Source organism: Tauraco erythrolophus, chromosome Z (assembly GCF_009769465.1).
Source record: "Tauraco erythrolophus isolate bTauEry1 chromosome Z, bTauEry1.pri, whole genome shotgun sequence".
NCBI classification, from domain to species: Eukaryota; Metazoa; Chordata; class Aves; order Musophagiformes; family Musophagidae; genus Tauraco; species Tauraco erythrolophus.
This window is the reverse complement of record NC_141496.1, coordinates 64,030,825-64,175,003: the sequence shown is the minus strand read 5'-3', so window position 1 is coordinate 64,175,003 and position 144,179 is coordinate 64,030,825. Positions and strand designations below refer to the sequence as shown.

Sequence of the window (144,179 nt, the reverse complement as noted above, 5' to 3'; positions counted from 1 at the left end):
TTTGTAAAATGCTGTGTGCCCTCTATGCACTTACTTTTTGGGAATCATAAGGACACAGGCTAAGTTCTTTTAAAGACATCTGAATCACAGAATCAAGAATGGTTAGGGTTGGAAGGGACCTTAAAGATCATCTAGTTCCAAACCCTCTGCCATGGGAAGGGACACCTGCCACTAGATCAGGTTGCTCAAAGCCTCATCCAATCTGGCATTCAACATTTCCACACATGAGGCACCCACAATTTCTCCGGGCAACCTGTTCCAGTGCCTCACCACCCTCAGGGTGAAGAATTTATTCCTTAGACCTAATAGAAATCTACCCTCTTTCAGTTTAAAGCCATTACCTCTTGTCCTATCACAACACGCCCTTGCAAAAATGCTCTCTCCAGCTTTCTTGTAGGTCCCCTTCAGGTACTGGAAGACTACTGTAAGATCTCCCCGGAGCCTTCTCTTCTCCAGGCTGAACAATCCCAACACGCTCAGCCTGTCTTCATAGGAGAGGTGTTCCAGCCCTCACATCATCTTCATGGCCCTCCTCTGGACCCTCTTCCAACAGGTCCATGTCCTTCTCATGTTGGGGACTCCAGAGCTGAACGCAGTACTCCAGGTGGTGTCTGAGGAGAGTGGAGTAAAGGGGTAGAATCACCTCCCTCGACCTGCTGGCCATGCTTCTTTGGATGCAGCCCAGGATACGGTTGGCTTTCTGGGCTGCAAGCGCACATTGCTGGCTCATGTTAAGCTTCTCCTCAACCAACACCCCCAAGTCCTTCTTCTTGGGGATGGTCTCAATTCATTCTCCGCCCAGCCTGTATTTGTGCTTGGGATTACCTTGACCCATGTGCAAGACCTTGCATTTGGCCTTGTTGAACTTCATTAAGATCTTCCGCAGCAGTCCAGGCACTCAGCACAAGCAGAGCCAAAGCTCCAGATCCTACAGCAAAATCTTCACACAGTCATAGATTAGCAGACTTGTGTGCCACAATCCTCAGGAGCCAGGGACAGCCTGGGAAGAGGAAGAGCTGATGCTGAGTGTGGGTGGCATGCCCAGTCACCTCCTCCTGGAGGGACACTAGGTTGGTCCTACCCTCACAGCCAGGGCTATGACCCGGCAAGGAGATCAGGTAGCCACAGGTCAGCCAGCCCTGGACTACCAGGATTGGCACGTTTCCTCACACAGTCAAGGTGCTCCATGAGCCCTTTGTGAACAGGAGGGAGGCAGCAAAATTCCCTTGTCTGTGTGGCCCCAAGGGGCAGAATGACTTGTCCTGTTGGAGCCCTGACAGTTTTGGACAGTGCCACTGGAGAGGGCTGGAATCCAGGCAGGGCAGCCTCCCATCAAGAGCCTTTGGAGGACCTCTGTCCCATGCAGGGCCCAGAAACCTCTCTTAGCAAGAAGCAGCTCCTGGTGCCGAGCCCTGTGCTCAGGGACTGCAGCTGGGTAGTGGCGCTGCCCAGGGAGGTACCAACGAGGCCTGCCCTGATGGGACACAGGGAGCAGGCTCACATCCCTGGAGAAAGTGAAATGCCCACACACACTCTTTCCGATGCCAACAGGTGGATTGGCCCTGTTGGAACAGAAAACGGCTTGGAAAACGGCTTTCTCTCCCTTGCTTGCTCCCCTGAATGCTAATCAGCAGCACCGGCTAAAAATACCCAGCAAGGCTGGAGTGCGCACAGCAGAAAAAGAAAATGGGGGAGCTGGAGCCTCTAACTTCCCGGAAGGAAAACGGACAGGCGAGGAAACGCCTTCCCCAAGCCCCTCTGCCCGTCCGGTGCCTGGCTCCCAGCACGGGCACGGTCCTCCAGCTCCCCCGCTCCGAGGCAGAGGTTCCCACCTCTCCTTCGGGAGGCCATCCCGGGTGCTCCCCGCGGAGCCTCCGGGGCCCCCAGCGCCGGGGCAGGTGGCAGCGCCCCGTCTGACACCGGCTTCCACCCACCGGCGCTGCTGGCGCTCCCGGCCGGGGCAACCCGGGGGTGCCGCCGCGGGCAGTCGGCCCCCGAGCCCCGCCGCCCGCGGAGCAGCGTGCGCGGCCTGGCGCGGAGCAATCCCACCGAGGTCCGTCAGCAGAGCTCGAAACAAAGAGGGGTGCCGGGGACCGCCTCCGCGGGTGCGCGCCGGGCAGCGCGGCGCGCAGGGCTCGGTTCGCCGCATGAGAGCCGCCGACACACCGCAACGCAGCCGGCCTGCTGCGAGAGCAAGCGCTAAATAAATAAATAAATAAATAAATAAATAAATAAAATTAAGAGCGGTAGAGAGGACACAAGCGGTAGCCCTCCGCATGGGACCCGGCGGGAGGGTGCAAACCCCTGCCCTAGCTGCATCTTCCTCGCCGTGCTCGCCTCGGGGTACCCCCGGGAGGGTGGCCTGTGCACCCCCCCCCCGCCCTCCGGTGCCACGCGGGGGGAGGGCGGGAGGCCGGCCGAACCGGGGGTCGCACTGCCCCCCGCCACCCGCGGCGGGCCGCCCCCTCGTCCCCCCCGCCCGCCGTGGCTCCCATCCATAATTAATCGCCTCCCCGCAGCCGCTGCGATAAGAGAGGGCGGGCGGGGACGAGGAGGCGGTGGCCGGGAGGCGGGGGGGGGGGGGGGGTGGGGGGGGGGAGCGTGTGCGCTCGCCGCGCCCGGCTCACTGCGGCCGGCGGCTGCCTGCCGTGCGGAGCGGAGCGGAGCCCAGCCGCCCCGTCGGGCAGCGCCGCGATCGCATGGCCGCGCCGCGCCGCGCCGCCGCCGCTGCCGCGGGGCCGGGGGGGGCCGCGGGAGGAGGATGAGGCGGGCGGCGGGGCGGCGGCGGCGGCGGCGGCGCGGAGGATGAAGTGGAGCGTGCGGGGAGCCTGCGCCGCGCTCTCCAGCTGCCTCCTGCTCGCCTGCGCCCTCAGCGCCGCCGCCGTGGGCCTGAAGTGCTTCTCGCTGGGCTCCGAGCTGAAGGGCGAGCCCTTCCGCCTGGGCACCGCTGCCGGCGCCTTCTACTCGGGGCTGCTGCTGGCCGCCGGCCTCTCGCTGCTCGCCGCCGCGCTGCTGTGCTGCCGCCCGCCCGACGAGGCGCCCGCGGCGCCAGCGCCGGCTCCGGCCCCGACCTCGGCCCTGGACCCGGCCGGGGATCCGGACCCGACAGGCGGCGGCCCCGGCGCGGGGGAGGCGGCGGCCGCGCCGTCGGGGCCGGTGGAGAAGACGCCGCCCGGGGGGCGGCAGAACTTCCTGCTGTTGGGGGTGTTGGTGTTCATGCTGGGCGTGCTGAGCGCCTTCGCCGGCGCCGTCATCGACGGCGACACCGTGTCGCTGGTGGAGAGGAAGTATTCGCACTACTGCCTGCTGCAGCCCGGCGGCGCGGCCCGCCCGCGGAGCGGCCCCGCGGCCCCCGACGGCTCCGCCGCGGCGCTCCGCTGCCAGAAGCTGCGGGACTACCAGCGCGGCTTGGTGCTCTCCACCGTCTTCAACGCGCTGGAGTGCCTCCTGGGCCTGCTCAACTTGCTCCTGGTCAAGAACTACAAGGCCTCGCAGCAGCGCGGGCGGCGGCGACGGCGGCGGCGAGCCGCCCCGGCTGCGGCTGCGGCGGCGGGCGGACGGCGACGGCGGCGGCGGGGAGGCGGCGGCGGCGGGCGGCGGGCGCCGCGCCACAGCCAGGGCTCCCTCTTCTCCGGCGGAGAGCCCGAGCTCAGCCCCGGGGATTGCCCCTTCCAGGCCGTCTCCTACATCAACGTGGGCGTCTTCCACGTCTTCGACGAGGCCGGCGTGGAGGTGCACTGCGGCGGGCATCCCTCCGTCGAGCTGCCCGGCTACTCGCCCATGGACCCCGAGCTCAACGCCTCCTACCCGTACTGCTACCCGCTGCCCAGCGAGCAGCCTCCCGCCTACGAGGAGATCTACCCTGGGGAGCCCTGCGCGCACGGCACCTAGCGCCGACCGCCGCCGGGACGAACTGCTCCCTGCCTGGCCGCCGGCTCGCCGCCACAGCTGGGAGCGGGACCGGCGCCGGGAGCGGACCCGGAGCGGGACAGGACTCCGGAGCTGGAGCGGGGCTCGGGGACAGGCCTCGCACCACCGACGGGGCGGGGGACTAGGTGCCGCCGTGCTTCTGGCTCTGCGGAAGCTTCTCCGTCCCTCCCAGCTCTCCTCTTCCTTTCCTCTTTTCCCTCCCTCACACCGACCCTCCGTCCGTCTGTCCGTCCGCCGGCGGCTGAATTTTCCAAAGGCTGCGCAAGAAACGCCTAAGGGTTGGTTCCTCCCGCCGCCTCTCCTCCGTAGCCAAGTTTAGTTCCCTTCAAGTGATTCATCAGTCTCCAGCTTTAGCAGTCCAGAGTTACCCATTTATGATAACCAGCCAGTGTAAGGAAAAGGTATCATGAAGCTTCTTTACCTCTCAAAAGAGCTAAATTTCTGAACAACGCAGAGACATTTGTGTCACGTTTACTAGAGGTGTATTGGGGATCTTTAACGTTTACACTACTCCTTGGGAGAATTGAGTTCTGTTTTAAGATTTAGTGAGTTAAAACATTCGTTGGTCTTGTAAGATGCACATTGAGAAAAACCTGCACTTTGAAAAAGAAACAGGAAAAAAATCAACAACGTTTTTGTACACTAACGTGCCTGCTTTTGTTGATAACTTCTTACTGTAAAAGCTTTCAGAAGTCTATAGTGAAAATGTTTGGTAAATTCACTGCAGTTTAAAATTGATGATTAGTTCCTTTACTAAAACAACGGAGATGTCGCTAGGATATGGCAGTTAAAAGGAAGTCCAAATGTCATACACATTCCTTTTTGTAAACAAGTTCTGTGTTTTTAATGCGAGGCAGGATTTCTTTTGTTTTACACAGGTGAAGGGTTTAATTCTATTTTGTACAACTACATGGTTTACCTTGTAAAGAGTTCCATTTTACCTGTTACAATTCATCAATCTGGTAAGCTTGAATATTAAAGTTTTATTTGAAATATATATATATTGTAAAACAGCCTTAACTGGTGCAGTGATCACAGTTTTAAAGGGGGGAAAAAAAAAGAGATAAACCATCTTGGAAGACATCTTCCAAATGTGTTTTCAAAACAATATTTATAATCCTATTACAAAGCAAGAATTTTATTTTTTGCTCAAAAAAAAAAAAAAGGCCACTTTAATTCCTGAAGGGGGGGTGGGGGAAATAATGGGATTGTATGCTGTTAACTCTTTCTGAACTTAGATATATTAAGAAGGCTTTCTGGAAAGAGAAAAACTGCTAAATCCTCCTTTTGGATTCTGTGGAATGCCAGTGCAGATAGTGTAAGAAAGTGCTAATTAAAGAGAAGCAGGTATGGCATGTTTTATTACATCATTCGCGAACAGGTAAAGGCTTGATTTCTTGTTGCACAAAGAACCAAAAAGCAACTCTTCAGAATGCATTTGGTTCAGTACCCCCTCCCCCAGTTACAGTATGCTGAAATTAAATATTACAAAATAACCTTTCTGTTAATCCTGTGTTTGGAGCCTGCTGCATAATGCCAGTGTATCAGCTACCCATAGAGAAAGAGAGAGAGAGTTAAGGGAATACAAAGGTACGGCGTATTTCTGTGGTTAATGGAAAATTATTTTAAAATTTTTAGCTGCAGAGAGACTGACGTAATTGATAAATCTTAGAATTGGAGAGAGAAGATTTTGGCCTAAAAAGACTCACATCTCTCTGCACTGATTTGTTTTCTGAAGTGTTTTGACTTGCATACTTTGTATAATCTAAAATGCAGAATGCCTTAGAAGTCTTAAACTTGCAAACTGATGTCTGTGAAGCTCACAATTAAAGCTCTAATCTAGAGAAGACAGCTAAGAGCAGCAGGTGCCAATTTGCCAAGTAGTTCTAAATAGCAGAAATTTAGAATACAGGTCTTTTTGGCCAGCAGGTTTCCTTGAGCGGATCGCCAGCCTAAAACATATGCCCTAGCTAAGTCCTGAAGTACTGAAGATTGGTTTTATGCTGGCTCTCTGCAGATGCACGTCCTTAACCCCTTACAGGGAAGCGACTGGGAAGACATGTAGTGTGTACCTATAATACTAATCTAGGCACAAAACCAAACCTGTAACATACTGTATTGCTTATACAGCCGAGATTTTGCAAAACAAGTAACTGAAGCAAGGAGGCAAATCCTTATGTAGGTCTCCAATTAGATGAGTTTATGAGACCCTGTACTGAATTAAATGGGAACTGTTAGGCTGCAGGGTGATTTTGAAAAACAGACCAGCTAGGTGCCTAAATACAGATGCAGAAGTGTAATACTAGTTGTTGGCTTTAAAAAAATTGGCTATATACATTGTAGTTCATGGAAGTTGTATCTTAGTTTTACTTAAGGAATTGATTTTTGACATAAAAGACAGTATTTTACTTAAGATAACTATTTTATGAATTACGAACTAGACAGTTCTGAAACTCCAGATGTTCCAAAGATCAGCGCTCAGGGAAATAAATGGAAAGTCAAGAAAGCTACCTATTATACTCAATTGTCTAAATGTAAACAATTTTAAACTATGAATTTTTAAGATTGTTAAATTCACAACTTTTTTTGTGTGTGTGTGTATGTGTATGCACATGTGTAAGTGTGTTTGTGTTTTATTTTAGTCTGTTTAGAATGCCATTGAATTAGGATATTTATTTGTGGCTCAGTTTTAGTTCCTGAATTTCTACTTTTATTCATTTAGGCTTTTATCCCCTGTAATAGTTTAATTTATTGGTGGACAGATTGCCAGAATAATGTCCAAGTCGGACTCCCACAGAAGCCAGTAGGCGTCATTTCATTGACTTCAGTGGGTCTGGGCACAAATGATATGTTAACACCTACTCTAAGTAATCTCTAAGTAATATTGATCTTGTGGCATGACAGGATGCAGCAGTGGCATATTATTTCTCTGTTATTTATTATTTGTATGGACAGCAGTATTAAGGGAGGTCACCTATGGTATTACACATGCTTTTTTAAAAAACAGGAAAAAAAAAATTGGCAGGCAAATTGACCAAACAAGCCATGTTTTCTTAAAGATGGTATATACAAGTGTTTCAGGTATCTGGTGACTAACTTTTCTGATAAAACACCACACATATTTATTTCTCAGTGAGAAGAAACTTACAAATACAGGATACAAGATGAAGCTTCACAAGCATGATTGCAGTGTTGTGAAGCCATTTTTAGTAAACCTGAATCATCACTCTATCTTCTGAGCAATAATGTTAGAGTGTATAAACTGTACTGTGCCGAAATTGAAAATAGGCTGGTGTGGGAAGCATCGAAGCGTAGGTTAATTACCTAAGAGGACTCATACTGTCCCCCTATTTTCCAGTCCCCGTCACATGATTGTTGAGGCAAAATCGATTCATGTCACTGGAGGATGTTAACTGCAAGGCTTTTGCCTTAAATAGCAAAACCAGGGAGAACGGAAGAGAAACATAGTGTATGTGCTATCAAATCTCCATTTTGCTTAGCTGTAGTAAAGACAAGACTGCTTTTTGCCCCACAGCTTGTTGTTTTAATTTGCTGACAGCTTTACTCGCATCTGTTAAAGGGAGGGAAGAATAGATGCAATACTGCTGTTTTGGTCACAGTGGAGTACTGTTTTGGTAGCAGACTGCTCCCAGCTTTCCTGTCCCTTTTGCAGGTAATATAGCAGCCAGTCAAAGGATAAAACAGTGAAAAATCAAGTCTGCTGTCTTTGATGAGAAAGGATTTGCCTTCATGTGGAAAAAATGTGTTCCCACCAGCCTATTAGCAATTCACATGAATTTTTTTCACACTCCAACATCCTTGCTTAAATCTTTTCTTACTTATATTTTGCATTGTAATTGATAGACAGAAAATACGTGAATCTAAAAACAGGAAAAAAATCATGTTGGCAGGAAATTGTATTAAAGTAGTACAGATTTTACTCAAAAGTTTGATTTCACTGTAGGACTTATTTGGTTCACCAAAAAGCGCTATGGTGGCTGGTATAACTTAGATATATTTCAGACATACTGTTTAATCATCAGAAAAGGTTTCTGAATATTCACATGAGAACGGCAGTCTGTTTCTGCTTTTGGACATAGTACATATGAAAACCTTTTCTTCATTTTGCCATTTAATCCGAGATTGATCCTCAAGAAAATGTCAGTAATTGATCTTGTAATTTTAGGATCAATAAAATACGTTTTAAAGCACAGCATATCCTATAAGAAAAGCCTAATGCTCTTCATTTCATATTCTTCATTGTCTTAGACAGATGTCTAATAGTAGAACTGAAACTAGGGATTTGATTACCACTTTTGTTACAAAAATGTGTTTGTCAGGGACTTAAAATTTGTACGAGTGGAACCCTGACAAAATTCCAGGTTTTAACTTGAAGTTGAGTTTGTTTCCGTTAGTTAGATATTTCTTGGTTACAGGATGTTCCAATATTTGAGGTAAATTCCATTGGTAAAAATCTAGATCTGTTAATCTCATATGATGACACTCTTTATTTAAAGAGTGCTGAAGTTACCTCTCCTTAATACAGGCTCATATTTCCAATTAAAATGCATAAGGGTGAGTAAAATTGAATTCCTTATGGTCACTGTCCAGTTTTTAAATTTCTTAATTATCTCTTACTTAATGGCTTGTGAGTAGTGCTTAGTATATGTTCCAGAATCAGTACTAGCTGATCTACGAACAGTTTAGCAGATAAAAGATGGTCCTCGGGAAGCCCACAGGCTAACGCAGTGCTGGGGGAAAATCTTCCAAGACATGTTGCAACAATTCAGTGTACAGTGTGTCCTGCCCAAAAGGAGCCGCGGCCCAAACAAAGCGACTAGAGGAATCTGAGAGTTTAAATTGGGTGCAGGGGGGTTGTATGTTCTTCCTATTACAATATTGGTCCTGAAACTTTTCCCCTGCCTAGCTTGTGAAATCCACAAATCACTGTTTTCAAAGCTTGATTCAAGTAACTGCCTTGCTTTCCACTGGCCAGCTGTGCTATGTACTTTCCACCCAATGTTCGGGCATGTGGTGAAGTTCTGCTGCAGTTTATGAGCATGTCACCCTGATGTCATCCTAGATAATCTGAGACTGAAGATCAAGTAATTTAAGAAGCCATAAAACTCTCTTTAAAAAGAGCATGCTTTCCTTTACAGAGGAAAAAAATCCTGATGTCCTCTTTCATTCCTTCTTCAAACCCAGCTGCCTTAGACTTCAGTGAGTTTACCTAGAGGAAGAAGTGGAGATGACATTGCAGAATGCTATTCCTTCACTTACTGAGTTTTAGATATCTGGAAGACCTCCATGAGCTTTATGGGAGGAAACCATTCTAGTGAAAATCACATACATAATGGCTCTGACTCATCACCAGGCCACAGAAGAGTCAATGTCTGAGTGAAACTATCCAGTAGATGTAGCAATCGTATCCAGTAGATGTAGCAATCATAGAATGTTTTGGGTTGGAAGGAACCTTAATGATCCTTAAGGTTAAACCTTACACAACATCTAGTTCCAACCCCCCTGCCATGGGCAGGGACACCTTCCACTAGACCAGGTTGCTCAAAGACTCATCCAACCTGGCAATACAACCTAGTAGACGTTGCCAGTGTTTCACTTCTGGATTTCTGCTCCTGGTATGGTTCTGTCTAACGGGGATGTTAGGAAGTTCATTTCATGGTATTTGCAAATGTATTGTTTCTTTCACTACAGCACATAGGAATTAAACACCTACTAACTACCACAAGCATCCTCACCGGTTGGTGTCCTCTGTGGCCATTGTTAGCGGAGGATAAAGTGAAGTGTGGGAGGAGAGAAAGCTTATCGTGATCCTCTTAATGGGTTCAGAGGACTAAACGTTCCAAAGTATTCATGGGTTTTATATTAATACACTGGATTTGGGGATGGAAGAATACCTATAATATCTAAATGGATTATTTTCCAGGGATATATTTTTGGAAGTCTAATACTTGGGTTTAGAGAAGGTTCTTTCAGGATTTGCTTTTTCTCGCAGGTTCTACATTTTAAATGAAAGCTCATCTCACTAGAATACTCGGCGAAATCTCCAGTCATTTAAATTATTAGATTTAGGGAGATTGAGTAGACCTGTCCTACCAATTACTGGGTGCCACCAGTTCCTGTAGAGGTCATATGAGGAATCTGGCACAGGGTGCGGATGGGGCCCTATACGGCAACATCTAAATTTTGACATTTCCTCACAGGTGAAGGAGGCAACAGCACATAGGTGTGCTACAGAAAGAAAAGCTCCAGATGATAACATCCAGACCCAAGCAGTCATGGATTTTGGATGAGCTACATACAGTCTCAAGGTGTATATAATTACTATGCATTAATGATTAAAATAAATGCCCTCACAAAGATATTCACAAGGGATTGTCAGTGGTGGATCTGAGTAGAGGCTCATCTTGCTAGCTCTAGGCCAAACGGCTCCTAGGAACATGGAAAAGTCCCATCAAAAGAAGCTCATGCTTGTACTGGACAGCAGAAAGCAACTGAGAAATTTCAACTTCGTTGCATTTTGGAATATCTGCCTCTTCCGGGATGACTCAGAAGCTACCAGCATGTGCAGATCATCTAAATTAGACCCCTGGGAAAACAGAAGAAATGGAAATGCAAGTGTTGAAAACTACTCAATCTGTCCACATTTTTTTGCTGTATAATCAAGAGCTGTGTTAATTCCAGGAGCATTACCTACTGACCTGGGCAGTCAAAATCATTAGTAACTGAAAAAATTACTACCACCAAAATAAGACTGGGAGATTCAGAATATCTTATACTGCTTTCCGACTCATCCCTTGCTCTAAATCAAAAGGAAAGAAATTCAGATACAGCTCTTTATGAAACAGTTGCTAAGAAATATGGTTTGTTGTGCTGAATGGAACAGAAGGGTGCTTCTCTCAACAAATTGGGAGCAGATAGCTGCACAGTTGTGGCTGGCAGCGTTTGGCTGGCAGAGACACTTCCTCTTCAGTAAAGTCCTTGGAGAGCTACCAGAAAATATTGAAAGGCACCACCATCATCCCGGCTTACCTGGACCATTGTTTACTGTGTTGAGCTTCATGTTCCCATATGCAGTCAGCCACACTGTCTTGTCTTGTCTTGCCAGTGGGAACAAGCAGCTGCTTCTGTGACATCACTAAGCCAGCACCTGCTGGGTATGTGCAGGGAGCTCCCGAACCCCTGAAAATGGACGCGCTGTAGCACTGTTCTGTGCCCGTGTTGAAAGAAGGTAAGGCAGGACATGCTGCAGTCCAGGTGAAACACTGTCCTGTGTTACAGGATGAGGAAGGCAGGTTCCTGTTATGAGGCCAAGGCTCCAGACTTGTTACACAGTGGTCTTGGGTGTGGAGGGGCCTTGGCTGCAGGTGGGGAACTGCTCCCGGGTCACTTTCGCAACAGTGAAATGCCCAAGTCAGGTGGAATGGGGAGATGAGGACTGTCTTTATTCCCCCCTGAACAAAAGGAAAGCCATCAAGTTGCAGACCTTCACAACAGAGGTGAAAAGTTCTGTCCTGTGTTCAATTTTCATCCTCTGCTACCCCTAGCAACTACTCCGAAGGAAAAGCATAAACGCCGGCTCAGGATGGCAAAGTGCGCGCTCTCTCCTGCCTCTGTGCTTAGGGGGAGAGTCTGCCCGTGGTGTGCTGAATTGTCGAATCGACTGGTGAGGCAATAAATAGAAATGAGCAACAAGACACAAAAAACCTTTGCCTGTGTGCTGTGTTTGGTGCTTTACAAGAGTTGTAGGATGGTCTGAGCTGTCCTTCACTGAAGGCTGTGGCAGTTCTTATCTGCGTAAGGTCTGCAAGATCCAGAGCTCTAAGAATCAGGACTCCTGTTGCAAGTTTTCCTGGACTGATTTATCTCAAAAGTCAAAAAGCAACCCTGGCCCTGTTTCAGTAAATGCATCTCAGCATCCAAGCATGAAACGAAAAAAGCATAAACAGGGCAGAACTGTTCATTCATTCATAGTTCATTAATTTTTCATCAAGGGCAGCAAGAAGACAAACATTAGCATTAACATCTCAGATCTGGAGAATTGCTTCATTGTAAGAGGTTTTGAAGCTGATTGATAAGGAAGCAGCGGAAGGTATTTACACCAGAGGAAAACTGATATTTCACAATTCTGTTGTCACACTGTTCATAATGTGCAGCGAAGGCTAACAATAACAGGAATTCCAACTTGCCTTACACATGCAGCTGGAGATGCTTCAAATCTCCAGATGACTATTCAAAAACTATTTTATACATGACTAGACTAGAGTCACAGTCCCGTACCTACTGTGTTCATAGGTACATATTGGGAGTTCTTAGTGTTGAGTGTGCATGGCTAAAATGTGTATGCTGGCTGTGGACAGATGGCTATCTTTATTAGCCAGGTCACTGCCACGAGTAAAGCAAGCTCTGTTTGGTGCTGCAGCAGAGCTGGAGAGCACCTCACTCAGCCACCAAATCTCAGCAGAAGCTCCGGCACTGTCAGCATCATGGAGCCGCACCTGACTCTTCCCCAGTCACGCTCCACAGGGGTCCCCAGTGAAACCTGCAGGTCCGTGTACAGGAAGGTACCACCACACTTTTGTATCGGTCTCACGAGGAAAAGAGGCAAGAGGGAGGCAGTTGTTATCTTCAGCTGGTTGCCTTGCCCTCAAGGCCAGTGAGATATTCAGTAGCATAGGGCCTGGGTGCACCATGGGGTGCAGCATGGGGTGCAGCATGCTAGGAGGTCAGGTGCCACAAGAAATGCTTTTCTTCCCTGAAAGACTTACCCGTGTCACAAGATCACACAGAAGAGAGACTAAAGCACTGATGTCCCTATCTTAGCGGTGTAGTCTGAGACAGAGAGGGCCACGGTGCTGCGCTGTGATCCCCAGCCCCTACACCTCATCAGTTGATGCACACTCATACACAGGGGAGCAGAGGGAGTGGAGCGACAATCATGCACTTAACCAGTTAAATTAAGCACTGATGGACCAGCCATGGAGCAGAGATGGAGTTAAAGTACATAGAGGCAACCTCATCCCCACCCCATCCTGGGCTTTGACAGGTAGGGACTTCAAGGAAAAGTTTTAATTGCATCAAATGGAAAGAAAACCCCTCTCTACAGCGGCAATGTCCATGCATTTCCAGAAAAAAATGGTCATCTTGTTACACAGCAAAATGGAAACCCACAAGAAATTCCCAAGAAAAGTAGTACAAGTGGAGGAATCCAGCTAAAACCCACACAGAGTAGAAGCGGATCTCTTAAAATTTCACACCTCTTCTTTCTTTTGGAACAGTCATGTCAATTTGTTCTTTACATTTTCAGCTCCAGCTCTGAGGCAAGATAAAAGCTGGTAGGAGGCAGACACTGATAAAGGCTCTACTGGCAAAGTGTCAGGTAAATGGAAACCATTTTTACATTTCTGCTCTGACAAGAGAGGACAATATATTCTAGCCTGGAAGCTTAGATGGCAGAGCAGTGATTAATTGCTCTAATTAGGGCTCCAAATAGAAAAAAGCGAGTTTCCTGAGCTATTGCGTGCTAAATTTCCTCACTTCTACGAATAACTGTATTGCTCAGAGGAGATGGGCATCAAAGTGCATCTCCAGAACAAACATTCACCCGCTTCAACTTAGAAACACCACTAGAACGTCAACACAAATAACTAATGCAAAGAGACACAGGCTATTTCAGCACCTGGGAGGCAGCATAATAGCCCCAATCAGCTGCTTCCCTAAGGAGCTAGATAAATCCTTGCATGAGCAACTGCACTGGAAACGGGTGTGTTGCTGGTCTACCATACCACCACTTGCTGGTTTCAGCAAACCACCAGCTTCTGCTCACCACTTCAGCACTAACAGGAGACTTCTCAGCAACAGAGCTGGTACCTTGATCCTTTTGTGTTCTTCACTCGGGCTTGTTCCATTCCGCCTCCACCTGCTTTTCAGCCAGCACTGACCTTTCTGTCACCAATGGATAAATGTCAGGTAGTGATTCTGACCTCTCTGATGAGAACAAATGGTAATAAAACCACTGCGGTCAATGGAATTACATCGAAACCTGCCTCTTTTCACCAGAAGGAGAGCAGAACATGTGAAGTGCTGTCAGCTTTGTCAAATGCCTTATGGGAAATTCTGAATGTGTTTCTCAAAAAAAAAAAAAAAAAAAGCTGGAAGATATTTAGAAAAAAACCCCAACATTTTAGTTGGAATATATCCTACACAGTCCAGGAGTCAGCCAACTTTAACTACACTCTTCTGTCATACGCAGAAAAAGCTTTTGCTTCAGCTGAGTCAAGCTGCCTCTTATTGACAATCAGATGTACTGGCACAGAGCATCTAATCTGGATTGCGGCCACCTACAAGTAGCTAGAAGCACACAGATAATAAGGGTTCATCACTGCACACCAATTTATATGAGGAGGGCAGTGAGATGCATATGTCCTTTTTTTTTTTTTTGGGGGGGTTTGTTTGAACTGCTCACTTGCCTGACTAATAAAAAGCACTAACAGAGGCCACCAGGAGAGGAGGTGCTTAGCATAGGTGCATGCCAGCAGCACTTAACATTCAGTAAACATGAGACTCCTTTCACTGCCTGTGTGTGTCAGAGGAGTCTCTACAGCACTATGAGAGAAGGCCATCAGGGCTGTAGAGGATTGCAGACTAGTCTTAGAAATGTTCCTGCTGGTTAAGCAAAGTAGAGCAGATATACGCAAAACAAGCTCCACTGCTGATTGTACCCTCTCATTTATATGCTCAACACTCTTCCAGTAATGAATCATCAGCCCAAGTTCTGCTCAGCTCATCATGGCTGCAAATACTGCAATAGCACTAAACTGGGGGGGACATGGATTCATGCCCAAACCAGCAAGCACAAGGGATGCTGGATGCCCATGAAGCTGGCAAAATTTTACCCTGCTGCTGTGGAAAGTGGCATAGTACAGAGATATCCATAGCAGTGTTGAATAAGGGAGAGATACTTACACCATGACAAGTTATCTGCAGTGCAATGTGCTTCAGAGGTAAAGCAAATTTTATTCCTCTTTAGTCAAAGTGCTCTAGAGAACAGCAGAATTACCCAGCTACGGCCATGCCTCCTTTAGTCAGGAAAATGCTTCATGTCAAAACAGGGGAAGGCAATGCATCCCATGGGTGAAGAAAGCGCTCCATCCCTTTCCAATCGTCTGAACAATCTAGGGAAAAACCACAACGTTTTGGACAAAATGCCTCTTACATTTCTCAAGTAGACAGGGAAACTCTGTCCCAGGTGTCTGCAGCTCTTACCTGAACAAGAAGCCTGGAAGTTATGCCCTGGTGAGCAACAGAAAGAAGCTACCAGTTCCACGGACATCTGGGACTAAGTATGAACTCTTTCCCAGCAATCCCATCTCTGGAAGAAGACATGCCTGTGCCTGCCAAGAACAGAGCTTACATATGGAGACAACAGTGCAACATGGTATTTTTTCAAGTCTTTATGAGGAAAGAGTGAGATTATTTTTTTTTGTTAACAGCTTGGTTTTGGTTACAGATGTTTATGTGTCAGTCCAGCCAAGTAAAACAAAGCACAGCGCTGGAAGAAGTGGAGGGGCACAACCAGCTCTCGGATACAGCCTTCCTCTGATGTTGAACACGTGCAAAGCGCGCCTTGCCTTGGTGCCTTTCAGGGGAACTGCATCAGGTGAACAAAGTCCAGATGCAGAGGAAATTAAAGATGCACTGATGGCCTATGTAATAAAGGGGGGACGTACCTAAGCACAATTTCAAAATTAAAAATCTAAAGTCAAACTTGCAAGGTGACGTTTACACATGGAGCCATTTGTCTCGAGTGTCAGTGGTCTTTCAGCTCCTAAAGGACCTCAGTATCTGCTTGTTGCAGAGGGCTGTATTTTGCCTTTGAAAGCTTTGCCATCAAGGAAATATGGGTTCCTTTATAAAGCCAGTCCTGAGGAAACAAAGAGGGTACAGTTTCCCATTTTCTAATAATGATCCACTTATAGCAGAGTAGTAAGAGAAACAATGGCAAGATCATGTATGCCATCTTCAGAAACAAGGAAACATTAGATTTGGATGAAAGATGATTAAATGGAAATAGAAAAGGAGGGAAGGAACTTGAAAAGGTGGATTTTATGAGAACAGGGGGAACAAGGAGGTCACAACAGCTTTACTCTATAAGATATGCGCACTGGTCATACACTTCAACTAATGACTGGAGAAGAATTTCCTCATGGAGCAATCACATGGTTCTTTACACTATGACTGCTTTTTTTCCCTCTTTCTTGATTCCAGGAATTGCAGCCTTCACCGTTTTTGCTGCCTGGCACTACGTGGAAGGAGGTAGCATCTCTCCATTCCATTATAACCAGGACAGATAGCACCTATGGGCCAACAGCCCTGCACAAACGCACTTGGTCCAGGAATTAAGACGCTTCCTTTTCCTGCTGCATTGTTGCTAGGGAGCTCCTGAGGTTCCCTGGATACTGTGCAAGGGATAATAAAAGGCTCTCATCCGCTTGAACTGAACAGTAACTGCTATCAGCAGTTCCTCTTGCCTCCTCTCTTTTTGGCTATGTTTGCTTTACCCCTGACATGTTTCAAAAACAAGGGTATTGCCCAGGGTTGGCATAGGCAAGAGGGCATTAAGCCCATGTGCATTAAACCTTGTTGAACTGAAGCTGTTGTGCATGTCAGCAGCTTAGTCTGAGCCTGCGGGGAGAGGCTGAGATGTGTTCAAGGCTGTGATCAAATGTGTACATCAAGTCCAGGTCCTTCATGCTTACATAACATAGCAGCATTTCCAGGGTGCATCCACAGCACATCCTTGCCTCTTCGTCACTCTCCTCACTTGCCTGAGGTATCTGCTGCCACGCACCTCAAAATGTGCGTAGTGAATTAGCGCTTGAGACGAAGTTGAAGCGCTAAGTGTCTTCTTCTGAGCCACCGTGACCCATGTGCTGCCTGCAACGACTCAGGCTGAAATAGACTCTGGGGAACAGCAGGCCTGAAGCAGAATAGGAAAGGCCAAATTGGCTGGAATTATGAAATAATGCCAGAAAAGGGAAAGTGCTCCAGATACATATGTGATTCCTCTGCCAGCAAAATTTGCAGAAGATGGTTTCATCTGTTGGATTTTGAAACGAGCCAAGGCTCAAACACACAGCATCACTGAAGTCATGTTTGTGTACCTTTCAGCTTCCTGGAAATCTCAGTGTTTTTCTGTACCCCCATAACTCATGTTCAAATCACATGACAGATCTCATCTGCAGAAACTGCACAATGGAAAAAGCTGCAAGACCAGAACAGCAGGTACAGACAGCCACTGTATCAGATCTAGCTGAGGTCAGGTACCAACAGTGATTCATCATGTCAGCTTAAACAATAATAAAAAGATATCTGCCCAAGGCTCTCAGTGCCCTAACACATCACAGGTATATTAAAATCTCAGAAATATTAAAATAATTATACTAGCCAGCTCCAAAAACTCCTTGATACTCTTCCATTGCTCCTGGGGCCACCCATAGCCCTTTCTGGAAGGCAGATAAGCACATCTCCAGCTATTCAATGGGAGGCATACTGCTTACCTCTGTCTGGCATCCCTGGTGAAAACTAATTTCCTGGCTCCCTTCCAGGAAAAGTGAACTTCCCTGGAGTCCCCAGGATCAGCCTAAGAGTGGATGGGAACCAAGGCAGTGTGACTCTTCACTCGATGCATTTTTCTAGCCAGGACAGAGATGCTGAGTGACTGATAACTGAGCCTATGTTTTCCTTTGGTGAAAACCTGTGACAGGAGTGCCCGTGGTTCTCCTTTTGCGGCAACTTACCCTACAAAAGGATGACACCAGCCGCCACCTTGGGACTGCACTGGAGCACAGAGCCCAGACCTTAGAGCAGCGATGGGATGCAGCAGTATGCTGTGTGCCCAGCTTCCGCCTATTTATTAACTGTTGGCCATAACATCCCAGAGCTCCCGCTGGCACTCCAGATGGAGCAGGCTGGTTTGCCTCTGTGCAGAAGGCAAAGGAGTGCTGGGTCACAGCTCCCCACAGGTCTCAAGCCATGAAATACCACCTGAAGCCCGGTGGTGTCTCTTAGCAATACAAGGCAGCCACTACAGCACGACCACCTTTCAGTGGAGCTCAGCAGGCAGCATAGGGAGCTCCCTTTCCTCCTCTGGGGCCCGCCGGCTGTCAGCAGCACAGAGCTCAGCAGGGGCTATCCACCCACTGCACTCAGGTCTGCTTCAGGCTCTAGCAGTGCATTCACCAGCTGAAAGACCCAGAGCACAAATCGGGGTGAATTGCCCAAATCCAACCCAACAGTTATTCAAAACCCAAGCCTGCCTGAACTAGCTTTTCTTAGAGCCCCTGTAAAGACTGGGCATGTCCACAGAAAGGCAATTTCTTTGCTTAGAAGCTTTCCTCCTTTCCTAACAACCTTTTCGCCCAGATCAGCAGCCAGGCCAGTATCAGTGGCACAAATTTGTTCGTACAGGCCCATGTACAAACAAGTTGGGAGAAACATACCAATTGCCCAGAAAGCATCCCAGAAATTGCCCAGATGTGACTCTACGTATTGCGTCTTGCTTGCCTGACTTCCGACCTCACTCTCTGCTCAAACGAGCCACAGCCCTGCCCTCAGCAAACTCAGAGAGAGCTGTGCAGCCATTTTGTGTAGGAGGAGAAGTATCACCAGCAGCATCCCATCTTGCTGGTATCTGCTGCAGGAGCTGAGGAAAAGCACACGGTCGTCACACATGCTCTGTTCCAGGAAAATGACATGAGGAGCTGAGGGAACCCAAAGGATAAGACTGTACATGGACCTTAAATACATGCTGGGGACAACGTTTGTACAACCATCAGCCACTCCAGGCCACTGGGCCATCAATACCTTGCTTCTGCAAGGCACCTGGGGTAGGAAAAATTCACCAAACCCATGCCACACTTAGCCAGGTATATCATACAAATTGCTGACTTCTGTCAGAGAGAAACTAGCACTCAGTGCTCCCACTGTCCACAATTCCTCAACACGCTGATCTGAGACGCTTAGACAAATTAATGACCCAAAGACACTGGCATACAGCATCTTTAAAGTGCCTAAACCGATTTCAGAACAGACACAGACTTAACAGTAATCTTTGCCAGAGCTTTTCACTTCCACACAGAAGTGGAAGAGAAGAAAGGTGCCCAGAGGATTGCTGTGGCTGCCTGTAACTCAGTCCCAGCTCATCATCCTTCCCTCCAGTCAGTGAGTTTGTTCTCCTCACCCTAAGCCATATGTACCCACAAGCATTAACTAAGCAAGGTCATCAGATACAGTAGGACAAGATGGCTTAATTTGTGGTCACAGATGCCCTGTGATGCTGATAGGGCCCTTTTTTATTAGGCTCTGTCCCTTTAGGTTATAGCCCCATGTTCAAGCCACTCTTTATCTGTAGGGGATGAATCAGCTCTGCCTCTTCCTAGCATACCACCAGCAACGGTGCAACAAGCCATGCTGCTGCCTGCATTTGGCAAACCACACCGCCTCAGAAAAGCCTGGCTTTTCACCACCCACAAGTTGAGCTTGAGGGATTATCTCAATGAACAGACTCAAGAACCCCATCCTTTGTGGACAATGACTCAAAATTGCAAAAACAGAAACTAAACCTGATGGCCTTGCTCTGTTCAAAAGATATGATCCTGGCACTGGTGAATTAACTGCTACATTTCATCTCCTCTTCTCTTCAAAGAACCCTGGAGGATAAAAAAGTGATGTCAGTTCATTCATTTCTTTTCTAAACACCATCTTCAGGGTTGTGATGGCAGAAAAAAAGGTTACAGTAAAAATAAAAATGTTAGCCACAAAAAAAATAAATTTGCACAACGAACTGATTTTTAAACTTCCCCACACACCACCACTGATGAAAATGGCTCTTGAGAATGCATCTCTCAGATTTCCCTGTAGAGAACGAAACTCAGGCAGGTCTCTAAGTGTGGCTAACACTCATGTCAGCATGGCGCTGATGACCTCTCTTCCTTTGTCACCCTCAACCTTGCACATCATCTCCAGCTTTGTCTGCTCAGCCAGGCACACCCTCGAGCTATATTTCTGAGACGATGCCTTCCCACGAGGCCAGGACCACCTGGTGTTAATTCCCGGACAGGGACCGGAGGAAATCAGTAGTGTATATACAGCATCACCTAACAAGCATGTGACCTGGAAGCTCGTACTCTGCAGTCATTAGACAGAGATAAAGGCTCTTTCAAAGCACAAAGCAAGGCACGAGCCTAATTTGGCTGCACTGCATTGCCCTCTGGAAAAACGTGCTGATAAATTAGGACGATAATCTCTCTAGATAGCTGAGGATTTACCACAGACCCCAAATGATGTGCCATGCAAGCTCCCAGGCAGCTCCCAGGAACGCACCAAGCGCTGAACTGCAGACCGCCCGCCCCGCGCCGGGGCGATGGGGAGCTGCCTGCGGGGCGGGACGCGCCTCTGCCCGGGCGCAGCCGCGGTCTCCCAGCCGTCGAGAAGGGAGGGTCCCTGACAGCCCCTGATGCTCCCCCGGTCCTTTGGGGTGGCCAGCGGCATGCAGGCGCCCGTCCATGTCCGTGTGCCTCAGCATTTTCGGTTTTCTGAACTTCAACTCAGGGGAGGTCGGCGCTGCAGCACATCCGTCTCGCAGCACTGGGAAATCAGCCGAATCTGCGGGCAAAGTGCAGCGCAGCGCAGCCCTGCTCCTGCTCCTGCTCCTGCTCCGGCTCCACCTCCACCTCCAGCTCCTGCTCGGCGGCTGCTCGGAAGGTGGTTTCCATTACTGCCCGACCCCCGGTGGGCAAGGAAGTGAAGCACTTCAGCTGCTCAGCTAAAAATAGGAGAGATTTCCCCTTTCTCTCTTTGGCCTGTTCAATAAGAGCTCTCCACGCTAATTCAAGCCACTTTAACAGCTGTCTGCCTCTTTCTTTCTCCAGCCTTTCCCAGCTCCTTTGACCTGCCATTCTCTGCCTCTACATTTCATACCCAGCCTCCCCACCTCTTCTTTGCCGTGCCACTTCAGCCTTTGTTGCCTTCCGGTGCATCCTACCCCTGCAAGTTCCCTTTCCCCATCAGGATTAGTCCTGGCATGTTTAGGGCACCACAGGTGCGGGCAGAGGATACATGAGACCGTCGTTTTGAGTACAGCCTCATTGCTACCATGCCTTTTGGTGGTGACAGCTGGCAGGAACCTAGGTCTGGTGTAGGCATCTGGGCCACTGGTTCCCAACCTCTGCAAAGTCACAGAGCAAACGCACTACGGAGCCCGAGCCCGCACGCAGCAACTCCCTCCCTGTGGCCAGCACAACATCAGGCTAGCGTGCTGCCTGAGTGTTGGAAAGGAAGACTAAGGTAGATGGACTGAGCTGTGTGGCAGATTGGCGCAAAATCAGACTCAGTTTGCAGTAGCTGTATGTGAACTAGTTTTGCTTAAATTCTTGGATTTGCTCCACATTAAAATTAATCCAAATGAGAGAAGAATCTGGGCCTATTTTCAGTTTTTGCCCCATGTGCTATTACATCATTCCTTGGAAAAGTCTTTAATTGCACCTGTAAACGCAACAGCTGTGATACTAGAAAACTCCAGTGGTGTATCCAGCTAAAATCCTTTGGCCAGAATTGGCTGCTCCATGGAAAGACACAAAAGTCTTGGGCACTGGGTTATTACCAAGTAACCCGCTTGTAGGTTGTTCCTTCCCAGCCTCCACTGTGGCTGAAGGTTGATCTATGCCTGAAACCATACATACAGCACTGAATGTGCTGATTACTTTTTTATAACCCCTTCTTGTAATTTAAAGTGGATACCCATTTTGGTCCTGCTTACAAAAGTTGCGGGCTAGATGATAATGAACATTTGGGAATGCAGTCATCAGCTCAGTACATGCCCTGCTCACCAGCTTTGTGCCAGAGAGGCACAAAGGAGCCATTGTGGCATTTCACTGTTATTAGAGTTCCTAACATTAAAATTCCTAAGTGGAGAGATACCTTCAGGAGCCATTTGTATTCTGGTCCCAAAGCTGCCACATCATGCTTATATAAGAAGTGGAGTGCTGACCACATTTACGGAAATTAATCCACTCTTCTAATGTTCTTCAAAACACAATACTGTCAGAACTGTGCTATACAAAAAGAAATAATGACAAGTTTATTATAGTAACACTGGCATAATGGAATTATTCTACTGAAAATATGAATCACTGCAAATTTATTCTAGATGAACACAGCAGAATCTGTCCCACTCCTCTGCAAAAAATGCAGTGAAAAGCAGAATTTACGCTAGCTGAAGCAAAGCATCCCTAGTGTAGGAGATGCATAATTACATTGAAAATGTATCTTCCAAAGGGAAAAAATATCCTACAACTTCTCATTAGGTAATTCCAGATACTGTCATGAGACATGTGTTATCTACCCAGTGACTAAATGGCATTCATCCTTCCCCAAGGTGTGAGGGTAGAGCTGCATCTTAGAGCAGCTTAATAGTTTACCACCTCTCGAGAGAAAATAAAAGGCTACCCCTGTGTGGGCTGTACAGTACTGACTCATTAAGGCAATTTTCTGGAGTCTCCCATACAAACTCTCCCTCACGCACAGCCTAATAGCCATACACAAGCTCACGCCTGGACTCGTGATAAACATGTAACTATGCAACGGATTTTCACTGATTTTGGAAGGAAGGGGGTTTTCTGAGTGAGGGAGGAGCTGTTGTCTGGCTTTTAGTTCTTGTGAGAAGGAAGGTAAATGAAAGCAGGAACTAAAAATTTGATATCCAAGTACTTCATGTTGCTGCAGAAAAAGCACAGTGCTGACAGCAACAAACGCTAGTGCGGCACTTTCACAGGGATAGCAGTAGTCACAGTCCACTTCCAGGCCTTGTTTTGTCCTTGTTTCTCTAATACACTGCCCTGTTTACATCAGGTTGGACAGCCTAGGCAGCATGGGAAAATGGGCAGACAGAAAAAAAAAAAAAAAAGAGTAATGTCCTCTTCTAACTGGAAAATCAGTATAATCCAACCAAGGCTTCTCTTGAACAATCAGAGTTTTAGCAAGCGATGAGGTACCAGGAGTCCCTACAGCTAGAAAACTACTGCGTTAGAAAGCAAAGGAAATAACAAGGAAAAGACAGACAACCACAACCAAGACAAAGGAGGCTGGAGCATAGTGGTAAGGGGACAAGTAGGTTTTCTCTCCCACTTTGGTCTTGCCTTTGCAGCAACTCTACAGTTGCAAGCTGACGGTCTAGTACCACGTCGCAGGAAGCACAGGCTGCAGAACTTCAGGTCTTTGTCAGGTGAAAGCCAGAATTCTTCTCTGGGGAAGTTGTCAAACACCATTCCCAAGCTCTTAGCTTAACAACTGAGAGCCTGGGTAAAAGATTAAATTAAGGAAGAGTAGGTAATTAACCTGAGGCTTTTTTAAATTTCTTAGTTTGAATCGAACAAAATGTTTCAGGAATTTGCAATATGATAACTACTGTGAAAAAGAAGCACTTTTACTGGCACCTCTATAAATCCTGGGATTTTGTCAAGAGATTAAGTGTTTCTTTTGACAGTTTAAAATTCAGGAATCACACAGGGATGGCTTTTGATCTCAGAGTTGAGATGTTGTACATCAAAATTTGAAAACCTTCATAAATCTCTTTCCCTATCCTCTCCATGTCCCTAACCTCCCACCTCCCAAGAAAAAAACAAAAAACAAAAAAACAAACAAAACAAAGCAGAAGCCCATTATCATTTTTATATCTCAGTTGTAATATTTTGGGTGTCACTTTAACAATATTTCTAGATAGAAAAATCATAAAAAATTGTTGCTACTGCTAAACTTACATCCCTTGATAATAACCCAAGCTATTAAAAGAGTTTTTTCCTTACATGAAAGAGATTGGAGCATTTAAATTAGCCTTAAAGTATTAGATTGAGATAATTTTCTCTAATTAACCATTCCAATTTCTTCCTAAATGACTTCCCCCAGTAAGTCAAAGATATTTCCCTTCTTAATTCTGCTACTACTGTGCCTAAAATAAATCTATGCTCAGTTTTATATTGCATTTTATGTCCAACCCATTGGATTCAGGGAGTAGTTAAAATTTACTCTCTCACCTCCAGCTCATAGCGAACCAGGGACATTTTGCAAGCTCACTTCCCAAAGGTCAGCAAAGAGAGCCATGACTGGATGTAATAAGAAGCTGCTCGAGGTACCGTGCTATGAGGATCACAGACTAAGAGCTGGGAAAGCGGGTGGGAGATGGTTGCCACCCACACAAGGTGACCTTCTGGCCAGTGCTGCAGTGGTGGCCATAACAGGCAGAAGGACCCGACGCAGATGGTAGGGCCAGGGAAAGGACGGGTCCCCTGCATGAGAACAGGTGACATGGACTTCATCCAAGGAGGGACAGCTCGGGGATGTGAGGACAGTCATGGAATGGCAGTCAGGAAATCACTAATCTCACATCGCAGAATAAGAGTCATCATTCAACTCCACAGCAACCTATCTCTAAAACAGGAAAAAGTCTTTTTCTCCACATAACTTAGCTGTCAGAGGTGTTGAGACCAGGATTGTAGGTGAATTGCCAAACTGTCACCAAATATTATCTGCCATATTGTGCTTGTCCAGTACAGCGTTTGTCACTGGTCATAGTCAGAGACTGGATACTGGGTGGTCTGTGGTCCCATCAAGCCTTCCTTCACTTATGTTTATAGACTTCACCTGCAAAACGGAGAAGTCTTAGCCTCAGGAGGAAGATATTCTCCCTTGTCTTGCCAAGTACAGTTTTTCAACAGCCTGTTTACCACAAAAGCACTTTAATTATTCAGTCTCATACACCTTCAAACAGGTCTCCCATGTTTCTCCCCATGGTGGGTTTTCCAGGACAGAAATCATGCACGTGCATGTCCAGCTGGCTGCACAGCACAAGTCCCACCACAGACAAGCCTGGGCAATGATCTCCTAGCATCCTGTGCACATGACCTTCTATGCATCATGTACAAAAAGTTCAAGACATCCATTTCAGTGTGTAGCAAATAGGTCACCTGCACAGGACCCAGCAGTTAATCTGCAGTGCATGGACTCCAGGTTTCTGCGTAACAACTCTGACCAGGCCATTGAACATCTGGAATTACAGGCAAACATCCAAAGACGGCATATTTCAGTCAAGCATCATTTCCAGCAAAGACAGTGTATCTGGAAGAGCTGAAAGCATAACAGTTTTAAGAGCAGTGAGCCAGCCCATCCTGTCAGAACTGAAATCTCCTACTCACTCATTATAAAAGCAGTTTTCCATGCAACAGAAAGCAAGTCTTTTTGGCTTTTATTACAGAATTTTGTACAGAGGAGAAAAGAAGAGCTATGCCATCTCTCTTTCCCTTCATCCCCTCCTGCTCAGGTACTACAAGCTCCCTGCTTTTCCCTGCCTTCACTGCTGGCCCATCCTCCCGTGACTTGTTCAAAGCCGATAGATTCACTAAAACTTCTCTCTTGATTTGAGCCCTGAGCATTCACGCATTCTCCAAAGGCTTTGTCAGGGAAGGATTTGCCTTTATCTAGTCCAAAACCATTTAGACTGCAAACTCAAGAGAGGCCTCTGGAGTCAATAAAAGGAAGCTGCAAGCATCCCCCGAGGCTCACTTGGTACCAGTGCTTGCTGCCTCCTCTCTGCCTCCTATGGAAGTTCAGACGCGAGCAGGCCCGTGGGGAAAGCAGGCTGACAACCCTGGGAAAGGCCAGGAGTAGAGAAAAAGAAGGGAAACCACAAGAGCCACGGCCAGGCTCCCCGCAGCCCAAACCCCAAGAGGAACTCGGAAAACCGGGAAGGTATTTTCCTTCAAACCTGTAAGTTGGCAGACACAGCTGTGGGGCTGCTGGAGGTGCACATGCAGAGGGGACATCGCCCAGGTCTGCAGCTTCCAGTCTGAGATGTTTATGACAGAGGGAGAGCCAGCATTAGCCCTCTGGTGAGAAGAGCATTACAGCTTTGGGTAATAAATAGTCCCTTCTTGTTATCTCAGTGGAATGTACTAAGAAAGGGAAGAAAATTGAGTATAAAAGCAACTTGTATCATGCATGCAATACTCTTCTCACCTTCCTCCAAGGAAGGAAACCATGAATCTAACTGATTTTTAAAGCTTTTCCTTTGCAAGCAGAAAATGTCCTCTTTAGAAGACTTCAGTGTTACAGTACATATTTCACTGAGAAGAGCAGAAAATCCTCTCCTAGGGAGAAGGGGTTTGCTGTGAACAAATACCATGTGTTACTGAGTAGTGGAGCAGAGCAGCTCGCAGAAAATCTCTGTGCTTTCCTTTTTCATTCAAGAAGTCGTACAGTCTCTCAGAGACAGTATCAGCTACCTCCATAGCTAGGAAAGAAAACTGCATAGCTCTCTGAGCACTAGAGATAATCCTTGGGATAACAATGAAAATTTGGCCATTCAGCTAGCAACGAAAACCCTTCGGACCTTTTGTGCAAGGTCTTATAAAACATTAATATAGCCCGTAGCAATGGCAGTGAAGCAGTACTTCAATGCAGCAGTAGCCAAAGCCATGTCAACAGCCCAAGTCTAGGCTTTGACTATTTCACTCCCAAACTCTGATCCCAGACTGATAGCAGTGATATCATGCAATCTAACTCCCTCTTGAGAGGGAAGCTCATGTACAGGATAATTTTTCCACTATCCTCTCCAGACAGACAGACAGACAACAGACACTCTTGGGTGCCTCGTGCCCAGGACAGCTCCTCATGACCATCCTGTAGACCTCCACCCCAAAATGTTATCCTGTTTCAGGAGCACACAGACAGTGCGAGGGATCCAGAGGACATGAGAGTCATCTGCCACGAAATGTGGATATCTGGTCCCAAGCGGGAGAGACACAAGTTCATCCACCTCAGTTAGCTTGAGATGCTGGGTGTTTTCTGCAGACTACCTAGAGCGGTGGCAGCATAGACAGCCTAAACATACGTGCTACCAAAGCTAGGCTTTGACTTTATGCTGGTGATCACGTGTGCCTTGCCCATGCTTCTTGTGTCCTTGGCCTTCCTTGTCTGGCTAATGAGTTTCTACCTGCACGGCCTCTCCCTCCCTGAAGTAGCAAGGAGGAAAGTGTGAACCTGGCATCCAGTTGTGGCCCCTTCCTCTCCCTTCCGCCCTCCCTTCCTTGCTGGACTGCTCCAAGAAGAGACCGTGCTGCTCCCACCAGCATAAGCCAAAGCAGGACAGACTTGCCTCACTCTTGGATCAGCTGGGTTTGGGGCCCAAGGGGGAGTAACAAAGAGTTACGTGGAGACAAAGGGGTGAAGAGACATGGTGCTAGATCCCTGATCTCCAGGTAGTCCCTTCCTGAGCATCCAAGAGGCTGGGCACCCTGGGGACCTGTCAGCAGAGAGGCAGCACCTTCACCTTGGACCTCTGGCTGAGCAGCTCATTCCAGGGCAGTGCTTCCTGCAGTGGCAACACCACGTAAGGTGCCAGTGGTCCAGCCTGCCCTGTGCCCCTCAAGAGCAGTAAAGCAAGACCTGAGCTGAGCTGGTGGGGGAGAGGCGTTGCTGCTGTGTTCCTGTGTGATTCCTGCGCTTTGGAGGACGCAACACCTGCAAGCCATTGTGGGGAAGAAAGCTGAGCCCGGGAGGGGCCACCCGCAGAGCTGCACTGCCCTGGGGGTTAAAGCAAGCTCGAGCCATCCTGCCAGCCTTCTCCCAGGTGAACTGCAAGGCAGGATTGCTCCTCCCACTTCCATCTGGCAGGAGTGCTGAGGTTCAAGGGTGATGTCTGGAACAAGACTGAGACCCTACCGCAGCCCTCAATTAATGCAGCTGGTAAAAGCTACCCTTCGCTTCTGCTTTGTATTTGTTTTGTTTTAACCTGCAGCAGCTGGGTCTTGTTATCCGTCTGCCTACTTGACCAAAGAGCCCTCTGTCATTATATTCCTGTTTCCAGCAGGTACTTGCAGATGTGGATCAAGTCACCTCCTGGTCTCCTGGGTGATAAGTCAAATAAATTGAACTTCCAATTCTTTCATTACAAAGGCAAGTTTTCTGGGCTCCTAATTGTTCTCATTGCTCTTCTCAGAGCCTCCTCTGAATTAGCAGTGTGTTTCTAAGCTGCAGGCTCAGGGCTGGACACGGCATTTCTGCTGCAGTTGCTTCAGTAGCAAGCACAGAGGTGACACCGCTGTTCCTCCAATGCTGCCGTCTGTGTTCCAGCCTTGCTCTGGTGTCGTGGTTTTAGGCTGATCCAGCAACTAAAACTCACACAGTCTCTCCTTCTCCAATAAAGTAGAGAGGAGAGAAAAAAAAAAACAAAAAACAAAAGGACTGAGGGTTGAGGCAAGAACAGAGGGAGCACCCACCAACCATGGTCCTGGGCAAAACAGGCAGCGCTTTTCTCAAAGCAAAACAGTTTATTAATGATTACTTAGAAGGACAAAGGGAAATAAAAACCGATTACTTGAGAGGACAGAAAGAAACAAAACCAGATCTTAAAACCGACACCTTCCCCCCCCCACCTTCCTTTTCCTCCCGGCTCTACCTCCTCCCCCCAGCAGCACAGGGGGCAGGGACTGGGGGAGTGCAGGTCAGTTCATTCCGTGCTGTTACTGCTGCTTCTTTCTTAAAGGAGAAGGAGTCCTTACACCCTTTTCCCCTGCTCCAATGGATCCCCTACCCACGAGGAAAAAAAATCCACAAATTTCTCCAACGTGAGTCCAGCCCACTGGAAACAATCCTTCCCCACAGATTGCTCCGGTGTGGGCTTTACCACAGTCTCGGGTACTTAGGGAGCTGTAGCCACTCGCTCCGGCGTGGGTCGTCACGAAGACTCCAGATGCCTCTCTGCCTTGCCGTGCCCCCAACACGACCATCCTCGGGCTCAGGCATCTTCTCCCCACGGGCTGCGAGTGGGTCGCTGCTCCACCGAGGCCGTCCTGGTTGCAGGGGGGCCGCCTGCTATCTCACCATCAGCCGCAGGGGAAACTCGGCTCCGGCACACCTCCTCCCGCTCCATCCTCACTGACCTGCTGTCGATGCAGCTGTTTCTCTCAGATCTCAGTCCTCTCCAGGTGAACTCAGCCCAGTGGGCACCCTGGGAGTGGGGTGCCCCCGAGTTCCCCAGCTGGCTCCGCCGCCGCCATTCTCCATGGGCGGCGCCGGCCCGACGCAGGCAGCCGCCCGGCCGGGAGCCAGGGAGCGGGGGCAGTGCCCTCCTCCCTTCTCTGCTCGATCCTGGGCGAAGCACCTTTTCCGGTTCCCTTGTCCTGACTTACATAGGGCAATTCGCAGAGGCGCCCTATTGGCTCAACCCCGAGGGGGATGGCAGTCTGATCGGGTGGCCAGAACTAAGCCTAACCCGGTTCCAAAACCGGGGAGGTCGCAGGGAGCAAAATCCCTCTCCTGCCACCAGAACCACCCCCCCCTCCACATCAAACCATGACATCTGGGATACTCTTCCACACGAGTATCCAGGATGAGCTCTACCACACTGAATATAGACTGCATTCTTCGCTGCCAGCTGAAAGACCTTTGTTTGTCCAAATGGTTTGTTTGCACCCAGCTCAAATGGGTTTCAGGTTATTTCACAGACAAGTGACTTACCCCAGCAATTATTTCCTTTTCCCATCTGTGTTTACCACAACCTTTGTATTGTAACCTCTTTTATGCCTCTCTAATGCCTCTAACCAATCCAGCAGCATGCTGTCCAATTATCCGGCTCATTACAGTGGACAGCAGGATTCCCTCTCTTCCTGAAAACAACGGCAAATTTATCCAGCTATGGATGATGGGTTGGCACACATCCCAGGCCACGTCAGCAAGCTTCGTCCCATTAGCTGTCAGTCTGAGAGGGGCTTCTGGGGTGATGTCACCAGAAAGCCCATGTCATGGTTGGCTGAAATGTGCCGAACTGTCCAGAAGAACCTCCTGCAGGAGACAGGTTCTCCAGGGCAGAGTGGGACTGCAGCCCCCAGCTCTGCACCTTGATTAGCAAAAACTGAAAGCAAGGAAGATGGGCAGCGTGCCATGGTCATGGCCTCACCGCCACAGAGGAGCAGCACTGCAGATAGGATCTGTGCTCCTGTCCCCTTGCCATGTCTGCTGTGCCATGCTGCAGCCATCCACCGAGCAGTGACGCAGCCCAGCATTTTCAAATCATCGTGTGAGTGCCGATTTCCACACAAGGACACAGCATCCCCCAGCTCCCAGCTCCCACCTCAATCTACGTTACTGCATCATCGCCAGCATACATTCCTACTATCAGTTACATGAGCACCTGGGGCAACCAGGACTTGACCGAGATGGCAGGCTGCTGGCTGCCAAACCTGCACCATTCCTTCACCCAGCATCCATCTGCCGCAACGCCACAATCACTGCTGCAGAGTTTGGGGTGGCCCCTTGCAGAGTGGGAGGAGGAGAAGGTGGATTATTATTCCCTCTCTGTGCCTGGCTGCTGGAAAAAACCTTGAAGGTATTTCCAGCTGGTTGTGAGTTTAATGTGTGAAAGCATCTACCCCAGGTCTGCCCCATACTGAGGATTTTGCCCATATTTGCGTCCTGCCAAGAGGAGCAGAAGGGGGCCTCCATGTCAGTGAAGCGGTGCTTGGAAACCTGGCCTAAGCTGCCTGGGCTGTCATTGGGGTGTGTTAAAAAAAAGGAGCACTCTGTGATCCCAACCAGAGCTAAATCTCCCACTACGCAGATGCAGCAGATGCCCCAGATGGCTTTCCCGGAAGGGCTCAAATCGAGTTACTGTCTCGCCTTTCATCCTCATTATGTGTTTTCTCCAGGGTACCCATTTGAACAGTTACTACAATTTTAAAGATTTTGCTTAGCACAAGTGTCAGCCCAAAATGTTCTGAGGCCTTGGGGCAGGAAGGGCACTGGGAAACATTTTTTAGACAAACACTTGCTTAGTGTCTTTTCATTTAGAAGACATTTTGATGAAAAGTTCCGTGGGGGTGTATTTGAACACCCTCTTGAGGTCCATTTAACATGGTCCAGGTAAGGCATGAGTGCAGTGGGTTTCAATTTGATTTGAATTATTTTTACTGCCTTTCCAGCAGGTGCCAACAAGCAGGGCTTTTGTTTGTTAACTATATGAACCTTTGTTTGTGTGCTGTATGAACCTTTCAAACTACAAAAGTATTTTAACACCCACCAGAAGCTGTTTGGCTCCACTATTACTCAAGACACTCTGAAAAACCTGGCATTTCCTTTGGTAAACATGGAAGCACTGTTGCGGGGCACTGAACACAACACAAAGGAGCTTGAAGGCTGAGGCAATTTTGCCTAAGGAGAAAACCCCAAATGCAGATGTTACCCTTTGTTTCTAACAGCATGGCTGTTGGCACACTGCATAAGGAAGAAAAATCATTAAATTCAGTAGAATAGGGGTCATTTTTTCAAAGAAATGCAGACCAGACATACTTTGTTTTGGTTTTTGGATGAAGAGCCATGCAGAGCTGTCAAATTGTGTGTGTGTGTGTGTGTGTGTGTATGTGTGTGTGATGACCTTGGCTGAGTGGCAGCAACTTCAGTAATAAGGTGGATGTAGAAAGAGCTGCAGCAGCCCAAGCAGTGGACAGAAACCTCTGTCCTTCAGGATCGCACAATTACAGAGGGATATGCCTAAACTGCTGGCTCTGAGCAGCAAGACAAGCAAAAAGAAAGAGCATGACGTTTTTACTGTGCCATGGCTTAAGCCAAACTTTTTGCCATGACCATTTTCTGTTTGGGGGAGGAAGTGGCATCTTTTTGAGCACACATTACAGAAAAAGTGCCAGAAAAGGGAATGCGCTCACATGAACAGAGGAAGGTCCATTCTGGATGTTGCAAGCAGGGCTGCAGGGATGGCCATGGGAATTAGCAGGGAAAACAGGTGCTAGTTTTATTATCCCTACAGGCTGTCCCTACTCTTCTTTCTCTTCAGAATAGCCCCCCAGAAACTTGCAAAAATACACTTGCAAACTGCTGCTGCTCCAGCCTGTAACACAAGTTCCCCCTGCCTGCCTCCCAACACCACTTCACCCAGCCTTACCACGCTGGTCTGGGGAGCGGGTCCCTCCTTCTCCCACCATCCTCTCCGCACCATGGCCTCACCCTGAGGGGAGGCAGGCAGTTAGTTATCAGCTTCTCTGGCTGCCAGTCTGCACAACAGCGTCACCACTCTGCTTTCCACAGGGTCATGCCATTGCCACCTCCTCATGACTGAGGGCTGGAAAAGCATCTCAGAGCCTAAAGCTGTTACTGCTGTTGCTACCCATAGCTCCCATCCCAGATCACCTGGCCATCCTGAAACTCCCTGGGGTTTCCAGAAGGAAGCAAATATTAACGGTTCCAAAAATCAGGAGGGTCCCAAGGGGCAGCAGGATGGTCAAAGCCTCACCCAGCAGAAGCTCACCACTGTGCATGCCAGTCCAGCATCACGTGGCCTTCTCTGGCACATGCCTCTCCATCCAAAATGAAGATGCAGGCAAAAGGTTGTTCTCTCTGCTGTGGCAGCAGTGATTATTTTCCCATTGAAAAGAAAATTTCTTCCTATGTATGAAAAAAGGAAACAATAAAACCAGCTGTACAATAATAAATAACAACATTATTTGCTTTAAATTCACTGAGATTAGTAGCTCCATGTGAAGTTCCCAGATCACAGAAACTGACTCTTAGAGTGAATAGCTTTTAAATCAATTATATACGGATGGATATTAATAATGCTATAACAATGGGCTGAGAGAGTGCACACATAAACACTTAATCCTAATTCAGAACACATACACACTGCCAGCTCTCTGTATTTCCTACTCTATGTCTTTCCACTCCAGAAGTCACATTATGATCACTTCCAACTCTAGGTATCTTAATTTGGAAATAATCACTTCAAAATATGTTAAAGTTTTAAGCATCCCACACAGAACTGATTGCTCCGAGATCTCCATTATTCTTTTTGGCATAGTGAATGCACACTTAATATTTCCTAATAGGTACTAAGAAGCTCAAGGCAGAAAAGGCTTCTAAAATAACTCAGGCTATTTTAAGAGGATCCAATTTAAACAAGTGCCAGCTAAAATATTTCTGAATTGAAAAGTTTTCTATAGTAACTTGCAAACGCAAAATCAGTCACCAGGACAGTTCTAGCTGCCATCTCTTCTTATCACAGCTTTATACTTCTGTCCAGTTAAGAATTCCTAGTTCAAAAATAGGAAGGTGTGGGCTGAGCACTGATTTTTATTTAAACATTCGAAAAAAATATTCGGGTTTTTAAACCACAGCTTACAGGGAAGGTCAAAGAATTAATCTATCCAGGAGTTAATAGAAGGCTTGCTCCAGTAGCTGTTTGGGGGAATGAGAGCTATAGCTTCTGAACACAGAATTGCTGCTCAGGCTCCTGCCAATGCAAGTTCAGGTGCATCGTGATCAAACAGAGCCTTCTCCATGGGTCTCATAGACCTCGTGCCTGGTTGCAGCATCCCAGATAAGTGCATTTGCAAGATCAAGACCAGAAGACCCAACCCACCCACTCTGTTTTTCCTCCTGGCTCCTCCTGTAAATTCCCACTGCCAAGCACACAAAAACTCCTTCCCGCACTGCTGCTGGGCTGGCCCAGGCACATGGCAGCCCCTGTACAGCGTCACCAGGTCCCCGGACACAGGCATTTGCTTCTGCTCTGAACAGCTTGAGGGCAGCTCCACTCACACAGCAGCTCACCGTGTCCCCGCACCACTCCCCAAACTTCTCTGCTTCTTTTTCATAGCTCAATTTTTCTATTTAGCTGCTTTACACCCAGCATCAAAGGTTTGTCCCCCAGGGGCAGAGGATGAACTCTGCAAGTGGAAGCAGCTGATAGTCAAGAAGCAAATGGGATAACAGCTGCTTTAGCCCCCAAAAAATGGCTTTCAAGCAGTTACAGTCCCTTCCTGGAGTGGTCGAGGCTGTACGGGTCTCCAGTGCAACATAGCTGTCGTAGAGCAGTGCCCAGCCCACAGGAATATTTGAAAGCCTACATCTTGATGATAGAAACTTGGTGAGATCAATCCCACCAGGGATGGGGGACCCAAGGTTTAGCAGGAGAGCACTGAATTTCAAGCTTGCACCTTTCACTTCTTCTTCCGGCTCAGCTGGACAGAGAGCACAAGCTATCACAGAAGATCATACGTTGCTGCTTTAAATAGCAGCTAATCCTCAAAGTCCACAAACTGAACGAAAAGCTGCCTGAGGAAAAACATTTGACAGCCTGCAAATCCCAAATTAATTCATTCTGACCGCTGCTGCCAAATCATCTCAAGTGGATTAATGGCAGCAGATAGCAGACGACCGAAGGTAAGGGCTGTTTTTCGCTTGGTTGTTTGGTTCACCAGGAGACATCTTGGCACGGGCTCCATGCAGGGACCTCCAGCTGCTCAGACCCTGAAGCAGTCTCTGTAAGACAAGAGGCCAGGGACTGGGGCCCTGATTCAGCAACGTGTGCGGGCATGCACCTTCTTTCAAGGACACAGTGAAAACGCACTGAAACCAGCCTGTGAAAAGACGCTGCTGACCCAGGGTAGAGTTTTACACCCCATTCCAGCAGACACTGCAGCTGCTCACCCTCATATAGTTGCAGTGTGGCTGCCTCAGCGTAAGCACTGAAACCCGACCTTGGCCATCCATGTCTGCAGAGGCTGGCCTTCTCACCAGGGATCCCAGAAGTTCCCATGAGCTGCCTGCCACGTTCAAGCTGAGTTGCTCTGTGAGGCCCTCAGAACAGATCATCATGAGACAGAAGCAACAGTGACTTCCAGGCAGTGCTAGTGCCCAGCACCATAGTTGCGGGGTTTCTGCCTTCCCTCACAACTCACCTGAGCTAAAACTTCACACTCTAAAAACCAAAATCTCCCAAACCAGCACTTAAACGCCTGGGAAAACAGGTGGCTTTCTGTACAGCAAAAGTTAGCTGCAGAAATACAGAGCTCTCCATCTGCCATTTCAGTTGGGAAGTCTCATCCTTTGGCACCCCCGGCATCCTCCAGGCAATGTCCCCGTTGACTCAACTCATCCCCTGACATCTTGCGTTCGTTGGCTGCACTCCAGAGAGCAGCATGCCCAGCAGCATCCTCCCCACTACATTAGACACCGGAGGTCTGTGCTCACCTTCAGATAACTGTTTTTAACAGGCCATGAGCCTGTTGTAACTCTGTGCTGCTTTTATTTCAGGCTTTTCCTCTGGACCAGACGTATCCCTGCTCACTCCACGCAGTTAGAGAAAAAAATTTACCTTTTCTTTACAAATTCTGTTTGGGGCTATGAAAACACTTGGTCTTGAGGTCAGGAAAGTCTTCAACCGTTGGGAGAAACCATCGAAATGTCACCTTTCACACACCAGAGAAGACACACCAGAGAAATCACTCCCCTCTACATGCTTATATGAATGGGGACATTCACAAGTCTGGATGAGGCTGCTGAGCCCTGTCTCAAAGGACACTAGTCTCAAAGGACACCAGTCTTAAAGGACACCAGTCGAAAGCTCCCCACAGAGCTTCAGGGATTGCAGAGCCCTTCTGTCCTGCATGTCAGACAGGAGGGAGATGTTTCCAGGGCTTTGTCCAGCCCATCTGCAGTGAAGCAAGGTGGCTTCTACCACAAGCCCTTGCAGAAGGCCACACATCAGGAGACTTCATTAGTCAGGGTTTCTGGAAGGTTGAACACATTTTTCTTTGGCTTCCCCACCCCACCGCCCAACTTTTACCACTGGTATTTCCTTCCCATGAATGTCCTTTGTGTATATATATATATATACATATATATATATATAAGAACTTGCCTGATGTTTACCTCAGCTAATAAAATTTGTTCTCTTGCCCTGCAAACCTTGCATCATTTCTCTGAGCCACATTACAAAAAGTCATGCCCTTTGCAGATCTGACCTGCAAAGACTGTCCCTGTGTACACGGACATCTTGCCTGGATCCCTGCAGGTCGTGCTGCCAGCTCTCCTTGAAGCTCTTCAGCTTGCATAAGACATGTAAATATTCATAGCACATAGAAGAAGACAGCTCACTGACTGGTGAGGAGAGACCTTGGCTCCAATGGACACTCAGCTGCTTCATACAAAGGAGAACAGAATCGATAGAAGAGGGTAAAAATACGTACCCATGATGCTGGGGTAAGGGCTCCTGACTGCCTGGGAGCTGAAGGGACTCAGACAACTGTTCCCTTGTCTTCCCCGTGTTGAGTGCTCTAATCAGAGGGCTCTGGAGAAAGAGCTGCCACTGTCACTTTTCGGCCCTATTTTGTGACTGATATCCAAGTTCTCCACTTCCCCTCTAACCATAAAACCCATGTGGCAAATGCAGCCTAAATTGGGGAAGCTGAGCATGACTAGCTCATTTTCCTGCAAATATATTATTCAGACTCAGCAGAAAAAAGGATGGGCTGACTCTTTCCCTTTCTGCTGGACCACATAGAGTCGCCAGGCAGTAGTGTGCCACTGGCCTCATCAGTTACCAGACTCAAATACTCGAGTTTTCTAAGTGTTGTCTCACATGACAGACAGCAGTTAGGAAAAAGCATGCAGAAGAGGCTGAGTCTGATCTCTGTCATTTAATTTTCTGGAACGGGATCCCAGACATTCACCCCACACCCCATGTGTGTACATACCAACAAGGCAGTAACTGCCATGTGGAGGCAGAGGCACAAGACAACTATCTAAAAGAGCTTTTCCCCCTCTATAAACCTAATTTGGTTTCTTTCAACATAGCTACGTGAAATGCAGGAGATGGACAAACACATACACACAAAGGCACGGACAAAGTTGTGAGGTGCACCATAATGGTGTTCCCACAAGCTGGCTTGTGTGCAGCCAAGTAGCGCAAGGACTCAGCAGCTCCTGTAGAAATAGCATGTGAGGTGGACGGGTTGTCAAAGAAATAGGCAAAACAAGGAAATACACATGCTGTCTTCCACTTGCAGTGATCTTGCATGTTCCTGTAAGAGAGCATGTCCAGAAAAGAAGGGATTGTCCAGGTATAATACCTCTTTGCAGACTGCTGTGATTTTTCTTTCATCAGCGAAACCCTCTCTCTTTAAAGGAAAGAAATTCCCAGCCACTTTCAAGACTTTTGGCTTGGTCCTTCTGAAAACAAGCCTCCCTTCTTCATTCGCAAGCTGTGGGAGGTAACATCCTTTCCTCAGATGTTACCTTCAGAAAGCAAGCAACTCAGTGAAGTAAGTAAGAGCCATCAGATGAGTGTTTTGTAAAATGTTTGTACATGAAAAAGGAAATTGTTCTGTACTATCAGCTCTAGCAATGCTCAGGGTATAACATCTATGGATACTTGTACATTACATTTACAGCTTTCCCAACCCCTCTGTTTTTCATAGAATGATTTGGGTTGGAAGAGACCTTTAAAGGTCACTTAGTCCAACCTCCCTGCAATGAGCAGGGATGTCTTCCACTAGTTCAGGTTGCCCAGAGCCCTATCCAACCTGATCCTGAATGTTTTCAGGGATGAGGCATCTACCATCTCTCTGCGCAACCTGTTCCAGTGTTTCTCTATCTTCATTGTAAAAAATTTATTCCTTATAACTAATCTGAATCTACTCTCCTTTAGTTTAAAACAATTACCCTTTGTCATATTGCTTCAGACCCTACTAGAAAATCTAACCTCATCTTTCTTATAAGCCCCCCTTTAGGTATTGAAAGGCTGCAATAAAGTCTTCCCGGAGCCTTCTCTTCTCCAGACTGAACAGCCCCAACTCTTTCAGCCTTTCCTCACAGGAAAGGTGTTCCATCCCTCGGATCATCTTTGTGGCCTTCCTCTGGACCCGCTCCAACAGCTCCCATGTCTTTCTTGTACTGTTTTTCTGCCTCCACTATATCAAGACACAGTGCTCTGAACACGTCTGTAGCTGCGAGGGTGACCATGACAGGATCCTGTGAAGTGCTGGCTAGTCAGCAAACCAGGATAAAGATTAATAGGCAACACAAACCACCATGGATTATGAGATCTCAGCACCCTAAGCTTGTAATGTGAGATGTTGCTTGTGAGAAATCATGCAATGTAGAACAGAATGACTGTTCCTCAAAATGGAGAGGGAGGGTGCTCAGTAAAAGCAGGCAGTTTAAATTAGCAGCTCTTGTAAATGCTACTGGTCTTCAAACCGGTCTCATTTTCTGGCACTACTCATTCTTTCAGCCTATCTTCCCAAACCCTCCTTCATTTTCTTAGTATTTCAATTCAGGAATAGAGTGGAGTGAAGTCAGTCAGAACAAGCCCTCTACAAACACCTTGGAAACAGATTCAGATTTCAACCTAACTTTTTCATGTTACCACCAGCAAGTTGAAGGATCACTGCCCAACCCTGTATTCACACATTTCCCAGTCTTTCTTTCTTTTTGCTTTTCTCATCTGTCTTCCTGGTGTTTTCTATGCCCCATCTGGCTACTTCCATCTGACTCCAAACACTCCATCCACACTGCTCTTCTCCTACCTGCGCCTGTCCTCACCAGTCCTTCTCCTTCTCTCCTGCCAAGCCTCTCCCTCCAATGGCCAGTACTGCTCAGGGATGAGACGCTGTGTGCTTCTCCTGGTTTCAGTCCGCTAAATGCGGACCCCAGCCTTGAACACAAGGGTAGCTGGATGTCTGTGTCGTCCCTTGAGAGGGCTTTCTCCACATGCTTAAGCATTTGCAGGATTTGGATCTTTGATTCTCAGACCCTTGAGTCAGAGAATGCATCATTCTCTTTGCACGATCAACAGCACTTAAGGCAATTACACTCAGAAAATAATACTCAATATGCATATGCCTACATAAAAGCAGCATGACACTGACATTTCAAATGCAGAATTAAACTAATTTGGCCTTTATTTTCTAAGAGTACTTAAGACATTTTAAACAATACAGCATCAGGCAAGGAAAATATTTCAATGATGGGAACTGGAAATGATTTGCAAGTCAGGGCTCTCTTGGCAGTATGAGCAAAACTCCCTTGATTCAATGGGAATGGAGCAAGGCCACTAAACAATAACATTAAAAAGCCCATTCCAGGCAAATAGTATCTTTAGAGGGTTTTTGGGAGATGTCATGTGTAAGAGTGTAAGAAAATCTAATGGATCTGGTGAAAAGAATCCAGCAATTTGAGCTAAGCATCCAACAGCAGGTGAAACACTTCTGGAGAAGTTACACTTGTTCTGTATTCAGCTAAGACATTTTCAAACCGTCACATACAAAAATATGAACTAATTATAATCTTTGCATCAAAGAGGAAAACTGCCCAATCTCTGTGCTTTTGTTTCAGCTAATCTATGCTCGCTGCACTCTTCATGCAAATGAGCACATTTGTTGCAAATGGAGTAAAATTACTTTGCTAATCATCTAGTATTTTATCATCAGAATTTCAGGCTTTAAATAGCTTGTTCGTGCTATACCTGTCTACTAGCCATGTTATAGCACATGGTACACTTCTGGTATCACGTTGGCTTTGCTAGCTTCACGCTAGGGCAAGCGAGCAGGCTCCACACAAGAGTTCTCCAGGGGATGCAGAGGAAAGACTGACTTTTCTTTAACTATGTGTCTGTGCTGATCTGCAAGCTAGGAGAGTACTGTGTGTCTCTTCTGGTAGCAGGCATGTCCCCACAACGCTTTGTGAAGCAGAAAAGGCTTCCACCCTCAACTCACAGTCCAAGTCCCAGGCAGGTTGTGTGGCACTTCTGTCTCCTGTTCTGTAGAGGTGAGAGTCCATTACAGCCCGTCCCATGTACACTGACAGATGCAGCAATGCAGAGAAGGATGGAAAGGGTGCCTCATTTCTACCCTGCACCTGTACTCAGGAGCCAAAACAGGCAACAGCTGTCCAGACTGCACTGCAGGGATGCTAAGGCAGAGCTGTAGGTGTTGACCATGGTCTGAGCTAAGAAGCCTACATCAAAAGCCCAGTAAAACTCTGCACATTTTCCAGGTGATTTCAGCTACTACTCTCTCTCTGGAATGAATAAGAAGGAAATTGTAGGAGCTTTTTCAGTATGCGTTTAAAGAAAGCTATTCTAGGACCAGGGGAACTAGCAAAGCCTGATTTCAACCTCCATCCTTTGCCCAAAGCATACCTACCTGGACTGGTCAGACAGCTGCTTGTATGTGGACTGGACACTAGCTAAGTCCTGACTGCCTAGTCTTTCGTGGGGGCATGCCCTGAGATCCTCGTCCATGACACATTGCTGATGCTTAGCAGAGAGGTACAGGATCTCTGCTTTGCTCAGGTTTGGTTGAAATAGGTCAACAGTATGAAGAAGATCACACACATTTTGTTTCCTTTTGTCCCCTTTCTCCCCCACCAGTAAAACTCTTTTTCTGAGTAGGATGCTGAGATGAAAGCACATACTGGAAGTCAGCTGTTGTGAGCTTATGTGTAGGTGAACTATCACTCCCAGTCAGACAACTGTCCTAATTTTGTGTTTGTTTGTGGTTTTGTTGTTTTTTTTTCCCCCTGGGGTTCTCATAAAAAGGTTTCATTTTGGCTCACTCAGAGATGCTGCATGTGTTACAAGGGCAGATGGGATTTACAGCACTGGCCCTGTCCACCCTGCAGAAACTACCCCACAACAGGAAAATTCCTCCCAGTCGCCTCCAGTAACTCTTACTTTGTTTTGCCCCTGTACCTCTATCACCACAGCTCTACCTTCCCTGAACTGCTCTTCCCATTCCACCTGAGAATCATCTCAGCCCTCTCCTGAAAGCCTTAGGGAGGATCCCCTGTGCCCTCCCAGGACTTCCCCAGACTCCTCTCCATGCACTCAGACCTGAAGAGCATGGAGCTCCTAACAACCCTGCAGGGACCTGCTTCTAGGAGGCCAAATAGGCAAGTGAGAGGACAATGGCTCTCCATGTATTAATTTTTAACATGCTTCACACATCAGGCTGTTCTTTGTAAACCAAAGCTATGTCCCATGCTGCTGTTCACCAAAGAATCTATCCCATGCGGGCATCTCGGTGGAGGTGCCTACACAAAGCAGTGGGCTGAGGTGTCCTTGGCGGTACACACGTGTGTACCTCCCGCAGTGTATCTCCAAAGGCTAGCACAGCAAGTTTATGGGACAGCAGAAGGAAAGCCTAGGATTTCTGTGCTGCAGCATATTGCCTAGCAGGATCAAACAGGCAACGCTGGGCACTTTCTGTCAACCGCCTCAGCAGAAATGAGGTGTTCACATCCCCACAAATGTGTCACTGGCAGAGCTGCAGACAGCGAAAACCCAGTTGTAACTGCATCTCCAGCTGTGGCATCCCTCTCTAACGGGCCCCTGTCTTGTCTCAGCAGCTGTCTCCCGTGTCCCAGTTGTGAAAGGAGAGGACCAAGGACCTTCCTCCATTGACGAGAGGAAGGTCCAGCATGGCTTTTGTGGAGGAACTAGGCTGTCAGTGCCACTGCCAAAAGTCCTGAGCAGTGACATGCAGAGGAAGCTCACGTGCAGCCAGAATGTCAGAGGCTGCTCACCCACTCCTAAATTGCTACTCCGGGCTACTGACTCCAGCAAGGAGAGCTGTGCCAGTAGTTGTGTTAGTCTCTTTTTAAGCAATTCTTCAAAACAAAAGCCACCCACAATACATGCAAATGCTGCCCCAAAACTTCGCTTCTATTCTTATGCCTTGCACTTCTCGTCAGTCAAGCACTGCTGGTAGTCTACAGCTAGCTGTAGGAAGTACTCCATGCAGGGACTGAGGCAGAGCTGGGGCCAGTCGATCTGTTTGTCACTTTCTCTTTTAAAGCCCACTTTTAGAGACTGAGATGTTGATTTCCATGGCCCTAGGTATGATTCAGCAGCATATTTTCTTTAATCTGATCTTGTGCCCAGTCATCCAAAGGATATATAGACTAACTGCTCAGCAACTGCTGAACACAAATGGTGATGAACTAACTTGTGCCAAACCAGCAAGCCTAAACAACTGCAGACACTATGCTACTCTCCAGCACCATCCCTGGGACCACAGACTCAGCTTTTTTCAGGGGATCACCCCATGCAAACAACTTTTGGAGCTCGGCAAAAAGCTTTGGACTAGGCAGGGCTATTTTGACCCACTGGGAAGTCCTACAGCCTCCAAAGACAGCACTCTTCAAGCAGGTTTCATATTTTGTATTGGGAAAAGTTCAGCTCAAGTCTTCCTATCTCACCAGACATGACCAACTGTCAGGGTAACAGCTGCAGGGGATTTTGAGTGTTTTGGACCTCGTGTCTCCCTGCTGATGACCAACACACCAACCATGCAGTACTCGGTGCACATTGTGAGCTGTGCTGCATCATTTTCTGCATCACCAGTGGTCTTTGCAGTAGTCATCACCAAATATAACACACTGCAATGGTAAAATCAGAGGCATAAAAAAGGCATAGGTGATGAAAGTGTTACCATGTATAGTCAGTCTTGAGACTAAGCGTTATGCTCACACCCATCTCTAGTGGCTAGCACCCTTGTTCTTAAGATGACAACAGCATCATACAAAAAGGGTGTGCTCTGGAAGTACAAATTGAACTTGAGTTACACCTTAAGCTAGTATCATGCTGAAAATACGTCTTCAACACCCTGTCAGTGGGGAGGACAACGATATCACACTGAGTGTGAGACAGCTGCTGAAGAAACAGGGCTACTCCTCATAGCAACCCAAGCTTTTTATCAAATGCTGGGAGATAACTGGTCCTTTGGGATGAATCTATGTCCTCCACCAGGAGAAATGCAGGAATTAATGTTCACAGACCTAGTTCTCAGTCTGAAGCCAGAAAAACAACTTTAGAAAGAAAGTCACCTCTGTAAGTGTGTCCCACCAAACGTACTCATCATGGGCCCACAGAGATCATAGGAAAGACACAGCTTTCACTTCAGGCCTGAGAGGCAAGCTGAACGTTTTGGGGAATCATCTGAATCATAACAGAAGCAATGGCAAAATAGGACTCTTCATCATCGAATCTGGGAATCCTCAGGCTACGGAGCTACTGAAATTGGCATGGCTAAGGGCAGATGGCATTGAACCTCTCCTTCCAGTGACACTTACTTCTTGTATCTAATGTATAAATACATGGCTACATAAATTAAAACGAAAATTAACAATAGTTTTCAGCTGCAAAGTTCATCTCTTAAAAAAATCAGTGACACAGTTGTTTTATTTCCTGTTGTTTAGATTTTTTAATTTTTCTTGTGAAATTAATTACAAATCTCTTTGACTTCAGGAAATAGCCTGTGAAATAGTTAGTAAAAAATGTCAACTTTAAACCTAAGAAAACCACAGAATCCTTGAAAAATGTTGGCTGGAAGAAACCTTTGGATCTCACGTGATATGATCTCCAGCCCACAACAGGGCAAGCTAAATGAAGTTGCTCCAAGGTGGGAATATCTCCTAGGGTGGAGGTCTGGGCCCCATCCCAAAGGGTAAACACCCAGATGAGAAAAGGCTCCTCCGACCTCCTGGCAATGTTGTGTACTACAACTCGCACCTGTTGCTTTTGGGGCTGTCCCTGAGCCCTTCTGAGAAGAGCCTATGTCCATTGCCTCCATGCCCTCCCTCCTGGGAGCTGACTATAACCAAAGGGGCTCCCTGACACTTACTAAGCAATTAGACAATTGTCCCTGGTGTAGGCCCACCAGGGTTAGTCAACCAAAGAAACTCCTCTCCTGGGAGACCTTGCAAGCTGAAGGGGCTTGCTGCCTGAAGGAGCACAGAACTCATTATGGGATGCACAGGGAAGAGTACTCGGGGATTCTGTGAAACTAATGGGACATTTTTAAGGGGATTGATGGGACATGTAAGACGTTACATGATGCCTAGGAAAAGGACCAAAGGAGGGGAAAAAGGAGGATCAAGATGGCTCTGGGAGGAACAAACATGGGAAAGCAGGGGAAAGAGTGCATGAAAAGGGGTGGTTGCGTGCAAACAGGTTGCTAGTCAGTATATTTCTCTGATGGAGCCCTTCACTTCATCACCAGTGTGCCCCATCCTCTTATTAAATCCTACTTCTCTCTTCTGAGTGCAATTTCTGCTCTTAGTAGGTATGTGTGAACACCAGTGCACTTCAAACTGGACCCACCAGTAAGGTAAGATATCTGGATGCTAGCAACTGCAAACCTCTGGGGCTCCCCTGTCTGGCTGGCAGCAGCAAGGGAGACCACTGTGATTTGGGCCAGATATTGGAATACTTGTGTTCCTTGAATACTGATCAGCTGGGGAACAGGATCAGGCTGTCAGTGTTGCTCACCGTCCTCCTTGCTGCCCACTGGGGCTTCCCCAGCCCATGGGCCCCATCTTGCACCACTACCAGGCTCCTCCCAGCCACAGGCAGGACTCTGCATTTGCCCAGGCTGTACTTCATTTCTCTGGCCTCTCAAGGTCCCTCCAAAGGGTGGCCCTCCCCTTCAGCATATAAACCACTTCCCCCTATTTGCTACCATCTCCAGGCTTGCCCTGGTCTTGCCATCCTCTCGTCCAGCTTAAGAAAGATCTTAAATTGTCTTGCCTCAGTGTTGGCCCCCAGGGACACCACTGCTCACCAGCCAACCATGGGACCTCAGACCAATGAAGATAATCCTCAGAGCCCACTGATCCATAGCTCACGACTTGGGACACCAAGTACACCATATTGAAGGCCTTGCTGAAGTCAAGTTGTTCAACATCCAGTGCTCTTCCCTTCTCTATAGAGTCTGTCATCTCTTCAGAGAAGGCAATCAGGCACCAATGGGCCAAGGACAAGTTGTCCTGCTAAATCCCTCTTGGTCTTTTATCCCCCCCATCAGGTTCTTGGGAAACAGACTCCCTCTGCATTGTCTGCCTGGGGAACTGAGGAAAGGCTGATGGCCAGTCATTCCCTAGACCCTCTTTACACTTCCGTAAGACAGTGCAGTGCTAACTTCATAAACATCCCCCAATCACCACCTTTCACAGTTAGAGAGGGCAGCCTACAATGAGGTCAGCCAGCTCACTCTCTTGCCCCACTGATCAGTGGGACCATAGTTCCGTGCACTGCTGAAGCACTTGGGGAAGCCTTGGTTTTTCAGAGGAAACCCTTCATGGCAACTTGCGTCTGTGGCCCCACCTCCTGTGACTGTGCAGTTGTGGAGACAAATATTGTTTAATTTGCAAATGCTTTAGGCAAGGAATTCCGAAAATTGCCCTGACCTTTACAGACAGCACCACACTGGAGTGGCTTAGCATGGATTCATCGCCTGCTGCAAAGGCTAGGGCACACGGTATGGATGTTCTGTTGGCTTTTGTAGAGCCAAGGAAAACTTGGGCTTTTTTCTACAAAGCAGAAATACAGATACACAGTATCTGAAATATGATTTATTCTTTTTTTTCCTTAAACCTGAATTCCTTTACAAGACTCTTTTCTTAGCTCAAGCTTTATCACACTCCAGATGTTTAGGACCATACTGGACATATGTTACTAGCTTTGAGTAGCAGTGTGCTGCACTGACCGATAGTGATCCAGTGAAATCTAGCAGAGGAAGCTATAGACCACTGTAACTGGCTGAACCTGGCTCTGATCAGCAGGTGAGACATACAGTGGAAAAATTTTCCGTGTTACACAACATTCCTGCTCAGAACCTATTTCAAGAGTCTGTGCCTGTGCACAGAGTACTCCTGAGGAAGCTGAAACCCAGGCTGATACCACACTGGAGCAGGGACCACAGAGGACTTCGACAGAAGAAACCAGTATGCTCAGAATGGCAGAAACAATTCCATGTACCGTTCCGGCTTCCTACATCACTTGTTGCCTTGTCTGAGGGGTTGGGACATGCTGAATGTGACAAGGGTAGTTGGGATGAGGAGGGAAGGGGGGCAGCTAACTAGCAAGATGAGAATCTACGTTCAGGCATTTGCTTTCTCTGTACATTCAGATTAACTGCCAAAACTTTGTGTTGACTTAAAATAAAATGATTTTTATATTATTCCCCAGTTCAAATCTGTTTGCCTGAAGAAAAAAACCCTAATTTCTTCATTGCCTCAGATTTGCGTTGTCATAGTCCAAAAGCTGATGAAGTTAAAATAGCATTTCATTTGCCTACACCCAAAGAGAAAGGGTGAAAAAGAATAAAAATGGCAATTCTGAAGTTGAAAGCACCATATTTTCTTGAGGTACCACCCAAACTGATGTGTTAACTTAAGACAGAGATACAGTCTAAGTTCCTCCTTCCTTCCTTTTCTGGTCTTGAACACCTAAATAACAGAGTTTTCCCAAGCCATTCATTTTCTCTTAGATTCGGTCTGGACATCTTTCAACTTGAGCGGAGAAAGGGGACACTATGATCATTTAACTGAGTAATCTGAAGAAATGCAACCTTAATACACACACTCTAGCTTAGATTCCACTATTTGATAAAGTGTCCAAGAGATATACTAGAGGAAAAAAATACCAGAAGGAAGGAATAGAAGATCTTGAGAATGTCACCCCAAATTGTTTTAGGATTCTGTACCCTAGAAGCAACTTTCCCTCCACCCTTTCTGTCTCTTTATTAGCACCCCTTCCCACTGAGTCAAATCTCTTATGAACATAGTATGAACATTACGGAGGATTGCTCAGGAATTAACTAAGCAGAGATGTTGATAATCTCCATATGGTTGCTAGGCAACAGGTAACCAGAAAAATACTGAGATATGAAAATGCTAAATGTGTACAACATTCACAAATGTAAACTGTTTTAAATATTCCATAATTTGCAGTGAAAAACAATTTATTAAAAGTATTTAATGTTCAAACTTCCAACAGGTCACAGTGAATGACATTAAGATCCGGTAGCCTCTTCTCCAGGTAAACAGCGATTTGTGGCCAGGGTACTGAAAATTTTGTTGGGTTACAGTTGGAAAAAAATTCGTTATTAGTGGTTAAGATGGCCTATTATTAATGTATAAGAACCAAAGGCCTGCTTTTTGAGATTTGCTCTATCTGAAACATGAGATAAAAAGCGTATCGGTGATCCCTACAAATGTGCTGTCAGCTACGTAGGACTTAAAAGCTTTTTATTTTCAGATTTATAACAAAAGTTAAAGTTCCCTGTATGCTTCTCTTCTGCTACACCTCTAATACATTTAGATTAAATCCTATTGGCTGCTAACATGGACAAAAATACGAGGGGAAAAAACCCACATAAAGAATACTGATACTCTGGGTAGTCATCAATGTATACCTTCTTGACAGAAATAAGGAAAACAACATTGTTAGGAATTAATTATAGCATATTCAAATGAAGTGGCTAGACAGGTCACTAGGGGAAAGGTGATGCAAGCACACCTTTTATTCTGCTGGTAACTTAGCCCATTAAAGTATTTTCCTGCTCATGGCTCGTAACTCTCTACTCTAGAGTAGAAAACATGATCAAATGTTCAGCGCAGCTGCCACCATTTAAATATTAATAAAAGGAAACACAACATTGTAGCAGTGAATGGACTCCATAGAAGATTCCTTACTTTGTTAGCCCATTAGCATTTCTTATCCAGTGCTTGAAGTGCAGATCAAAATCCATTACAGATAATGACTGCACACATCCTACAAAGACAATACTGCCTTTAAATAGAAATGCTGCCTATGCAAAACAAACAAAAAATCTCTTATCCGGGATATTTGTACAATAATTCAATAATTTAAAAATAATTTCAATGCACACGCTAGAAACAAAACCAGAAAAACCACCCCACAACACTAATGAATATAAGATCTTGTTAACAGCACCAAGAAATCCTGCATATTTTTAGGATTCTGTAGTCTAAGAAGGTAAAAAAAATGTATGTGCAAAAGACTTTTTCAGTGCCCATGAGGTGCTGGTCTGCATTTATATTAAGATGTACATTTTTAAATTCAAATCATGTAATATTGCATTCTGTTATTTGGAGAGCACTACAATGACAGCTATAGAACAAAAGTTATCCATTAAAAAAACAGTTTATTTCAATTCAATATATCTAAAGTAAATTCATCAGTTTTATATCAGCACAGGCCCTTCAAATCCTGATCTTGACTAAAATAAACCAGGTTACTCTTCAAATTCTGCACAACAATTTAAAGGCATTATTTTCCTTCTTCCATTCCAGTGACACACTGGCCATTGTGATGCAGAACTGCGTACCACACACTTATTTTCGATCTTCCACTTTGTGAGAGTGGTTCTGATCCATGGCTGTGAAGAACAGGCAGATAGCAGCTGTGATGAACGCATGCACTCCCTCATAAAGTAGTTTTGGCGAGAAGACGCTCCATATGAACAGGTGGTAACGCAGACCCGTTACCAAAACAATGTAGATGGCAACTGGAATGGAACGCATTAGAGCGTAGCAGAAACAGCCGTGACCCACTGACGCCGAATTCCTGGTAACAAAAACAAGAGGAGTTCATTCTCAGACAAACTTAGCAAAGGCATCCGAGTTCTTCCACTCTTTAGCATTATTTCACAACACAAAGAATACTCACAGATCTCCACTTTGTGTTAGAAAACTGATTATTGATGCAACGATGTAACTAATAAAGCTTCCCCTTATCACCTCTATATATCCTATAAGTATGTTAAGCGTAAGCAAGGCAACTGCCCCCGTAACACAAGCACCCAGTAGTTCACCTCAAACTTAGAAGGTTCTGTGCTTTAATATACTTTGTTCTAATTGTTAAAGTCTCCATTAAGCAGTTTCAAGACAGCTTCGTCTCTTGTTGGCCTTCCAGTGCCTTTCCACAGCATCTGGATGATAAGAGGCAGAGAAGACTTCAGTACTCTTCAGAGAGCTGCCTAACCTGTACAATGGATAATCGGATGGAATCTGCTCCCCTTGTAAAGGGTGTAAAACTTGCCAGAGTACACTGCTGCCCGTAGCCAGTGACATCGTACAACGCACCGTAATGTTGTGCTATTAGAAAACTTTGCAAAGCTAGCTATCCCAACATTCTCCAGACAATACCATATCCTTAAGCTTACATGAGCAACACATTGCCTCCCTGTCACAGCAGCTTAGCTCAGCTGGGCCCACTAAATTGCACGAAATGTCTACCCCATATGTAACCTACATGGTCCAAATCTGCCACATCAAGGTATTCTGCTGCGTGACAGGAGTCAGATGAAAGTGGAAGTGAAAGGGTTTTCTGCACTTCAGTTGTTCTCCCTCCCACGAGGTGCCAACTCGCAGCAATGATGCTGGGTTGGCAAGTGTCCACCTTGCCCAAACCACATCTGCAAAGACCTATTTACATCAAATTCAGATGCTTACCTGTTCAGAGAAAAGGAAGGTATAAAGCTATTTCACTGGAATAATAAGCAGAATATTTTCCTCTTCCCATCAATTACATCATCAGTTCCCAAAAGAACACATCGGCAAAAAGCAGAAATGATTTACATTGAAATCCTGATCTGAGAATCTGTTCTGCTCGTCCCAGTTTTTAATTCTGATCTTGTTTCAAGTAACAAAAATTTAAGATGACTAACACTTCTGTGAGATGTAAATTAGTCATTTATGACTAAGCAAGCTACAGAATGCAGTATTTTACATAAACTATTAAACTTCTTATTCTTCAAATCAAAATTATTAGGAAACAGTCCTGTTTTCCAGCAAAGTCAAGAGCAAAATTCCCAAGGCTTTTAATGGATGCAAGAACAGGTCATGAAAGCAGAGCTGAAAAAACAGCTAAGAATAGCAGGTGTGAATGATTGTAAACCATACATTCAGTTCACAGAAAACTGTTTCCCTCACTGCTTAAACTGTGACTTGGGAGTTAACTAGGATGCTCTCTGCTTCCGCATAACTATCTTAGTCTTCAGTGAGCTTGTGTGAATAACCAGCTTTATGCTTAATAACTGATTTTGTTGACAAGGATTAAACAAACTGTAGTTCACTCAGTCATAGCTGTTTTCATGCTGATATGAGCAAAAACAGTATTCGTAGTAGTTAGATGATAAAACTGAATAAACAGAGAAAATGGTTTTTGAGTTAGATAGGCAAACAGGCAATTTTTAAACCATTTTCTAGAGTAAAAAAATGCACCTGATAGACCAGCTAGATGAACGCTATCAGTGGTTGTGGCTATCGCATTTATTAAGCTCAGTGACAAGATTTTCAAGGGAATCTTAAGAGAAAAGTGAGTGTCCAAGAACTTATACATCCAGGTCTTTCAAGAGCCCTGCATTTTAGATTTAAATTTCAGTTCATATCTTTTTCCCTAGTTTGTGCTCATCCAACAACACATTTAGTACCCCATTGTGAGAAAGCTTCTAATCGTAAATCAATGGTGTTAAAAATTTAAAAAATGGTTACTTTTTAAATTATGAACAAACTGGCTGGAAGATTATTTTGAACTGAATTTGTGTGCTTGTTCACTTCTCTGGCTCAAAAATTATGTAGACATAGTATTTTAGATGCTCACATTTTACATTGGAATGACAGAGCACACAGTAACCTTTACTAGTAACATTGAAATTCTGCATTTTCACATTATGATTACTAGCAAAGAATCTTAGAGTCAATAAGTAAATGCTACAATTCTTTCTGTATGCTGATATAGTAAAAATAATGAACTGTTTTCTGCTTATATAATACCTTTAGTTCCAAAAGGTCTCAGCACTCGCTTCATCTCTCAACAAAACATAGACACCTACCTGCAGAAGGAAATCTTGGACAGTTTCACAGTATAATGCAGTGGTGAAATTTAGAGAAGGCAACAGAAGCACACTGTTCCACAAAGGTAAACTGTTAGTGGAGTTCAGTAGCAGGATAATTCAGTTTATTTTGGAGCTGGTATAAGACTTGACACACATGTTCTTGCAGAAGCAGGACTGGAATGACTGAGCACATGCCTACTCACTTATTCTGATGCTATGGCAATGACTTAGTTCTTTGAGCACGGCACCATTCTTTCTTCTTGCTTCTGCCAGGCACCCAATTTGTTGAATAGCTAAGAATAATGACTTTGTGTGCTCCTTCTGCACACACAGAGGACAAGGCTTTGCCAGGCCACAAGGCAAAGTGGCCAGGGATCAGGCTGCTGCTGCTAACACGACCAAGACAATCCACTCAGTTCAGCTGATTCCTGAGTTATTCCAAAAGAAGTCACCAGGAGAGCACAGAAAGCTGGCTGTGGCATCCCACTCATCTATCCTACCATTGATGAGCTGGATCAGCCTGTAATGAATAACCTTGTAACCTCTCGGTGCTGTTTCAGTGAAAACCATGGAAGACTACAGGATAAATCTAAAGCATCGACCTGTAACTACTCCACACTGAACTGTCCCAGCAGCAGCTAATGCCTTTCCTTATTTAAAGGAGAAAAGCATAGAGGGATGTAAACTGTACAAACTACCTCCATGTTCTGACAGAACCAGCCCAATATCAAGGCCTCTGCATAATGCAGGAGTGAAAAAAAAAAAAATCAGTATCCAGCCTCTAATACTGAGCTTATTTAGCAAATTATCTTCTGGGGACCTTAATGAGAAATCCAAATGTGTTAAAGATGACAACACATATCCAAACTTCATGTGAGACTGATGCTGAAGATTGCTAGATCCAGAAAGCAATGCCTTTAGAGACTTTTGAAGCAAAGAACACTACAGATTCACATCACTGAACATGCTGTATTTAGATGGCAAACATTAGGTATAGTCTAGAGCACAAACTGGCTTTCAACAAAAATCGTCTCTTTTAACCAAATATTTAATCCGTAGAAAAACATGGCCAAGAAATTGTGCTAGTAAGAGATTTTCTGCTTCTTTGGATCTCCTAAATCCTAATTGCTAATGTTTTGTCAACAAATCTTTCAACTCTCAATCCACTTCTAAGGTGCTATTAAAACAGGTAACTTAAGGTTTGTAAAACAAAAAAATTATGACGCCAAAAACATGAAAGAAAAATAACTCTTTTCTCGTAAAACCCTGTGTCTCAGTTATATAGAATACTTGGCAGACGGGGGACAAGTTTTGCAATTTAAAAATCAAGCAAAAAACCTCCACAGTCAGCCTTAGAAACGCTTCCACAAGGAATTTTAAAATGCACTACTTTACATTGTTCCCATCCTTGTTCTAACCTACTAAATTAATTAAACATTTTAGCAATATGCAAGCATATGAGTGAGGAATACCCAGGATTGTAATTTTTATGGGATTGCAGGACGGGGTCAGGTCTGGAAGGTTCCAGTATGAAATAGGCTTTCAACAAAAGTTATCACCCAGCATTTCTGGCCTTCCAGCTCCTCTTCTCTACCTGAATATCACTGCTTAGATTATCTCTTTTTGGGGATACTGAATTTGCATTTTTGAAGGCAATTTTTACCGTATTAACATTTTTTACTGTATTAGTAGCACTTTTCTTTCTAGGCTTTCTGCAGTTTCAGTTTGCAACATCTCCCTGTTTGGTGCTCTCTGAAAAATAGCTGGCATTTTGTTCATCTGTCCTGTATCTATTAATAAAGGGTTGCAGTCAGAAACAAATCCTGTAGCACTCCAAGTGTCTGTCCATGACATCTTCAGAGTATCTGCAATCTATAGGAAATTCCTCTGATCTAAACAAATATCAATTAGTTTAGCAGCAAGAACGAATTTGCTATGTCTCTCCCACATGCCCTACTCTCACCGAATGTAATTCTTACAGTGCTATTTTAGATTATAGTGTATGATCCTGCATTGCCATAGAAAAACACTTTGTATTTTTAGCAGATCCAAGGGAACCAAGAGTCCTTTGGCAATTTACATGATCAACTCTGGTATAGACTATCAATCAGAACAGCATTAATCCTTGAGTCACAATTTTTGGTACCCAGTCCTCATCAATGTCAGATGTCAAAAAGGGCCATTGCCAGCAAGCTAAAAGGGTTGTCAAGTATATTCTACAGCCATGAAAGTAAAGGAATTTGAGGATCCACCGATTTTCCTGTGCATCCTCTTTCCCAGTAAGAAAGGTGAAGAAGCTACAACTACCTGAGCAAGGTCAAGCATCTGTGGCAGTAACAGTGGACTATAGTATGCGTGGACTGTAGGTAGGGTTCAGCAAGTTCTCATAAAGACTTAGCTATTAAGGCCTGAAACTTCAATTCTTTTTGTGTCAGCATGAAGAGCAGGAAAAAAATAGGATCATATCAACAGTTTTGCCTGTTTTTACTGCTGGCATAATCAGTTATGCTGAGAGCTTCCTGTGAGAGAGCGAAGTAGTCTCAGTCACTCAGCAGAAGTAATTCTTCTCATCGGCATCCACTACTAGCTAACCTGCTTGGAACAGAGCTCGACCTAAATACAGGGCATCTAACGACTAAGTTTCAGATTACTTGTTCCCTTCTTCAGTTGGTCTTGGCCCCTGAAAATAGTTCCAGAGGAACTCCCTAAATTGGATACCTAACAAAGATTTATATTAGATTGCAAGTAGGAATCCAAATGCTTGCAATGGGCCAAAAGGTCTGAACAGCCACTCCGAACGGCTACTATCATCACTTAACTGCTAGGGCAAGAAATCAACTGTACTTTTAGTAAAAGCCTCTAAAAATCTTGGCAACCTAACTGGAAAGATGTTCACTAGATCCAATTCTTCCACTGAATGTGCTTGTTTCCCCAAATACTGATCCTGTGGCAATCAATTTAAAAAGGACTGGAAACTCTCTGCTTTTCAGCTTCACACCATCAGTCCTCAGCTTCCTTTATAGAAAAGAAAAAACACTTCATAAGCTCAAACATTTATGTCTATTTCAGAATTGTAGGCAAAGAGATAGCTAAGCTGCACTCTAGGCAACATGGCCGTATCATCTCTAGATTTCTTCACCACAAAGAAGCTACTCCTTTTCGGCAGGTACCCTTGACTCAAGAAACCAGCTTTCTCCATGTAAGCTATGATCACTATTGATGAGTTCCAGCCATTCTTCAAAGACAGGATTTGCATGAAATCCTGAGTGCTCTGCTTGGTATGTTTTTCCTCACTATTTCTGTGTTGAGCCATACTGGTATATATGCAGTGACTGTTCCTGCCCATTATCACTGCCTGAAGCTTTCCCATACGGCTCTGTTCAGGTTAATCCTTAGCACATGTTACTTTGTTCAGCTCCAAAAAGTTAAATCAATCTACTCCTGTAGACACTGGCCCAGACTTTAAAGCAACAAGATACAATCAAGTCATTAAAACTCCTAACAAGCAAAACACGAATCATAATCATTTCAAAACCCAGCCGTAGTCAATTTTCTGCAAGTATTCTTCCAAAATTCACTTAGCACTTCTGAAGACTTCCGGTAGATAACAGCCTGAAGTGTTTTACATCAGCATCATACATGCAGGGAATAACAAGGAAACTTATAGCTTGATTTTCTGTTAAGGTGCATCTACAGGCTATCCTGCCCACCTTTGTAAACAAACAGCTCTTCTTCATCATCTTAGCTAAAAGTGTAAAGAATAATTGCATCCGACGATTGTTCTGGACAACAAGGCTCTGAAGAGACTTAAAATAGACTGTTACCATGTTGTTTAGTCAAATTCAAACTTACCAGTTTAGAATATACCAGTCTAACAGGACACGTGAATAGTGTCACAGGGCACTTCTAGAGACATGAGGCACAAATATTTAAGTAATGAGTAGCAAATTATTTATGTGTGTGTAGAAAACTGGCCAACAAGGCCACACTCAGAGGGTGCTGATCAGTGGTTTTTACTCAGGCTGGAAGTCTGTCACAAGTAGGGTCCTCAGGGGTTGATACTGGGCCCCAAGCTGTTCAACATCGTCGTAAATGACCTGGGTGATAGAATTGAAAGCACCCTCACCAAGTTTGCTGATGACGCTAAATCAAGTGGTGAGGTGGACACATCAAAAGAGAAAGCCATCTTACAGAGAGACCTGGACAGGCTGGCAGAGTGGGCTAGCAAGGACTGTATGAAGTTTAATAAAGACAAATGCAAAGTCCTGCACCTGGGACAGAACAACCAAAGGGCCCAGTACAGGCTAGGATCTGTGTGGCTGGGGAACAGCCTTCCTGAAAGGGGCCTAGGGCAACAAGCTGAACATGAGTCAGTGGAGCGCCACTGCAGCAGCAAAGGTAAATCAGGCCCTGGGCTGCATCTGCAGGGGTGTTACTAGCAGATGAGATCATCCCACTCAGTGCTTGTCAGGCCACACCTGGAGTATTGTGTTCATTTCTGGTCCCACAATTCAAAAAAAGATGCAGACAGACTGGAAAGGGTCCAAAGGCAGGCTAGAGATGATCAAAGGGCTGGAGAGTCTACCTTACAACGTAAGGCTGTAGGACTTAGGTCTCTTCTCCCAGGAGAAGAGATGGCTCAGGTACAACATCACAGTATTCCAGGACTTAAAGAGTGGCTCCAAAGACAAAGGTGCTCTTTTCACCAGGTACCACATGAAGAAGACAAGAGGCAACTGGTACAAGTTCCACCAGGAGAGGTTTCATCTCAGTATAATAACGATGTTTTTTACAGAGAGAACAACCAATCACTGGAACAATCTCCCCAGGGACATCATAAATTCCCCATCACTAGTGGTTTTCAAGATGCAACTGGACAGGGTGCTAAATGATCTTATCCAGGCTCTCTTTCCCACAAAAAGTTGGCCCAGATGATCTTTTGAGATCCCTTCCAATCTGGGCTGTTCTATGGTTCTGTAAAGCAATGCTTGCTCTTCTGCACTGAGGGCAGAATCAGTTCTTTCTTGTATTTTTCCATTACAGTAACTATTTTTAAACTTGTGATTTCACTAAAATAACAGCTCTCTCCTCGAATTACTCCTGCCGCCCAATAACATACGCATTTGAGAAGAACTTGTGCACTTCAAGAAAAGCTGTGATAAAAGAAGGCAGAAAAATCCTGGATAAATACAGAAGGACAGTATCTCAGGTATAGTCCTATCCACAGCTACCAGAATCAAAAAGTCAGCTTGTGTCATCCACAAAACAGAGAAGGACTAAAAACTAATGGTGAAAACCAAAACAGCCTCCAAGTAAGAACAGTAAGATAAGGCCATTAACAGTAAAAAGTCTACAAATACAGTCCTCTCTTTTCAGAAGTACCCTCACTGAGAACTCAGCATCATCATGCAGCCCTTACTAATTGCACAGAATAAAGTTGGTACTATGCTTCAATCTGAAGATTTCTGTTTCAGACTTAAGAGGAAGGAATATCCAAAGTACTGAAGAGAAAGGGGAGAGAACTCCTTCAGTGCACTGTGTTTACTTCATGCAGTGTATCCAAATATTGCCCCCAACTTTCTTCACAGTTTTTTCTGGTGCACTGTGCAGTGGATTCATCTTCACAGACTCATTATTCCTTGTGGTGCAATGAGATTACTTTTGTGATTATGCAAGGATACTCTTAACAAGCCCAAGTATCATACATACTTTTTACTTTGGCAAGTTTATAGGAGTGTTGGACTTACAAATAATTTGAAGTAGAATAATTAAAAAAAACAATATTCAAAGTTAGCATAAAGACTGTAGAGCCCCACATGCTTTCTCTTGCAAGCAAAATGGATTACAGCAGGATCTGTAAACCCATACCCTACGATCTCTGCAAAGGATGAGACGATACTAACACCATGAGGCACAAAAGCAACAGTAAATAAAAATGGTTTCACTTTGGCAAGAAATTAAGTGCAAGACCAATTTGATTTTTGAGGAAGATACCTTGGCACACTAGCTGCAGACCATCTTCCTTGCCGGACTCTAGCTGAGAAGGCAGAAAAAACAGCACAGGATTTTTCATACCATAGCTTTGGTGATACTGTAATGCTAATCTTGGCTCTGACATAGAAAATGTAAAGAAAACAGACAGGACACAACTTTCAGAAGGTTGCAGATTTTACTTTGCAGTTTGAATATGTTCAGTGGCCAAGAAACCTAAAAAGACAGCTCTGAGGAAAATGTGGGCATCACCTGATCGAGAGAGAGAGAGAGAGAGAGAGAGGAAATGAGACAGAAAGAATGAGGGTGATAGTGAGTAAAAGAGAGACTGAGAGCAAAAAGGGTTGAGAGAGAAGAGCAGAGACAGCTGAGAGTGCAGGAAGGGGAGGGCAAGGGAGAGAGGAGGCAGGAGAAGTGAGAGGGAGAAAGTAAGTGAAAGTAAGATAAAGGGAGTGTGAGTGAGGAAATGGTGTAAGATACAGGAAACAAGTAGGACAAAAAAGGGGAGAGAAGGGCAAAGACAGGGAGACAGTGAACACAGGAGAAAGAGGGAGAGATCCAGTGAGATGAAGACACTGAGAGGGAAAGAGCGTGCATGGGGAGAGGAAAAGAGAACAGGAGAGACAGAAGGAGAGAAACTGAGAGCAAGAGAGGAAGGTGGGGGGTAAGAGGAAAAAGAAATGGAGACTTGGAGAGACAGAAAGGAAGCCTAAAGAGAGACAGGCACAGAGGGAGAGATGCACATTGAGGGAGGAAGAGAGAGGAGGGGCAGAAAGAAGAATGCGGAAGGGACAAAAGGCAAGGGGCTTTATGGAGAAAGAGTGTGAAAGCAAAGACAAGAAAAGAGGAGAGATAAGGGTGTGGAGTGGACAAGAGATAAAAGGGGCAAGAGAGTGACAGGGAAGGGAAAAGGCAGAAGGGGGTGAGGAGAGAGTGCGTGATGGGGGGAGAGACTCGAGGACACTGAGAGAAAAACAGAGAGTTTGAGAGATTGATGGAAAAGAGGTGAGGGGAAGGGAAAGGAGAAAGAGAACTATGAGAAGAGATAAAAGGAAGAGGGGGAGAGAAAGGAGGAAGACAGAAAGACAATGGTCTGCAAAGAGACCACGATAAAGGGAAAGAGATCAAGAAAGGCAGGTGGAGTAAAGAAAGAGACAAAGAGGACAGAGAAAGGGGGGAGAAGGAGGGAGGAAAGGGGAAGATAAAATTGACAGAGAAAGGCAGAAGAGAGAGGAAAACTGAGGGAGAGTGGAAAAGCAAGAGGGTGAGAGAGGGAAGGAGACAGAAAGAGAGCTAGTAACCGGGAAAGATAAATTGAAAGCGTGAATGCAGGCAGGGTGAGAGAGACAAGGGGAGTGAGGAAGCAAGAGAGATGAAGGGGGTAGAGAGAAAAAGAGGGGGGGGGGGGGCGGTGCTGGGCAAGTGAGAGAGGGAGGGGGGAGAGGACTGGGGAGAGAGGGAAAGCATGTAAAAGAGCACATGTTGGCATGGCAGAGAGATGAGGTGGCGACAGACTGAGAAAGAAGGAGGCACAGAGTAAGGGGAGAGAGGGAAAGAGGTAGGAAGGCAGAGAAATAAAGATAAAAACAACAGAGCACAATGGGCAGAGTGACATCAGGACAGATGAGGAGTAAGCAGAGGGAGAGTGAGAGAGATGAGGTGACTGAGTGTGAAGGAAGAGAGAAAACAGGATTGAGGGAGAGGGAAATAAAGAGGAAGATATAAGTTGGGGCAAGACAGAAAAAGTAGAAAGAAGAAGGAAGAAAGACAAAGCTAGGCAAAGGGAAAGAGAGCACATGAGAGAGAGAGACTTGGAAAGGAGCATGTGGGATAGACAGAGAGAGTCAACGCAACAGAAACAAAAGCAGAGGTAAAGAATGCCAATGTGTGACTGAGTGAGAAAAAAGAGCAGATAGAAAAGAGTGAGAGGGAAACAAGTCAGGCAGAGGGAAAGAAAGGCAATGGTAAGACAGCGAGCAAGAAGGAAAGGAGGGGGAAAGAGCAAACATAGGCAGAGATTGACAGGGAATAACGAGAGAGAAGGACGCAGAAGCAAAGAGGCAGAGGGAAAGACAATAAGCATGAGGTAAAGAGCTCAAAAGGGAAAGAGACACAGTGGAACAGATTCAGAGCGACAAGGGAAGAAAGGGACAGCCATAGAGGGGCAGAGAGTGAGAATGAGAGAGCGGAGCAGGCAAGTGAAGAGGAGAGAGGCAAAAGGCAGAGGTAAGGACAGTGACAGAGAGAGGGAAAGAACAGGAACCTCAATAAGTTCAACAAAGAGAAGTAGAAAGTCCTGCACCTGTCGAGGAACAACTCCATGCACCAATACATGCTGAGGGCCACTCAGGTGGAAAGCAGCTTTGCAGCAAAGGACCTGGCGGACCCCAAGTTGTCATAAGCCAGCAATGTGTCCCTGCAGCAGAGGCCAATGGCATCCTGGTTTGCGTTAGGAGGAGTGTTGCCAGCAGGTCAAGGGAAGGGATCCTTGCCCTCTATCCAGCACTGATGAGGCCACACTTGCAGTGCTGGGTCCACTTCTGGGTTCTTCACTACAAGAGAGATATGGAGCTACTGGAAAGAGTCCAGTGAAAGGCTATTACAATGAAGAAGGGACTGGAACATTTCTCCTATGAAGAGAGGCTGAGACAGCTGAGATTGTTCAGCCTAGAGAAGAGACAGCTCAGGAAGGAACTTACCAAAGCATACAAATACCTGAAGCGAGGCTGCAAAGCGGATGGAGTCAGGCTTGGAAAGCGTAACAAGAGAGAGGAAAAGTGTATGAAACTGAAAGCGACAGAGAATGATTATGTGTTCATAAGAGAAGAATGCTTGAGATAGGGCAAAAAAGGGTGAAAGGAAGACAGAAAGGGGAAGCACATCTGCACATGGGAGAGAGAAAACACAAGACAGAGATAGAAGCCACAACAGAGAGAGAGAAAGCACACGACAGAAAGAGAAAGCAAAATTGCACACAAGGGAAAAGAGAAAGTGGGACAGAACATGCAAAAGAGAGGGGACGTGCCTGAGAAGACATGAACACACATGCAACGAAGCGTGGCAGAAATAAACAGGGCAAGTCTGTCACTAAGACACAGAGGGAAACCACAAGATAGGGGAGGGAAGCAGCAAGAGAGTATGGGGCGGGGGGGGGGAGGGGGCGGGGGTGGAGAGAGAATGTAGGCAAGAAAGAAAAGGAAAGAGTGCGGGGCGGGGGGGGGGGGGCGCGGCAGGGGGCAGAGAGAGAGGAAGCACATCAGTGAGAAAGCAGAGGCACAAGAGACAGAGGGGAAGCACAAGACAGTGAGAAGGGAAAAGTGTGCAAGAGGGAAGGGGCATGTGAGGGGCAGAGAGATGCGAAATGCTCCCCTAAAAAGGAAAACACGCAAAAGCGGAAAACAACACACAAGAAAGAGCAGCAAGGGAAAACATGAATGTGTGAGATAAAGAAAGCATGCAATATAGAGGGAAACCATGAAAGAGGGACAGTGCGAGCAAAGAAGAGACATCATGAGTGGGAGGAGGAGGCAAAGCACACAAAATAGAGGTTAAAGCTCAAGACTCCAAGAAACATGGAACAGCAACAAGAAAAGAGCGATGGAGTGAAAAGTGCACAAGAGAGAAAGCTTGTGTGAGAAGGAAAGCAAAAGAGAGACAGAAGAGAGATGGCACGTGAGATTGGGGAAGTATGCAAGATAAAAAGCATGGGAGAGGGAAAGGTGCAAGCACAAGAGTGGGAAAGCATGCAAGAGAAAGCAGGAAAGCTTGAGAAATTAAGATGGGAGAAGGAGCAAGAAAGAAGAAATGACATAGTGAGAGTAAAACGGAGACTGCAAGGGAGAGCAAAAGTGCGTGAGACAGGAAAAACATGTGAAAGAGGAAAAACACACGGAAAAAGGTGAGAGCAGGAAAGCCTGCAGAAGCATGAGAGCAAGAAAGACTGAGAGAGCAAGTGCACAAGAGAGGAAAAGGACATGAAAGAGCACATGGAGCTGGGGGCATGCAGGAGAGAAACCACAAGAGGGAAAGCACATATAAGAAAGAGCACATAAGCATGTGTGCACGAAAGAGGAAAAGTGTGCATGAGAGTGAGAGGGAACATGTTGCAGCACACTCACAACAAAAGGAAAGCATGTGCAAGGAAGAGGTAAAGCATGTGAGAGACGGAAAGCCCAAGAACAGGAAAGCACATGTGAGATGGAGATAGAGGCACACAAGACAGCAGAAGAGCATGCGTGAGAGAGAAAGCATGAGTGACAAAGGAAAAGAGGGAAGGCGTACACATGACAGAAAAAGGCCGTATGCTAGATAGAGAAGAAAACATGTTATAGAGAAAGGGACAATGTGCAAGACAGAGAGAGAAAGCGTGAAAGAGATGTAAAGAGCAAAAGAGGGTTAGAGACAAAGTGAGAGAAAGAGAGAGAAAGCATGTCTGCAAGACAGTGTTGAACAACATCAAGAAGCATGATAGAGTGAGTGGGAAAGAGTGCTGCAAGAGAGGGGAAGAGTGCACAAGAAGAAGAGAGAAAGATGGCATGCAAGGAAAAGAAGCCCCAGAGCTCAAGAAAAAGCGAAAGAAAGAAAAGTGGGAGAGTATTAGGGAACAAGCAAGAAAGCATATGATGGAGTGAAAAAGCATGCAAAGACAGAAAGCGCACATCAGAATTCTTGACAGCTAAAGCATGAGAGAGAGCATGTACTGGGTCTGGCTGGGATGGAGTTAACTCTCCTCATAGCAGCTTGTATGATGCTGTATTTCAGATTTGGAATGAAAATAGTGTAGATAACACACTAATGTTTTAGTTACTGCTGAACAGTGTTTGCATATCATTAAGGCCTTCTCAGTTTCTCATGCTGCCCTCCCAGTAAGTAGGCTGGGGGCATGCAAGAAGTTGGAAATGGACACAGCTGGGATAGCTGACCCCAACTGACCGACAGGATATCCCATATCTTGTGCTCAGCAATAACAGCTGGGGGAAAAAAGGAGGAAAAGGAGATGTTTGCAGTTACCGTGTGTCTTCCCAAGTAACCATTATGCATGCTGAGGCCCTGCTTTCCAGGAAAGTGGCTAAACATCTGCCTGCCAATGGGAAGCAGTGACTAAATTCCTCGTGTTGCTTTGCAGGCACACACAGCTTTGCTTCACTTATTAACCTGTCTATTTCAATCTGTGAGTTTTCTCACATTTTCTCACATTTGCCCTTCTCATTCTCTCCTCCATCCTACTAGGATGGGAGCAAGCAAATGGCTGTGCGGTGCTTAACTGAAGACTGGGGTTAACCCACAACAGAGGGAAAGTGCATGAGAGAGGGAAAGCCTACACACAACAGAGAGGAAAAGCATGAGAGAGACTGAAACATGCAAGAGAGAAACACAAGCAAGTAAGAAGGAAAGTACATAACAGATGGCACACACAAGAGAGGAAAAACATGCCCTTGGAGGCCAGCATGTGAGAAAGGGAACGGATGCAAGAAAAAGCATGAGAAAGCGTGACAGAAAGGGAAGGAAAGAGTGCACAAGAGGGGAAATTGCGTGAGACACACAAAAACCCAGGACAGCAAGAAACAGCATGCAAGAGAGAACATGCACAATAGAGAGGTAAAGCCCTCAATATGCAAGATAGGGGGAAAGAGCATGACAAAGAGGAAAAGGGCACAGCAGAGGAGGAGCACAAGAAGAAGGAAAAAAGGAAAAGCACATGCAAGAGAAAGGGACAGTTTGCATGTATGAGAGAGAGCAAATGCCCGAGATTAAAGGGAAGAGTACACAAGAGAGGGAAACTACACAGAATCTATAAGGAAAGCAGACACACGAGGGAGAGGTAAAGACAGAGCATGCATGAGAAAGGGGGAAAGCATGCAAGACAGTGTATGCAAGAGGTAAACACGAAATACAGGGAAAGCCTGAGGCAGAGGAAGGAAAGGAAAGAGGGAAGGAAAACTTACACAACTGGGAGGCAGAGAAAGCACGTGAGAGGGAGCAAAAGAGCATGAGACAAGTTCAACCAAGAAGGGAAGTATTTGAGAAGGAAAGTGGTCACAAGAGGGGAACATATGTTAAATGAGAGCTCAAGAGAGCATGAAAGTGCAGAACATTCACAGTAGGGACAAGGAAAGCTTAAGCAAGGGGTGGGGGGAGCACGGGAGGGGGTGTGGGAACGGATGACAAAGCAGGAAACTGTGACAGAGAAAAAGTGCATGACAAAGACAAAAAGCATGAGAGAAAGAGGGAAAGCCTGCCAGAGACAGAAAGGGAAAGGAAATGAGCCTGGAGGGGAGGGATGTGTGCAGGGGCGGGGGGGGGGGGGGGGGGGGGGTGGGGGGTGGGGGGGGGTGGGAGAGAGAGCATACAGGAGAGAGGGGAAAGGTGCAACAGAAAGAGTAAGGGAAAGATGCCAGAGAGGGAAAAGACATGCTAAAAAGGATTGAAAATATGAGAAAGGGAATGTATGGGGAAAAAAAAATAGATGTTCATTAGAGATAGAATGTGCACATGAAAGAGGGAAAGCATGTGACAGAACAGGAAAATGTACAAGTGAGAGGGAAAGCACAGAAGACAGCAGAAGGGAAGGAGGAAAAGGGCTGTATGAGGGAGGGAAAGTGTGCCCGAGAAAGGGAAAGTACAAACAAGAACGACAAAGGGAAAGTGAAACCAAGAGAGGGAAAGTACGGGGGGGGGGGGTGGGGGGGGGGGGAGCATGCAAGAGAGGAAATGCACAGGCAAAAGAGTGGAAACACAGAGAGAGAAAAAGCAGGCATGCGTGCAAGAGTAGGAAAACTTCAGAGAGGAGGAAAAAACAACAGTGTGAGAGAAAGAGAGAGGGAAAGCGTATTCACACACAAGAGAGAAAAGTGTACAAGAAAGAGCAAGGAAAACTGCAACAGACAAAAGGAAAAGCACATGCAACAAAGTAAAAGCATGCATGAGAGGGAAAGCACGCTAGAAATTGAAAGCATGCATGGAAAGTGTTAGAAAAGGAGAAGGAGGGAAAGAGTGAAAGAGGGACAGAAAGCATGAGCAAGAGAGCAGAACAGGGGAAGAGAAAGAGCAAACGAAAGGGGGAGAAAGAGGGAGTGTGCACAACGGAGGAAAAGTACAAGCATGAGAGACTGGGAGACTGTTCAACATGCAGTAAAGGGAAAGCATTAAAGGCACTGAAGTACAGAAGAGAAACAAAATGTGTGATAGAGAACCCACAAGAAAAGGGAAAAATGAGAGAGGGAAAGTGCACATAAGAAAGGAAAAGGGTGCAGCAGAGACAAGGAAGAGCTTATGCAGAAGAGTAGGAGACATGGAAAGCATGCTAGAAAGAGAAGCCATGTGAGGAAAGCATGACAAAGCATGCAAGAAAGTGAGAAAGGGAGGTGTGTGGGAGAAAGAGAGGGAAAGGGTGTGAGAGATACAGAGCAAGTAAGAACACAAGAGGGAGAGCACAAGCATGAGCGAGAGGAAAAGTGCATAAGGTGGCATGGAGAGACAGAAAGTGGACAAGAGGCAGAGAGGTAATGTGACAGAGATACAGAGGAAAGGGCATGTGTGCAAGAGAACGAATTCATATGTGAGGAAAAGAGGGAGAAGTAAACCATACAAGTGAGTGAGAGCATAAGCATGTGCAAAAGAGCTAAAAAGCACATGCAAGACAGGGTCAGTACATGCATGCAAGTAACCCGTGGAGAGTGAAAGCACATGAGAAAGCAAGCAGTGGGGAGAAGGCAGAAGAAAGGGAAAGCGTGTGAGATGGGATGCACGAATGAGAGGGATAGGTCTGAGAGTGAAAGCACACAAGACTGAGCAAATGTGACAGAGGGGTCGTAGAAGTGAGAGAGTGGAAGCGTGAGAGAGGGCAAGTGTGCAAGAGGGCAAGCATGCCAGGTTGCACATAACAGCATGTGCAAGAGAAGGAAAGGATGAGATGGAGAAACTGAGATAGAAAGGACATAACAGGGCAAATAGGAGTCAAAAAACTTGTAAGGCAGAGAGGGAAAGCTTATTCAAGGGAAGCAAAAAAGTATGCAAGAGAAGTAAAGACCACGCAGCAGAGGAAACAAGCATGCCAGAGACACAAAATATGTGCAAGACAGGGAGAACATCTGTCAGAGAGGCACAGTGTTCAAGAAAGGAAAATACACAAAAGAGGTGCTTGAAAGTGAGGAAGCAGTAAGACAAACAAAATAAGGGACTGAAAGATAGGGAAGAGTGCAAGTTAGAGAGCGGACTAGCAAGTAAGACAGTGAGATGATGAGTGCCAGCGAGCAAGAGACATGGAGAAAGCAGAGGTGAGAGACTGAAAGAATGTGCAAGAGGTAAAGTGCAAGTGAGAAGGAAAAGCGGGGGCGGGGAGGGCGCGGGGAAACTGCAAAAGACCAAAGCAAGAGAGAATGAGAGGAAAGAGCATGAGGAAGACAGGGGAAGAGAGATTGGAGGAAGCACATAAAAGAGGATCAGGAAAGCATAGGAGAGTGGAGAAAGTGCATCTTCTGAGACGAGGATGGGGCAAAGAGAGGTGAAAGCAAGAGAGACAGAGACAGAGAAGAGGGTCAGGAGGTGGTGGGGGAGGCAGGGAAGAGAGGGTGGAAAGAGTCAGAGAAAGGACAGGAGAGAGGGAGAGGGAAAGAGGGTGTGAGGACAGAAGAGTGAGGGGAGAGAGAGGAATTTTGGGGGAGAGAGACCACTGAGTGGGGAGATGGAGGGAATGTGAGAAGAGGGACTGCGGCAGTGAGGGGTAGTAAGCAAGAGACTGAAAGCATGTGCAGGAGGGAAAGTGCAAAGCAAGAGAGGAAAAGAGTGTGAGAGACTGAAAGGCATGCAAGAAGGAGAAGAAAATTAAAAGTGAGGGAAGCGAGAGAAAGGGAGAGACAGAAGAGCGTGGCGTGAGGAAGATGTGCATGAGGGAAAGTGAGTGAGAGAACTTGAAAGCATGCAAGAGGGGTGGAAAGCAGAGAGGAGTGGAAAGCTCAGGCTGAAGCTGGAAGAGGAGAGGGAGAAAGGACCAAGGAGGTGGGGTGAGAAATCTCATTTGAGAGTCAAAAAGCATATTACAGGGAATTGGGGGCAGGGGCTGTTTTGATACAGTGGAAAGAGAGGAGAAACTCGTGGGAGTGAGAGAAAGACAGGGAGTGTGACAAAAGGAAGTGCCAGAGCAAGCATATGCAAGGCGTGTGACAGAGAGATAGAGTATATGAGGGAAAGGGGAAAGGGGGACAGCAGAGAGAGGCAAGGCATGTGACTGAGGAGGAAAGTGTGTGAAAAGGGGAAACCAGCAGAGAAAACATGTATCAGAAAGAAAGCATGGGAAAGGGGGAGAGAGGGAACACGGGGGAGAGGGACGAAGAGGGAAAGTAAGAGGAAGAGATGGGGAAATGAGGTAGAGACAGGGAAAGATGGGAATAAGCAGGGGAAGAGAAAGACGGAGCAGAATAGGAAAAGATAAAGAGGAAACCAGAGAACTGGAAAGCAAGAGGAGGATAACAAGAGATCGAAAGGGACAGCATGAGAGAGAGGGAGAAAGAGATCACAAAAAACTGACAGCAGGGGTGAAAAAGTGTAAGCACGAGAGAGGAAAATTGTGTCTGGGAGACCATGTAAGACAGGGAGGCAGCGGGGGGGGGGGTCAGGTACAAGAGAAAGAAGACACACACAAGAGAGTGAAGGCATGCAAGAGATATACAGAAAGGAAGAGAGGCCGGCAAAGTGTGTCCAGGAGAGAGGGGATGCAGATTCAAGAGAGAGGGCATGACCATCCAAGACAGCAGGGAAGAGCATCTAATAGAGAGGGAAGCATATAGCAAGGGGGGGAAAGCTAGAGAAAGTGCAAGGGATAGCAAGTGGGAGAGGGATGTGGAGCGAGAGAGAAGGAGGTAGCAAGCTAGGGGGAGAAAGCATTAGCAAGAGACTGAAAGCATGAGTGGGAGAGAAAAAGCATGCAAGAATGGAAAAGTGTGAGAAAAGTGGGAAAGCATGCAAGAGGTGGTTAGCGAGAGGGAGAGAGACGACACAAGAGAGACAGGGCAGCAGTAAAGCACAAGGGAAAGAAAAAACATGCAAAGGAAGCACAGCGTGTGAGAGAGAGAGCAAACCACACGTCCGAGAGAAGAACATGACTAAGAGGCAAACTCCATGAGAGTGAGAGGGAAGATGTGTGTGAGATCGGGAAAGTGCATGAGGTGGAGATGGGGAAGGTGTGTGAGGGAGAGCAAGGGGGGGAACATGAGAGAGGCAACCCATGTGAGATGCAGGAGGAGCACACGGTGGAGAGAGGCACAGTAGGCGAGAGGCGCACACTGCGTAACACTGCATGAGAAAGTGTGTGAGGGGGAGAGGGAAAACAACAAAGATGAGTGGGCTGGGAGTTGAAGGAAGAGAGAGGGAAGGAAGGGGGAGCTGAGGACAACAAGAAAGAGAGAACGAGATGAGAGAGGGGAGGCAAGATAAAAAGAAAGCAAGACAAGGATAGCAGCAGAGAGCAGGAGAGAGCAAGGAATGATACTGGTAAAAGAAAGCATAAGTGAGATGGAAAGTGCAAACAAGAAGGGAAATTGTGTGAGAAAAAGCATGCAAGAGAGGGAGGAGGACACAGAAAGGAGGGGTAAGGAGACACACGCACTGAAAGAGAGAAGGGGGAGCGCGAGAGAATGAAAACGGCAAGTAAGGAAAAGCACAAATGAGAGACAAGGGAAGCACAAGAGAGGCAAAATTCATGTGATAGGGAAAGCACATGAGAGAGGGAATGCATGTGGGAGGGAAGCTGTTGAGAAAGACAGGCACAGGGTGCACCAGACAGAGGCAGAGGGTGCGACAGAAGGAGGAAAAGGGCATGGGAAGTGTGGGAGAGCGAGAGAAAGCACTCGAGAAGGAAAGCATGCCAGAGCAGGAGGGAATGCAAGCAGGAGGGAGAAAGCTGAGGGAGGCAGACCACGTGTGAGAGATCGAGAGAAAGTAGGTGACAGAGAGAGGGGTAGCCATGCAGCTGAGAGGCAAAGAAGGTGAAGGAGGCAAACTGCATGAGACATGGAACTGGGAAATTGTGTGAGGGAGAGAAGGAAAGCAATATGGAGGAAATATATGTCTGAGAGAGACAGAGATAAAAAGTGTTGCAGTGGAAAGCAGGAGAGGTGGAGAAGAGGGAAAGAGGCAAAGCAGCAGAAAGGCAAAGCAAGACAGGGATAGCAGGAGGTGGAGAGAGGAAAAGCACATGTAAATGTGGAAGCAAGAGGAAAAGTGCAACCAAAAAAAAGGAGAACTGTGTGAGAGGCAGGAAGCACGCGAGAGAGGGGGAATGCAAGATAAAGATGTTGAAAGGAATGGACACTGAGAGAGCAAAGCACCTGAGCACGAATAAACATGAAAGCCTGCAAGAGCCCATGAGGGATGGCAAACGAGATAGAGGCAAAGTGCATGTAAGAGGGAAAGCATTACAAAGAGGGAGGTGAAGCCTGTCTTGAGAAGATGCAAAGCAGAAGAGAGATATGCAAATTGAATGACTGCCATGTGAAGTGGGGGGGGGTGGAAGGGGGGGGGGTGGAAGGGGGAGAGGGAAGGGAGAGAACAAGGGGGGAAAGGGAGAGAGATGGGAGAGCTAGAAAGAGAAGCAGAGAGGGTGGCAACAGATGGGTAGCACAGAAAAGCACAACTAATAGACTGAAAGCACAAGCAAGAAGGAAATCACATCAGAGACAGCGGAAGTACACCAGAGTGTGCAGCAGCATGTGAGAGCAGCAAAGCAAATCCACAAGAGCAGGCAAGCATCTGAAAGAGCCAAAGCATGTGCACAATAGAAGCAAAGTGCATGCAACAGATGAAGCGTGTCAGATGGGATAAACAAGACAGAGCAAAAGCTTGAGAGAAAAATCTAGGGGAGGAGGGAGAGCAAGCACATCGGGGGGGGGGGGGAGGGGGGGGACACAAAGCAAGGGAGAATGGAAAAGGCAAGCACAAGAAAAAAAAACGTGAGAAGTGAAGTGTGTGAGGGAGAGCAACAAAACATATCTGGAAGAGAAGGAAAGCTGTGGGGCAGGGACACAACTGAAATGAAAAGCACATCTGAAGAAGAGGGGAAAGATGGGAGCCAGAGAGAGCAAAAGAGACTGAGAAGAAAGGGAGAGAGGACAGAGAGAGCTGGAGACAGGGGCGGGGGGCGGGGGGATGGAGAGTGAGATGAAAAGTTTGAGAGAGGGATGGTTTAAGGGTGTGATTAAAAGGGAAAGATTGCAAGCAAGAGAGATGTATAGCAAGACAGAAAACAGGATAGCAAGCAAGACAGAGAGTGATAGTGAGAGACTGAAAGCTTGAGTAAGACCAAGTGCAAATAAGAGAGAAAAACTGAGAGATGGTGTACTGGTCTTGGCTGGGATAGTTAATTTTCTTCTTAGGAGCCAGAATAGTTCTGTGTTTTGGATTTAGTACAGGATTTGGTATGAGAAGAATATTGATTAATATACTGATGGCTATAGTTGTTGCTAAGAAATCACGGACTTTTCAACTTCCCATGCTTTGCTAGTGTTCAGGTGCACAAGAAGCTGGGAGGGAGCATAGCCAGAGCAACGGACCCAAACTGGCCAATGAGATATTCCATACCATATGACGTGATGCTCAGCATATAAAGCTAGAGGAAGAAGGAGGACAGGGGGGCATTCAGAGCGATGATGCTTGTCTTCCTAAGTAACCATTATGTGTGATGGAGCCCTGCTTTCCTGGAGATGGCTGAACACCTGCCTGCCAACAGGAAGTAGTGAATTAATTCCTTGTTTTGCTTTGCTTGCATGTGCGGCTTGTTAAACTGTCTTTATGTCAACTCATGAGTTTTCTGACTTTTACCCTTTCGATTCTTTCCCTCAACCCACTGGTAGGGAGTGAGCGGTGCTTAGTTGCTGGCTGGAGTTAAACCACAACAGACAAACGCATGAGAGGGCCAGAAAGAACGTTAGACAAGAAAGCAAGAGCAAATGAGAGCGCTAAGTGCCTAAAGACAGAACAGCAGCAAAGCACACAACACAAAGCAGCAAAGTGCATATGAGAGGGAGAGAGAGTGGCAAAGCATGCACACAAGAGGGAAAGCTTGCATGCAGGAGAGGTGAAGCATGAGCACAAGAGACGGGGAGCAGGGGAGGGAGAGAGAATGACTGCACGGAAGAAAGAGAGAAAGGCAAAGTGTATGTGTGTGAGAGAGGCAAAGCACAAATGAGGGAGAGGCAAAGTACACAAAAGGTAAAGCACATGAGAGGCAAAGGGTGCAAGAGAGCAGCAATGTGCATGCAAGAAAGACAACACGCACGAGGGAGAGAAATGCAGGTGAGGGGGAAGTGTGCAAGAGGGGGAAAGTGCACGCAAGCAGAAGCGCACAATAGAGGGAAGTGCACATAAGAGGCAAAGCACATACAAGGGGCACAGTGAAAGAATGAGAGTGAAGTAGGGAATTAGAAGGAAAAAGCTCATGGGACAGGCATAGGACATAAGACAAGTGAAATGCAGGAGAGGTAAAACATGCAGGAGAAAGAAAGCATCAGGGGGCAGGGAAGCATAAGAGAAGGAACATATATGCAAGAGGCAGAGCACATAGAGACATTTAGATTGGAAAAGACCTTGAAGATCATCCAGTCCAGCCATTAACCTAACACTACTAAGTCCACCATCAAACCATGTGCCTAAGTGCTAACTCTACACATCTTTTAAATACCTCCAGGGATGGTGACTCAACCACTTCCCTGGGCAGCCTGTTTCAATGCTTGATAACCCCTTCAGTGAAGACATTTTTCCTAATATCCAACATAAACCTCCCCAAGTACAACTTGAGGCCATTTCCTCTTGTCCTATCATTTGTTACACGGGAAGAGAGGTCAACACTCATCTCACTACAACCCCCTTTCATGTAGGTAGTCATAGAGAGCAATAAGGTCTCCCCTCAGCCTCCTCTCCTTCCAAAAACAACATGAGTTCCCTCAGCTGCTCCTCAAAACACTTGTGCACTAGACTCTTCACCAGCTTTGGTGCTCTTTGGACACGCTTCAGCACCTCAGTGTCTTTCTTGTAGTGAAGGGCCCAACACTGAACACAGTATTCAAGATGTAGCCTCATCAGTGCTGAATACAGGGGACAATCCTGTCCTTCCCCAGTCCTGCTGGCCACCCTATTTCTGATACAAGCCAGGATGCTATTAGCCTCCTTGGCCACCTGGGCACACTGCTGGCTATTGACTGATACCTTTTCCACTGGGGAGCTTTCCAGCCACTCTTCCCCAAGCCTGTAGTGTTGCATGGTGTGTTGTTGTGACCCAAGTGCAGGAACTGGCATTTGGCCTTGTTGAACCTCATACAGATGGCCTCGACTCATCCATCCAGTCTGTCCAGATCCCTCTGTAGAGCCTTCCTACCCTCAAGCAGATCAACACTCTCACCCAACTTGGTGTTGTCTGAAAACTTACTGAGCGTGCACTTGATCCCCTTGTCCAGATCATTGATAAGGATACACGAGGGACAGGCAAAGCACATCAGAAAGGCAAAAAACACAGGAAAGGGAGAGGGAAATACAGGTACAGAGAGAGAGACAGAAGGAGAAGGGAAGCCTCAGAGTGAGAGGGAATGTGAAGCGCGAAGAGAGGGGGAAAGAGACAACAGGGAAAGGAAAGAGAAATGGAGAGAATGGTGGGAGGTGAGAAGAGGGGAAGCCAGGGCGGGGCGGTGTGTGGGACAGACGGACTCAAGAAAGACAGAGGCAAAGTGCATCCAAGAGACAGGAAACCCCCAAGAGAGGGGAAATGCAAATCAAAGAGGGAGGGAAAGCTGGTCCAAGACAAGCGGAAAGCAGAGTAAGGATGAGGGAAGCTCTACAGATGGAGAAGAAATGCGGAGAGTGAGTGAGAGGAAAAAGCACAAATGAGACTGCAAGCTTAAGAGAGGGAAAAGTTTGTCAGAGACACGAAAGCATACAAAGGAGAAGGAAAGTAAGAGACAAAGAGGCAAAGAGAGAATGAGGGAGGGAAGTACAAGAGAAGAAAAAGCATGTGAGAGAGGGACAATGGGACAGAGAGGGAAAGTGCAATCAACTTGAGTTTGTAAGAACAGACACAAACCAAGTTTCCTTTCATTATTTTTTTCATATTTTCAGAGGCTTTTGAAGTCTTTCTAGAGTCCTGCTAATAGATCCTCTCTAGATTGCCATTCTTTGAAGAAATTCTGGTTGCTTACCATTGGATCTCAAAAATTCTGCCTGAAATTGTTGTCCCCTAGGCCATTCATGCTCAATGTCATTAATGTTAATTCTCCTAATATTCAGTAAGCTTATCTGTGTATTTAATTTAATGAATTCTTTTTGTGTAAGCAGCACATGTAATTGTGGCCATACAGGATTGCAGAAACACATTGTCTCACAATGCACAGGTTCCAAACAAGAATAAAGGTCAAATACTGCACTGTTTTGTCCAGCAAAGTGATACAGCATACCTGCACTCTAGGTAGAGTAGGAAGAAGCTTGTAGCTCTACAGATACATGGAGAACTGGAAAGCTGTAGAACTAACTCAGCTACGTGCTTTTGAGCATACTTTCATGAGTCAGCTGAACACCAGAAAAGCAAGAGGAGGAAGACAATGTAACCATAAAACCCTCAAATTAGAACTTAGGCAGAAATCAAAAACAAATTTCAGAATCCCTTCCTTTCAATTCAAGATCACCCACAAAGAAAAAGTTATAGACCACTTAAAAATTATAAAGCATATATGACATGCTTACTAAAAGGGGCTCCTACCTAAGCCAGCAGTTCTACTAATGGGAACAATCTCATAGCGATGGCAGTACACAGCATCAATAAGACCATTTAAAAGCTATGTGGCCAACTCTACAACGCATTTGGGTAGTAACTAGCATGCTGGAGCATAATTTCTCAATTACAGTCACCAGTCACTACTAGAAAACAAACCTCATGTTGGATATGCCAACTCTATCAAACATTAGATCACAATTTTTTAAGTTCCAAATCTGTTCAGATGCTTAAATCTATCTACACAAAGCAAAAATAAACTAACCCACCCCAAATCTGTGTATTTATAAATTCTATGCTCACAACTTTCCTTAACATTTACACAGAAAGTGTTTCAGCTCCTACAACACAGCTGCATAGCTGGTCCATGGAGCAGGAGGATGATATTTATTTTGCAAATGGCTTTGAAGCAACTGTTATTTGTTTATAACAGAGGCAATTGCAGGCAACCCTACTTTGCTGGATCACTTTTCGCTACTAAGAAAATACCTTTTAATACCAAGAGCCACAGATGTCTGAAGGAAACCTCATAGGAAAAGTCCGTGTTTCACCAGAATGACAAAGTAATAAGCTAAGAGGCGTCCATCACAGAGCATTAATGATATTTAAGAGAAATCTCCAGCCATCACGGCAATGACAGCATAGAATCATAGAACAGTCAGAGTTGGAAGGGACCTCAAAGATCATCTAGTTCCAACCCCCCATGTTAGGAGATACCAAAGTGAGTAAAATATTCTTCTGGCTTGTGGCAATAAAACCCCATTCCAATTTCATCAAATCACTTCCAGATTTCCACACACATCAATGAGCAAGTAGATACCTTCTCTTATACTTTTTTTTTTAATAGAGAATAGGACAGCTGGCAAACACAATAGCTAGCACGTGTTACCATTCCAGAGAATGCAGCAACAGTATATTCTTAGTTGCAAACATTTTTTCACCTTTAATTGACCTAAGGAAGAGAGAATGGAGGGAAATCAGAAGAATTAAAAACTACTTATGTAAAATACCGAAGGGTTCGGGGAAAAATGTTTGGATTGTTCCTTTGTCTTTAAGGAGGGCTGCACTTTCTACCTCGGATTCTAAAAAAGAAAAAGTATATTGAAACACTTACTGCATGTCCAGCTTATGTCGGGAAGAAAAGGATTAATATATTAACATGGCGTGTGAACAGAGGACTCCATGAATCAAACACATTAGGTTGAAGATGGCAAAAGGTGATGTTAACTGCTGAAATTCCTTTAGCTAGCATGCCTTCTTAATTCTGTTTAGATCAGCTTTATAAAAGAATTCACAGCAAAACTTAAGTTTGCTGTGCTAGCATTCTACATTAACAAAGACAAGGCATAACACGAAAGGTTTTGCAACTATTAACACTCTCCTGTGGGGCATAACTTCCATTTTCAATACCTGAAAGCCACTTACTAACATGAAAGCACAGTTACAACTTTTTATCACTAAGAAAAGCCAATATGCATGCAGCCTTCTAATGCTAGGAAACATCCACCAGTTCACTCTGATACCTGACTCACTAAACCAATTAAAATGCAGATTGCAATGTGCAAGTAATCTGAAAACTATCACAGTGCCTAGCTATAGAGTGGTAATTACAGAACACTCTGAACATCACCCACATGACAATCTCGTCTGGGTAGGAGTTTTAAAACTGAATCCATCTGGAATGTACTGCACAGCGAGGACTTGTAACATACATTAGATTATCCAACAACTTGGCCCTTTTCCTGATCATAAGGATCCCAAAATCCAAAGTTCTGCTTCAGATCAAAGCAATATAGCGGTCACTGTAAAAACTACCCTTTACATGAATCAAGTGCTATCTGGAGTTTATGCAAGTCACATAGAGAATACTTGGTTAAGTTTAGACACCAGTTAAATCAGTACTCCCTGTCTCAAAAATAGCTTCAAGAGTTATTGCAGTGTTTCTATGGAGACTGAAGCCAAAGAGTTCCTACTATTTCTGTCTGTGAAAATCCCATTACATTTAAGCTGCCAAGTTTCTTAGGAGAGCCTGAAGGACTAAAAGTGGCAGTAATGTCCATGTGACTGTCTATCATATGCCACTTAATTATTTTAGAAACATATTTACCTTTCCATATGAGGAGAATATTTTATAGTTCCATGTGTTTGATCAGATAGAAGCAAATTGTTTAAGGAATTCCAACTACATTTTCACTGCAAATGTACTATTTCAAAACCTCCTCATCTATTACATTTTACCATATTGGCTGAAGATACATTGGCTACATGTATTTCATGCACTATCACCTCACGAGAAGGTGTTTAACACTGTCTCCCATAACTGTTTTCACAAACTGATGCAGCCCAGGCTAGGAAAGTGGACATGGTAAGGCGCACTGAAAAGCGGCTCAGCTGTTGGGCTCACAGGGTTGTGACCAGCAGCACAAAGTCCACCTGGAGGCCAGTAAGTAGTGGTTAACCCCAGGGCTTGACTCTGCAGCTGATGCTGTTTAACATCTTCATTAATCACCTGGACAATGTGGCACAGTATCCCCTCAGCAAGTCTGCACACAATACAGAACTGGGAGGAGTAGCTGATAGAGTAGATGGGTCTGCTGCCACTCAGAGGCACCTCAACAGGCTGGAGAAATGGGCTGATGAGAAACTCAAGTTTAACAAAGAGATGCCAAATCCTGCACCTGAGGAACAATAAACCCATGCACCAGGACAGGCTTGAGACTGACCATATGGAAAACAGCTTGGCAGAGAAGGACATAGGTTGTTCCTGGGGGACAACAAGTTAAGCAAAAGCAAGCAATGTTCCCTTAAGCCAACCCCAGGGCTGTAGTGGGAAAAGCAGAGCCAGCAGGTTGAGGCAGTGATGAGACCACATCTGGAGTTCTAGATTCAGTTCTGGGCTTCCCAGTACAAAACAGACCTGGGTGTACTGGATTGAGTCCACTGAAAGGTCACAAAGATGATGAAGGGTTTGGAGTATCTGACATGAAATGAGAGGCTGAGAAAGCTGGGATTTCTTTAGCTTTGAGTAGAGAAGGCTCAGCCAGGATTTCATCAAGGTTCATCAGTATCTGATGGGCAGAAGTAAAGATGATGCACCCAGACTCTTTTCAGTGGTGCCCAGTAAAAGGCTGAAAGGCAACGGACACAAACTGAAATACAACAAATTCCACTTAAACATCAGAAAACAACTGTTTTACTGCTAGGGTTGTCATACACTGGAGCAGGTTGTCCAAGGAGACCTTGGAGTGTCCCTCCTTGGAGATACTCAAAAATCAACTGGACACAGCCATGAGGAACCTGCTCTGGTTGACCCTCCTTTGGACAGGACAGTTGGACTCCACTCTCAAGTATACTGTGATTTCATAAATGCAAAGTGCAAAGAGAGGAAAGGGTAGGCATGTTTACTTGCCCCTAGGAAGTGATGTCCCAATGGAGCTCAGCTTCTAAGAATTCCAGCAAGAAGCTCTGGTAAGCCATCCCAACTGATGCAGCTAAAAAGTACATGAGCTCTGCTAAGTGGTTGGAATAAACAAAGATAGCTAGGCACTGAAGTCAGGCTTCCCTGCCCAGGTCAACTTCCTCGGATGAAACAGCTCTAAAACAGGCTGCAGGATGCTAGGGACTTTGCTAAGAATGGCACTGCTGAGCAGGTCTGGGCACGTCTAGTCAGCTGAGACTGTAACAGGATGGGTCAGGAGTCCTGATGACATCCTGTGGCAATCTGATGGGACCCACTCAGCATACTCCAAAAAAACAGGGCAGCTGGATTCTTTTAGATCTTCCTATCAGGAGGAAGCAGGGAAAGGATCTTCATCTTGCACTCAGGACCACATAAAAAAAGGAAAGGAATTTCACTGATTAAGGCATATTGCTTACAAAACACTTAATAAGAAGCCTTTACGAAGAGCATTCTAAAGCATCCAGTAGTTTTTTAAAACACTCAGTCTCGCATACATGTAAGAAAACACATGAAGCAGCTGACCTCTGTCTTCTGCAGATTCAGATTTGGCTCCAAGGAATAATGACAAAGTAATGAGTCAACCATTTGGCCAGCACCAGCAAAACACAAGAGTAAAATAAAGAGCATATGGAACAAGTTCTGAGCATCATAACATACCAATTTAAACAAGTCCCAGAGGCTACAAAGATTCCAGTACAGAGTTATTCACTGTTCTGTAGAGGAAACAACCTTACCAGTTGACCCAAATGAACCTTAAAAAGGCTACAGGCACAAGCTGCTTGATGGTATCTACTTACATAAGTGATGTGGGTATTACAGGTCACAGCTACCCACTTGAGAGCAGTTTAAACCAGCACTGTACCTGGCAACACTACTAGCTGAGCTTTTAATCTGCAAAAATTCAACCAAGAAAACATCAGAACAACCAACACTACTACAAAGGCACATTATTTGAAACAATACTAAACAAGTACGGATCCTCAAAGATTTTGTTACAGAAAGTTTTTTATTATTTTGTTAGAAGAGTTTTCAAAAAACATGCTATATAGTATCATTTTCTCTTCATTGTATGTTAGTGTTCATCACAGTCTGCAGTCTAGGGTTTAAAGAACATTAAAACTTCAGCTCTTTGAAAACATTACAGGAGCTCTTATTCTGTCCCTCTCCCTCCCCAGACAACAGCACTGAGGTAATTTACTCTACTAGCCTCGGAGTCCTCCAAGCACACACAAAAACTCTGGTTCCAAAGCACCTACAGTGTAATAATGAAGAATGGAAAGTGGGAGCCAAAAAAATCAACACCACAAGAACATGGATGTGGCCAGTGAAACTGTCTAGCACAATGCATGGAAGAGGTATAAAGGAATTGAGAAAAACAGTAGATTGATAGCATGTAAGTAATACTCAGGGTCATGGGTCACATATTTACTAGAAGACAAGAGGTGGGGCTTTTTGAATGCACGTACTAACTCTTTTTAAAGAGAGTAGAAAGAATGGAGAAAACTCAAAGAGCTTGGATACAGAGAAGATGTATTGATGGAGCAAAGCAGTAACTAAAGCTAAACTGAGAAGCATCAGAAATGGAGAGTTAAAACTGAGCTTGATGTCAGGACACCAGGTAGTCAGGAAAACTCAAGAAAGAGGTTTCTGTGGTTATACAAATCCAGACATGAATAATTAGTGTATTCCACATCTACTCCTCCTGAAGCGAAAAAAATATCCAAATGAACAAAGAGAAGGCCGGTTTTCAGAGGCATTATACAGAAAGACCAGTTACGGGCTGCATAATTCCACTGCAATAAAGTAGAGGGTGCTAGACATCTCTAGAGAACAATATAGCAGACAGGCAAATCAGTGAATAAGGTGAATAATAACCCGTTAAAGGTGCCTGTTAACACAGAACGATGGACACAATGACTGTGCAGGAATTTGGCTTGTTAGAACAGCTCCTTCCTGGTTCAAAACCCTCCACTAGTCTACACAGCTTGAGCAGCTGGGGATCCTATCTCCTTACGCCTTTGATGAACACACACATATGCCAGTACAAGTTCACAGTGTAGGCACAGCCCAAAACAAACAAGCAAAAGTCAAAGAGAGAAGCCAGAAAACAAAAAGCACCGACAGAATGAGACCGGATGACATTGTAGATAAAGAGAAGTCAGAGGTTTACAGAGGATGACGATGCATAAGGCAAAGAGTCGTGATAAACTAAATCCTATCTAGAATCTCACTCGCCAAGCCTTTTGCAACATTTTGTTCCTCGTTTTTTTTTTAAAAAAAGAGTACGTTTAAATTCAAAAGATAACAGAGAAAAGACTCTGGGATGGTTAGAATTTAGTCACTGTCAAATGTTATTTCTGTAAAAATACATCAAGTTCTTGTATTTGAGCATTGATACTATACAATACTGAACTTACAACTCCTCTCTCTTTTTTAACATACTTCATCTCGCAGATTGAATGACTGGGAAGATTAGTTAAATGCAATATTAGAGAGTCCAATTGGATTTTACCTGCACACTCTAAGTTCCATAAGCATTTTCTAACTATGTCTTCTCAAAATTCCAAATGCACTAATTCATTTTACACCAACCTATCTGCTACACAAGATACCCAAAAGTACAAATCCTTTAGCTACAAATGACTGCAATAACCAGTAACATACAATAAAATAAATCTGTTTTATTTATAAAACATTGAATGTCACTATGCCAAACAAGGACAGACATTCAAAGAATAGCACGTTAGTTAAGTTTGAATTACATTCCAGTACTTTAAAAAGTCCTTCTCAGGTCTCCTACTTAATAGGTTCCAAGAAGAGCATTTTTAGGCAGCACATGCTGTTACAATAAAACATAATAAAATTTTAAGTAGTTGAGCACACCAAACTGAGAACTCATTAGGACACAAAATTAGTAAAACATACACGTATATTACCAGTGCAAAACTTCTGCAGAGAAAATGAATCTGGAAAAGTGAGGTGATACAAACTCATACCAAAAAAAGAACATGCGTTTTCTTAATAGAAAACTAAACTTCCAAGGAAAATACCTATGTGAACAAAACTATTTGTTTGAAAAGGTATACACTATATAAATGGTGTTTATGCCTGCTGTATGTAGAGAAGCATTACTTTAGCTCAAAACATGATTACCTGTTAACTTCAGAATTCAAGTAGCACAGCAGATGAATGGCCCAAAGCAAAGGTCCTGCATATGTTGCAAATGCTGTAAGGAAGATAGCTGGTATCTCCACATAGCTTTCTAGTCCCACAAAACCTGCTGAAACATCCACAGTAGCAATGCCATTTGAATTTCCCTGAAAATACGAATAAAAAAGTAAAGATTCAAATATCTCCCAAGAAACACGTACAATACATTAGAATATTAGTTACTGCACCAGTTAAAGACTTACTCTTTAAGACACTTTACAGTACAGCCATTCTTTATGTTGGAATTTCAATAAAGCAACTTACTAAATGAGAGGTTCTATTTAAGATTTACAGACTAATGAAGGCATAAACAGCATGATCTTTTCCTGTCTTATTTTATCTTCAAATTAACACGCCTGTTGTTTAATAAAATCACACCAAAAAAAAAAAAAGAGTTTAAAGCAGGCAGCAACACTTGCTGATTTCAGTCACAGTAATGAAAAAAAAAATGTATTTTTCATCACATATAGTTCAAATTCAAGATTTTAAGCCTGTTGCCTGAAACTACACCAGGGAAAAAAAACCACTTTTTGCCCTTTGACACAAGAAAGCTCTAATTTAGAGCTGTAGTAGAACACTACCCCATCCACCTGCCTGCTCCACAACACAAGTTGCTGCATGCAACCAGATTAGGACAAGTAAATTCAAAGCAAATTCGTTTTTGCTTCTCAAGTATCTACATTACAATAGATCACAATGAAATAGACCAAAAGTCAGCCTAGATAGCCTCAATCATCAATAAAAGGCATTTAAAACCTAGAAAGATAAAAACTCAAGGAACATACAGCAATGAAAGTATCATGAGCTGCCGAAGACTTTTATGTTTTACCTAGTTTTCTTTCCCAGTGACTAAGACCACTAAATAACAAGGGATAATGCAAAACTGAATGAAGTACTTCCCACAGAAAATGCCCAAGTACTTAACTTTACTCAAACACCTAAAGCAACAAACACACCCTGTGATTACCACAGCGTATTTCTTAGCTTAGCAGGTCATAGATAGGTTGCCTCAGTCTAGTGCAAAAGCTCTCAGATATTCTTTACCGTACCTGGAGAAGATGACTGGTTTCTACAGCACTGGTATTCTAACAGCCATCGAGCTCTCCTTTCCCCCCGCCGCAGAATCCCAGAACAATCCAAATGTAAGGGCTGTCACCATAGATAGCCTCAGACTCAGTTCTAGCAGAGCACACAAGGAGTGGCAGGTCTCCCTTTCCTTCTGAACTGATCTCCTCTCACCTGAATGACTATGGTCTTCATGAACCACAAGTTACCCCAGCGAGGAAGCGCTATCATCAAATACACGTGTCTGGGTGTCCCATGAAATCCAAAGCATATAGGGTGTATTAGGTTTGTGTGGCGGGGTTTTGGTAGCATGGAGGCTACAGGGGTGGCTTCTGTGAGAAGCTGCTAGAAGCTTCCCCTATGTCCAACAGAGCCAACGTCAGCTGGCTTCAAGATGGACTCACCGCTGGTCAAGACCAAGCCCATCAGCAACAATGTTAGTGCCTCTGGGATAACATATGTAAGAAATGGGGAAAAAAAAGTGCACAAATGCAACTGCAGCCAGAGAGAGGAGTGAGAATATGTGACATAGGCAACCCTGCAGACACCAAGGTCAGTGAAGGAGGAAGACAGGAGGTGCTCCAGGTGCTGCAGCAGAGATTTCCCTGCTGCCCCCCGTGAAGACCATGATGAGGCAGGCTCTGCCTCTGCAGCCCATGGAGGTTAACAGCATAGCGGAGATCCACCTCAGCTGTGGAGCCCATGGTGGATGCTCAAAGGATGCTGTGGCCCTCTGGGAAGCCTGCGCTGAAGCAGGCTCCTGACAGGACTTGTAGACCTGTGGAGAGAGAGGAACCTGCACTGGAACAGATTTGCTGGCAGGACTTGTGACCCTGCAGGGGACCCGTGCTGGAGCAGTCTGTTCCTGAAGGACTGCACCCTGTGGAAGGAACCCACACTGGAGCAGTCGTGAGGAACTGTAGCCCATGGGAAGGGCTCACACTGGATAAGTTCATGGAGGACTGCCTCACATGGGAGGGACCCCAGAGTCCTCCCCCTGAAGAGGAAGGAGCAGCAGAGGCAATATGTGACAGACTGATGGCAACCCCCATTCCCTGTCCCTCTGTGCTGCTGGTGGGGAGGAAGTAGAGGAAATTTGGAGTAAAGTTAAGCCTGGGAAGAAGGGAGGGGTGGGGGGAAGATGGTTTAAGATTTATATTTCTCATTATCCTACTCTGATTTGATTGGCAATAACTAAATTAATTTTCCCCAAGTCAAGTCTGTTTTGCCCATGATAGTAACTGGTGAATGACCTCGTTCTGTCCTTATCTCAAACCATAAGCCTTTTATTACATTTTCTCTCCCCTGTCCAGCTGAGGAGGCAGAGTGATAGAGCAGCTTCGGTGGTCACCTGGTGTTCAGCCAAGGTCAAACCACTAGCACAAAAAATAGGTAGCTTTTTCAGGTACCAGGCACAGCAAAATCCCTGTTAATGAAACAGCTCTAAAATTTAAGGAGAAAGGAGCCATCCATGTTGACATAACCATTCAGAGCTCATCATCAGTAGTCACTGTCCCCATGAATCCTACCATGAAGACATCCTTAGAACAGAAGGGCAGCCTGAAGCCTAAGAGGGAACTAAGGTATGGATTTTATCAAGACATCATACAGCAGAAAAATCTTGACTTAGGACTGTCAGTCTTCCTCACTTTGACCTTCTCCATGCACCCCTGTAGTAAATTCTTGTTACGCTGCACCAGTTTAATAAATTATTGTTATGCATTTAGCGTAATGTTCAGCAATGACATGAGCACAGTGAAGTATAATTAATGATAAATACCTAAAGAAAAAACCTATCCATGCCCTAGAATCTGTAAGATGAGTCTGGAAAAGAAAGCTCCTCCTCAGGTTTAAGGGATATAGACTGAGGACATGGCAAGATCAGAAAGGTCAGGTGCAGCACTTTGAGAGAAGGGTAGGGTGCTGCTCCTCAACAAGCAAAAGTTTGACAGGGACAAGTAAGGAAAGAACCTGCTCTCTTTTCCCCCAGTCCCTGTCCACAGCAACAGGTCTTTTCCCTGCCACATCTTCTTATTTTTTCTCCCCTCTTTCTCCTTTGTATGATGCATGCAGAGTAGGAAAGCTGAGACATCAGGCCATCCCGCTCATCTCATGAAGAGCTGAAAGGTCTCTTCCACACTGTTTGCTCCACCTGCACTTGAAAATGGTTGATCCTTGGCACCTCTGGACAACTCCCCATCCCACTGCATGTGAAAAGGAACAAGAATAAATGCAGAGCACCTGGGAGTGCATGTCACTGGTCCTGCACAACAGGGCAAAATGATGCACTCTGCTGTGGAGGGTAGTGAGGGCAGAAGAAGGAACCAGGAGAAAGGAACAGTGCTTTCCACTTTTTCCTCAATTCCCTGTGGTTTCTTTCATGCAAGGCTCTCTCTGGCTATCTTTGACTTTGTTTAAAGTGATGTAGCTGTAGAACAAGGAGAGCAAGGATGCACACACATGGATCCACACACAACTCCAATCACACTGGATGTTAAGTGTCTAAACACCCTACTCTCACCAGGAATCTGCTGAGCCTCATGGATGACTACACAGCTACTATGGGAAGAGCCTTGCTGAGCAGTAAGAAGCATTTTTTTTTTCTTCACGTTCTTCACGCATCCTCCTGCAAGACTAATTCATATATCTGAACTGAATTTTCATAGCTTATGACTTATAATGCTCCACACAATACATAAATAACTAACAATTCAGAGTGTCTGCTTTTATTTTAAAATACTACTCCAGTATTTCAAACGGTTCAATAGCTTATTGCTGTAAGGGCAGAAAGTGACAAGAGACAATGCACTATTGCATAAAAGCATTACATGAAAATCCATCATGATTTAGATCAATGAAACATAAATATAAGAACACTGGCTAGAGAAACTACACAGCATATTTGCTACAGTAACAGAAGGAGAATCCCTCCATAGACTGGAATGAAAACAATCTAAAACTCTTCAAAAGCTGTAATGATTTTTCTGAAAACTTTTCAGATACCACGTCACTCACTGAATATCAGCTATTACCTTGCAGTATCTCAATGACCCTGACTGAAATAAGAAGTACAGAGATGAGAGAAAAAAAAATGACATGCTTCTGGACTGTTTCACAGAATCACAGAATGTTAGGGATTGGAAGGGACCTCAAAGGATCATCTAGTCCAATCCCCCTGCCAGAGCAGGACCACCTAGATCAGATCACACAAGAATGCGTCCAGGCGGGTTTTGAACATCTCCAGAGAAGGAGACTCCACAACCTCTCTGGGCAGCCCGTTCCAGTGTTCTGTTACCCTTACTGGGAAGAAGTTCTTCCTCATGTTTAAGCAGAACCTCCTGTGTTCCAGCTTATATCCATTTCCCCTTGTCCTATCATTGGATGCCACTGAGAAGAGCCTGGCTCCATCCTCATGACAGTCACCCTTTACATATTTATAAACATTCATGAGGTCCCCCCTCAGTCTCCTCTTCTCCAAGCTAAAGAGACCCAGCTCCCTCAGCCTTTCCTCAGAAGGGAGATGCTCCACTCCCTTCATCATCTTTGTGGCCCTGCGCTGGACTCTCTCAAGCAGTTCCTTGTCCTTGAACTGAGGGGCCCAGAACCGGACACAATATTCCACATGTGGCCTCACCAGGGCAGAATAGAAGGGGAGGAGAACCTCTCTCGACCTGCTAACCACATCCCTTCTAATACACCCCAGGATGCCATTGGCCTTCTTGGCCACAAGGGCACATTGCTGGCTCATGGTCATCCTGCTGTCCACCAAGACCCCCAGGTCCCTTTCCCCTGTGCTGGTCCCCAGCAGTTCAGTCCCCAACTTGTACTGGTACATGGGGTTGTTCTTACCCAGATGCAAGACTCTACACATGCTCTTGTTGTATTTCATTAAATTTCCGCCTGCCCAACTCTCCAGCCTGTCCAGGTCTCTCTGAATGGCAGCACAGCCTTCAGGTGTGTCAGCCACTCCTCACAGTTTAGTGTCATCAGCAAACTTGCTGACCGTGCACTCTATTCCTTCATCCAAGTCATTGATGAATATGTTGAACAATACTGGTCCCAGTACCAATCCTTGAGGGACTCCACTGGATACAGGCCTCCAACTGGACTCTGTCCCATTCACCACTACTCTCTGGCTTCTATCCTTCAGCCAGTTCAAAATCCACCTCACTACCCAATCATCCAGACCACACTTCCTCAGTTTAGCTGTGAGGATGCCATGGAAAACCGTGTCAAATGCTTCACTGAAGTCAAGATAGACCACATCCACTGCTCTACCATCATCCACTCACTGGGTGATGTCCTCATAAAAAAGGCTTAGTGAAGCCATGTTGACTGCCCCTAATGACCCTCTTATCCTTGATATGCCTAGAGACAGCACCAAGGATAAGTTGTTCCATCATCTTTCCCAGGATGGAGGTGAGGCTGACCAGTCTATAGTTACCTGGGTCTTCCTTTTTGCCCTTTTTGAAGACTGGAGTGACATTTGCTTTCCTCCAGTCCTCAGGCACCTCTCCCGTTCCCCACGATTTAGCAAAGATGATGGCGAGTGGCCTGGCAATGACATCCGCCAGCTCCCTCAGCACCCACGGGTGCATCCCATCAGGACCCATGGATTTATGGATGGTCAGGTTGCTTAACTGGTCCCTAACCAAGTCCTCATCAACCAGGGTAGACTCCTCCTCTATCCTGACTTTCTCAGGAGCCTCAGGGTTCCAGGGCTCATCAGGATAGCCTCCAGCAGTATAGACCAAGGCAAAGAAGGCATTCAGTAACTCTGCCTTCTTCTTATCCTCTGTCACCAGGGCACCCTCCTCATTCACCAGGGGGCCTACGTGGCCTCTAGTGTTAGTTTTATCTGCAATGTATTTGAAGAAGCCCTTTCTGTTGTCCTTGACCTTTCTTGCAAGGTTTAATTCCAAGGAGGTCTTAGCTTTCCTAGTTGCCTCCCTACATCCTCTGACAGCAGACCTATATTCCTCCCAAGTGGCCTGCCCCTCCTTCCATGATCTGTACACTCTCTTTTTCCACTTGAGTTTGCCCAACAGTCTCCCATTTAACCATGCAGGTCTCTTGGTACCCTTTCTTGACTTCCTATCTGTTGGGATGCACTGGTCTTGAGCTTGGAAGAAGAGGTCCTTGAAGGCTAACCAACTACCTTGGGCCCCTTTACCTTCTAGAACTCTGTCCCATGAGATTTCTCCTAGCAATTGTTTGAGAAGATCAAAGTTGGCCCTATTGAAGTCCAGGGTTCTAGTTCTGCTAGGTATTCTCTTCCTGCCACATGAGATCCTGAACTCCACCATTTCATGGTAACTACAACCAAGGCTACCCTCGACCTTCAGCGCTTCAACCAAACCCTCCTTATTAGTGAGAATAAGATCAAACAACGCTCCTCTCCTAATAAGCTCACCCACCATTTGCATCAGTAAGTTATCATCAATGCTCTGAAGGAACCTCCTGGACTGTGGATGGCTGGCTGAGTAGGCCTTCCAGCAGATATCAGGATAGTTGAAGTCCCCCATGACAACCAGGGCCTGCATTTGCAAGACTGCTGTCAGAAGGCCTCATCAACCTCCTCATCCTGATCCGGTGGTCTGTAATAGACACCAATAACAGTATCACACATTCCAGATTGTCCTTTAATTTGCACCCACAAGCTCTCAACTTGCTCCTCATCTGCCCCTGGACAGAACTTGATGCACCCTAGTTGCTCCCTCGTGTAAAGAACAACTCCACTACCTTGCCTTGCTGGCCTGTCTTTCCTGGAGAGGACATAGCCATCCATGACCACATTCCAGTCCTGCGAGCTGTCCCACCAAGTCTCAGCAATTGCTACCAGATCATAACCCCCTGATCGAACACAGATTTCTAACTCCTGTTTGTTCCCCATGCTGCATGTACTGGTGTACGGGTATTTCAGAGAGCCAGCTGAGCACATCGAATCCACCCTGGGGGGGTGGGAGGCCTTATTCCCTGAGCCTGGTGTACTGAGTCTAGTTATATCCCCCTCCCCCTTCAAACCTAGTTTAAAGCCCTCTTGATGAGCCCCGCCAGCTCATGAGCCTGAATCCTTTTCCCCTTTTGAGACAGCTGAAATCCAACAGTTGCCATCAGACCCAGTTCTATGAAAGCCTCCCTGTGATCAAAGCAACCAAATTTCTGTCGGTGGCACCAGCCTCTGAGCCATCTGTTAATCAAGCGTGTTTTCCTGTTCCTATCTGTATTCTTTCCTGGGTCTAAAGGGATTGAGGAAAACACTACCTGCACTCCTGACCCTTCAACCAATCGCCCCAATGCCCTGAAGTCCCTTTTGATGGCTTTTGGACCTCTCTCTGCTACCTCATCAGTTCCGACCTGCATGACCAGTAACGGATAATAAACAGAGGGCCAGGGAGACCAGGGAGTTTCCTAGTGACGTCCCTGAACCGGGCCCCAGGGAGGCAGCAGACTTCCCTGTGGGTTGGGTCCGGTTGACATATTGGCCCCTCTGTTCCTTTCAGAAGGGAATCACCTATGACAATTACCCTCCTTTTTTTAATAGAGGCAGTCAGAATGCGTGGGGCAGACTGTCTCACCTTAGGCAACCCCTAGGAGGGCCCTCATCTATATTTTCCTCTTCATTTGCTGGATCCTCAATTTCCAGAGCCCCATACCTGTTGTGTAAGGGTAGCTGGGTAGGTGACAGAGGCCTGGAGGGAGCTCGCCTGCTGCCCCGAGCAGGGACCTGTTTCCATTCCCCTTGGTCTCTTAGGTCCCATCCCTCAGCCTGGTGGGAAGAGGGTAGGAGATCCTCTGCTTCTTGCAGAGTGTCCATCTGCTGCCTTTGCCTCAGGGATGATACGGTGTGGCTCCACCAGTCGATCTCCCTCTCACACTCCCTTATACTCCTTAGCCTTTCCACTTCTTTCAGCTCTGCCACCAGGCAGAGCAGATCATTCACATGGTCACAGTGCACACAGTCGTCTCTGCTGCTTTCCAGTGACAGGCTCAGGCACTCATGCAGCCGGAGACCTGGACAGCCACATGTTTGCATGGGACCTCCGTTTGAGTTGCCACACTCTTCCTGGTGCTGGTTTTCAGCCAAGTGGCAACCATAGCTGTGTGTCCCTCAGGGAAAGCAACAGCCACTGCTTGTGTCAGCCTCCCTGAACCAGGAAAGAGCTCTGCCCTTCCCGCATACCCTGCCTGTGCTGACTGCTGCAGCTGATGCACACGCTCTGAACGCTGCACACGCTCTATAACTAGTCGCTGCCCTCCTGCAACTGCCTTAAGGGCAGGGGGTATGGTCACAGGTGCCACGTGTCTGCCTCGCTGAGCCAGAGCTCTCATCAGAGTCACCCACTGGCACTGGAGCTCTAGGAGGGGGGCGCTGGGGCAACCTCACCGCTAGCGTTTGTCCCTCAGCTGATTTCGCCGCTGTTTTCCTGCTGAGGAAAGGTCCTTCGACACGATCCGACTTCTCTGAACCCTTCACCTCAGAGTCTTCAGTTTAATGACTGATTTAACACAGTAGACTTTGTGCATTTCCACTGAGCACTCCACATAATTGTATGCCTTTCTAGTAACTGGAATTCTATAAAGAAGCATAGAGTGAAGAATTTATTTTAATTATTTTAAGCAAATAATTTAAAGTGAAAAAATGAAGTCATTGGAAAAGGTTGGCCAGAAAGGTTCTGCTGTCTCCATCCCTGGAGGTTTTAAGACCCTGAACAACCTGGTCTGACCTCACAGCTGATGCTGCTCTGAGAATGGTGTTGAACTGCGGGCTTTCTGAGGTCATCTCCAACGTAAATTATTCTACAATGCTTTGAAATCATAACAAGAGAAAGCTATAAGCCACTTTAAAATATCACTCAGTCCATTTTTCTATCTAAATGCAAGACAAATTAGATATAAATGATTCTGAAAATACACAAACCCATTCTGTTCTCCTCCAGTGATAAAAAAATACCAAAAAGTATAAAAAAGTCTTAAAGGTTTTAAGACTGTATTTTCTTTCTCCTCTTCTGCAGATATACTGCTCTAAGGACAGGAACAAAAACCCACAAGAATAAGAAATAAATACATGGAAATTTTGTTCATTTATGAGCTTTCATTGAAGGTAACTAAAATATTGTAAGAAATATTTACAGCAACATAAATTTTTTAGGAGCTGATATAGTTAAGAGAAACAATCAAGATATTTATTTCTATTCTCACTGTATTTGAAAGGCAAGTAGCAACAATAAAGATATAGTATACTTCTGGGAAGTGACTGATGAGTTAAGGGATGTGGACAACTCAGACCTTGTGAGAAAACAATCAATCATTCAAGCTTGTTGAAAATTTCATCAAGAGGTTCTCAAGCTTGCAATAATACCCTGACAAATAAGTAGTATTCTGACTACATGTATTAATTTCATATCTGTTTGACAATAGTGGAGTATTTTTAACTTTGTTTCTCTTGATTTACACAAAGGAATAAATAAAGCTAAGTTCATAACTACTAAAACAAGATTGAAAAGAGAAGTGGTTTTACCCAGCTCCACATAAATAACACAGGACTTTATCCAGCCAAGCTCTGAAAACCTCCAAGCATGAAGACTGCACAACCTGTGTAAGCAATCTTTTCCACTGCTTACTATTCACAAAAAGTCTTGCTAAAGGGCTGGAAAAACAAGCTAATGTGTGGTCTTCACATGTAAGTTACAACTGTTCAATAAATTTGCCTTTTGGGTTCACATTGTCAGAAAGCAGCAAGGGCCAGCTGGTTCTGCAAAGGAAGGTAAGCTGGGAAATGAGCATGAAAACTAGGCAGGTGAAAGCAGTAAATCACGAGGACTGGGAATGCTCAGTAGCATGCCCAGGTCAGGACTGGATCCAGAGACAGTGATCAGGGCCAGCAAGTCTGTAGTGACAAGGCAGGTCCAAGATTAGACCAAGAAGCCCAGCCATCAGATCCAGATCAGAATCAAAAAGGTATGAGACAGTCACAGACACATTTGCTTACACAGCTGTGACACAGTACAAGCAGTAAAGCATCAGATTAAAAGCAGATCCCAAAGGAAAGGACGGCTAGGCCCTTCCTTCTAGCTTTTCTCCCTATAGCTCCTCTCAGTGAAGGAGATGACCTTGAATTCTGCTAAATTAAACTCCTAGACAGAAGATGCACTCAGGGCCCCGGTAGAAATGAAGTGCAGAATGCAAAACCAAGTGTAAGCTCAAGGCATTTGTTTTCAACCTGTACTTAATTTGTTTTTCTTCCTACTTCTACTTAAGATCGAAATATTAACTTCCACACTCAGGTACGTCATTCTTGTTTCCCACTTTCATCAAATACATCAACCAATCAATGAAAAATAGTATCTGTTCCTACGAACCTTGCTTACTCTGTAGACTTAGGATTTTCACAGCTATATTTCCATGAAGTCTGTACGGACCCTACAATATTTTTTCCAAAAGAACCCTGCCTCATTCATTAAATATGCTATCCTGAACAAAGCTATTTTTACCCACTATCATATTCAAAAGGCCATCACTTACATTCCACACTTAGCAAGACAGAATTACGGCTTTTGTCATTACGTACCCTCTCGCCTACCAAGATTTAATAAAGGCGCAGCAACGTGGGCAAGAATTTTCATTCTCCTCATAATCACACCAGGACATGTGGAAAAAGTAGTTCTCCAAATTTCTCTCCTATTTCAGATGGAAGGGTTTTATATTTAGTTTATATTTCTCTTCTTCTGCCTTATTTAGCTAGCACAGTTTAAATTTAGTATCCAATCTGATCTACATCAACAACAAATTTCAGTGTTTTTCAATTTCTGTATTTCAACCACAAGCCTCCTGTCATTTTTGTATGCTACATTAGATCTTTATGCCTGTCTAGAAATTAAAAATCTAGCACCACGCTGAACCCAGCCAGTTTAACGGCAGTAGCTCTGGTAACCAAAAAACTTGAGGAAACAAAGTCAGGGATGACATTTAAATCTATGCCAACAGTGCACATCACGACTAATATTACAGTTGTGCTTCCTTCACGTTTCTCCACTACCATTCAAGCATAGATGTTGCTGGCTCCAGAGGTAGTAAATAAATAACTAGCTGGCACCAAGGCAGGCTGAACAGAGGTCAATACTGGTGTTGAGAACTTGATGGACTTATCTAGCAGAAACAGCCCAGCTGCACTTCCTTAATGTTTATTGGGTATTTGAGAACAAATTTTACATAATCTGTCAGAAATACAACCCTTTCCTAAATCAGTCAAAACACAAGACCTCAGTGTTGATGGCCTTTGCCAAGACAGGTAGCTGCTAAATCTGGGACACCTGCAGTTTACTCAGTAAGAACCGCGTATCTTCACTGGAAGGCATGGAAGGAAGGAGGGGATCTGAAAGCTGTCACCAAGTAAAGACCTTCTTGTTTACTCCCACAAGGTAAAGAAAAAAGATTAAAGGGTTTACTCAAACAACTAAAATCAGTTACTAAACTAGAAAGCTACATTATGAAAAGTACGAGTACTTTCAGAGTGCCACCTTCCATCACTCAACTAAGGAAGAGCTGGAAAGTGTACATAACCACTCACCTTGTCTCTTGAGATATACATAAACTTCTAAAGCTTGAGTGCCTGCATCTGTCACAACAGGCATGACCGAACAGGGGAACCTGCCTTGCCATAAGAAGAGAGAGTTTGTAACACACCTGAAGGGGGGTTACCTCCAAGTGTTTTTGGGAGAGGGAGGTCCCAGTGCAGGGGTAGGGGACAGATCTTCTTCAAATCAGGTACATAAAACGGCATAGAAATTGGTGGGTGTTCATCGGTTGTATATCTGGTATGGATCCTGCATCTATAGTTCAGTGACTGTCAGCTAATTAAGTGCCATTAATATACGATTGCCAGCTAATTATGTGTCACTAATAAATCAATAAAACACTTCAATCCTGACTTTAACCTACACAAGCTGAGCAGTTTTCCCCTTTCAACAAGTCATTTGTGCTCTAGACTCTGAACTAAAAGGAAAGGAAAAAAGAAACTTAAATATATCCAAGAAAAATAATTAATGAAGAAGTGGGTTTTGCACGTTGTCAGGTTTTTAATTTTCCCTGGCAGTGCAGATCAGAATGCTACATACTGAGCAAACCTACACACAAAGAGCATGAAATTAAACATAATTTCTGGAAGAAGTTTCTTTCATCCTTAGATCCAGAGTCCTAGACAGGAAAATCTATTCTCAGAACAAATTGGGAGAAATTTACCAATTGAAGAGAGAAGCTTTTGTAGCCTCTGAAATTTTACGAGCCACCAGCTTAACCATTCTACTTTTCTACACAATTTTGCACATCAGATAATTGCATTCAATTGTGAAGGGCAAAAAAAACCCCACCAAAACCCTCCTAGCCTTGTATGATTCAATTTGGTCCTTTCCATACCTGCAGGACAATTTTTTCATCAGAGAATAAAAGAACAAAGCTAACAGCTGAAAAGTGGTATTTTGGTCAAACTCTTAATCTCCCTCCTAGAAAGGGCATCAATGTAAATGTACTTACAGCATTTTCAGAGAACTGAAAACTTGTTGTCTACTGAGTGGGGTGTGGAGGAAAATTCCATCTGTCCTGATCCTTTAAAAGCACTTTTTCCCTTAGCAGAATTGATTTCTCTATTTTTGAAACATCTCTAGGACGTTTGGAAAATAGAAAAAATAGAGGTAAATAGAGAAAAATAGAAAAAATAGAGATAAAAAGAGAAAATAGATGAACAGGCAACATTCAAAACTATTCTTTCTAAAATCCCTCCTGTTCTGTTCTATTACAATTCATTCATCATTTTATTCTGTCTTGGGCTTGCTGAATAGGCACACACCTTTTTTTTCCAAATAGTCCAAAAAAACTGCAAAAAATTGTTGTCAAGCTCTTCAGAAATGGATACATTTTTTAAAGGGCCCTGTGCTAAAGAGAGTAAGAATTCATCAAAATTTTTGCTAAGCTGTTGCTAAATTCAGAAGAATCTCTTCAAAGCTGGAGTTTATGGACATGTGATGAGGCACAAAAAGGCAACTCCTTCTCTGGATCTCCTCTGTTTCATATCTTGGACTTCATAATAAATCATTATGGGAAACAACATGGAGAAAAAAAAGCTCTGGTCTGCTTCTACCAGAAGTTTTGATAAGTAACTATCACCCTTCATTCTCCAGATCGTAGAGTGACAGGAGAAGCACAAAAATTAATCCAGGAATCTAGCTCACAACAAAGCAATGGAGAATTTCTGCTTCCTGAGCTTTGGATGCTATGATTCAGCAGCGTGCCTATGTGCAAGAGGCTCCCTTGTCAAAGCCAATTTTTAAAATATCCTCAAGTTTGCTGAAATCTGTATCATGCTGGAAGTTAATATGTCCAAAGGAAACACATCTAGAAGAAATGTCAAAATTGGCAGTGGGGTGATGAGGCCTGGGTGGATGCCCTGAAAATGCAGGATATCCAACAGCACAATGTGCAGCCAATTAAAATGGAAATCACTTCTTCCAGTCTTCTAAAACAAAAAAAACCCTCATCAATTGCAAGGGTAGTTTAAAGTGAAAAAATAAAAAGTCATTAACAAGAAAAAGCACAGCATAGTCAAAAGGAAAGAGGTATCATGCTCTTGATATCCTCTAATAGCTTATTTCTGAAGCAGTTGAACACATTTTTCGAAGTTCATGGAAGTTCTTCCAGAAAAATTATTCCCCAATTTTTTGTAGCACTTAGATCAGAGAAGACACAAAATTTAACCTGCCTAATTACACTTCCACAGCAAACATATTATTTCAGAAAGTTCTTATCTTCTATTCCATCATACCATATTGGTCTGAAGACACATGGGCTACATGTATCTAATGCACTTGCACCTCACTAGAGGCCTTTTAACACCATCTGCCATAACATCCTTACAGGCAAACTGATCCAGTCCAGGCTACAAAAGTGGACAGTGAAAAGTGGCTCAGCTGCTAGGCTCACAGGGTTGTGACCAGCAGCACAGAGTCCACCTGGAGGCCAGTCAGAAGTGGTCAACCCCAGGGCTTGACATTGGGGCTGATACTGTTTAACATCTTCATTAATCACCCAGACGATGGGGCAGAGTGTCCCCTCAGCAAGTCTGCACACGATTCAGAACTGGGAGTAGCAGCTGATACAGCAGATGGGTCTGCTGCCACTCAGAGGCACCTAGACAAGCTGGAGAAATGGGCTGATGAGAAACTCATGAAGTTCAGCAAAGGGAAATGTCAAATCCAGCACTCAGGCAGGAATAAATCCATGCCCTGGGTCAGGCTCAGGACTAACCACATGGAAAGCTGCTTGGCACAGATGGACATGAGGGTCTTGGTGGATATTATGTTGTCTATCAGCCAGTCGTTTGTCCTTTGTGCAAGGACCAACAGCACCTGGGAGTGCATTAGGGAGAGCATCCCGGTTGAGGGAGATGTTCCATTCCCTCTAGTAAGCAATGGTGAGATCTCATCTGGGCTACTGGGTCCAGTTCTCAGCTTGCCAGTACAAGACAGACATGGATGCACTGAAGAAAGTCCACTGAAGTGCCACAAAGATGATGATGGGAATGAAGCATTTCTCATATAAACATCTATCTGAAAGAGCTGGGTCTGTTTACTCTCAAGAGGAGAAAGCTCAGCAGGGCTCATAACGTGTAGAGATATCTGATGAAGGTGAGTAAAGAAGACGTAGACAGACTGACCTTCTCAGTCACTCAGTAGTGACCAGTGAAAGAATGAAAAGCCATCCAAACAAACTGAAATATAGAAGTTCTGTTTAAAAATCAAAAAAAGCATTTTTACTGGCTAGGGTGGTCAAGCACAGGGACCAACTGCCCAGAGAGGTTGCAGAGTCTTCGTCCTTGCAAGTATTTAAAATCACACCAGACACAGTCCAAACCAACCTGATCTGGTTGAGCTGCTGTTGGATGGGGCAGGCTGGACTGAATGATCTCCAGAGGCACCTTCCAGCCTCAGCTATTCTGTGATTTGATGGTTCTGTGAAATTGTCAGCCAACTGTGCCAAGAATTCATCATCACTGAAAATGGATGCTTTATAAAAACATTCTAACTATTCTTTATTAGTCCCTTTTCCATAACTAGGATTTTCTTGCCAGCCTACCCACCATTAAACTTCCAGCAGCTGCTTTTGCTTGCTGCCTCAGTACTGACAGGGCCCTTCCTTCAGACACTTGCCAACCCCACTAAGGGCTGCTCTCAAAAGGCCATAATCAGAGCTGACTGCCTGAACAGTAACATTCAAGATATGCAAAAGCCATTCAACCAAGAAATGGTATGTCCTCTGAGTAGGAAAAGTGGGTAGGAAGGGATGAATCATGACGATCTTATCCCCATCAGCAATTCCCTATCCTGGTATGTACTCTCAGAGCAAAGTCGAGCCGATTCTCAGTCAGTACTAACAGGATCAGAAACATAGCAGGAAGTACCCAAAGCTTGATCACAGTTTTAACATCCTCAGCCATGCCTCAAAAGTAAAACCAACTCAGATCTAACCTTGAAATTTTGCAACCAATCAGAAAGTGTCTCCTCTCAAACCAAGAAAAAAACTGATGCCCAACTTAACAAATGCGCTCTTAAGAGTCTGCTACACTAAGATTCCGGCATTACAGAAATGGAAAGAACTTCTCCAGCTTCAATGCTAAGGAAAGATTTTGTGAAATTGCAACCTTATTTGCAATGCAGAGCAGAGAATTATGTTATTGAAATTAATAAGGCTCCTCAGGAAGGATGACACCATTTGATATAATAAGAACGGCAATTAGTTACGATTCTCATAAAAGGCATTAACTTGTCACAGAACTTCCCTTCAGTCTTAAACTGTATGTAGACCTACTGTGATGCTACCAAAGTTTTGTAAGCCTCAAGAATCAGGGACAAAAAGCCATGTGTCTTTTACTGGTATTAATCCGCTCAACTGAAATTTCTGAATTTATTATCACCAGAACAGTACTTAGGAGGCCCACTAACTAACCATAATTGCCTCTGGTATAGGTATCCAGTATTTTTAATATCTTCTGAAATCTATATTGAGGATAAGTTATCAAGGTATGCATCTTTCCCCAATTCTGAAAACAAAACATTAATAATGCAGTTAGAAACTAAACCCTTCTGAGAATTCAGTAAACTCTTCCTCTCTGAGATTTACTTGGCATTTTACTGCAAATGGACAATATTTCTTTAAAAAACTGCTCCCCTCCCACCCCTGTAGCAGGAAAGTATTCAGCTTACCTGAAAATAGAAAAAAGCTTGGCCAAACCAGTAGTGCATGATCGTAATCTGTGCTGCATCAAATTTCAAAGGTCTCCAGATATATTTTGTCATCATTGTCTGAATCAGCAGACAAAACACCAAGACTGGTAAATTGTGAGGTCTAAGTAAAAGGGCTGCTAGTAGAACCAATCCACTATACACTTCCCACAATCCTGTACTCTTCAAGCTGGAGTCTGCAGAAATAACCTGTGACTTTAGCAAATCTTTAGTGCCAGTGAAGACTATGCCAAGAACAAAGACATAAACAAAACGAGCTTCAGTAATCCCCCTAAACAGGAAATCAAAAAAAAAGTAATAATAATAAATAAATGAAACAGAAAGATGAGCTATTTACTAACATCTATTTCACAGGTCAAAAAGTCTTTCAAGAGAGGTGTAAGATCAATGCAGTTCTGTCAAATAGGTTAAATTCTAAGGCTAGTACTGGCCAATTTCATGAGAGAGCTTTAACTGGTTCATACTTAGATTACAGCACCTCCAAATCAACTTTAGCAAACAGCTTGTACTAAAAACTAAACTAACCTAAAATATAAAAATAAAATTTTATGTCAATTAATGTAACCAAAATAAATTTGTTATTACTATTCAAGGTCTAGATTCATAAATGTAGTCATTTAAATATGCCATTTATATAGCTTAATTAATTTCCTCAAAAAATACTCCATACAGTGATAAAGAAACTTTATTTCAGGAGCTAAATTGACTTAAAAATTACTATCCCCTTTAAGCTGTTCAGTGATTTTTCACAACTTATTCACACAAACATATATTCCTTTCTAGTCAACCAAAGAGACAATTATAGTATTTGAAGATCCTGATTTCAGTTTGAAATTTCTGCATACTTCAGACATTTTCTCACTTTACACAGCTGCACAGACATATAGGTATGTCGGTGTATACCAGCATATTTTTCCGTGTAACTGTACACATTTTTCAAATCCCTAAGCAATCTCATTACAAAAAAAAAACCCAACATTTTAAGTAGTAAGTGCCATTAGCATCTACTGCTACGTTCATTACACCCATAAATTCATTGACATCTTCATTTACAGTGAAAGTCAGCGTCTGAAGAAAGCAGAACTTCTCATCCAAAAAGCTGTTAAGCATGAAGACCAGTAATCTTAAAAACTGCGGCCTACTATTCTAGAAGTGCAAGGCCCAAGGAATAAAGAAAATGAAAACAGATATTCATCAGAATGCACTGATATTTTTCTGTTTACTGGGCAAAAAAGTCACAGATTACATAACTGTGAGCTAAGCTATAATAATAATCCAATTAATTTACCAAATGAACACATTAAAAATTTTGTGGTTATAAATCTATTTTTTTATCTTGCAAAAGACAAAAATACATGTCATCTACACATTTTACCCATAATTTAATACACACTATCCTTAGTGTATACTATCCTTACCAGTCACTTTATACATGAGTGGCGAATGAACATGGTCTCCTACAAAGTAAATATAATTCACTCAGAAGTGAGGATTCTTGAGTCATCTGGACTCAATAATATATGAAGGATTAGACCATGACATTAAAAATAGTAAAATCATAATTACACAAAAGCTTTACACAGAAAACACTGCTAGTCAAAATTTCTAAAAATTTCTCAAGTTTCTCCTTCAAAATTTATATATTTTTTCAATCTCTGGAAGGTCACCTTCCTTCTCAAACATTTACTAACAAATGAGCTTGAACTAAATCTTTCTTTTCCACATACAGGAAAGAGAACCAAAAAGCAAGAGGAGAAATTACAAGCAACATTATTTGCATTATCAGTTTTCTTTCTGCACCCACAGAACCAAGAAAAAAGGCAAAACCGTCACATGATAAATGACATGGCCTTCCTAAATGTGAATACAGTGCTCTGTTCTGCAGTTTAGCTTTCAAAGGTTTAAATTCATACCTAAAGGTCTACGCAAACAGGGTTTACTATTTAATTTCCTTAAATAGCAAGCCTTTGTAAATTCGCTGTAAGGCCTATTGGCTTTTTCCTTTAGGGGAAAAAAGAAAAACAGAAAGTTTAGAGAGTTCCTGTGTTTCTGGCTAATGCAGAAAGTCAGTGCCCTATTTCAGTATCTCTGGTAATTCCGATGTAATTGTTATCATAAAATATTCAAATCTATTCCTGCAACTTAGAAGTAAAACTTTAGGAAATAGCTTTGAGTATTTGTCGTTATCAAATGAGTTAACCATCATATTAACCAGGTGATGGAAATTCAAACTTAAAAAAAACAATTTCTCAGCAAATGCACTATTACTACTTTGGTTTTGTCAGTATGGTATATACTCATCTTTTTCATTGAACAAACTATCATTTTTAAAAAGAACTCCAGTGAAAATGGAAGGCCAAATTGCTTTCTTGCATTTTTTAATTCAGAGGTTATCTTAGTGTGTGCCACAGAAGACGGCACACATTTCAATTGCCTCTTCTCCTTCATCCACCTCCCAGCAGTTGTCACATTCAGGGAGAACACTTGTCTTCAGTAAAGGGTACAAAGAGGGGGCGTTTCAGAGCAAAGATCCTCCATCTTACAGAAGAAAGCATTATGCATGAAAAATGCAGTGGCTGACTACAACTTTTTCTCATGTAAAACAAAACTACCTCTACCTTGCACCCAGATCTGGAGCTATTCCATGTCATGAATGCACTAAAGATACCTTTAGACAAATTTAAAAGAAAGTCATGGGTTTATTCCTGGTGGCATTTTTTATCATTTATCATATCAGCCATCTAATAAAGATGAGCTAGGATCACTACGCCAACACGTAGCTAATATCCGAAATCTACTAACATGTGTCTACTATCTTTTTTTGACATGCTGTATTTGGAGCCTTGCCGAAGATAAAGTGTTTGAGGAGTTAGTGACCTTGGACAAACCATGTCTGCTCTATTAGGCCTTGTACTTTAGGCTTGAGAAGCCCACTTTAGCATGAGTAGCTGCTGCAAGGGACCATGCTAGAACCCCTGTGCTGGCACGCAGTGTGCACTGGTGGGCGTTACAACACAGATAACATTTTGACCTGGCAGGACCCTGACACATGAGTTAGTTTTGGTTTGTTCCAGTTTATTTGTTTTGTTTTTAAACAAAATAAAAGGCACCATGGTATGGGAGAGGGGCAGAACCTTTCTACAGTTGAGACCTGTGTGCCACAGCAAAGAATCATAGAATGGTTGGGGTTGGAAGGGACCTCAAAGATCATCTAGTTCCAACCCCCCTGCTGTGGGCAGGGAAACCCTCCACTACAACAGGTTGCTCAAAGCCTCATCCAATCTGGTCTTGAACATTTCCTACAACATCTATGGGCAACCTGTTCCACTGCCTCACCACCCTCTGAGTGAAAAATTTCTTCCTTCTATCCAATCTAAATCTCCCCTCTTTCAGTTTAAATCCATTGTCCCTTGTCCTATCACTACATGCCCATGTAAAAAATCCCTCTCCAGCCTTCCTGTAGGTCTCCTTTAAGTACTGGAAGGCTGCAATAAGATCACTCCGCAGCCTTCTCTTCTCCAGGCTGAACAGCCCCAACTCTCTCAGCCTGTCTTCACAGCAGAGGTGCTCCAGCCCTCGGATCATCTTTGTGGCATTCCTCTGGACCTGCTCCAGCAGTTCCATGTCCTCCTTGTGTTGCGGACTCGAGAGCTGAACACAGTACTGCAGGTTGGGTCTCACAAGAGCAGAGGGGCAGAATCACCTCCCTCGACCTGCTGGCCACGCTCCGTTTGATGCAGCTCAGGATATGGTTGGCTTTCTGGGCTGCAAGCACACATTGCCGGCTCATGTTGAGCTTCTCATCCACCAAGTCCTTTTCCTCAGGGCTGCTCTCAATCCATTCTCTGCCCGGCCTGTACTTGTGCTTGGGATTGCCCTGACCCACATGCAGGACCTTGCACTTGGCCTTGTTGAACTTCATGAGTTTCTCACAGGCCCATCTCTTCAGCCTGTCAAGGTCCCTCTGGATGGCATCCCTTCCCTCCAGCATGTCCACAACACCACACAGCTTGGTGTCGTCAGCAAACTTGCTGAGGGTGCAATGCCATGGGAAGATTCATCTGGGTTTTGCCTGATGCTGCATGAAAGCAACGTTCCCAGCATCTGACAGCACTCACAATCTATATTCCTCTTTTTAGCCTATGTTATTAAAACAGCTATTTTGTTACACGTTTGGTGTTGGTCCTCTCTTACTGAGATCCAGAAAGAGACCCTGCACCGCGCTTCCTGCCTCAGGTGCAGAACACATGCCGACACAAAGGTCCGAACCTGCATTTGCTAACTCTACCAGCTTCCACCAAACAGCCTACACAGAGGATCCAAAGGGTATAAAGCTTTAAAGCATGACAGTAACTTCTAAACCAGTATGTAATAAGAAATATAGAAAATGACAAACATAATTTAAGCAAAATCACCATGTTCAGTATTCAAGGTGAAATAACACAAAAAGCCCGTATCTTTCTTGTTATAATTGCAATTAATATGCTGACTATAGAACAAACAAGTTCCCAATAAGTGCTTTGCTTTTAGTATTTAAGTAGTCCACTTATTTCCCTATTCACATTTTATTATGCTCAATTGGTGTATTTAATGTTCTGTCCCACACTGCAGTATTTTCCTCCTTATTGCAAGGACAGTATTCTTCTCCAAGGATTTTATTCAAACACAAAGCAAATCTAGAATTCACACTCAGAAATCAGTCATGATTCAAACACAGAGACAAATCCTACAGACTAAGTAAAGACTACCATTACTTTCGCAACCAGAAGAACTGGCACACAACGTGAACTTAACACCAGTACTCAACTAGAATTATGTTCAATATTTGGAGAGATGGAATGTATGTAAACATATCTATATATACAAACACAAAAATATTTGTTTCAGAACATGATTCCTTAGCAAATCTACTCTTCTATACGTCCCAAGATCTTCTCCATCAGGGGTTTTTCCATCTCTGCACATTTTATGAATCTCTGGTCCCTGATTAAGAAGCTCCAAGAGAAACCATTTGCAAATTCAAAATGAGTGTGAGATAAAGTTAATAATATTCAGAAGACAATTGTTTTACAACATCTCTTCCATGATCCTTCCTCCTCATCAAATGTCCTAACTGACTCTGGAAGTTTTCTGCCCCATCTCTGGAAGTGTTCAAGGCCAGGTGGATGAGGCTTTGAGCAACCTGGTGTAGTGGAGGGTGTCCCTGCCCATGGCAGGGGGGTTGGAACTAGATGATCTTTGAGGTCCCTTCCAACCCAAACCATTCTATGATTCTATGATTTAGAAAAACTTGAGGCTGCAGAGCCAGGTACAAATCCAACAGTAAAAAGTATCGTAAGAAAACTAAAGCCACTTAGCTACATTCCAAAAAGTAGCTATTGGTGAAAGAGCTAATAGCTTCCTTACAGTTACAGACTAGCTCTATAAGAAATTTAACATCCACGCAGAAGACCTCAGTATGCATTGTGCAGCACAGCCTAGGCCTCAAAAAGGATTTGGTTACATCTTGAAAGGTCATACACTACAGAACACTCACCTGCAAAAGACAGATAAGGAAAAGCAACTCTGCCAATTACCACCTAAGCATTTTTCAAAACTAGGCAGTAGCTAAATGAGCTTGGCATGCATTCTGCTAAATGTGGCACATCCATCTAAAACAAGAGGATATGGTGTATTTGGAGTTTCTTTGTAGAAAAAATACAGGGTATGACTATTAGATTTCCTCATATTAATTCTTATCTGACTGGCATCTGATCTGTCACAGTCTTAAAAGACACTTCATGGGACTCAAAATTATGCATACCCCACAAAAATTGAGTGCTGGCCACCTACAAAATAGAGTTTTATTCATAAGAATGTGATTTCAGCCTAGACATAACATTCCCTCCTACGTCATCCCTTGATATTCAAAGTGTTAAAACCTCTCTAGAAATAGATTTACGTATCTGTTGATTAACTTACTTTGAAATATCTTTGCTGTCATGTTGCCATGGAAATATGACATTTCCAATAGCTGCCCGGTAACTGTAGACTCCCAGAAGCCCGAGTGCCATAGCAATTTTTGAAACTAGGGAGCATCTTCTTTGAACCAGAAAGAAGATCATAAGTAGGGAGACTACAGCCAAGAAGGAGAGTTCAGATTTATGTTCAGAGCTGGAAAAAAACAAACAAACAAAAAGTCACCTCACATCACTGTAATTACTGCTAAACACATTTGACAGACTCTTAGCTACAGCACTGTATTTCCAAATTGATCACTGCACTGACATCTGTTCTGAACTTTCCAAGAGGTATGATAAAACAGTTTAGTATTTTTAGAAAAGTGGTTTTATTAATGAGGTTTTCTATTCAAGTATGCATGTTTAACAGTGTAATTATTGTGTTCCACCATATGCTAGTTAGTCTGTTAATTATACAAAAACTGAGCTGCATATTACATAATGGAAAACAGTCTAATGCTTTTAAACTAGAGTTTTGTTATTTATACGTTTTGAAACAGTGCATTTTGCTTATACTACAGCATTTCCTTTTCTAGCATAAGGTAGAAAAGATTTTTGCACTGTAGAATTAGAACTATTTTCCTTTTTTATATAACCACACATGTATTTGATTTGTTTAGTTTTAGACATACAAAACATTCCCTAACCAAAATGACCAGAAATATACTCACATAGTTGAAAACATACACATGCAAACACATTAGCACAATGTGATTCCTTCACACAACTACAGCCCCTTGTACTGGATCAATACACACAAGAGATAAAAGACACAAAATTTGCATCATGGCCAAGAAGATTACAGATACAGTTTGTTTGTTCCCCTGCATGCTAAATAGGTAACACTCACTCCAGAGTCAAGGGCATTCCATTGAGCATGCTGCCAATATTACATATTTAAATCTACAGTGATATCAAATAGCACTGAAAAATGTAATGGGGTAAGGTAAAGATCTGCACTCCATCCCTACTATAGCTAGCTATGCAATTTCAGAAAGCTCACTGTAATCCAAGAATTGCTAACCCTTGCCTACTGCAAATATTCCCAGTATCCCAAATGACCTAGAACCACTAATTTTGTTAGATTTACTTTCTGATAAGAATATCACGTGCAGTGTGAGAGCCAAAGGCTCCATCTTCTATCTTCCGCACATCAAAATGCCATCATAAAAGGTAACTAGCTTAAGAAAACTGACATTGAGCCTGGGCTGTTATCTGCATTAACTCTGATCACACTTACGAAACTCCAGTTTTACCTTTGATTTAATCAAAATTACAGTACTTCAAACAGGTTTACTTTCCTGTTCCCTAGTGTATGCTTTATCAGGAGTTTGACCAATAGGCGTTTCAGCTGTTGTGCTTGGAAAGTCACAGAGGAAAGGACACGAGGCAGAAAAACTGTTCTGTTAGTCCTCCGTGCAGGACCCAGTCAAGCACTTCATACAACGTAAGACTCCCAAGAGATGCACTGCTCTCTGCAGGCCAGTAGAAAAAAGCCAGAGGATGAAGACCTAGAACACTATGGGAGAGAAAATGTAGTCTTGATGTTTCCCCTCACTATTCTTCTTCTGCTGCAGAAGGAGACAGTAGAAGCAGTGAACGGATTGCTGCCGCAACCTGTGAAGATAGTGCACACACCATCTCTTACGATCAACACACAAAGAATTAATTTAGTAGCTATTGCATCTTTCAAATGAATCTTTGTGGAAAACTTTAAAAGCTTTCAGGCTGTATTCTTCTTGGCTGCTCCTTATATAAGAGTGAGACGAAACAAATTAGAGATAAATAAAAGCACATCACCGTCATTGTCCTTTTATCTAAAAAAGTCAATTCACTTCTGTTAAGAGACTCTCGCAGGCAAATCTAACATAGCAACACGTAAAAAATAAATAAAAAAAACATTCCTACCAGTAAGAAGTAATTGCCAGTGTTATATCAAGCAAGATACTCACTAACAGTTGCAATTTCCTACAGTGAACATTTGAAATCATACTCTAACTCCCATAAGAAGAAAGAAAATTCTCAAAGAAGGCCCAATGGACAGCAAGGGTATGTTCGAAGTCACATGCACATCAGTCACCAATGGTACATTCTTGACTGCTAGCACAGCGGTTTACATCTAACTCGTATCCAGGTTTTCTGATAAGAGTCTTCTGTGATTTCTGTTTTGGATTTTTTGAATTATGTAAATGTGTTGCAAAAAAACCCTACTTCAGTGTTTCTCAGAGCTCACTGAAGAAACAATAAAAGGACTTGAACATGAACATGACTTATAGCAAGTGAAGTCAGGTCAGCACAAATCACCTACAGGTTCAAGGTTTTCCAGGCAGAATTCTTACAGTTCGGTAGCTAAGTGCATATTAAATTGGCACGTATTTTGAAAGAGCGTCGTTGTTGCTCAACACAGAGTCCAGCCATTTAGTAAAGTTCTAAATGATTTTGATATTCTATTTAGAAATAACAAGCACAAATGTGCTACTCTGATCTCAGCTGAAATGTAGTAGGGTTTACCCAACACAAAATTGACAGTGAAGAACCAATAGTTTCCTGAGAGAGCAACTGGGGAGAGGGGAAGGAAAAAAAAAGAGAGTTTTGGCTTTATGTTCTTACTGCAACAGGTTATGGTGTACACTTTCATACTTCTGGTAACCGAATGAAGATTGAATACATTTCCTTCCACTGCTTTGACCTCATCTCACTACTGCAAATACAAGTAGGATGAAAGGAATTATAAGTGTGTACATGATTCATATTTTATGTGGATAAAGCCTTCTTAATTGTTTACTTTCGTTCTACTACATACAATAGAATACACAGGACTCACATGCTATGCTAGCCTTGGGGGTAAGCGCATTTGGGGATGATTAGGTATATGACTAAAAGAAAATATTATCATCTTCCCATGCTTCTCCTCATCAGTTCTCTTCAAGCTCAAGCTGTCATTGATAGCTTCACTCCTTCCACAGTGAGCCATGTAGCAGCTCTGACACCTCCCAAGTATCAGCTCTGACCAAGATTAACAGCCAAATGAAGCTAAGTGAATACTAACTAATTAAAAGACAACCTGACTTCCAGGCAAATTTAAGGATTGCACGTTCTCTTCTGCTTCATCTACTGTCCGATTTCTTTTGCTCTTTTTCCCAACAAAGCCCCTTTTTTTTCTTCCTTTGTAGCAGGTTTCACAGAATGTCTCTGCAAATAACAAAGAACATTTTCCTTATTTCAGCAGCAACTGAATAAGGATGCAAGTTGAATGCAACTCTAATAGACAAATTCAACACACCACAGGTAGACTGATTTTCTGGTTTTTGCCACGCATGTTATTCCATGCACAAACCTGCACAATAGTCTCTGTGTCTCAAATGCTGAGCCCCTTAAGCACTGTCCAGATAAGCAAAATATTAGTCTGAGCATGAGCACAGATGCCTAACAGGTCAATACAGGTGGGGGGTGGGGGGGGAAAGAGGGTAGTTTGTTCATTAGCTTATCTTAGAGACAAAATAGAAGGCTAGCTAGAAAAAGCCTGAGCAGCTTTAACTCAAAGTAACAAGGGTACACATAGTCTAAGTAAGGTTCTAATGTCTTATTACTAAAAAATGTGCTATTAAGACATAACTACGCAAATTAAACACATACTAAAAATAGAAAACAAATCAATTTTACAGACTAGCAATGCATTTTAGGAAGAGGAATAAGTGCTTTATGCAACTCAGCTTATCACCAACTTCTAATTTATGCTAAAAGAAAAACATATTATCTCAATCCTAATCAAAACGCTAGGGAAACAGGCATCTCTACCACCCTGTTCTCTTGTGAAGGAGAAGAAATGAAGATGATAAAACTTCCAACCAAAGAAAATATAAGCATGCTTGCCAAATAGGAATTCACAGATACTCTACAAACCACAGGACATGCAAAGATTTAGTTGCATCGTTGACTGATCTTTCAGAAGCTTGTCTGGTGAACCATTTCAGACCCATCCCCATCCCTCCCTACAATCCATCACTCAAGTCCAAAAACTGCGGACTTCAAATGCTGCTATTTGGGCAATCTTTCAATTCCATAAAAATAAAACAACTGAAGTATATGTCAACATGGTGACACATTTTGTATTCTCCTATTAGGATAAAAACTGTTCCACTGATTTGAGTCAGGATGTAGCTGCACAGCAGCCCAAACCAACCTGTCTGCCAGGGTTCTGTTCTTTCACATGATCCCTAAACACAGCAGAAGAGTAGCTACACCAACCAAAGACAGAAGGAAACACTGTGGCAGCCCCAGTGACACATCCTCTTAGCCTGTTATGGCACAGCACTCTGGACTGTTCCACTCTGGATCGTTCTTTATAAAGCCCCCAAAACCAGAAGTTTGAGGAAAGAAGTAATAATTCACAATCAGATTTGAAAGGCAAGTGGATTTTTGTAAGGAATGCTTGACAATGGAGAAAGAGGAAAAAAAAAGTTTACATCTGCAGCTCTTCAAAAGATGCAGATACTTCCACATTTTATTTCCACAGGAATTTCAATAGCAGCAGTGCTGGCTTGCACACTCTTCACTTCCTGCAATCCTGTTACCAAACCAGCCCATTTGCCTGTGAAGCTGGATGGTAGATCCAAGCGGAAAGTGATCCATCTGAAAGCCAAGAGTTTCCCAGCCCGTCTTGGGTTATTTTTCCAGTCACATCTATTCATTGATTTAATTCATCATACTGACAAATCACCAGCTATGCTGGTAGAATATAGGGCCAGTGAGGGAGGAGCAATACAGTAGGTATCTTGCCTTGTAAGCCAAGAACTCCTTTAACATACCATTAGAGTCAAACAGGCAGTTGTAGCCTAAGACTATAGTTGTAGGAACTTTCCACTTCCGCTTGCTTCAGGACCCAAGCAAATATACCCAACGTGAGGCTATAATTTGGTGGGGAAGCACAGGGAGCAATTCACCTGTAAAATTCTGAAGTTTAAGTTTTGGTATCTAGATGCTGTACTTCAGTCTTACTGAAGGAGGAGGTAGAAAGCTTTAATTATTAGGGTTGTGATGGCTTAATGAAGGGGATGTAATACTTAATCAACCTAACCGACTTCTGTGATGAAACGTCTAGCTTGGTGGAAGAGTGGAGAGCAGGCAATGCTGTTTATCTCGGTTTTAACAACGCTTTTAACATGATCTCCCGTAATATCCTCACAGGCAAACTGATAAAGTCCATGCCAGGAAAACAGTGAGGTGCACTGAAAAATGGCTTGGCTGCTGGGCTCACAGGGTTGTGATCAGAAGGGCAAAGTCCACTTGGAGGCCAGTCACTAGTGGTCAACCTCAGGGCTTGGCACTGGGACCAATACTGTTTGACATCTTCATTAACAACCTCGACAATGGGGCAGAGTGCCCCCCAGCAAGTCTGCACACAATACAGAACTGGAAGGAGTGATTGATACAGTAGACAGGTCTGCTGCCACTCAAGAGGTGGCCAGACAGACTGGAGAAATGGTCCAAGAGGAATATTATAAAGTTCAACAAGTGGAAGAGGAAAGTCCTGCACCTTGAAACAAACAGCCACGTGCATCAGGACAGATTATGGGCTGATCATCTTTTCAGAGATGACTGAGCATCCTGGTGGACACCAAGTTGATAATCAGCTAGCAATGCGCCCTTGCAGCAAAGATGACCAACGGCATTTGGGGTTGCATTATGAAAAACATTACCAACAGGTTAAGGAAGGTGTTTCTTCCCCTGTGCTCAGCCCTGGGTCCAGTTATAGGTTACCTAGTACAGTAAAAGATAAGACGTATTGGAGCAAGTGCAGTAAAGGAGTAGGAAAATGATGACGGGATTGGAACATCTACCATACAAGGAGAAGCTCAAAGCACTGGGACTGTTAATCCTCGAGAAGTTAAGGCTCAGTATAGATCTTACTATCCTGATTGAAGGCGGAGGGTGTTAAAAAAGATGAAGCCATATTCTTTTCAGTGGTGCCCAGCAAAAGGACAAGAGGCAATGGACACAAACTGAAATAAAGCAAAGTCTGTTTAAACAGAAGGAAAATTTTGGCATGAAAAAGAAAGCAGGTTGCCCAGAACAGTTGAGGAGTCTCCATGCTTGGAGATATCAAAGACCCAGCTGGACAAGGATATGAGCAATCTGTTCCAGATCACTCTGCTCTGAGTAAGTGGATTGAACCCAGTCATTTCCAGAGGTCCTCTCCAATCTCAGCCGTCTTGTGATTCTGTTGCTTTCAAAGATAGATTTCTGCAAAACACACCAATTCCCATTCACAGGAGAAAAAAAACAGAAACACAAAAATAGCCTCCTTCCTCCCTTCTCCCTCCTCCCTCCCCAACAATAAGAGAAAAAAAAAAAAAAAAGACTAAGCCAGAACAGGTGTAAATAACCTTAGTTTACCTGAGTGGGTTGCTTGGAAGCTCCTAATAGACAAGTGTTAGAGCTAGGCATACAGGATTTCCCAGCTTTTGTTCTGAATATGTTCTGCCTGTGCTGTCTCCCTGAGACCCCAGAATCCAAGGCTAGAACAGGTTTTGCTGCTCTATAGGCATACCTAGGACCAGGAATTTAGAGGTGGGAGGATGCTTAACTGAGACAGGATCGTTGGAAGTTAAGTCCAGGCATGCATACACAATTTTTAGAAGGTTAGTAACACTTCCAAGCGTCAGTAAATATTCCTGGAGGACAAAACAAGCAAAAGCATATCTCTGAAACAAACACAATTTTTCAGTTGCAAGAACATCAAGTCCTTGTTTCATGGCATTGTGGCACTAGTACACTCCAAAGAAAAGGGCTGACAGTCTGAAGAAGACATCTGGCTCACTAAGTTATTGGGTAAATAAATCTTTGGAAGACGCCCCAGATTAGTTATAAAAATCCTCCCAGTCACACCAAATCACACCTAATCCTGCTCACACACTGGCTGAGCTCATAACGAAGGAGTTCTCTATGATGTTGACTTAACATTGGGAATATGACTTTCCTTCCTCAACTCATCACATCTAAGAGGAAGAATGCATGGCAAAAGCTTTGGTATAGAACAACTGTTATAATCCGATAAATTCCCTCATAACTCATGTATTTCAGCACTCATGCCTGCCACAGCAATTAACATTTTATCTGTGAGGCTGTCAATAAGTAACGAGTCTCATATTAGTTCATTTGCTCATGTCACTATTAATGAATGATGAATGACATTTCATCCATGTGTTGTAAGATACTGGCAAGAAATCTCTTTATTTTACACAGCACAGCCTCCCCACCTGCTGCCTGCAAAACCTTGACTAGACAGTCACAAAGCATTGCTTTTCCGTCCACCAGCTGAAGTTCAGAAGACACTTCAAATATCACGTACTTTTTATCACTGAATAATGGCTGCAGTTATTCTCAACACGAAAAAGTAGAAGCCCTTCTCCAGCATACTTCAAGTTGTAAAAAATTCCCTCTCATGTTTATCATACTACACTTGGAAAATTCCTTCAGTTTTCAACCACACGTTAAATATCTGTCATAGACAAGGAAGAATTCTATATGCAGCATCTTCTCCTGTAACTTCCTAAAGTTTGGAATTGAGCAGAACCTTCTGCCTTCATTTCAAGGATTAAATTCTATTAAGCAATTTTTAATTTCCCAAACAAGACACTGTTGATTTTCACATGGAAAATATTTACTTTTTGCCTTTGATAAGCCTATCATGTATAATCGGCATTAATTACTTAAGTCATGGTGCAGGGCAAAGATTATAAACTATTGATAGTACACAAGGAATTACTCCTGCATGAAACAGCAGTGAAAAATTTCGTATGTTGCTACACTGTTCACCCGCTTTGCATGCTTACAGCAGTTTCTAAACAGAGACTGTAGAAATGTATATATATTTCACCAAACAAAACATACATTAATTTTTAAATAAGACAGAAACTATGACAATAAATCAGATACACACCTTGTCAGCCAGTGCCCAAAGTCTGGCCGATGAGCCCACTGGACGCCTGTCTGATTCAAGGATCGAAGCAGCCGACAGCAAATAAGGATGATCCATGGACTTGCTAAGCCTATCCACTTATCTGATTCTTTTATGAATTCAGCTGAAGAGGTGGCCTTGCCCAATTTTGAATTATCTGCTGCTGGAATGTCTATATTCTTGCACTCAGAGGCTTTCCCAATACTATCAAAATTTTGTTTCACAGTGGTGCTATGTCGAGGGTCATTTTCTTTCAGAAGAAAATTATTTCTACAAAGTTCCTGACACAGTGCCAAACAAAGCGTATTGATAAGAAAATACCAGGTTTGATGTTCCTCTTCTATAAAACTGCTTGCCCCCAAACTCAAAACATGGCCAAACGTTCCAGCCAGAATCAGCACATCTATTTCGGACCAGCTGAAACTGGTCACAACTGGATGCTGCAAACAAACAAAAAAATATAGCAGTGTTGAAAGTGTATAAAAATTTCACTTGTTTAAGCATTCATACTGTGCTTATAGCAATTTCCTCTAAGAAAACAAAATAAACAATGAGACTAGTTATTTCTATTTTGACAAACCCCCAAAATTTATAAAAGAATCATTTTAGTGTAGCCCATTTAACTAGTGTTGCAACATAATTATACTGTTTAAAATGACATTCTGTTTAAGGGAAAAAACTTCTCTACAAAAATTCATTGTAACTGTACAGATCAAGATTCCCTATCACCCTGTGATGGAAGGTTTGAAACAAGTTCTCTCCCCATTGCACATTTGTAGCAGTAAAAATAGAAATCTTGCAGAAATCAAACTTGAGATACAGATAACAGCTAATTTTCTAATAGTTTAAATCTGTGCTACCCTCAACTCAGTACAATGACAGCCTTCACTACTCAAGATTAACATAAGTTACTTGTAGACAGTCTGATGGCACCCTTTAACCTTGCTTAGCTTGAAATGTGTCTTTCATCATGAAATCTACTTTAAGCCTTACCCATCTCTTATTTATTTCACATGCTGTGCCTATCTAAACCGATAATTTTCTTTATCTAATGCCTCTACTAGTTCGATTTCCTGTTCATAGCAGCTACTTGGAATTGCCTCATCATCGCCGCCCTCGATGATACAGCTAAAAGGAGAGTGTAAGGGCATGTGGAAAGTGAGAGCACCCGGTTCATTGACATTATCAGGTAAAGGTCTTTGCCAGCTCACAGGGAAAACAAAGTAACAGGGAAAACAAAGTAACAGGGAAAACAAAGTAACAGGGAAAACAAAGTAACAGGGAAAACAAAGTAACAGGGAAAACAAAGTAACAGGGAAAACAAAGTAACAGGGAAAACAAAGTAACAGGGAAAACAAAGTAACAGGGAAAACAAAGTAACAGGGAAAACAAAGTAACAGGGAAAACAAAGTAACAGGGAAAGCCATAAAAAGACCACACAGAGACACAAACCTGATAAGCAAGCACTAAGGGAGATCACAAAGATGACCAAAACTCTTCAGCCATTAATTGATGGGCCATTAAGAAACCACAGGCACAGCTCTGAAAAGCATCAGCATGGAATTTGTAACAGACAAGGGGGCAGTGACAGAACAGGGGTATTACGGCTATCTGAGGGAGCCTGTGGATCTATGCAAACTCACTAAGCAATGCTTCAGGAAAGTGTCAAAGGCTGGGGAGAGGCTAGTGAGGAACAAGTTGGAGGCGGGGGCAGTGAGAGTAGGAAGGATAACGTTATCCTAGGAAGGATAACGGAGCCAGAGTCACATATCAGCAGGCACCAGTCAGCGCACTTCTCTGAGCCCTGTGCCTGACCACTGCAGCCTGTCCTGCCTTAGTCAACCTTCTCCCAATCATCTTTCTGTGCAACTCCACGCTCTGTCCCACCTGTGGGTGCTGTAAGCTCTCCCTGAAAGTAACTGGGGACAAGCCTGCATGCCAGCAACTTGAGACCAGAGCGAGTAAAAGCGCACACCAGCAACTTGAGCAGAAATACACATAGTTGGACCCACATGCCCATACCATCAGTGACTGTAGTGCGTGAGGGCCCATGCGCCAGAGATCGGAGTGGGGACAACAGGCCATCGGTGCCAGCAGCTGGAGGGAGCAGAGTGCATGAGAGCTCAAGGTGTCAGGAACAGGAAAAAAAACCTTGGATCACCAAGCTTATAAGTCTACATCAGAAACTGGAGGGCCCAGAGTGCACACCTATTGTGAGAGGTCACAAGGCCACTGACTGGAGGGACGTCTGTCTGCTTAACTTCTCCTCAAAGTCTGAGCTAGAGGTGGGGACAGAAGCCCAGGCTGGGCATGCACAGTTGGGCTCCAGCAGAGAGGCAGGACAAACGCCCCAGTCCTGGAAGCCACCGGGGCCAGCAGGTACTTTCTAACACACCTTAACAAACAGGGTTAGGTACTTGTGAAGCGTTTTCAGAAAGATGCTGTAAAAAATCATCCTTTGCCATTTTATTTTTTCATTATTTTTTCCTCTACTAGAGAATGTCACAGAGTATCTCTTAAACTGGTATTTTTAAAATATATATATTTTAAATATATTTTAAAAGGGAAAAAAAGAAGACGCAGGGAACTACAGACCAGTCAGTCTCACCTCTGTGCCTGGCAAGATCATGGAGCAGATCCTCCTGGCGACTATGCTAAGGCACATAGAAAACAAGGAGGAGATTGCAGAAAGCCAACATGGTTTCACTAAGGGCGAATCCTGCCTGACTAGTCTGGTGGCCTTCTATGATGAGGTTACAGCATTGATGGATAGGGGAAGAGCAACTGACATCGTCTACCTGGACTTATCCAAAGCATTTGATACTGTCCCACACAACATCCTTGTCTCTAAACTGTAAAGACATGATTTTGATGGATGGACCACTCGGTGGATAAGGAATTGGCTGGATGGTCGCACTCAAAGACTTGTGGTCAATGGTTCAGTGTCCAAGTGGAGGCCAGTGACAAGTGGTGTTCCTCAGGGGCCAGTACTGGGGCCCGTGCTGTTTAACATCTTTGTTGGAGACATGGACAGTGGGATCGAGCGCACCCTCAGCAAGTTTGCAGATGACACCAAGCTGTGTGGTGTTGTAGACACCCTGGAGGGAAGGGATGCCATCCAGAGGGACCTTGACAGGCTTGAGAAGTGGGCCTATGAGAACCTCATGAAGTTCAACGAGGCCAAGTGCAAGGTCCTGCACGTGGGTCGGGGCAACCCCAAGCACAAGTACAGGCTGGGCGGAGAATGGATTGAGAGCAGCCCTGAGGAAAAGGACTTGGCAGTGCTGGTCGATGACAAGCTCAACATGAGCCGGCAATGCGCACTGGCAGCCCAGAAAGCCAACCGTATCCTGGGCTGCATCCAAAGAAGCGTGGCCAGCAGGTCAAGGGAGGCAATTCTGCCCCTCTACTCTGCTCTCGTGAGACCCCACCTGGAATACTGCATTGAGCTCTGGAGTCCCCAACACAAGAAGGACATGGAGCTACTGGAGTGGGTCCAGAGGAGGGCCATGAAGATGATCCGAGGGCTGAAGCATCTCTGCTATGAAGACAGGCTGAGAGAGTTGGGACTGTTCAGCCTAGAGAAGAGAAGGCTCCGGGGTGATCTTATAGCAGCCTTCCAGTACTTAAAGGGGGCCTACAGGAAAGCTGGAGAGGGACTTCTTACAAGGGCGTGTAGTGAAAGGACAAGGGGCAATGGATTTAAACTGAAAGAGGTGAGATTTAGATTGGATAGAAGAAAGAAATTATTCACTCTGAGGGTGGTGAGGCAGTGGTACAGGTTGCCCAGAGAAGTTGTAGATGCCCCATCCCTGGAGGTGTTCAAGGCCAGGTTGGATGAGGCTTTGGGCAACCTGGTGTAGTGGAGGGTTTCCCTGCCCATGGCAGGGGGGTTGGAACTAGATGATCTTTGAGGTCCCTTCCAACCCAAACCATTCTATGATTCTATGATTTTAAACATCTGATAAATTACTTAAAAGCCAAATCAAAACTACTGGAGTAAACAAACAAATATCCCCAAGCATCTCAGAGGCAAGTCTCACTTATATTTAAGATTTACTGATATCAGCATATGTATTTTTCTTCAATAAGCAAGACCATGTAGCCTGGAGAGGAAAACAGACACACTTGATACAAGAAGCTAGTTAACACTACCTGGAATTTTGCTTTGAGAAAAACAACTTTTGCAAAATCAAGATTTTACAAAATGTATGTGAAAGAATGCAGGAAGTATAGTTAAAGTTATCATCTATTCATATCACCTCCATTTCTTGTGTTGTTAAAGAAATATATTACACCAAAGTCACTCCACTTAAAAAAAAAAAAAACAAAACAAAAAAAAAACCACCACAAACAAAACCAAGACCAACAAAAAAAAAATCCCCATGAGGCCACACACAACAATAATGAGGGAAAAAAGTCACTAAAAATTCTGCACAAGAACAGCCATAATCTGAAAAAGTGCCCAGGCTTAATCTGAATTTACTAGCATTTGACATTTCTTTGGTGCTCTAAAGACCACTCTTTTTGTTTACTATTCTACTCTGGAAATCAAATACCATAAGCTACATTCTGGAACAAAAGGACAAGGTAGAGATGTAGTCCGTGGAGAGATCAAAGATCATGAAATTCACAAAGCTGAGACAAGAACAGTACATGACTAAACTAAAGAAAGTTTTAAACTCCAATAATTCCATCATGCTGACCTTAAAGATCTTGCCTAACTAAATAATGAGCGAGCGCGTAAGCACCATCTGCTTGCAGAGACAAAGGAATCTTGATATCTTCAATAAATGCGAATGAACCAGTCTTCAATACAATTCATTTGTCTTCTTCATAAGAAATAAGATAAAATCTATGTAAGGATTGCTCTCTTATATCTGGTTGCTCTCAGCAACCAGATGTTTCAGCATGAAACTGAAGAAGTTATGTATTATCAATGGGGAACATGCAAAAGCCTCATTAAAATAAGGGTCTTAGTGTGAAATGTCCCAGTGTCAGAAATCCATGATTCTTGCCTGCTTATCTGACATTCACAAGTTCGGTGAAAAGAGAAAAATTTACTCCTATATTCACATCAAAGGGTTAAAGTCCAATGGCATTTATTGATAAACCACATTTCAGACCAGAGTTAGTCACTATACAAAATGAAAAATCATCCTGCAAAATATAATATCCTGAGCCTTCATGATATAAGATATATTGAAAATAGCTTCATCAAGTTTTTCTAAATTTCCTGGTAATTCTTCATACATGAACTGTGCCTTATTAGCAATACCATCATTACAGTTTTTTTATGCATCCTGACCTTACATTACTTATATGTACTTAGTTTTTAGATCTAGTTTACAGGCTCAGAAATACAGGTCCTACTCTGATATTCACAGCTTTGTTTTTCTAGCTGCTGAACACCTCCAACCCTCAGAAACTCAGCAGGCACTCCAAATACTAAAAGACTCGTAAGACTCACACCAACATCTTGGCAAACAAACTTAAAACAGAATCTTTAAGGCTTTCAATTTAAGCCTATAATCTCCAAGTCAAGGTAGCTTTAACATTAGATGTATCATCATTAGTAACTAAGTAATACAGAAACTGACCTCTTTGCCCTATCTTTGAACATATCTTGCTAGCTTGCAGAAGTGCCCGCACATAAATACTGCAATGTATGCCTCTCTGCCCATGAAAGTTAAATTTTCTTCCCTTTGAAATAAAACCTCCTGTAGTCTATCTTCTGGGTCCAATTCCAGCTATGTGGCTTCTGTACGGTTGAAAGTAAGCTCTTTTTCACAAAAATTAACCATCCATAGTTAATGCCTAAGGAATTTTACAACCACTTTTCAGATGAAAATTGTTTTATTTTTCATGCTCACCATCACTGAAAATGTACATATTTATCATTCTGCTCCCTTCTGATATTTGAATTTCCTGCACCCAGTCTCAGTTCCCAGTGATGATAACTTTCTATGTCAGAGTACTACTGACCACATTTGCTCCTACATTTTCACAGCAGTTCAGTATCATTTTTGACAGCTATCCAGTAAAGGTACCATCTAATCACCATTTTTTCCCCCAAGTCAAAAAACACACACAAAAAAATTAGGTACAATTGCATAAAAATGTTTTATCATTCAATTCAGTAAAGAATATCAAATAGAGGAGAAAAAAAACAAAAATACTTTAAAATTAATAGAGTATTTTAAAATAAACAGAAAGAGGGACACTTTGTTTATGCAATGAAAAAAACCACTATAATTCTGCACAATGAAAATTCCCCGAAGTTGTATTTGACAGGCTTTAACTTTTGTACTCTATTTTAAAAAAAACTATTGGCTCTCATTTCTACCAGAAACAGGAAAAAAAAAATACAACTAGTAGTAGCAAACACCGTACTTAAGCCAACTACCAAGCAATTAAAGTGAAGCTATGAACAAGAAGCTAAAATTTTTGACAAATTTCTGGAATTTGCAAAGGGCTGCAGAAATATTTAAAGCCTGAAGTGTCATTAAAAGAAGGGACTGGTGCTGCTAGAAACATAGTAATCAGAACCTATAAATAACAGTCAGGAAGCAGATGCTAAGTAACACTGCCTGCACTGGTCTTCGGAAAATTCATGAACTTGGTAATCAGTTTCTATATTCAGCCACAGTAGGAAAAAAGCCTTACAAATGAGAAGCACTTCAGAGAAATCTTTAGATGTGAACGGAAACAATTTGAAGAAAAAAACCTCTGAAGCCATTAGCAGGAGAGCTTGTCTTAATTACTTTTAAAATACCTACCTTTTATCGGATAGCGACCTTAGAAAAGGCTTTCAGCTTTTTTAACCGGCAAAACCCTGATTCAAGATTCTGCTCCTGCCATCAGAAGAGCAGGGCTTCCAGCCTCTTTCAGAAGGGAGCCCATACACAGATTCACACTGTGGAGACGCACAGGTCACAGACATTTGGATTCGGAGATATTTTTAGCTTAAGTAATATTCCTAATTCACATAGAAAGCCCTTCAAGATCAACACACAGGATATACAGACAGCCAGTTTATCCCTCAAAGTCTAGGTATTCTACAAGAAAAGCGGATGGAAGGTGGGACATGAATGTTTGTGAATTATAGTGTCTGTGCCCCATTTACCAGTAAATAACCTCTCACATCCATACTGCAAGCAACACCAGATTACCCACTGCTCCTTTCACGTTCTCCAGGCTCTATCTTTGCATAAGCACCATATCACTCTGTAAGAGCCCTGAGACTGGTAAAAATGTAAATCAAATCCAGGTCACTGCTTTTATGTCTGTCTGAAATGGCATAACTCACTAACTAAATCTACAAAATATTTGAAGCTTGCTTTGGAATTTCAACAGAGTCAGGAAAGCCTATCTGACTGATGAGATATATATCCAGCAATCCAGTCACCTATGGAACAGGACTGAAGACAGGATAACAAAAACAGATTTCCACAGGTCTGGATACAAAGTCATGTCTGCCTCAACCTGAATTACTCTTGCCTACACTTCATAAGACATACTTCGGCTTCCCACATTTTCAGATATGTCTCAGGTTCGAACAGGATCACAGATACACCTGGGATGAAGAAACTATTTTTTTTTACTTCTATCTGACCCAGCCTTGGAGAAACAAACACACACACAAACCTTCTGGAGAACATTGCTGAAAATCCCCTCATTCATGTATTATCAACTTGAAGCAGATGATCTGATCATCTGCTGCTATGTCCTGAAGTCCTATCTAGGTAAAACTCCACAAAACATGTATGCACCAATTTCAGATATTCCCCCACCTTTCTCGCTTAAACATGAAATGCCTGAATTGACAACTGCTCCATTACAGTCAAATGGAGATATTTTCAAAGGTGAAGTGAAAATAAACATCTTCAAGTCCAAAAGACACTGTCCTAAAATGACAGAAGTGTTATTGCCAGTGACACCAAATTTCACTTGTGAATAAAAGTTTTTTCCACTTCTTGAATTCCAGATGGCCTCATAATTGGTACCAAGGATGAAAAAGAGCCAAGCTGCTGCTGAAACATCCTTCTTCAAGCAACAGGGAATTGAATCTAAAGCCCCAACATCAACCAGGGAGAAAGGTCCAGCTGCTGTGGTCTCTCATATGCAGAATGTGGCATGCTGGAGGCAAGGATATGAAACTGGATACAGTATCCTGGATATAATTTCTAATCAATTTGTCTAGTTTTGCTCAACTTGTCCTCAAAGGCAGATGTATAGACAAAACAGGGGTGGGGAAGCAAGACAACTGAAATAGAAGGGATAGATAAAGACTTCTCACGCATACTCCTGTTCATGCTCCCTAGGCATAACTGACTAGGTGGAATCACCAGAAATGGCCAATAGATTACGAGTATGGAAATGGCACTTTCTCCTCCAAAGTTCCTCAGAAAGCTTCATTCTAAAAGTGGAACAGCATGTAAGTGCTTCTTTTTAAGTGTTCCTTGAGGAATTATTTGCCTCTGTCAAGGAGCTAGCAATTAATTCCTTTCACAAGAAAAGCCCTTCCACCCAGCTCAAGTTTTGAATATCAGGAAACATTTTGCAATTGCTGTTGTGATCATTGAGAGAGTAGCTGTATTAGCAATATATAAGCCATCTGCAGGAAGCTGTTCACACCAACAGCTGTATCTCACCAACAATAATGAAAGCATGCCAACAACACATAGGAATGAAACCCTAAGATTCAGGCCAAACTAAAAAGGCAGAGCTCATACCTGTCACCCAATACTTGTTAACAGTCTACCCTAAATCCAGTCATAGCCAAGGAATAGCAGTGTTTTCCTAGATTCCAGCTGATCTAGTAAGAAAGCATCTTTCTTGGCTCATATAAAGTTACCTTAAAGTTACTCCTACAGTAGTAGGTGTCGCAAGGAACTAACTCAACTCTAGCCACAAAACAAAGATTTCTGCTCATCAATAGACTGAATTGCTTTGAGACTATCAATCTGGAGCAGAAAGCTATAATCCTTTGTCATCGTTCTCAACTCTGCTGAAGCGGAACATCTGTAAACTTACACACATCTAGACAGTCATCATTTTTAGGTTCTTACTGTTTGCTAGAATTAGAAAAACTGGTAACAATCAAGATGAAAAATGAGCTTGCCTTCCACAGTTGTGTTTGTTTATCATTGTTCAGCAAGTAAATGTGAAGTTTCTACAGAACACACTTGATCTTGCATTATTATTTAAAGACCATATTCTTTTACTTTTTCTAAGAATAATTTCTACCCTGTTTACAATAAAACACAGAAGGCTAATAAAGGCCCTTACTAGAACAACTCAGAAATGGCAGAAGCGAACTGAGTCCATTTAAACACCAACACGTCCCTAAGTACCAACAGTATTAACAAACTGTATAACTAGACACCTCATTCAGTAGATTTCTCCATTCACATTGATTAATTTTACTTTCTACTTTTAGTCACTTAAAAAAAAAAATCTATAAAAGCATCACTAGCTTTGGGAGCAAAATATTAACATTGCTTTGACACAAAAATTTTCAGTACCAAAACCAAGCTGCGATTTATGCTTACAAAGACTGTTCTGTTAGGAGCTATGCCTGAGAGGAAACTTCTTTCCCTGATTTCATTAAGCAGACAATATTAGCTGACTTGTTACTCTATTTTATTCTATCTAAATGATCAACACACACACCTAAATCTTAAGTGGCTGATAAATATAAATATAAACATGAGAACGAAACACCATGTTCTATCGACGATTCCCTTTTTAATCGATTTCAATACACTGAAATGTATTGAACTGAAGAAAACTGAAAAGGGGGAAAAAAAAAAAGCATTCTTCAGGAGAGAAGGTCATTACTTTTACTGCAAGGCTTCTCTCAGAAAAGCAGTGTTTCCAAAGAAGGAACAACACAAATTCAGAAATTACAGAAAGAAAATTATAGACAGGTGTAGTTTCAATAATAAAAATCAGCAGTCTTACTCATAAGAATTTAAATTTATAATTAAGCTCAGGAATTACAGCACATAGCTGCTCAGAGTGCAACAGTAATTTCCACTCAGCAGTAGTGAATTTTCTGAATTATATGAAATATAGCAGTTATTAAATGTTTCTCTAAATCAAAAAGTTTGCTTTTTAGCTTGAAGGAATATGTCACCATATCATTAAAGCAATGTACCTGTCACACATTGTCACACACTAAAAAAAAAGGTACTAAAACCCCAAACGTGATTCAAAGAAACCCCAGATTGACAAGAAACTGTACTGCACAAAGGCTGCACCACTGAATAAGGTGCTACGAACATTGAAGTTACTGAATTTTAGAGACCTTTGAAAGATATGACTAACGAGCATCAGAAAAAAACAGAAGCTGATTTTAGTGTGTGACTGACAGTTCTTGGCATACTAAGTTTCACCACGAAAGAAGAGTACGACATTGCAAATTCTATTTTTTTTAAATACCTGAATACCATTCAATACAATAATAAAACTCATCACGTACTTTACAGAAGGTAACTGCTCTCACAACTGAGAACGATTCTGAGCATTCCAAAGATTGTAACAAGCTCAATTTCTTAAGCTTAAAAAGTTTAACTTAAAAAGTAGAAGAGATTATTTTGCTCTCTCTGTTACAGTTTCAAAACTATGTTAAAAAAGCATTAAGAACATCAATATAGGAAAGGGTACTGGCAAAGTATTTTCTTATTAGTCTTGCAGCATTAATGTCTATGGTATTTGGAAAAGGACAGATCATCGCCGGTGCATGTTGCTCCAAAATATCATACATCTTGTTTTAATTGCAACTGTGAAACATCACTATGTAAGAGCATAAAATTAGTACACAGCATAACTGCTTCTGATCTCATAAAATCAACTGCAAAATAATTTACACTAATTAGAACATTTCTTAAAGTAATGTGAAAATAAGCACTTTTATGATCTTCATTATAGCAGTCGGTATTATGCCACAGTGAATGCACCACGTTTCAATTACAACTTTAAATTATTCAAATTACATTACCAATAACAATTTCTTTAAGTATACACAGAGAAAACTTTTATAAAACTTTATCTGAAAGTATGCCATAAAGGGAAAAACATTTTGAACTATAATTAACACATACTCTCACCTTCTGTGGAAGTCTGGAATTCTGAAAGATCTTTGCAATGACAGATAAAATGCCACACATCAGTGCAGAAATCAGCATCATCACTCCAACTGCTGTTAACCAGGACATAGTGCAGAAATAGCATAAACTTTCTGCTGATGTGCATACAATGACGTGAACTGCACATAGCATCAGACACATCAAGTAAAACAGCAAAGAGAATAGTGGAGAGAAGAGGGGCACTTCAAATTCTGCCCGGCTGCTCAGGGCTTTTGGAACGCTGAGCAAAAGCAGCAGCAGAACCTAAAACAAAATAGAGAATTAACACTTAAAAGAACTAGAGTTAGCTAAAACATATGATAAGAATTCACACAAAAAAAAAAATCATACTGTTGTCATCCATGTCACTCTACTAGTACACAAACTTCATAAAAAGAAAATATTTAAGAACTATGCTGGGCTTTTTGACCCCAGTTAAGATATTACCACATAAATGCGAGAATCAAAGATTGCATTTTCATTTATTAAGGGCTTGGACATACAAGTTACCAGAGTTTAATAAATTACCATGTGCCTCCTCACCTGTGGTAAATGATCACATGCATGACCTTTATTCCCTGCAGAAGTAAGAGTTTTAAAACCCGATATCAAAATAGTTCCTAAGTGAACAAATCTGACCCATTATTTTTCACCTGTAAATGCCTAAAGTTACATACACAACTCTGTCAAAGGCCATTTATCTCGCAACGTGTGAGGTAAATGCATTGATACAATAAATACATTGATCCTGCTGAGTTAAATGACTTCCCCCAAACCAGGGAAAGTTCTCATACCATCTCATAAGTGTATGCTGCATTTCAAGCTCATGAATTCTCCTAGTATTTATTTTTTGTACCTCTCCTCATCTTAATTTGATTTATTGGTTTTACTTTCACTTTGGTCTAACCTTCACACAGATCAGGCAGAATTCTGAGCTTCCCCTCAGGTAACTGTAGCCGTGGAGATGAATAAAATAATGAATAATTTCTACTACTCATGTACAAACCTTTACAAGTAAAGGGGAAATTCAGCCACGTGCTAAAATGCTTTGCAAGGGGCAATGATGGAGCTAGGACTAGACTGAGCTCAGTCAGCTTGTGTTAGGGCAAGATTAAAACAAATCAAGTTAAATGCAACTGTATCAGACCATTGCCAACCTGTAATCTTGTACTGCCAGTTGTTCAGACCTCTGTCTAAAATTTTTCCCACAATACAATGAGGTATAGTAAAGTAGACCAAAAAAATCCAATGCATTGCAGTAGTCTTCCTTCTTTCTTCATACTCTACTTCACACAAGTCACTTGGTTACAAAAATAAGAGGTTTCACAGTATCCCACTGGCTTAGGTCTTATCTTTAACATGGCATTTATAATTAAAACAAAAACAGTACTCATGATAGGAAACTGCTTGAATTGTACTTATCTACAAATCTAAGTTTAGCTTTTTTGAGCAAATGCACTGTTATCAATTCATGTCCCAGAGGTATTCTCGTCATCTGAAATACAGGATAAATGGCATTTATAGCATGGTGTAGTTTGAAGTCACCCGTGAGATTCCCTACCCTTATTTATTCAGTGAAGGTGGAAAATATGTATCAAGACAAAAAGATTTTGGAAAGCAAGGCAGCTCCTTGAGTACTGCACTGAAGGAAAAAAAAAAACACCACCTCCAGCACTTTTGAACTGAGACTTACAGTGATGCTGAGCAAGCTCTTGTCAACCAAAATTTTCATGGTTACTAGCTGCATGTTTTTTTGATGAAGGCCCATTGAGTAAAATACCTGGGATCTGCTTTGTAGAAACAGTAAGCACTGTTATCCATTCCAGGAACTGAACAGGAGCAGTGCTACACCAATTACACAGTCTTGCAGAGCACCACACACACACACTTGTTTCATCTAAAAGGTCAGTGCAAGCTTCTGTACATAAAAGTTCAGTGTCCAGGCATGGTATCCCTTCAGCATGGTCATCCTCAAAGCATTACCACAGAGGCTATTTCCAGCATTTGAGATTTGCCCAAATTATCAACTGTAGAGAACCACTTAAAATTCCAGACATGGGCTATCTTATCTTTATTCCTACATGAGACATGAAGTGGCAATCCAGCACCTTACAGCAAGTATTTATTTCAGGCTCTACACCCATCAGTACAAAGAACAATTCTTGGAATTGTGAAAATTGCCCACATAAGGTATTGCCTGTCCTGAGCAGCTACACTCACTGTTAGATAGAGGAACAGGCAGGAACTTACTTGGCAGATTTTTTTTTTTTTTTTTTCAGGCTAACTAATACAGGAGTAATTTAAGTTGCAGCACATCTGCATATTTACTGTAACTAGTTACATTAAAACGTTAAGTAGCTTATATCAAAAGCCATCTTGAATCATTTTAAAGGTTAAGTTATACTTTAAAAAGAATATTAACCTCATCCAATCAGAAAGTCAGCAAACTCTAAGAGTTCATACTTGGTAATTCTAAAGACCAGTAAGGGTATACATTAAGTAGTCAAAACCCAGAAATTTTTATATTTGTGCACTTAGCTTTTTCACAGAAAGATGTATTTCTTTACCTCCATAATGATCACAGTCCCCACCATCATCGAATACATGTCATAGTGTGCCACTTGTTTGCTTAACGAAGAACTCAGAGTCTTCAGGGCCTCCAAATATTGCTTCAGGACCTTTTTGCCAAAATTTAAGAGTATTTCTGAATTATTCCCCTCTAAATACAGCTTGATCCAATTACTGTGTGACTTTTCTGCTATCTTAAAATGTTCATAACCAGGATCTAAGGAGAGGGGGGAAAAAAAAAAAACAGGTAAGAAGATCCATGAACAAATGAGAATTAATTAAGAGTTGTGATCGTACTCTTTTTTATTTGCTTGTACAGTATAAAAAAAAATTGCTATGGGGTTGAAACTTTTTTCACACCTAGAAAGTTACATTATCTTCCAGCACCAAGACCATAATAAGCCAGTTATGCAGAATAAAAGCAATTAATCCCTAACCTGATAAAATGCCAAGACTTCTAAAAGCGACAAACATATTAAAACATTCATTTACTCTTCTAAAATGTTTCCAGGACAAACTTATTCCAATGCTTTAAATCCCAAAAAAGTCACGTTTTCCACTGGAGCCACTCATTATCCAGGCCATATTGCACAAGTCAAGTGGGAAATAGCTGATCTCTGGAGGAAACATCAAAGGACACAAACACCACATCAGGGACCTCAATTTTGCTGTGAATCTAAGGAGAGCCAGTTGGTAACATGAAGTTAAACACAAAGGATGTGAGATTTTGAAGCAGTAATAGAAAAGTTCACAGCTGAAGTGCAGAAGTTGGCTTCAGGCATTTTGGCTATAAAGTTGGTGCAAAGCAATCCTCAGCAGTGAAACGTAGTGTTATGGCATAAGATGGCCTGCAGTCTAACTTGATTAAAAAAGAGAAATCCTGATGCTGCCACCAACCCATGGAAGCCAGATTCTTGTGGCAGAAGGTTATTTCATGATGGGCTATCTATGTCTAAAAAACTTCTGATCTGAAGAAAAATAAACAAAAAACCCAAACAAAATCAAACAAATAATAAGTTAAGAAAAACTCAACTCAAAAAAACAACGTCCAGGACACACATCTGCTGTCTATACCTAGGTAATATGTTCTTGTAGAAAAGTGGTTTTGATTAAACCTTCTGATAAATATATGAGTAAATGGGACTGTGGGTGAACACTGACAACATATATGAAGACTGTGGTCTGCCTTCAGAACTGGGGATGAGGACAAGACTAGCACTAGACCATGTCCCTGAAGAAAGTAATTTTAAATCAACTCCTTACATTTCATAAACAAGGAACCACTGAATTTTATAGGCTTTTAACATAGATACAGAGACATCACAGTTTCTTTTCTTTCTCTCTTATACTGTAGAAACATGTCTGCATTTTCCTATTCTCTCTAAATTTATTTTAAAAGCTTGAGTGAGGACAACAGGAGACACGGAAAAGATTAGGATGTGTGCTTCTTTTCCAAGTACAGCAGCAGTAGCTTTTCTCCTACGTGTATTTCTCCTCACTGGCTATTTCACAGAGTCCTTACTTCACATCAACTGTTCTGGTTGATACATTCCAAAGGGCAGGTGTGGAGAGACAATGATTCAAGTCCATTCAAAGGACGCATGAAAGTACTATACTATTTTATTCTCCCATCGGCTACTGTTGATTTTAATCATTGACTTTCCTATCAGTAAATAAACATTCACACAAAAAGCTGTCTTGACTGATACTCTTTTTATTTCCCCTAAAAATATACTCAGCAGTGACAATAAGCAAATTCTGCAGCCAAAGTAGATGAATATAATTTTGTTCACTCATGAAAAAAATGTAAACACTCACTACAAGCATAAAGCTAAAAAAAATTAAAACAATTTCTGCCAAAATTATTAGTGTGGGTCTTACCTGCACCTGAAGAATATTCTATTCACTTCATGTAAGTTTAATTTCAAGTGCATTTAATTAAAATAGAATAGTTAGATCAGTTTGTGTTTTATTGTAAATGTGGAAAATGATGGTGATCCCAAAAGCACTTAAGACGTGTTTTTCCTCTTCATTTTATAGGTGCATCACCCCATACTCCAACATGCCATGTGATATTTAAAATATTGCTCACTGAGTATGGTATGCAACCACAACAAAAATTCAGCTGATAACAAAAGGACAGAAAGAGTATAACTTTCAGAAACTTTTTTCTCACTAGACATTATGCTATGTGTGAACATTCACATATATCTGTATTTTTTGCAAGAAATAAATGTTCAGTTTCACTTCACATCAACAATTCTTACTATTTCTCCATGATTTCACTTGAAAGTTAATGACAACTTAAGGGCAAAACAGCCAATTTGGAAATTTTTATATAACAAGCCTATCATTATCTTCCTATCTTGCAATCCTTACCTTCTTAGCTATAAGTAGAGAAAAATACTTGCTGTGCAGTTTCAGATGACAAAGGTTAAAGCAATGACTGAAGTAAGTTCAGTGTCACAAAAATTAAGTTACGGCTCATTTTTACTCCTGGCAGATCAACAATGTATCAGACTTGCAAAAAAACCAGCATCTTCTTTGTTCAGCGTTTTCAGCAAAAGTACATCGTTAAACTCAAACATTTTTTATTTTATTTCAAGTGAAAGAAGATTCATTAAATATTTCTATTCACAATTCTTGTATAATTATGAAAAAATTGTGCTCACCATTTTTAAGTTCTCTTATCACTACAAGCCACTTTTTGTACTACTGTACGCTGAAATCAAAGTGAGAATTTTAGAAAGCAATGTTTAACTCAATGTCCAGTCTGGTCTCCCAAGACTTCTAACAGACTCCAAAGCATACTGATTCTACTATGCAGTAGGCTTGCAGGTATCTGCTAGAAAGTACAATTCAGCCAGCAGCAAACACTTGTATATCAAGATAGCTGCCAGTGTGCACAGAGACGTTCATTTCCCTACTGCAGTTCTTTCAACAGTGAGTTCCCTAGGAAGTTCCTCTCCCAGTATGTTCAAAATAAGAGATAAATATTCATACTTTTGAGGAAATACAGAAATCCAGAAAGGACCATCAAAAATGAGCTTTAATCAAACTGAGATTTGACATGACACTATTTCATTAAATAGAACAATGAAATGAGTTCAGGTTATATTTTGAAATCTAAATAATTTCTCTCCACGTTTTCTGCTGCTGGTCTGCTCCCTTTTCATGCTTTTTGCCCAGTCTCCCCCTTCCTCTCTTTTAGCATTTTTATTTCACTCTCATCTACTTCTTTTCATGCTACTGCCCACCAAACCCATTCTGTCCATGTTATGAAAAATGACTGTTCTAGTCAAACCCATATTTATATCTTTGACACGTATTAAGTGAACAATCTTAAGATCCTGCAGAAAGCAATAAAGGATCACAGTTAGCAAATTTCCTTTGAGAATTCCGATCATATCTGTTCAATGGCACATTTATATGCAGTAAGTACAAAATGAAAAGGGTCATAGACTCTGGGTTGTTGGAGAAGCATTTTGGTAACTGGCAGGTAACATTTGCAAGTCTCTCTTTCATGGGATATTCACAAGACAAGTCAAACTTGAGTCAAAATCCAAAGTGAGCTTGCCCAGGTACAGGTTTCCCAAAGAACTGGCAATGTTTACTTACATAGTATTATGTTAGCATTTTCTGCTTCAGCCTCCCCCAAGGTTATCACAAGCAAATGGCTATGCTTCCCAAGCATCTGTTTGGGAACTTCACTTAGTTCCAGTCACAGACAGTAATCATTTAGAAAAAAAAACATAAACATAAGAAAAGAACGGACAATGTAAAAGTGACTTCTCTGGTTTCAGTATATAGATCTTCCAGTAACAATCAAATTATTTCAATCAAAGCATGCATCTAATACAAATTCAGGATTAGATCCAAATTGAAAAGTGGACGCTTATTTTAATAACAACATCCAAATTGCTCTCAAGCATGACTCTTCATTCCACTGTGAAGTGCTTCTCAAAGAAACAGTCCTAGTTCATCATTCAGATGAACATTCAGAACATGAGGGAAGCATTACTAGACACCTACAGCTGTCTACTTTACGCTGAGATATGAACTTCACTCAGAAGCCCAAGGTGTGTTTCTAGATACTTCTCCTTTCAGCTTTTTAATTTTTGCCAGCTGTTTTACTCTCCTTTTCCAGACCATTTTTAAGCTGCATGTGTCCTTCTCTATCAAAAGAAAGCCTAAAGCCTCACGTTAGCATTTATTAGTATGTTTCCAAAAGTCTTTTTCAAAATAATCACACCTTTAGTCGAGCTTCAAGTTTCTCATTTAAAATTTAATTTACCTGAAGAGAGGTTTAACCATGAAGATTCCTTTGTACCTCAATAAATCAAAACCCAAGTCCCATAAAACTCTGTACCACCTCTCGGTTTGAAAACGCATGTTTGTATGAACAGACATTGAGGAAAAAAAAAGTTACTGAGCTGCCTCCATTCTGCTCTTTATTAACAGATATACTTAAAACACACTTGAAGACGAAGATATTTTTGTGTACTGTTCCAACTTCTTAACATTGGAGTGGCTGAATCTAGGCAACTCCATGGCTTCTTCATGATGCAGCATGTAAAGGTCATTCCGCCTTCCCATCTGACTGTGATTCATCTCAATTGACATCTGGCTTCATCTTTTTGCATCAAAAAAGGAAACGAACATTGCACCAAAAATGAATGTACACATTATGCTGTAGCTTACAATACGTGAATCTTTTCTCACCATGACTGAGTCATCATATTCAAGGTACTAATAGCTGGTGCCCTATCTTTGTGCTGCAAATTACAATACTCTCTGCAGGAATTCCACGTTTCCCTCTTCAGAAGAACCTACTCCTTTTGAGCTGAAGAGTTGAAAATAATAGTAATTTTTTTAAAAAGCAGCAAGGCTTAGGCTATCCCTGCAAGTATCTTTCACTTTAAATTAAGCTCCAGTCATAGGCATTTCTCCGAACATTCAAGGCTTACGTTATGATCCATCAGTTGTTAGTAGCCAAGAATCTGCATTGGAAAGCTTAAACCTACAGCAGCAAACATGAGAGAATGTCTAATTGGGTTATCTTCTGGGGTTTCTTTCCCTCAAAAAAACTGGCAGCACACCTTGTCTGTGGAATTCAGAAATGCTATGGCCCGAGAATTGTCAGCACAACTCTGACAAGTGTCCAGATGCTCCACAAATAAAAATCAAAGGCTCAGAGCAGCATGAGCTAGAGCAGATTGCTCAGAACTGTATCCAGTTAAGTCTTGAATGTCTCCAGGTATGGAGCTTCCATGACCTCTCTGGGCAACTCATTCCACTGTTTGAAAACCCTTACATAACAAAAGTTTTAATTTAAACAAAATTGCCTCTATATCAATGTGTCCACTGCCCTCTACTGGGCACCACCAAGTAGACCCTGGTTCAGTCTTCTTTATTCCCTCCCATTATGTATTACCTACACTGATAAGATCCCTATTGAGTCTTCCATCCAAGCTGAACAGCCCTAGCACCCTCAGCCTACCCTTGTATGACAGATATTCCAATCCCTTCCTCACCTTCATGGCCACTTGCTGCACTCACTATGTTATATCCATGCCTTTCTTGTACTGGGGAGCCTAGAATTGGACCCAGATGTTGTCTCCCCACAGCTGAGGAAATAGGAAGGATTGACCTGCTGATGATTGTCCTCCTAACACAGTCTTGAATGCTGTTGGCCTTCCTTCCACAAGGGTGTATTGCTGGCTGATATTCACCTTGGTGTCCCCAGTGACCCCTTGTCCTCCTCCACCAAGCTGCTTTCCAGCCAGTCAGTAGTCTGCACTGCTGCACAGGATTATTTCTTCCTAGGTGTAGGATTCGGCATTTCCCTTTGCTGAATCTTAAAGGGATTCCTGTCAGTCCGTTTCTCCAGCCTGTTAAGGTGCCTCTGAGTGGCAGCAGACCCATCTGCTGTATCAGCTACTCATCCCAGTTCTGTATTGTGTGCAGACTTGCTGAGGAGGCACTCTGCCCCACCATCCAGGTGATTAATGAAGATGTTAAACAGCATCAGCCCCAGTGTCAAGCCCTGAGGTTGACCATTAGTGATGGGCCTCCAGGTGGACTCAGTGCTGCTGGTCACAACCCTGTGCACCCAGCAGCTGAGTCACTTTTCAGGACACCTCACTGTCCAGTTAGCTAGCCTGAACTGCAACATGCATAATGACTTCTTTGCAAGACAATCCCTTTCCTATAGGGATCACAACAGATAAGCATACATGTGCCTGTAGTGGGACAAGCGGGATGCTATTTATTACAGAATCTTATCTTCACTTAGAAGCCATCCAAAATAAAGGGCTGTTCATGCACGCTTTTAAGCTACATGCAGCATTAATCACTGAGTTAGTGAAATTTTGTTTAGTATTCCTAGGGCCTGGAGCAGCCACATCAATCAAACAACACTAAAGAAAGAGCACATCTCTTTTCCCTGCCAATCTTAACCATCCTGACCAAAGTGCTAAGCTACAGCCCTGCACACCTAGGACACTCTAAGAAAAACAAGACCCTCTAAGAAGTTTACAACAGCGAGAATTCACCTTAAGATCATAAAAAAAATAAATAAATCTACTACAATTTGCATCTAGTTCCATGTTAATAAGACTCTCCATTACTGAAAGGACAGAAATTAATCATGGATGCTTTGCCCCTCGACCCCTTTCCAGTAGGGTAGCAATTCTAATAGCAGTTTGCAGTCACAAGCAAGTAGCATAAAAATTTCTCACATTTCCATCCTCAGCAACTTTATTTCTCAGGTGAAAGCTACAAGTTGAAATGAAGCCATTCCCCGACAAAAATTAAATGAAAGTGAATATATAAGCCAGAAGTTGGTAGAAACCTCAGTCAGTTTCACCAGTGCTTGCAGAACTACTGTAAGATGGAGCTCTGTGTTGGAATCTTCAGTGACACAACCATGTCATGATGTTGAAAGATAATTAATTCTTGACCTACGTTATCCACTTTAATTATTCATAGCTGTAACAGAGCTCTTCATTCTCATCCAGCTATCCTCTGACTCAATTTTTTCACACAATTATCATATTAACTTGCTTACTTATATTGCAGTTTGTATTTTACTTCCTAATGAAATACTACATTTTGCTAGGTTTGGATTTTTTCCCCCACTTGTTTTTTACCTTTTCCTCCAAATACTCACACACACATATATATGCACACCTATATGTAGTTTTAATAAGCAGCTTTGCAGCTCTCAAAGTTCTTGTGCTAAGTAAATTCACACATAAGAATGAAATAAAAAAGATAACTTACCCTAAATTATTTCCCAGTTTTACTTGAAGCATCTTTTTATTCAAACTAGGAAGTTCACTCCGTTGTACTTTTCCTCCCATTAGCTCAGAATCAGTGCCCTAGGTAGGATACCTCACAAATAGCAGATATGAAACTACTGAGATTTAACTATACTGCCAGTTTTACTTTAATCTTACTCTTCCATCATTATTTCTGCTCTTTTACCTACTAGGAGTAGTACTGATCATTAAAAAACTTTACTCAGAGGTAGTGTGCCAGAGTAACTTAAAGATTGAACTCAGTATCACTTCTCTGAACACTGCTCTCAACTGAATAGCCAATTTGCAGTGCCATGCTATACTCTTGAACCTAAAAGCCTAAACAGTGTTATAAACAATCTCCTTTTGCACATATAACTTTTTTTTAGCTGATTTACCTTTTTCATACGCAGGTGTATTGTCTTGCAGCAGCCTGCTAAGCTGGAACCCATTCAAATGCACAAAACGCAGTTGTTCTCTCATTGTCTTGCCTCCCACAACTGGCAATATAAGGTTCCCAACACTGTTTCTTGAAATTGGTAGACCAAGACCTACTGCCAGTGTGCTAGCTAAATCAGTTTGTTGCACAAGTTCAGGTTGGGTTAGAGGACCTGGAATCAACCAAAAAAGGAAAAAGAATAAAAGAGAGAGGCAAAAAAATATGTCAATAACAGGCCCATTCTATTTCTCCAGAGACAGCCAGCATCTTATTAGTTTCAAAACTTTTTAAATGGTGTTAGATCAGCTGTTTCAAATGATCTAGAGAGAGCTGAGTGATTTTTTTTCAGTTGCTGTTCTCTGCTGTTGTAAAACCAAAATTTATTCAATACTCAGTGTTGTGCTTTACTCCAGCAGGTACATAAGCATCACACAGCCGCTCACTCACTCTTTCGCGACGGTGAGATGAAGAATTAAAAATAAAAAAGGCTAGAGGGTCAAGGCAAGGACAGGAGGGATCACTCACCAACTATGGTCACAGGCAAAACAGACTCAACTTGGGGAAAAAAAAAAAAATCAATTTAAGGTGCTATCAAACAAACCAGAGAGGAAAATCAGAGAAACAAAGCCAGATCTTAAAAACATCTTCCCCTCACCCCTCTCTTCTTACTGGCTCTACCCCCTCCCCCTGCAGCAGTGCAGGGGTACAGAGAACAGGGGTTGTGGTCACTTTGTCACACATTTCTGCTACTACTTCCTCCTCAGAGGGAGGGCTCCTCATACTCTTCCCCTGCTCCAACATGGGGTCCCTTCCCACAGGAGTCAATTCTCCATTAACTTCTCCCACATGGAGTCTTTCCCACAGGCTGCAGCTCTTCACGAACCGCTGTAGTGTGGGTCTCTCCTATGGGGTGCAGTCCTTCAGGAACAGACTGCTCCAGCATGAGATTCCCACGGAGTCATGGCTTCTTCAGGTGCAGCCACCTGCTCTGGCACAGTCTTTCACGGCCACAAGTCTTCACAGACTGCCCCAATCATTAATCTCCAGCTCCAGTGTGGGCTTCCCTTGGAGTCATGGCCTTCTTTGGGCACACCCACCTGCTCCAGCATGGGGTCCTCCAAGGCTGCAGGTGGATCTCTGCTCCACCGTTAAACTCCATAGGCTGCAGGGGGGCCACCTGTCATCTCACCATGGGCTGCAGGGGAATCTCAGCTCCGGCACACTTGCTCCTCATCCTTCCTCACTGACCTGGTGTCTGAAGTTGTTTCTCTCACACCCCACTCCTCTCTTCACTGCAACTGCACTGGGCCTGACCAGCCCAATGAACTCTGGTGGTCCTGACAGGACACATTCCACCCAGCAGGCATTCTAAGAGCAGGGAGCTTCAGAGCCCTCCAAGCTGCAGATGCCAGCAGTCGAGTGGCAGCAGCCCAGCCCACGCGTGAGGCCAGGGACCAGGCCTCCTGTCTCCCTCCTCTCTCTGCTGCAGGTCTCGTGCGGCGCAGGTTCCTTTGTCCCTTCTTAAATATGTTATTCACAGAGGTGCTGATTGGCTTGGCCCTGGCCAGAGGCGGGTCCAACGTGGAGCCCAGGAAGCTGCTATCAACTTCTCACAGGGGCCAGCCCTGTAGCCCCTTCTCCGCTACCAAAACCCCACCAGACGAACCCAACACACTCAGGAACTATCAATCTTCAATACTAGCAACGACTGTAAACACAATATGGATGTTATACAACCACAAGTAAGAAAGACATGGTTCAGGAGATCACCTTAATATCAAGTTGCAGCCTACATCCTAAGAAGGTTTGATAACTTTTACCTTGGAAAGAATAGAAAGCACTACAGTAGATTAATTTAATGCTTGAGCAAAGAATGAGAATCTAAAATAATGCTGACAGCATTCTAGAAGCTTCTCGATATAGAAACAACAGCTCAAGATTTAATTAATATCAGGTTGCTAGGCAAACAGAATTAGAGGTCAGCTAAAGAATCTTAAGGCACAAGCCCATGGCTCCATGCAGGCAACTCCAGTGATTTTTAAAGGGTTCTGTGCAGGATACCATTACCTTACTGCAGGTAAGCCCTCAGTCTCACAGACATCTACACTCATGAACGATTTCACTAACGTAGGTAAGTAACCCTTTGTTCAAGATTGTCTTGCCAATTGTTTCTTTGTGTGCTTTACTAGTTACATAACAGTGTTCTTCTATTATGCTCTTACTTCATTCTCCTTGTAACTCCAGGCATTGTTTTGTCTTCAGTACAGTACAGAAAGAATTCTATATACAGTGTTTATTACTCTCAAGTCTCACTTTAAGAGCAAGAGAACTCTCATTTCTTACGTAGCTCTGATTAATCCCATACTTGTACAGAATGTCATCTATAATCCCTAATGCCGCCTTGCATGAATGCCTGTATGTCAGCAGTTTTCAGATTTCATCCTTACAGGCAAGCTCTTAACTGGTTAAAAAAAAGCCAAACTACCAAATGCGTTTAGCCAATGGTGGGTGACACATCTCTGTAGAAGGCTACACAAGTAATATTCTGACAGCATACTAAATACAAAAGCCCACAGGATTACTATTTTGAGGTCTACCAAATTAACTAGAGTACATTTTGTTTACAGTAGGATCATAAGAAGCAGTCACTAGAATTCTGATTACTGTAGCAATGAGAGGCAAGCTGATGGATATTTACATGGGCATCATTAGAAATCACAAACTCAATTCCCAGAAGACAGGTGAATAGATATATTTCACTGTATTGTAAAAACCGCACATTCAGTTTAAACCTAACAGAAACTAATCCCAATGAACAAGAAATTGCATTTACAGAATCTTTACTCTTGTGGCCTGGTTGTCGACACATACCGGTGAAATTTATAAACCCCGAACTTACCTTAGAGCTTTGGTCAGCTCTTGACTTTGTTTTGGTTTTATATCTGAAAAGAATTATGACTCCTCAAGCAATGCTTTCTATTGCAGCTGGGTAACAGCTTTATAAATGACAGATAAATGTACTTCCACTGTGCTGCAGGAACCTCCAGCAAGATAAACAAGACAAGGTTTTGCAAACAAGCTTTAAAAGCAAGGAAATCAGATGGAAATGAGCAAGAGGCAGAATGAAAAGTAGAGGGAAGTATTATTTTGAAGAAAATATTTACTCCTGGTATAACCATATTTTACCAATTCATTCAGTCAAGGAATTTATTTAAGCAAGACTCTACAAATTAGGCTAAAAATTCTCTACCACACCATTCCCTTCTTGCCTCTTACCTTAAGCTGTATTATACAAGTAGATAATGAGTTTCAGAAACAGATAAACTCACGTCAATGATTTAAAACTAACTGCCTGGCCAATACATTAAATACACTCATGCTCCATATTCTTTCCTTAACGCTTAGCAATCAATAGTGATTTTTCACTGCTGTCATCTCTCACCCTTCCACAACAGCAATTCCTCCTCTTTCCCATTACTCTCAGTATGAGAAATTGTCATTCACTCCTTTATCCTGGCTGGCTGAGAGAAGAATGGAGTCCAGGGAAATACTCTGGCTAAGACAAAACTTAAAACTTACTTCAAATAGGATTTTTCACTTCTAACCCTATCCATTTACCAGTACCCCAGGATCCTGGCAACAGATATCATTAGCTCTCAACATTCAGGTAGGACAGCGCCGCAAAAGGTTATCGTCCGAGATATACCCAATTCTCTCAGCGGTTACAAACCTTAAGTTATAGTTTCACCATGACACAGACACAAACTCTGGCTAAATCCAGAGTTTCAGGGCACACAGAATGGGCCTTCACAGATATCTGTAGAACCAATCAAAGCACTTTTCAGGAAGAATTCTAGAGCTAATACGTATTAGAGATGGCAACATGTTCCAAAAAACATCAAGCTTCTTTGATCCTTACCACTTCTCTTTTCAAAAGTAGAGCTGATAAACAGCAGTGGTGTGTGCACTTCTCCTTCTGAAGAACCACCATGACTACCTGTTTCAGACATGCCATGATCCCCACAAACAACCAGCAAATTGGGCAGAGAAGCTTCTTCCTGCAAGTCACAGAAATAAATTTAAGGTGCATATATACGATGCTTCACTACCTTTATCATTTTCACACATTAATATTTCTCAAAATAAATTCAATTTTTTAAATTGGCTCACAACACCTGGGGAAGATTACAAGAGATGCCTGCAACTAAGTGTTATGCAACAATATTCATTGTTAACAGTTAAGACACGCATACATATCTAACATACTTGTCAGTATGTCACAAAACCACAGAAGAGCTTTAAAAAAACCCCTCATTTACAGAGTCACAAGAAACTGACTGAAGGATTAAACAAAGGTCATCACACTGTGGGAAGAACATCAGGAGCCCAGGAGCTGTAGCATTAACAGAGAAGTATTCCCCCACTCCATTTCTTCAGCTTGAGTTTTTAATAAAATAGGAATGCAGAATTATTAATATTGTAAATATTAAGAGAAGAGAAATTTAATATAAAAATATAATGTTATTTCTAATAGTCTCTAGTCTCTCAAGCGCTTTTGGGGTAGAAGTTTGACATGACTGATGTCAAATTATGGTTATTTTTCTGACGAAAGAGAAACAGAAGCATAAGTAAGGCCTGTCCAACAATTTTGAGCTAACAAATCAAAGACAGTAGAAAATAAATACTATCATTCCATAACAAAGCAACTTTTTGTCCTCTCTAGTTATTACCAGTACTTGTTGGATCCAAAAGTAAAGTGCTTTTACCATTTCTGTATTCTAAAACTGAGACAAAAGCTGGCATATAGTTGGCAAAAGCAAAATATACTAAGAAACTGCAGGAAAACCACTGCAAGGTTCATGAGATTATAACTTCCTCAAGCAGGATTTAACTTCTCTTTTCATACAGTGGTGGTATCCATTTGTCTAAAAATACTATAGGAATTTTATGAGCAGTTATTCTGAATTGCAGTTGCCAAAAACAAACAAGAAAAAGCCTTCAGGTATTTCAACATCCAGACTATTTAGGTAAGTGACACCCTATATTTCCAGATCTAAAAACAGATTCAGATTTGGTAACTTATGTGCTACTTTTAGTGTAAGAAAAATCCTGTTTACAACCACCATTTCCATTTGAATCTTTCTGACATCTAAGAATTAGGTATGCCTTCACAATTGTAGAAATCAGAGCCTTTAGCCGTATATGCCATTATTCCTTCTGCTAAATTTCATCACCAGAAAGCACACCAACCACCATATTAATTCATGAGTGGTAAGTGAGTTTTGGCAGGCATTCCTCTCCTCTTCCTACAGCTGTTCAGAAGAGACTGTTAACAGATGTTACTAACGTCAGCCAGTAAATCCTTAGAAATACCACACTACATTGTTAACTGAGGAATGGCCAAGGCAGGAAAGGAACAGAAGAATACTTGCTTTGTTCTAAGAATAAACAAGCTACCACCCACAAACAAGCAAGCACTTCAAAGTTAGTCCACAACTAACAGACATTGATCCAAGAAGGAGCTATATTACCTTTGAAAGAAGAGAAATATGAATCTTCTTCAGGATGTTATCCATTTCACGAAGTTTTGGTCCTACTAACGGGCTGTTTGGCCCAGTCATATGTCCAATATGGTCCAACCCCAAGTAATGTAGTATTAGGAGATCCCAGTCTTCTCTCTTTAACACTTTATCCAAATGCCTGGTAACATTATCATCAACCTCAAAAAAAAAAAAAAAAGGAAAAAAATTAAAAGGTAAAAATAATTTCCTTCTTGTAAAATACATAGAAAAAAATCAGATAGTACTACCCATGAAAATTCTGTAGAAGCTGATGAGAATTACAGTCACTCACAATGCTAACAAGACAAAAAAAAATCAGATTGATTAGTTCAACGCCAGGCAGTCAAAAAAAAAATCTGTCTTACAAAACAGATTCTTCATCCCATTTCACTTTTTTTCTGGTTATGAGGCATTAGATTACATACAAATGGAGAAAACAGGTTGTCATGCTTCCAGCAATAGTTTTAAAAACTGTTTCAAGAAATTTTCAGTCACTTTCATCCTTTACACTCCTGATTTATCACTTTACAAGAAGCAGGTACAGGGAAAAGCCTTTCTTTGGTGCTTGGAAGTAAAGGGTAAAAAACTCACTCCTGCTTTTTCAATTCAATTATTGCTACTGTGCAAACATAAAAAGATTGTACTTGCTGTGTGAAAAAGAACTGACCACGTAGCAAGAAAGAAAAATTATTTGAAAAGTGCTATTTGGGGCCTAACTCACATTTCACATGCTTAGGTTGACAACCTATTTTTAGTTGCATATATTTCTCCCTGGTTATTAAAAATCCTTACAAAGCTCCATATGCATTGCCGCTTTGTTGACTCTGCATATAAATGTCTAAAGAACTATAAAGAGCTTTCTGTTTCATGGACTATATTCAGAAAGCACAAAGACTGCATAAAAGGCTTGACAGCCTTATAAAACCACAGACCCAGCAGCATGTTTGCATTTTTCCACTCCATGTTGAAGCTTCTGCAACTCTTATTAGAGTAACTAATTACAAGTGTCTTCCAATTTACGTCAGGTCAATCTAACTTCCTCAAACATGATAACAAAATATTTAACGTCAGTAGCAGCAGGTCGATGGCCTGAGGTTTTACAAATCGTAAAGGTTCAAGATATGAAACAAAACTGCCAAACCATTTACTCTTGTAAGTGTGCCTAGCATCATAATCTTCATAATTTGTTTCATTTACTTGCTATGCCCCCTCATTGACAACATACTGAAACATTACTCATATGGCAACTACAAAAGCAATACAATACTACAGAAAGTTTGCCTTGAAGAGACCAAGATTACATATTAATGGGCCTTTTAAAGATGGCATATCCTAATATAAATGTGATAGTAAACTGGAAACATGGATAGTGAAATTTTTAAACAAAGCAAGCAGTCTAACTTCCTGCCACAAGTTTTGTGAGAATATCATACAGTAACAAACTGTGTTACTGTATAACTTCCCTAAATGTATCATCCAAACGCTTCCCACAGCATAAGCATGAGGAACTGAAATGCTTAGCTCTACAATGCAAACACTGAGAACACAGACAAATCCAACTTCTATTTAATTGCCAGGTTTGCGTTTCAGAACAAGGATGGTTTTACTCACTTATTCTTAGAAGTTGCCACTACGTATTTGTACTCGCACTATTTAACTTGAGATTATACAAAGCCTCTCACCTCTGTAAAGTCTGACACAAAAAAGGATGTTGTTCCGTCATATTCCACAAAATGTTTTGGAAACAATTTAACCCAAGTATCATCACCGTAAAAGATTATTCTTTTCCCAGCTGTTTTTGCCTGCCATATCAGATTGTCATCCAACAGAGCTGGAGAATTGAGGTTCACAATAACATCAATGAAACCAGGTATGCTACCGGTCATCAAAGCCTACATAAAACAATAAAAGATACATGTTAACAGAAACCAAAAAGTTTCCAGAGCTCAGAAGACAGTATTAGTGTAAGAGGAAGCAATGAAGCGGAGGGGAGAGAAATTACACTTCCAATAAAGAAACATAATAAAGTAAAATAATGCAGGAGCTGCTGTGGCACATCACATCACCTGACACAACACAGTGATAGCTGATGTCACAGAATCACAGAATGTTAGGGATTGGAAGGGACCTCAAAGGATCATCTAGGCAAATCGCCCTGCCGGAGCAGGACCACCTAGATCAGATCACACAAGAACATGTCCAGGTGGGTTTTGAACATCTCCAGAGAAGGAGATTCCACAACCTCTCTGGGCAGCCCGTTCCAGTGTTCTGTTACCCTTACTGGGAAGAAGTTCTTCCTCATGTTTAAGCGGAACCTCCTGTGTTCCAGCTTATATCCATTTCCCCTTGTCCTAATTGGATGCCAGTGAGAAGAGCCGTCAGAGAATAACTGCTTCACAGAAAGGTAAAAATAGTATTTTCTTCATTAGTGGACAGCAAAATGACTATGTATGCCACTTGAAATTCGCTTCATTTACTGGTCATTAAACCACCAAAAGGATGGTTTACAAGGCCTGAGTAAACTGACTTAACACAACAACAATGGTAGCACACTCAAAACAGTAATTAAGAATCTTCTGGAAAATGTAATGAAACCCACCTACCAAGAGTTATCAGACTGTAACCCTCTCACTGGCCTTCTAGCTGACCACTCTCTCAGCTTCTTCAATGCAAGAAATGTCACTGAGATCCATCACTAAGGAACCTGGATAATCAAGTATTATGATGACACAGCCACAATTCCTCTTTTAGTTACCTGGAACTTGGCACAATTTTCTTTTTACGCTCTGCAAAAACATCCCTGTGATAAAATACATTTACACTAAACTGGATTTCTTATCAGAATTTACAAGAACACAGACAAATATCAACAGAAATGGTCTTGGATAGAAGACAACTGGAAAATTTGGCAACTGAGAGGCTGCTACTGTGATTACAAATGCCAATCATTTAAGCCTGTACTAGAGCCTTAACTGCCCTTAACTGATTTTCACAGACCTTCCCACCACAGAGCTACCAAATAAAGGAACAAAACAAGGAAAGCAACTTAAGTGGAAGCTGACACCTCTTCGTCTTACTCAGTCTGACTATGTTCCTTAGATCCCTGACCTGACCTTTCCTGTGGGAAAGCACCTCTGGGCTATGACAAATCAGGACTCTATCACATACACTACTACAGCAAAGCAAGTTTCAGCTGCAAATTGCGGTAACGCAGCAAACCGGCCCTTTATGCCAACTCTGAGTACATGAAACCACCTAGCCTTCAAAACTTTCTCAAATAAAACCACTCTAAATGAAAAAAAAAAACAACCACTGACCTTAATTCGAGGCATAGTCACAGTGGGTGGCTTCGCTTCAGCAATGAAACTGTAGGATGTCCCTTTTTCAACAACTTGTGTAGTATACGGCATGAACTGTTTACCTTTGGATCCAAACACAAAGTCGTCTCTCAAAGCATCTATCAGAACAATGACAACTTTTTTGAAAAGTGGTGGTGGAATTTTGGTCCAGTTCGAAACCATTCCTAAACAACAAAAAAGTGTATATAAAAGTCAACAAACTTCAACAATGGCTTGACAGAAGTAAAACGACAATTTCACCACAGAAATGAGTGCTTTCAACTTCTTTATTATCTTTACATTCAGAAGCAAGAAGTTGCAAACAATAGCAAACATGAGACGGAATCAGAGGAAGCTGAGTTTTCAGGCCATCCAGCACAGGAATGACACAACAACAATAACAACAAAAAATCCAACCGAGCATCTAGGAAGGAAAATAAACTGTGAATGGAATGAACAATGTGAAGTTGGGAGAGCTAAGAAAAGCTTTGAAATGGAGGACGTTCAAGGAATGAGAAGGGATAGCTGCTGCCTTCTCTCTGGTTTATTTAGTAAAGCTGAACTACATATATCCGACTGACTATTTTTGTTAGAAAAAAGATGCAGCATTCATCTGTGCTAATGCAATCTGATGTGCAGAACTGGATATCTCAAGCAACGCCTCTCAATCAAATCCCACCACAAGAGAGCAGGAAAATTACAAAGAAATAAACAGTTTCACTAAAACTTGAAGTGAAAAGATTTCTGCACACTCGGGCCCCTCAAGGTAGAAGACTGCATGTCAGGATAGTTCAGTGACGCCAGCTGCAGGGACAAAATCCAATTCCAGAATCCCCTGAACAGGCTATGTGGGCAGGCACAGAAAAATTGCTGCTGTACATCAGGAAGAAGGCAGTGTCCTCCCTTCAAGCCCACCTCTTTCTCTTGAGTGGGCTTAATGCTGGCCACAGCAACTCTTCGTTTGCATTGAGCTTGGTCCACACAGTGACATTTAGCTTTTACAGCACCAGTTTTTGGCCCAGCCTCCACAGGTCCCATATCTCTATCAGGAAAAATCACAGAAGGACAAAACAGAAGCAGAATGGATTCTACCCACAGATCTCTACTCAGACAGCATTGTGGCGAATCACCTTCTCAGTACATGCATTATATAAAGTTACGGGGTTTTGCACTCCTTTTAGAGTCAAATGTGTTTCTGAATAAGTGATTGACAATCTGGAAAGATCACAGATAATGATGTGCCTAACAAGAGAACCTCAAAAACTATACTTTTAGGTACATAGATAAGCATCAACAAAATAACATTCACAGACTAATGATTTTTCCAGACAAGGAAACTGGGGAGGGGGCACAGCAGGAGGAAGAAGGAAATCTCAACAAAAACAAAATGCTAACTGTTAGCAACCCTGATTAAAATGATAATGTTGTTTTTCCAGGACTTGAATTATCAACATAGCAGGCACGCTTTGGTTCTCAATGAAAAACAAGAAGGCACAACTGGATGTACTGTACAGTTAGTTCAATCTTTCTCATAATTCACTCCTATCCACTTGCTTAGGGAAACAAAACTTGCTGAACACCAAAAATGTTCAGATCACAAACATACACCCTCCTCACAACTCCGTCCTACAGTGTTACTCATCAGTAAGTCAAAGTACCAACAAGTGCAAAGGAATAAGGATTCTATTACAAGCCACCTGAAAATACTTATTATAAAAGAGCTAAAGCAACACGTTGTGCAGCTCTTGGTATGCAGCATGCTTATTTATCCCTGCTACAGTTATTTAGAAAACAGTTACTTTAAATGAAGCTGAACTTCTGTAAGCAGTGAACAAAACCATAGGTTCTACAGAAAACTTACCACAATGATGTGTTGCAAGGATTCAGGAGCATATAAGCAACTGCAGAATTTTACCAGTTGTCCCACATACAAGACAGCATGGATTCAATGGCAGTCAGAGCTCACAAAGTGAAACATTCAGGAAATACAGAAGGACTGAAGAAATATTCTTTCCTGAGCAGACCTAAAGTAGGCTGAATGCCTTCTGTGTCATGGTTCAGTGAGAAATTCCCTGCCTTTAGAGTTTATCATTCAGACCAAGAGATCACTGCAAGCAAATCGTAACCCAAGAACTACAAAAAGGAAGCATTCTTCCAATGTCGCTTTCATTTTTGCCTACCTATACCTAGGATTACTAGTGACATGTCTAAATTTAAACCGTTTGTAGAGCCCTGTGGTACACATCTATACTCTTCAACTCAAACCAGTCTTTTCAAAATCCAACTGTCTGACATTTCCACCCACGTCTCCCTCCATGTTAGTCTCCTGCTAATAATCGCATGTGAATCCGACATTTCACTCACAGCAGCTTATCAAACACCTCTGACAGTCTGGGTGGTCTCCAGCTAAAACGCAAGCTGTCATTTGGAAGCCAGTCACTCAGTTCTTTTACCAGATTAGATACTTTCAGTGTTCCTGCTTAACGGACACCAGCAGACCATGCTTTAAATTACACAACCTTCTCCTCCCTCCACTGTTTCTCGCAAGGTATCTAAGCCTGTCCCAACACGCATAATGTCATAGCCTTTAGAAGAATTAACAATAACAAGCAGCTAAATACCCAGTTTGGCAGTTACAGTCCTGTTCCATCAAGTTAACCACAAATAGATGTCCCAAGAAAGAGCTTTGTATGAGCAAAACACTACTCAATTCAGCTATCCACTGAACCTAAAGTTTCACCACCCCACAAGCTCCAAACACTGGTGAAGAATACTTCCTCAAGTACACATATCTCTTCTCCACATTATTTTAATACAACTTGTGACTGGACATAGAAGACAGCTACGTACTGGCACGTCCTCTACCAAGTCTTCATTAGAAAGATGCCAGGAAACTTTGGTTTCACCATTTCAGCTAAGGAATACAGCAGGACCTGTAGAGACCACGATTTCAGAGAAACGGTAATGGACAGTAATATTGCGCATTCTGCGATCTGAGGGAAACTGTGATGGAAACCAGCATTACTACGGTTGCTTTCCTCACAACTGAAGTGTTAAAGTCCGGCTAAAGTGGCATTGAGACACTCATACACCACAGCGAGCACCACAGTCACAACGATTCTCAGGCACAACACAACCAGTAAGTTAACAGAGCAAGTACGTGAAGCATCGTAACTGAAATGGCATTATTTAATGCCAGCGACTTACCATTCAAGAGTGTGGGTAGGACGGCTGAATCAGAGACAGAGGACGGGGAACAGAACGACAGAAAAGCACACCCTCCAAGAATGCGACAGTTGATGCTTAAGGCTTTTCGAGACGGCGAGCAGACGCCGCTAGCAGCGATCGGTAACCCCATGCAAAACTAGCCAAGTTCTAAACAATTTCGGGAACAGGTCTGTAAACACGACGGCGGTACAGAGAGCCGCCCTGGAGCACCGAGGGGCCTCACCGCACGGGGCTCGCCTCGGCGGCCCCCGCCTCTGCGGCCTCTCGACACGAGAGGCCCAGCGCAAACCGACGGCGGCAGACGCGACGGTGAGCGGCGAGGCCCTCAGCGCGGCCGGGGCTCCGCCGCCGCGTCCCTCATCCCGCCGGGCACCGACGGGGCCGAGCAGGCCGGGGCGGGGGTCACCGCGGATGGCCAGGAGCCGCCCGCGCTGCGCCGCGGGGCAGGGAGCCGCCTCGGCGATGAAGAGAGGGGCGGACTGCTCGAATTACCTGGGCCGGGCGGGGCTGGTTCGGCGGGAGCGTCCCCGCGGGCCTCTCTGCGGGGCAGGGACCTGACGGGCACCGGGAAGAAGCCGCGGAGGAACAGCGCGACCCCCAGGACCTCCACCAGGAGGCAGGAGGAAGCGAAGACACCCGAGCGCAGCCGCATCCTCCCGCGGCGGCGCCGACCTCCGCCGGGGCCCGCTCCTCCGGCCCTCCGCGGCGGCTTCCGCGGCGCTGCGCGGCGCGGAGCTCTGCCCCTCCCCCTTCTCCCCGCCCCTCCTTCGCCGCCGGCCAACCAGCGGCCACGGCAGCTGCCCGGCTGAGCCCTGCTATTGGCTGGCGGCCCGTCGAGCCCTCCGGGAGCGGTGTGACGCCGGGCCGGAAGTGGATCTGGAAGCGCGCGCGAGCGGGGCGCGGCCTCACCGGAGTGCCCGCCCTGCGGGGCCCGTCGCGGGAGGAGGCGGCGCTCCGCGCCCCGGGGAGGTGCTAGCGCGGGCGGCGGAGGGCCGCGGCATTAGGGGCTGGTAGCGGCAGGCTGCGCCGGGCTGGCGCGCTGCCTCGTCTTGCGACAGCGGGGCGGGGCCGTCGCGGAAAAGGAAAAGGAAAAGGGAAAGAGTCCCGAGGCGTCAGGGCCGCAGCTTCCCGCGAGTAGCTTGTGCTGCGGCCGCTTGATCGTGCAGCCCGTGTTGAGCGCTGGGGTTGGCCTCGGAAACTAGCAGTGCTGCGAGCTGCTTCCTCTGAAACACGGGTCTGAAGCCTGAGCTGTAGTGACGGCGAGATGGGATGTAAAGTTGCAGCCAAGGGGGCGTGGCAAGTGCGGCAGGAAGCCGAAGTGACTGTTGCAGGTGTTTGGCAAGCAGCATTAATTCCACACCACCCCACCCCACCTTTTTAATAATTATGAA

The 144,179-nt window shown here is 43.6% G+C and overlaps 3 protein-coding genes across 7 annotated transcripts; 1 reads left to right on the top strand and 2 right to left on the bottom strand.

Annotated features, from left to right (window-relative positions):
• Positions 1 to 2,805: 2,805 nt before the first annotated feature.
• Positions 2,806 to 3,891, top strand: TMEM271 (transmembrane protein 271). Its single transcript, XM_086629960.1, has one exon. The coding sequence runs from the start codon at positions 2,806 to 2,808 to the stop codon at positions 3,889 to 3,891; it is 1,086 nt and encodes a 361-aa protein (XP_086486086.1).
• Positions 3,892 to 32,435: 28,544 nt separating this feature from the next.
• Positions 32,436 to 143,440, bottom strand: PIGG (phosphatidylinositol glycan anchor biosynthesis class G (EMM blood group)). Of its 5 annotated transcripts, XM_086628848.1 has the most exons (14): positions 143,281 to 143,440; positions 139,540 to 139,745; positions 137,905 to 138,114; positions 136,193 to 136,381; positions 134,581 to 134,719; positions 130,621 to 130,833; positions 122,921 to 123,138; positions 120,336 to 120,617; positions 109,204 to 109,661; positions 101,224 to 101,415; positions 95,224 to 95,533; positions 78,848 to 79,011; positions 47,985 to 48,223; positions 32,436 to 32,454 (listed from the first exon to the last, which is right to left on the bottom strand). In XM_086628848.1, the coding sequence occupies exons 1-13, from the start codon at positions 143,438 to 143,440 to the stop codon at positions 47,992 to 47,994; spliced, it is 2,973 nt and encodes a 990-aa protein (XP_086484974.1). In that variant the 3' UTR covers positions 32,436 to 32,454; positions 47,985 to 47,991. The 5 variants fall into 5 exon arrangements, with proteins under 5 accessions (XP_086484974.1, XP_086484973.1, XP_086484975.1 ...); XM_086628847.1 differs by lacking the exon at positions 32,436 to 32,454 and having other exon boundaries at positions 46,627 to 48,223; XM_086628849.1 differs by lacking the exons at positions 32,436 to 32,454; positions 143,281 to 143,440 and adding an exon at positions 142,768 to 142,780 and having other exon boundaries at positions 46,627 to 48,223.
• LOC147526434 (uncharacterized) lies at positions 85,994 to 90,603 on the bottom strand. The gene is given in 4 exon segments (XM_086629144.1): positions 85,994 to 86,364; positions 86,367 to 86,547; positions 87,357 to 87,454; positions 90,540 to 90,603. Coding segments are annotated over 4 exon segments (714 nt in total).
• Positions 143,441 to 144,179: the final 739 nt, after the last annotated feature.

Excerpts from the sequence above, each read along its gene's own strand:
- TMEM271 (XM_086629960.1), top strand. The coding sequence starts at position 2,806 with ATGAAGTGGAGCGTGCGGGGAGCCTGCGCCGCGCTCTCCAGCTGCCTC.
- PIGG (XM_086628848.1), bottom strand. The coding sequence starts at position 143,440 with ATGCGGCTGCGCTCGGGTGTCTTCGCTTCCTCCTGCCTCCTGGTGGAG. Across the intron at positions 136,382-137,904 it reads TTGTGTCAGACTTTACAGAG|GTTGATGATAATGTTACCAG; the intron begins GTGAGAGGCTTT and ends TTTTTTTTTGAG. Across the intron at positions 134,720-136,192 it reads ATATTTCTCTTCTTTCAAAG|GAAGAAGCTTCTCTGCCCAA; the intron begins GTAATATAGCTC and ends TGTGACTTGCAG.